This window comes from Ascaphus truei, chromosome 11 (genome assembly GCF_040206685.1).
Source record: "Ascaphus truei isolate aAscTru1 chromosome 11, aAscTru1.hap1, whole genome shotgun sequence".
In the NCBI taxonomy this organism is placed as follows: domain Eukaryota; kingdom Metazoa; phylum Chordata; class Amphibia; order Anura; family Ascaphidae; genus Ascaphus; species Ascaphus truei.
Genome location: NC_134493.1, coordinates 27,631,762 through 27,775,940, shown reverse-complemented (window position 1 = coordinate 27,775,940; position 144,179 = coordinate 27,631,762). Strand labels below are relative to the sequence as shown.

Sequence of the window (144,179 nt, the reverse complement as noted above, 5' to 3'; positions counted from 1 at the left end):
ATCACCTCTTCTATCTGCTCGATCCTTCCGAAAAACCCTCTCAATGACCTGACGAGTCATGAGTTTCATTCCCCCCCCCCCCCCATGATATCACACTGCTCCCTTACAGCTATTAATTCAAGCTCCCCCAATAGAAGATCAAATGTTTTTTGTTTTGTTTTTTTAACTATAGCACAGCTCACTTGGTCTACATACTATGGTGTCCCTGCGGTAAGTGTTAAGTGGGTAAAACCATCAGTCCTGTAAGAAAGAGAATTACCGAACACAAATCAGCTACTCGACAAGCCTAAGGGGAACACGAGTGACATAGTAACTGAATCCCCAATGGCCAGACATTTGTCACAGATGAGACATAATATAAGCCAGTTTAGGTGCCAGATAATAGAATGGGTACCACCTCCAAGAGGGGAGGGGATCGGGACAAATTATTCCTTGGAGAAAAGAAATCTCAGTGGATATTTGAACTGGACAGTGTAGGAATGAATTTCTTGATTTTAGGGTTTTTCTGTAGTTTATGACTAGTGATTAAAGGGTATTTCCTTTGCAGCTCATTATTAGGGTAGTGCATTATTCTGTTGAAGTATACCCTTTTTGTTAGGTACACTTTTCTTTTGGATTCTTATCTTTTACATTAGAATAAAAAAAATTAAAAAAAAAAGGATGTACATTATGAAATATCTAAATAAATAGAAAGATTGCTGTCATTTATGAGATGAAGGAACTGTTATTTTGTTTTATTATATATATATATAGGGATTTACTTAGATTCACATACACTGTTATTGATGACAGGTAGAGATGTTTATTTTATTAATATTTGTATATAGGTACAGTATATGGTTTGCTATTTCACGGTCTCCTGGGTGTCGGCTTATGATGCTGCACTTATTCCTATGTATTGATTAGTGCATGGGAATTTTAGAAGGAGGTATTGGGAGTAAGACATGCCTGGTTATGCTTCGGTTTCACTCCTTTCTGGTGAAACGCAGGACGTCATTGTACAGATCTCCTTCGGGTAATGGGAGGCACTGGTGTGGGACTATGTTGCTTCTACAAGCTGTTGCTAAGATACAGTGCACTCCGAGGACAGGAAGTTGGGTGAGGTCACTTCCAGTGCAGCCGAGCATGCAGTCGGCATGTGGTTAAACTGCATTTTTTTGTTATACTGTCATTACCTACCTGATGAAAGCCCGTTGGGGGCCAGAAACTTTGCTTTTTTTGATGTATTGACTTAAATAAAATGGCATTTTATTTTCACTACAAGAGGTCGTCCAAGAAATGATTCTTAGGAAATGATGCTGCTAAGACCGCGAGTCTGCTTCGCGAGTCTGTGTGAGTGACCGCGAGTCTGCTTCGCGAGTCTGTGTGAGTGACCGCGAGTCTGCTTCGCGAGTCTGTGTGAGTGACCGCGAGTCTGCTTCGCGAGTCTGTGTGAGTGACCGCGAGTCTGCTTCGCGAGTCTGTGTGAGTGACCGCGAGTCTGCTTCGCGAGTCTGTGTGAGTGACCGCGAGTCTGTGTGAGTGACCGCGAGTCTGCTTCGCGAGTCTGTGTGAGTGACCGCGAGTCTGCTTCGCGAGTCTGTGTGAGTGACCGCGAGTCTGCTTCGCGAGTCTGTGTGAGTGACCGCGAGTCTGCTTCGCGAGTCTGTGTGAGTGACCGCGAGTCTGCTTCGCGAGTCTGTGTGAGTGACCGCGAGTCTGCTTCGCGAGTCTGTGTGAGTGACCGCGAGTCTGCTTCGCGAGTCTGTGTGAGTGACCGCGAGTCTGCTTCGCGAGTCTGTGTGAGTGACCGCGAGTCTGTGTGAGTGACCGCGAGTCTGCTTCGCGAGTCTGTGTGAGTGACCGCGAGTCTGTGTGAGTGACCGCGAGTCTGCTTCGCGAGTCTGTGTGAGTGACCGCGAGTCTGTGTGAGTCTTCGCGAGTCTGTGTGAGTGACCGCGAGTCTGCTTCGTGAGTCTGTGTGAGTGACCGCGAGTCTGCTTCGTGAGTCTGTGTGAGTGACCGCGAGTCTGCTTCGCGAGTCTGTGTGAGTGACCGTGAGTCTGTGTGAGTGACCGCGAGTCTGCTTCGCGAGTCTGTGTGAGTGACCGCGAGTCTGTGTGAGTGACCGCGAGTCTGTGTGAGTGACCGCGAGTCTGCTTCGTGAGTGTGCTGTCTTTTTTTTTCCCCTTTATTTTTTCCTTCTTGAGTCTGTAAAATAGCAGGACCATCAATATTAACCCTTTGAGTGACCCAAGCGGTTGCCACTAAATCATGGGGTCTGACACGTATGGGGCTAGTGTCACGCCCGCAGTGTGCCTTGTTTTGTAGAGCAGACCACGTCCAGCGCCCCTATAGAACGCAGGGCGCGCGCCACCTGCAGTGCAGGGAAATGGAAGAGGTTTCCGGGTTCAGGGACGTCGAGATCGCCGTTTGCCAGAGAAGCCGTGGCACTTTGGTGCCGCGTCCCCTCTGGCATCCAAAGGGTTAATAGGTTTATTGCAAATGAGAATCGAATGTTGTTTTTTCCCCTATTTAGGGACCTTCCCAGGATTCAGGACAGCCACAATGGTGCCTCCCACTCAACTTAAACCAATATGAAACGGATTCAAAAGGTGCTGCTTTCCAGCAGCTATTAACGCTGCTTTAGTAGATCTCTTATTGTCCTTTCCGAGGCCGTTTTAACGGTTTTTTTCATCTGATGCTTTGTTGAGGAGATACGCGATTTAAATATTAAGTGTCCGGGAGGTTAAAATGACGCTCTCCCAGGAGCGCAGTGCAATCTAAAGGTTACCATGAATCAAGAAAATATGGAAATCATGTTTTAAAAAAAATGTAAATACTAGAATAACTTTTTCTTTGTTTTTAATGAGCAGGACAGGCTCACAGGGCAGGACAGGCTCACAGGGCAGGACCCTAACATTATAGGCGTTAAACTCATACGGTTCTGGTGGAATTGCTGTTCTAGGCACATACAGGTGAGACAGGCTTGTCCTGGGAAGGTGAGACAGGCTTGTCCTGGGAAGGTGAGACAGGCTTGTCCCGGGAAGGTGAGACAGGCTTGTCCCGGGAAGGTGAGACAGGCTTGTCCCGGGAAGGTGAGACAGGCTTGTCCCGGGAAGGTGAGACAGGCTTGTCCCGGGAAGGTGAGACAGGCTTGTCCCGGGAAGGTGAGACAGGCTTGTCCCGGGAAGGTGAGACAGGCTTGTCCCGGGAAGGTGAGACAGGCTTGTCCCGGGAAGGTGAGACAGGCTTGTCCCGGGAAGGTGAGACAGGCTTGTCCCGGGAAGGTGAGACAGGCTTGTCCCGGGAAGGTGAGACAGGCTTGTCCCGGGAAGGTGAGACAGGCTTGTCCTGGGAAGGTGAGACAGGCTTGTCCTGGGAAGGTGAGACAGGCTTGTCCCGGGAAGGTGAGACAGGCTTGTCCCGGGAAGGTGAGACAGGCTTGTCCTGGGAAGGTGAGACAGGCTTGTCCTGGGAAGGTGAGACAGGCTTGTCCCGGGAAGGTGAGACAGGCTTGTCCTGGGAAGGTGAGACAGGCTTGTCCTGGGAAGGTGAGACAGGCTCGTCCCGGGAAGGGTTCACCCTCGTTTACCTTGACATTAGAATAGTGTAGATGGACCCAGGGCTCCTCAGCCTGCTTCTTCTGCAGGAATTCATAGGACTGGACCCGCCGCTGCCGGGCTTGTTCGGACTCCGGCCGGGAAAAGCGCACCTGGTTATTGGAAAGAATCGTTACGAAAACATCATAAAGTGACATCTACTTCTTAACACTTTGCCCATTTGCTCGCTGCCAGCTGCGCCTCCATGCTAGTGACATGCACATTTATGTTAAAGAATAAATATTAAGAAGAACAGAACGTCGTGCCTGAGCTGTGATTCCCATGTCAGGGAATGGAAGTTACACTTGAGAAATTAAAGGGTCAGTTTCCCCTACACGTTTACACCCGCCCATTCTTAATATGGGTCCGAAACAGGGGGGGGGGGGTTCAGGGGTCCCCCTGGTTCCTCAGATACTTACCAGGAAAGGTGCAGCGATTCCTCCCGTCCAGGGGAAAGAGAACACGGCTTACATTTCCTGCATCACACAGGGGCCCGCACCGTCCTGGCTTCCTATTGGCCCGTGTGATGCGGGACATTTAAAAACAAACCAGGAAGTACCCGCGGCACCTTTCCAGCAACCAGAGGGCCCCCAGAGCTGAAATGAACACTGTTCAGTTCCAGACACCACCTGCCTCCCATCCATGTAAAAAACATGATATGTATTCGTCTTGGAAATGTACCTTTCAGCTCCAGTAATATAGCCCTGAATACTTCTGTAATATTAGGGTTTGCTTTTTGTTATTCACTCGTCAGCACCCTCTATATATACTACTGGTGTCAAGAATTGTTACTGCATGCGGTGAAGACATCTGTCCCGTACTGGAGAAGACTTTAGTCCCATTCTTTTGAATGGAGCTGAACTCTTTACCAGCACGGGGAAGGCGCCATCACAGCATATTGGATCAAGGGCCTTGGTTTCGAAATGAATACAATAAATAAATAAATAGTGTGCACATGCCGCCACGATCCGAATTCACACTTACAGTAACCTGCTTAACGTCCTCTTCGCCTTCATCCTGGGAAGAATCGCCGGCTGCAGAAGGAGACACAGAAAGTGGAACACTTCCACCCCCGGAGATTTCCCTCCATCATGTCCCAGTAATTAAAGCCCAGACAAAGCTACCTTCGTTGGCGGCTTCTCTCTCCCGATACTTGCTGTCTGCCTTGTCCAGGTAGGAGAAGCTAGGCCGCAGCTGCAGAATCCCATGCAGAGGTGTCAGGTGAAGTTCCCCTGCATGAACAGGACATCAGGTGAGAATATGTACAGGTGACCGGGTGGTGACAATGTATCGTGATAGACTAACCTTTTCGATAGATAGCAGCAGCGTAGCGGGAAGTGGTGTTTGCAGCTTGTATGGAAGAGAAAGTCTGCTTGTCCATAAGTTTCCTGTATATAAAGAACAAAAAAAAAAAAAAACAGTTCTACTTAAGGAGAACAAAACATCTGTATGCAAAGCCCCAGCACATCATAAAGTAAAAGTGATTAGGACAAGCCATCACCCCCCCCCCCCCTAAAACAGTGCGTTAGTGCCACAGCACGCTCTCAGCAACATTCTGCTTAGCATTTTAGTTTGATCATAGTTATTATAAGAGATCCCTTCTTGCCCTTTCAGACGCTAGAGATGAATGAAATCCTGATTTTTAGAACAGCAGAAAAACATTTTGTTTTATTAAAGAAGAGCACAGGGCACCCACAGGGACACTTACATTATACGAGAAACGCCGATAGGTTTCTGGGGGTGGGTTGCTGATTTGAATAAAATACCATAACTGTCTCATTGCAACTTAAATCAAGTCCCCCGGCACTGAAGGGCTCAACTGTATTTAAGCAACATAGTCCCATCCTTTTTATCTGCCGTTATTAAAGTTGCAACCAAGCAATATCCTACATGTGTTTTTTAATAAATCAGTTCTGTACTATGAGAAAATACTTGTAGCATTTGTTTTCCCTTTAACCCACTCTGAATGACATTTGTAATGTATTATAACGCAACGCATTTTTTATTTCTGTAGCAACCATTTACAAAGTCACATCCCCTTCCTCTTCTGAAACAGGCTCTAGCACACCTCTTTTTGGGCCCTGCCGTCTCTCTAGCAGTGCACCAATTGTATCTAGTGACTGCCTGGTCACATAATCTTCCCCATAGAACTTTGCATCTTTGGTCCTCATCTGCTGCACTGACAGCCATTTAGTGAACCCCCGAGCAGGATCTTCGCCGATCGATCGGCAACTTAGCTAATTACTTATCATTGTGTGGATTGTATTGATGCACATACTAAATGGGGAAGGGGGGGGGGGGAGCAGCTTGGACTGCAGCTTTAGGAAAAAACTAAACCAGAAGACCGTTTAATAAGCAATGTGCATACAAAGTCTGGGAAAGAGCTTGAGTGCGCCGAATACTTACGACGAGTAGGTGCTGGTTTCATCGCTGCCGGTGCCATCGACATTCAGCGCGATCTGCTCACCTTTACTGCGGCAGTAATTCGGGCTCATGGCGTTAATCGCCATTTCAAGTTCCACCTAAAAAAAGAAGAAGATTTTGAAATAAATGTAGTTACTGGAAAATTCTAAGACATCCTGGCCTGATTAGTGCTGTAGGGGCTGCACCAACAGGGACCTCTTAGGTGCTAAAAAACACATCTGCAGAAGGGCAGGACAAGTTATATGAAAAACAGAGGCGAGGAAGCCCTGGATCCCAGATGAATGCAACAATCACAATTCGTAGAAGAATATCCAGATTCACTACTGTAGCAGACATGGCCAGTGATGAAAAAGCTGCCTTTATTGAAACGACGTTTCAGGCCCGTACACGGCCTCTCCTCAGGTTAGTGTACGGGCCTGAAACATGGCTCTGCTGTGTGGTATGTTCCTTTTCAGCATTATCCACGTGTGCTAGTTGTCGTGAATCCAGATAGTCTTCTACGAATTGTGAGTGTCTATCTGGGATACAGCGCTTCCTAGCCTCTGTTTTTCATATGTAGAGGTGATCCTCGGTATCCGACGGTCCGCTTTCTGTCGAACGGGTTATCCGACGCCCCGTTATGCAGTCCGCTGGACGCATTATGCGATGTCGGAAACGCTTATCCGACGCGGATTAACATGGGACCCGCAATCAGACGGTCTGTTATCCGCCGGTGTTTTGCGGGACCCATTCCGGCGGATAAGCGAGGACCGGCTGTACTTAGAAATGTGACCAAACTTAAAAAAAGGGACAAGCACCTTCCCCGGGACAAGCACCTTCCCCCGTACAAGGACTCCACATTGGGGTATTTTAGGACTTGTTCCCTTATATTTTCCAGGACACATTATACAAATATATTTAATAACAGTTTTCATTGATTTAAAATAAGAAAATAGTCCTCACAGCAGGAGTCCATGCTGTTTTAAAAAAAAGATGTTTGTATTATTTTAACTGGGGGGGGGGGTCACTTGGAGACTATCTGTGGTTCTCTGACCTCTGGCGACCCCCCCCTGGTCGCCGAGATGCCTGCCCAGTGGATACAATATGGTCACAGCAATCAACCTTGCTCTGACGGCCGGAAGAAAGCTACAATGTAGATACCTATGTGACTTTCAATGTGTGACGCCCCAGCAATCTTTATAGCTGTTTCATGTCAAACAATGGGGGGGGGGTGGGGGGAGAAACTACAAATATGTCAGAAAATCAGGGGGTCGGGGGATCACAGATAAGCTTCAGGGACCCCCATGGAGATATCATGGACTTGAGGTACAAGTGTTATATACAAGGGACTTAAATCTTTCCACCAGAGAAAATAAATCAGTATCAAGAGCAACAAGGAGCTGCCGGATAAGATAACACTCAGGAGTAGGCGGCTTCGCTTCTATTTCCCAGGTTGGAACCAAAGTACACGTTCCAGAATACAGCGATGTTCAGGTGCATAGCACCAAGCTAGGGATAAATCATTCACGGTTCAAAGGTAAAACTAGATCATATACTAATCCTATCCTACGGTCTTAAGGGTTATTCTGTATTACTCCGGCTCCACTCAAGGTCACAAATCGATAGACCCGATAACCAGTACTGAAGCCAAATATTACAGGTAGCACACAAACCAATGTGAGAGGCATAATGTAAACACAGTGGCAATTATATAGACTGTGGGTTTCTCACCTTCTGTTGCTTTGGTTTAATCTTTGACGATAAGTGTGTGACGCCATCGTACGTCATCGAGGCCGGGCGAACGGGGTACTAAAACAGAAATGCACATTACACATTGGTGTAGAGCAGGGGTGCGCAAACTTTTTGCCCTTTGCGCCCCCCCCCCCCCTCCTCCCACTGCTCACGCCCCTTTACCTTGTATCAATCGCCAAATAACCCTGCAGCGTCATTTGCCGCCGCGTTGCCATGGCGACGCATCTCCTGAAGCCGTCTGACTGAAGGTAAGCGAGTCACAGAGGCCTCGCGGGGTCCCCCTGCATTTAATTTAAATGCGTTTGGGAAGAGCACCGGGCCTCTGTAACCGCTGCGCCCCCCCAATCAAATCTTGCGCCCCCCCCCACTGCGCACCCCTGCGGTAGAGAATATATCCCTAAAGCACAGCTGGGCAACCATGAACCAGTCTTCACATGAACATTTTAAACCATATAATCTATTCTAGAATGTGGCATGAAGTGCTCATTGTACAATTGTATTTTGTGGATACGATTATACAACAATGTGACGTGTGGGGAGGGTCACAGTTTGTGATGTCGGTGCACTCTGGGTACTGTATTTAAATGTGGTCATCCAATAAGAAGCCGCAACATCATCCATTGGAGCGTCCTATGCAGCCGCAGTTTGGTGACCATATTGAATTTCCATAAGGGAAGGAGATCTCCGGCACCTAAAACGGTGTGTATTTCAGGAACCGGCAGGTCCCCGGAGTTAAAAATAGCTAGTTCCAGGAGAACCTTGGATTCAAATACTGTAAAAAACAATATAAAGCTCAACCCCCTTATAACGCTGTGCTTGGGGTCCAAAGAATCACATCGTGTTATAAGTGGATCGCGTTAGAAATAATGTACAATTGTATGCACTGTACAATAAAGTATTTAAGATATTAATAATCGTGTTGTAAAGTATTCATAAATACGAAAATTGGGAGCCGCGCGTGTATCGCGTTATGAGCGAATTCGCGTTGTAACGGATCGCGCTATAACGGGGTTGAGCTGTATATGTAAAATCCCAGCCGCCCAAACAAACAAGCAGCCGGGATTCCTGCACTGAATGGGGCTGCCAGGGACCCCCGCTGTGTGAATCCGATGGGCCATTAGTCTGTCTGCAGAAATGTCACCGAAATGTTGCAGCATGTACCCGGCATGTACCCGGCATGTACCCGGGTCTTCTTGGTGATTGCCCCAGATTTTCTAAGGCAAGTTTTAGAATACTCGTCGGCGCACCAATAACCAAGGACTAAATGCTTGCTATAAGATAAACGTTACCTGTATGGCTTTGTGAACCATGTAGGAACCTATATCATTTATATTTATATCTTACACTTCTTCCCATCGTACCTGGAATAAGTAAAGCTTCTCTGCCAGGCTTTTGGCCAGGAACACATCAATCTAAAACAAAACTAAATGTGAGTGTGTACAGCGCCCAACGTTTCAAAAAGAAAATCATTGAAAGAACAAAACACCATACAAAGAACTGTCAGACATTCACAGCAGGCACCAAATTAAACCTGATATTTACGTTTAAAGCTGCAGACCCAGCAATATCCTACATGTGTTCTTTTTAAATAAATCAGTTCTGTACTATGAGAAAATATTGTTGCATATTCTTAAAACAACTCTGAATGACACTTAATATAACAAGCATTTGTTGTTTCTATAGCAACCATTTACAAAGTCTCATACCCTTCCTCTTCTGAAACAAGCTCTGGCACACCCCTTTTGAGCACTGCCCTCTCTCTAGCAGTGCACCAATTGTACTGTATCTAGTGACTGCCTGGTCACATGATCTTCCCCACAGAACTTTGCATCTTTGGGTCCTCTTCTGCTGCACTGACAGCCATTTAGTGAACCCCCGAGCCGAATCTTCGCCGATCGATCACAGGAGAACGGATCGACTGGCAACTTAGCTAATTACTTATTGTAAAACAAGGAAGGTCCAAGAGCATCAATACATGTGTTTAAAAATGAATATTTCAAACAACTAAGTGAATAATAAGGAAAGCACAAAAATAAAGACTATGGTTAACAAATAATGTGTAGTGTATATTAAACCTTGTGTGTAAGTGACAAAATATGCACACAACACACCCCAAATGCAATGTGTAATATTCAATTAAACTTCTCTTTGGAATGGAGGGTCTGCAGCTGTGCTGAGGGAGACTGATAAGTAATTAACTAAGTTGCCAATGTGTTGATTCTGTTGATGCACAGATTAAAGGGGGGGGGGGGAATACAATTTAAAAAAAAATGAAAAAAACACAGTAGCTTGGACTGCTGCTTTAATAGATAACTACACCGTACCTGCCCAACCTGGCATCGCACGGCCATTTGATAATGGCCTCATATAAAGTAGAAGAGGCGAATTGGAAAAAGGACTGGTCTTTAAAGTGGTTACGTCCAGATTGACACCCAGTGCCAGCAATTTTTTTCACTTTAGGCAAATCACTTTCTACCCATTTGAAATGGGCACGGAAATTAGGTGGCAAGCTATTTGGGGCAGGAATTTATTAAGCCTACAAAAGATGGTTTATGTACAGCGCCACACACCCCGACATAACAATACATTACAATAATAGTGCAAATTATATAGTAACCAAATGTTACTATGAGGGATAAATTAAATGTGTATGTGCTTTTCTCTCTTTACCTCCTGTACAATTGGATCATCATCTTCATTTTCCATCCTAATGTGGACGACACCCCGCAGCCTCTTCTCCAAATTATAGTACCTTCAGAATAGGAAAATATATGTATATTAAAAAAAACAAGCTCCACATAATGCATCTCATAGCCTGAAGAATATTGCGGTCGTCCCTTATTCTTTGGAAAAGTTAACGTGCACATTTGAACAGCAGTACAGTCCTGCAACTGTTACACACCAAACAGTGCTTACTCCTCCTTAGCAATAAAAGACTCAGACGCCCATATTGACTAAAGGCAGCTAATCTTTAGCACGTCACTTGGATGGGTGTTCCGGCGTGCTTGTGTCTTTAGTGAATATGGGCCATATGCTTCTAGATAGGGCTCTTCAACTGGCAACCAGCAAATGGCCTTGATGCAAATGGCCTTAGGCTGGGTCCCCGCTAGTGCTGTGCGTGCGGCGGTTACTTACATATATAGATATATGCAAGTCCCCGCTCACGCGGTGCGTGCTCTTGCACACACGCTCACTGGCGCTTATGTAAACAAAACAATCTCATTTTCCAGCGCGCTCAGTGCCCCCCCCCCCCCCCCCCCACGTGCACGTGTAAATGGCAGGGCACCCGGTGCTCATGCTTCGAGCCCTCGCCAAGCATGAGCGCGCTCAGCGCCTGCCGGGACTCAGCCTTTCTGGTCCCACTAATTTCATACCAGTTACTTAGGCAGCAAAGTGCAGTTTTTTACACTGAAACGCACTTGCAAGTTAAGAGAATGTAAATGTATATGGCACGGATATTACACATTCATGCACAATGTTAAAAGATGATCATTTTCAAGTCTTTAGATGCAATACTCTTGTGGCCCTTCTACTGACGGTTTCTGATCTGGTCCCTTGGGGAGAACTAGTTGAAGATCCCAATTCTGAGTCGTACTCACTTAACCATTTTGTTGCCAGAAGGGAAAGTGACAAATCGCCATATTTTATTTGCATTACATTTTGTCTTCTTGCACTTTATAACACTTTTTTTTTTTTTAAATCTGACAATTAGAATTAAAAATCCATATAATATGAGTTTATCCCCGAGTTAATGGGAAATAGATAATATATCCTGGTGGGCTCTTGAGTAGACCACCCAAACAGTACTCAATACCCGGTATATGTTCCCTAAATTGCTGTAGCATTCTCTCCCCCACCCCCCTTTCCTTCTCTATTCTGCACACCATACCAAAAACTGAAATGAACAGGTAAAAATAAAACCATCTATATAATGCTATCATGGTAATAATGATATAAGCATTTGAAATAAAGTGTTTGAAATAAAGTGACGTTTAAGGGTTAAAATGAAGATCTCCAGAGAGCCCCAATGAAGTGTAAAGGTTACCATGGTAACCCCAGAAGCTAGATATTTAAAAAGAAAATCATGATTTGTAACACTCTGGGGGGCAAGATACTAACATTATATGAATTAAACGCGTAGGCTCCTGCAGTGGATTGCTGTTTTAATGCCTTTATGGGGATGAAATGTGTTGTTCTGTAAGATGTTAACCACTATGGTACTTATAGGGTTATTATAGCAACAAAAATATCATGTCAACTTTCCTTTCACTCGGCTTTAGAAGCACTAACCCATTATCATTTATACATAATAGAGCTTAGTGTAAACATTGGGACGTCTGTATGTTGAGATATATATATATATGATCCAGACTACAGCTTCAATGCCACTCCCTGCTTATTAACTTGGTGATGTATTTGTCTGCACAAACACGACTCCCAAGCTTTCATTAGAAAAAATTCCCAATGCTTCAGCCCAAAAGATATAGCATAAAAGGATCAATGGCCCCTGATCATTACAAAAAATAGACAGTAAATAACAGGTTTATCACACACAGAAAAAACCCCATCTGTCCCAGACAAAAAGTAGATTCCACCCCAAACATTAAATAGGTAAATGTCTTTAAACATGTTTTCATGAACTACACTAAAGATAGGATTTAACACAATACAGTTTTATTAACTGCAGTGCAGACATTGTGGCATATTAACACTCCCCACCCCTATTGCTGTGGCCTGTGAGGGTCTGATGGTAACCCAACTCATTAAGTACTCTGATAATACACTTTTACAGCAGGGTTTTGTTGAAAAGGTGAAATGTGCATGTGGGCATAAACGTGTTTCTTGCTGCAGTAACCAGGCTGGCAACATATGAGCTTGGCAGAAAGTCCAGAATTCCCTCAGATCCCTGTGTCTCAGAGGCACCCAACCTCATTCTATGGGGAAGATGTGAAATAATCCCACGCCGCAGGCCTCTGCACCCACAGCAGCGCAGAGAGGCATGCAAAGCTCCCACTGCACCCCGCATAACCTCACGCTCGGGCAGGTAAGGGCTGATTGCAGTGCCGGTGCCTACCTGCCAGGCTCAGGGGCTCCGCCTGTGTCACCCGCGGTGTGTCCGGCAGCCCAGCGCTCAGGCAGCAGCCATACTGCTTCCGCCACACACACGTGGGGAGCGGCTCCTCTTACCCACAATGCTTTGAGCAGGCTGGTGACAGCAGAACAGCAGGTGACGCTGTGACTATGCGAAAGTCCCACAAAGCAAAAAATATATATGTATCTGGCAGCGGTGGGATTCGAACCCACGCCCCCGAAGAGACTGGAGCCTTAATCCAGCGCCTTAGACCGCTCGGCCACGCTACCGTGATGGATGCGTACGGGCTATACTGCGAATAGAGGGGGCAGTGTGTATTATTCCATGTGCTTCCCTGTGTAATATAGATCAGCCACGTTTATTGTTTTTATTATTATTATTAATATTAATAACAGCATGTTCTTGTATAGCGCTGCTAGTTTTACGTAGCGCTTTACAGAGACATTTTGCAGGCACAGTCCCTGCCCCGCGGAGCTTACAATCTATGTTTTTTGGTACCTGAGGCACAGGGAGATAAAGTGACCTCCCTTTTGAATCACTTGATGAACATTGATAAAATCAACAATAGAGGAATATGGCCATAAAATCTGCAGTGACAGATTACCTGGTGCCGCCCTCCTCCAGCGCCGCGCCGATCACGCATGCCGCCCTCCTCCAGCGCCGCGCTGATCACGCATGCCGCCCTCCAGCGCCGCGCCGATCATGCATGCCGCCCCAAATTTTGCCGCCCTAGGAACGGGCTTATCGGGAAATCCGCCACTGCAAATATAAGGCGTTCCTGTCCCATAGCCAGGGCTGCCACCTTCTACTGAAGGCCAAACCGGAGGGGAAATATCCCTTACGTGGTGTGGTGCGGCGGCGTCTCCCGGCATCCTGCTACAAATTCTCCCTCCAACTGCAGTGAAGATGGCTGCGCGGCGTCAAATTATGCGGTGAAGCGTCATGACGTCACGTAGAGTGCAGTTGCCGTGGCAACGCGGGGTAAATTGACGCTGCGCAACCATCTTCACTGCAGTTGGAGGGGGAAATTGCAGCAGGCTAAGGAAGGATGCCGGAGACGCCGACGCCACCCGGAGATTGAGGACGGCAACCCGTAGCTCGGAGGTAAGCTCCCAAAACCTGGAGTCTCCGGCCCAGACCCGGAGAGGTGGCAGCCCGGTCCCACAGGGCTTACGCTTAAAAGATAAAATATGTTAAACTGTGCCTGCAATGTCTTATATATAATGTACAGCCCGGTTCATTTAATATAACCACGTGTTTGTAACCATGTATCTGTCATCATAACTCTGTGCCCAGGACACACGGGAACACGAGAGGTAACTCTCACTGTATTACTTCCTTCCTGGTAAAACATTTTATAAATAAAAACATAAATCTAAATGCAACACGCGTGTGCTAAAGTGCTGATTCCGCGCTCTCTAAAAAGCATTTTTAATCTAAAAATAGCGATAGTGCAGAACACTGAAAATAATATCAGATAGATGGAAAAGACTGTAAAAAAGGAGTAATTTTCCCAGACTGTTGCAGATCTCTGCTAAGAAATGTCTAAGGGAAAGATGTATGTCATTCTCAATGAATTCCTTTGCAGATTGTCTTGATTCTTTTGTCACAATTGTGGATCGTTATAGGTCAGAGAGATGGGAGAGAAGAGAAACACAGAGCACACCCCCCCGCAGCGTATTATCCTTGGGATATAAGATTGGCTAATAGTCAGGGACAATGACAGAGATAGCTAAATAATATAAATGTAATAAATCTCTATATGAGATATAATGAATATAAAATAACTGTATCAAACAGCTAGAATTACAATAATACACATGCACATTAACTCATGCAGAATATACAGATGCAAAAATGCAAGATGATAGCACCGATGATTCCGCCCTATTCAGGACAAGTGCTGTGTGCAGCTGAAAAAGCTTCTTGGCTCCGTCGAGTGGAAAAATTGGAATCCTTCTTACAAGATGTAACTAGGACTTGAGCCTAAGTAGTAATATCACAAGCGCTCCTGCCTCAGGGTCAGTCACTGTAGTTTCGTCTCGCTGGTGGGGGTGCGGCGCTGACTCCCCGAGGAAGAGACCCGCGATATTGAGTCTCAAAACGCGTAGGATTGTGGCACAGTGCGGACACCGTACCTGAGGGAATCTGGTCGTGACGTCATCGGGAGTGGACGAGCAGGCGACGACTTGGAGGAGTTGGCGCCGCACGCCCACCAGTGAGACGAAGCTACACTGACTGACCCTGAGGCAGGAGCGCTTGTGATATTACTACTTAGGCTCAAGTCCTAGTTACATCTTGTAAGAAGGATTCCAATTTTTCCACTCAACGGAGCCAAGAAGCTTTTTCAGCTGCACACAGCACTTGTCCTGAATAGGGCGGAATCATCGGTGCTATCATCTTGCATTTTTGCATCTGTATATTCTGCATGAGTTAATGTGCATGTGTATTATTGTAATTCTAGCTGTTTGATACAGTTATTTTATATTCATTATATCCCATATGGAGATTTATTACATTTATATTATTTAGCTATCTCTGTCATTGTCCCTGACTATTAGCCAATCTTATATACCAAGGATAATACGCTACGGTGGTGTGCTCTGTGTTTCTCTTCTCTCCCATCTCTCTGACCTATAACGATCTATAATTGTGACAAAAGAATCAAGACAATCTGCAAAGGAATTTATTTATTTCTACTATCCAAGCGCCAGAAAGGTCTGTTTTCCACAGTGATCCAAACTGGGTGTTAGACAACCAGTCTGACTTTTCAAGGCAGCTTATTGGACGTCCACAAAACGGGACTTATAAGGTTTCACTGATTTGAATTTAATTTGTGGCACCAGCACTTTTTTGCACTAATTTAACCTACAATGTAATTCTCAATGTTTCCCTATTTCCCTTAACTACAGCAGTACTTTACACGAAATGTGTACCCCGATTACATATTTATATCATAATCTTCAGCCCTCGTCTCCCCACTGCCGGATGAAGGCCGAGTCCATAGACGGACAGGCCGTGCTGAGGCGTGCGGACGCTCCACGCTGAGCCCCTGCATCCTCAATGAGGATGCCTTGAGAGGGGGCTCACGCGAGCGTCCGCAGGCGTGCTGACGAGTTGGAGTTTTCAGCCGACAGCCAAGCTGTTTTTCAGCGCGCTGTCGGCTGAAAACCTCCAATCACAGCACAGCAGCGTCAACGTCACGGCGCCGTGACATTGACGTCAGTGCGTCGCGGGCGATTGGCCAAGCGACGTCACTGCCCCGCCTCCTACCACCTCCCCCCGGCTCCCTTTGCGCATGCTGGCTCGCCTGCAAGTCCGTGCAATCGCGCTGACTGAAGCAGGCGAGCCTCAGCGTTAGCGCGCCTCCGCTCTCCCCACACCTCTATGGCCCGGGCCGAAGCCTCTGCAATGACCTTCCCGGCGATTGCAAACCTCCCCTCCGCATCGCTCCGACATGTCCTGATTTCATTCTCCCCTCCGCATCGCTCCGACATGTCCTGATTTCATTCTCCCCTCCGCATCGCTCCGACATGTCCTGATTTCATTCTCCCCTCCGCATCGTTCCGACATGTCCTGATTTCATTCTCCCCTCCGCATCGCTCCGACATGTCCTGATTTCATTCTCCCGTCTCACTTTTGTTTGTCTTCTACTCTTTGTGTAATCGCAGAACGAGGCAGATCATTGGGGGGGGACTTCATTCAGCAGTGGGGAAACAAGGGCTGAAGATGATGATATATTTATAATTATTTTTCTAAATGTTTCCTTGATGCCATGCAATATCCTACACGTGTTTTTTTTTTAAATAAATCAGTTCTGTAGTCTTAGATAATACATTTTTTTTTTATTCAACTCAATGCAATTTTTAATGAGTTTTAATATAAACTCTGAATATAAACTTTGACTTTTATAGCAGGTTTTAACATACTTCCCAGGCAGTGCAAGATGTTTGTAACACTTTCCTGTTTGTGGTAAATTGTTGCCAATAATCCCAGCAGTTTGAGCTGCAAACTGTAACAATTGATCATGTTACCTTAGTAATAGAAGAATACATTGTAGCTGCTGAGTTACACTGACTAAAGGATTGATTGAAATTAAAAGGCAGCCATTTAGTGAACCCCGGGAATAAGGACCTTTGCTGATCGATTACGGGAGAACTAATCCATTGGCAGCTTAGGTCATTCGTTTTCAATAAAGGTAATCAAAGGCTGCGCATATTGAAACAACTTTTTTTATTTTTTTTATAGTGCCGCTTGAGCAGCCTCTTTAAATCAGTGCATAATCAGATATAACATGTAGGCCCAAATCTTCCGTGTAGTCAATGACCAGATGAATTCTATTATTTTAGGTACAATCTAAAATAATTTGTTTTCCAAAAAAAAGAGACTAGTTCTTCAGCTTTAAAGTAATTCTGTTGTTCTATGCCATGTTGTAGCTCCATACACCTGCTCACACTGAGTTTTGTTTCCGTAGTATTGTACAACTCCACGATGAATGACTGATCCAGCCCCGCTGTTAACTAAAGTGACACATTTTTACCTCGAGCTTCACTGTGGCTTATCAATCTGGGGTTTGCTTATGAATGGCATTTTTATCCCATGCTTACAAACCACCTACTGACTCCTTTTGATAAATGTGGCCCGGGCCTTTCCCCGGTTTGAAAGGGCAACACACCCAAAGACTGATTGTAGCTGATGAGTCCAGCAAGGAGCTGGTTAATGGTAGCTAGAGTCAATTAACCACCTGGCTCATCAAGCAGGTTTAAATGTGTGTTGCACAAATAGCACAGGGTGGTCCTGAGCTGCCAGCAAGAGCCCAAGGAACCAGAACCGCTATTCCGGGACACAGTGGTCACTGGAACCCGCCAGAGGGTGCACCCCACAGGCACCAACCGAGACCCAGAGACTGATATAAAGAGCCCCGTGCTTACAGGTACCACTTTGGACTCAGAGGTTGGAAAGAGGCCTGTGCTCCCAGCCCTGCAGATAGGGGCTGGGAAGTGCGAGTCAGGCCTTACACAGGGAGAGGCCTGTGCTCCCAGCCCTGCAGAGAGGGGCTGGGAAGTGCGAGTCAGGCCTTACAAAGGAGAGGCCTGTGCTCCCAGCCCTGCAGAGAGGGGCTGGGAAGTGCGAGTCAGGCCTTACACAGGGAGAGGCCTGTTTGATTTGTTTTTTTTTGCTGACACGAAGCTGTATTGTTTTGAAGCTACGGGCTAAATAAATGCCACTGTTTGTTTCCCCATTCTATGTCCCCTACAATAAACAAGGTTCAAGAGCACATTCCACTCAAATTCATTGCCCCTGAAGAAGTTCGTTAAGGACAAAAATGTATAAGGCATTGCTGTGCCGTGACGCCAAGGTGTGCGTCCGATAGAGAAGACCTGATACCCGGCTCCGTGTACTCTGGTAGCGACGCTTCTTCCGGGAGTGACGTCACCGTCCAAATCGGAGGGGGACGGTGTGTTTGTGGAAGTCTCCAGCACCGCTCTCAGATCTTTAGGGGTCTTGCTGCTTATTTTAGGCAATGTTAGTGAGTGCTTTCTCACCTATGTGTGTTCTACTGTCTATATTAAAAGCAGATTTGCAGTATGTCCTGTTTCTCTTGCTTTTGTGAGGTAAAACCTTGAAGATTCTGCTACCTGACAGGATCACCTGCTGACAATCTGTTACAGGAGTGTTATCCTCAATCTGTCTGGTATTAGCTGATACCACGTGTGTGGGATAACATTTGTTTTTTTATCTATATACATTTTCTTTGTTGTTGCACTATATATACTGTGACATAGTCCAAAGATGTTAGGCAGCTTTCTGCCCCATTTTAGGTCAGAAAGTGCAGGAATAGTTAAAAATGATCCGTTCCACAGCTTCCCATTAACTCAGGCAGCTGGATGGAAAATCCAGACCACAGATTACAATGGCTCTAGTTCTCCCTCACCTGCTCTTCTAATCACATGCACAGGTATTTAGAGCAGAGAGGTTTGCATTTCACTCTCTCTCCTTAGAGCCTGGAGGCTGGGGGTATCGCTGCTCCCCTGCATCCAGTGTCGGGGTTGACGGCCCCTCCAAGTATCACAGTACCAGAGGATTTGCCTGGACACCACGAACAGATAAGACAAAACAAATGGTTATTGCTGTTGCTAAAAGACTGTGCTGTATCTTGTGACCCTAAATGAAAGAGCATTGTTTTAAGCTGGGGAACCAGTTTAGTTGGCCAGCAGCTGTTAGAGAGACTAATTCTGATGTGTAGTGAGATCCCTGAAAGGGATAGGATTTTGCTTGTATGATTTTGGTTTTATTTCTTGAAATAACAGTGTGGGAAATATTGTAACACTGAAATGTGTGAACTGCTGAATGAAAGTATCTGCGTACCTCTAACCTTCACATGTTAAAGCTGCAGTACCTTACTTGGATGAAAATAAAGCAGGCAGAAGCAGCATAATACTTTGCATGATCCTGTTTGTTGTATAATTAACCCTAGAAGACTGTGTCGGGAAGAACCCAGACAGACGTCAGCACTACAAAAGAGGGGCGTTTGTCACAATACACACACACACACACACACAATGGGACTATTTGCGCTCTGTATCCTGATTTCCCGATGTGTGTATGTATATATATGTGTGTGTGTATGTGTGACGATCGTGAGGGTTTTGGCCTGGGATTAACGGGATTACCCCCCAATGGCCCCCCTCTAACCTCGCCAGGGAGACAAGGGGTTAACTGGGCTGAGGCCCAGAAATGTGATTTAACCCTTGTTATAACATGAAAATGCTTATTCCCCTGTGTAAATGTATTATTGTTGCTGGATCAGTGTCTGCATACCACCCACACTGGGACTTAAGGGGTTAATAAGCTACAGTTTAAAAAAATTCCACTGTATTGTGTCTTTTCAGGAAATCTGGACTTCAAAAGGCTTAATTGAAGTTGAATGTGAAAAGCAGAAGGGTTTTTTAGTGTACAGTATGTTAATACCTAATTGCTATGCGGGACCCAGGGCTTGTTTGGGTAGTGAGCGTTAAAACTCACACTTACGCACCAAGGTTCCTGCAGGAGTGAACATGACAAATGTCCTCCCTGCTTCAAAGGGTTTTATTGATGGGTGGCTACCCCAAGCAGGAAATCAGATTGAGTGACCTTATTAAATATAAGAATATTATGAGATGTCCTTGGCTGAACATGCTAAGAGTTACAAATGTGTATTCGTGGGATTTAGCCCATCTTTTGAGTCTAAACACTGTGTATCTAACAGCTACTTAGTGCCAGATATTAATATCTCTATTAATTTTCATATTACACTGTAATGTTTGGTCTCTCTGAGAGCGCCAGGTGTGACGGAATGTATTACTATGCTCACCTGCCTGTATGTATGACTGAACGGAAGTTAGGAAGTGATTTGCAGTAAATATGAAATTTTGGTTGAGTTCTGAGAAACTGCAACCCCCCTGTTATGATAATGAGCAGGAAGGCTAGAATTTACATCGCCTGGTCATCAAAGGCTAAATTGCTAATTGCTTATGCTTGGCCCAACTGACCAAAGGAACTAACCAGTTTAAGTGTAACATTTCACACTGAACAATGGAAGTCCCAAGTAAGCTTCAAAAGCTTCAAAGGGACTTTTGCTAGACGGCTCGGCGCCGTAACTGGGAAAGAAGGGTTAAAATGATATATAAGTCAAAGCCACCCTTTTACCCATTGTCTTCATGCAAATGGTCTTCATTGTCTCCATGTAATGTCTTGATGCCTGCATGCAAAGGCTGCATGTTTCCATGTCCTGCATGTGCTTCATAACTTTGCCTGTCTTGCTGTGATGTCAGCTGAAATATGGAAGAAATGGCCCGGTCTGTAATCCTGATGGCTTTCTGTCCTAATCTTTAAGTAAGTGCCTATATTTTGCTGTTATTTGTATAATCTTGTGTGTTCACCTTTATCAAGGAATAAATTATATTTTATCATATCTAAGTCTCGTCCCAGTTCAAACCCAGGTATATATATATTTATATATAGTTTTGGTGTAAATTACAGCCTGTCATAAGCTACCGTGACAAGCTTGTAATTAACTGGTGGCAGCTGGCGGCACTGAACTGGACGTGGATTACAGTATTCTGCGGGGTACTGTGATCCAGTGGGAACTTGATGGTAATTGCGAGTTCCTGGGACTAAAGATATTGAACACACAGTGTACAACATATAACACAAGATATGGCACCTCCTCACTGTTCCCCTACTTGTGAGAAGCATTGCCTCCAGAACCAAAGTGCCGGCCATCCGTCTGACTGGAGCCGGGCACGGAGACTGGAGGAGTGCATCAAGTCGGCGCGGGGACCAGCAGCCAGCAAGGCTGAGAGAGAGACAGCAATAGGTGAGCATGAAACCCAGCAGGCTGAGCCAAGATCCACAGCTGCAGCCGCTGTAACCATCAAACCGCCCGGAGAGCAGGGAAGGGACCCAGCTCCGGGACGGCAGAGACTTGTGGAGGGAGCGGGTGGTCTCGGAGACCATGGAAGTCTTGCACCAGGAGAGGTATTGGCCGTTGCGGCGGCCAGTCCATTTTACCCAGAATTGCTGGCCCTGATGTTTGCGCAGGGAGAGATGTCCCCGGCAGAGCGGCTCGAGCAGCTGAAGCTGGCAATGATCCGACCCGCTTATCCCGGCGCTCAAGCATCTCCGCTCTGGACTCCGTTGCCCCTTGCTGGGGTTAGTCCACCGGTGGCGGAGAAGCACCGGCAGTTGCTGCGGCACTGCCAACAAATGGGCCACAATAATGCCCAGTGCCCTGACCGTGCACGGTCAGGCGAAGAAGCCCCTCAGGGCCAACGCTCACGAGCTGCGGAAAAGATGACCCAGTTAGCGGCATCCTCTGATGGCTCCTGCCCAGCCGGGGCGACAACCCTCCTCGGGACGTCTCCTGGAGAACCTGGACGGGCTGCATCAGCAACAGCGGCGGAGAGCAGTGGCCATCCACCCGATCCCGGCGGAGAACCAGCGGCGGCGGCAGAGAAGAAGCCGCCACTCCGGCATCCTGCCGGCGGCAGTTTTATTTGGGGGGAGGGACAGGGTTTGCGGGAGGGGGTTATTTTACCAAGTTTGCATGGAGCTGTGTTCCTCCACAAAGACCTGGGACCCTTGTCCTGCACCGTTGTACCTGTACCCAACCCGGGCGCTGTTGCGGCAGCGGCCCGGTGCTGCCCAGCCCAGATGGGGCCGGCGGCGGCCGCTCCAGTCCCCCTGCAATTGGGACCAACGAAGGCGGCGGTCTCTGCGGGGACCAGCAAGGTAAGCCAGACCAAGTCGCAGACTGACTCTGACTTATGTTTCCCTATGACTGTACCCTGTTTCACTATAGGTGTGACCGGGGGGTGGCAGGAGATAGGGGTACCAGGGGAGGGGAAGGAAGGACAGCTTGTAGGGCAGCTATACTCCCCCATTACCCTGGCGGAGCAGCAAGGGGACTCTCAGTTAAGAGCCCCACTGTTGCACTTGCTATGGGCTGGAGGTATCCGGGGTTGTGGCAAAGTTGGACCACCCCCAGATTACCTGCCAGCCAGGAGCTAAGGTGGGTGCATCTGCACCAGCAACCCTGAGCTCATCCCCGGTAATGGGGAGACAGTGTCAGGGAGATGGCCTCACTCAGGTGTCCCTAGGACCCAGGTTAGGATTAGCTAGGGAAAAGCGGAGTGAGGGGAGGCTGCAGGTAGGTAGCCAGCATCAGATCTCAGTGAGAGGAGGGCTAATGGTAGCCAGGGAGGGAAAGCAGCAGGTATTGCAGCTAGAATTTCCCATTACCCTGGCAGAGCCTCAGGGGGTTTCTCAGATCAGCAACCCCCTGTTGCAGCCTAGCTATGGGCTGGGGGTATCATGGGCAGTGGCCAGTTTGTGCCACCCCAGAGATACCTGTCAGCCAAGAGCTAAGGCGGTTGCATCTGGAGAGATGCCCCTGAGCTCATCCCTGGTAAGGGGGAGACAAGGTCAAGGAGGTAGGTGCACTCAGGTAGTTCCAGGGTCTGGGTTAGGATTGCCCAGGGAGGAGAGGAGTGCAGGTTGGCTGCAGGGAGGTAAGAGCAGGAGCCATCGGCAGGGGCTGAGGTGCTGGGCCTAGGGGAGGCTAGGCAGGGAGACCCTGAGAAGCAGGGGAAGATAGGAAGTCAGTGGGGTGTCAGGCAGCTGGCAGAAGCGAGGGATGGGCTAGGTAGGCAGAAAGTCCCTTGCTCTGACGGGCCAGGAGTGACCCCCCTGACAGATTCCCCAGGGTTCCCAAAGGAGGGGCTGTGGGTAGATAGGCAGCCAGGGAGGAGAGTCGGGAGTATAGCGGAGCAGCTACAGGTTGGCATAGAGCCAGGGCAGGTAGGGTCCCTACAGAATAGTGACATAACCCTTTCCCAGACTTGGTTGACAGGAAAGCGACGGTCTGTGCTGGATAGCTGGTCTCCTGTTGGTGCAGAGATATGCCAGTCTCTGGGCAATGTGCAGCATGGTCTGCACAGGGGGCCCTTCACCATGGACTTGGTTCACAAGGCACTGGGTGGGGGGCAGAGGGAGGCAAAGGAGAATGCCCGGCTTTGCAGGATCTGGACTTTACAGTCCACTGTGTACCGGTCATTGCCGGAGGACAATTTTGCCAGGCCAATCCCTCAGGACGTATTGAGGGCTTCAAGGGCGCCAGTGGTATCCCAGGGCCCAGTGGAGGCCGCGGGGGTACCAGGCACCCCTTAAGCGGGGGAGGTGTGACGATCGTGAGGGTTTTGGCCCGGGATTAACGGGGTTACCCCCCAATGGCCCCCCTCTAACCTCGCCAGGGAGACAAGGGGTTAACTGGGCTGAGGCCCAGAAATGTGATTTAACCCTTGTTATAACATGTTATTCCCCTGTGTAAATGTATTATTGTTGCTGGATCAGTGTCTGCATACCACCCACACTGGGACTTAAGGGGTTAATAAGCTACAGTTTAAGAAAATTCCACTGTATTGTGTCTTTTCAGGAAATCTGGACTTCAAAAGGCTTAATTGAAGTTGAATGTGAAAAGCAGAAGGGTTTTTTAGTGTACAGTATGTTAATACCTAATTGCTATGCGGGACCCAGGGCTTGTTTGGGTAGTGAGCGTTAAAACTCACACTTACGCACCAAGGTTCCTGCAGGAGTGAACATGACAAATGTCCTCCCTGCTTCAAAGGGTTTTATTGATGGGGGGCTACCCCAAGCAGGAAATCAGATTGAGTGACCTTATTAAATATAAGAATATTATGAGATGTCCTTGGCTGAACATGCTAAGAGTTACATATGTGTATTCGTGGGATTTATCCCATCTTTTGAGTCTAAACACTGTGAATCTAACAGCTACTAAGTGCCAGATATTAATATCTCTATTAATTTTCAAATTACACTGTAATGTTTGGTCTCTCTGAGAGCGCCAGGTGTGACGGAATGTATTACTATGCTCACCTACCTGTATGTATGACTGAACGGAAGTTAGGAAGTGATTTGCAGTAAATATGAAATTTTGGTTGAGTTCTGAGAAACTGCAACCCCCGTTATGATAATGAGCAGGAAGGCTAGAATTTACATCGCCTGGTCATCAAAGGCTAAATTGCTAATTGCTTATGCTTGGCCCAACTGACCAAAGGAACTAACCAGTTTAAGTGTAACATTTCACACTGAACAATGGAAGTCCAAAGTCAGCTTCAAAGGGACTTTTGCTAGACGGCTCGGCGCCGTAACTGGGAAAGAAGGGTTAAAATGATATATATGTCAAAGCCACCCTTTTACCCATTGTCTTCATGCAAATGGTCTTCATTGTCTCCATGTAATGTCTTGATGCCTGCATGCAAAGGCTGCATGTTTCCATGTCCTGCATGTGCTTCATAACTTTGCCTGTCTTGCTGTGATGTCAGCTGAAATATGGAAGAAATGGCCCGGTCTGTAATCCTGATGGCTTTCTGTCCTAATCTTTAAGTAAGTGCCTATATTTTGCTATTATTTGTATAATCTTGTGTGTTCACCTTTATCAAGGAATAAATTATATTTTATCATATCTAAGTCTCGTCCCAGTTCAAACCCAGGTATATATATATTTATATATAGTTTTGGTGTAAATTACAGCCTGTCATAAGCTACCGTGACAGTATGTTCCTGAGGAAGTTGCTTGCCAGCGACGGAACGCATAGAGCTGTTCTGATTGGTGGTTCCTGTAGTGACGTCATTTGATGCGCTGCGTCTAGCCCCGACCCCCCCCCCCGATCGCAGACAACCCGGGAACCCGCTGCTCAGCTATGTGTCGGAGGCGTACACATCAGCTGCTGAACTGGAGCCCTTCCCTGCTCCCCTGGGACACTGAATAACATCACAGCTGAGCCCAGACCGGAGGCTGCAGCAGGGAGGTGATTCATCCTGGCTCCGGTGTGTTCCTGCAGCCGCAGCACTGCAGAGATTCCCACCTGTTATCAGGTTTTTCTACTGTGCGATAGTAACACCTTTGTGTGTGAGTGTGCATCTGTAAGGTTTTCATCACCCTAATACATGTATTAAACGGCAATACACTATGGGACATGCGCTTCTGCTTTTTGTTTTTTACATCCCATGGAACGTGGTTTATTCCACAGAAGCTGCTCAGACCCCAGGAATTATTTGGGCCATCTACCCTATATCCTTTTTACAACTGTCGTGGACTTTGTTGTACAGTAATGATCAATATTTCCTAATGGTTTAGGAATACTATTGTTTGTACAGCTTTTTAGCGCTGACTATCTGTCTTTTCTGATATCTCATACAAATATAATTTCAGTAATATACGTTAATGTCTTCTACATATGATAAACTCAATAACTGCTCTCTTTTGCCAGCAGAAACACCTGTATTATTGCTGGAACATAAATCACAAAGATCAATTATTATGCATATTACTTTTTTCTGGATATAGCCAACTTGGACCCAGATCCACAAAAGGGTGCTAAACTTTAGCACACCTACGCTCATTCATATGAATGCCAGCTGGGGCGTGCTAAAGCTTAACACCCTTTTTGAGGATCATTGCCTAAATCTGGTGAAACATACCAATACTGTGTAAGCTGCTGGCTTAATGTTTACTTTTTGACCACTACCGTGTCCCTTTTTGGGTATGAAAATGAATAAGGCTGAGCTTATACTGTGTGCGTTGGCGCTTGCGCACGTGCCACGCACAAAGTGCAGGATCCCTCGTTCCCAGTGTGCGACCGCGTTTTGAAAAGACAAGAAATGTGTGTTCAAGTGGCGGCGTTACGTGAGCGGTTCAGCCAATCACAGCGAACCAGCTCCGTGATGTCATTTCCACACACCCCCATCGCTTCCTACACTGACCACAGATCGCTTGTGCTACAGCAGCAAGAGCTCGCACACGCAAGCAAGCGGCGTGAGCGCGGCCTACGTGACAATTATGTGGAACATACGTTACAATAGTACATGCTATTTACATGTACCACATTTTAATAAGGTCTAAAGCAAATAAGTAACGAGAACAGAACCTGTCCCACTCACAAATATATTAACAGTATTACCTGCTTTATTTAACACGTAAAATATAACAGTGAAACTCAATTAAAATGGCATTAAAACAACCGGTAATAGTACAGCTGCACATGCATTTTGTACATGGAGTCACTTCCTTTCATTCAACTGTTCAATAATTTAAAATGTTTAAAACATATACATTGGGGCAAATAGACAAATGATTGTAATACATTTTCTCCCCTCCCCTCTCCCTTCTACAAGCATATCTAGTAGTATACCGGTATATCAAACTAAAAAAATTGCATATATTTATATAAACATTAAACATTTCATATCTAACTTTATTAATTCCATTTCAGATTAAATCAAATATCAAATGAAAACAATGATTTTAGGATGGTAGTATGGTACAAATTTTTATTTTTAAATTTATATTTTCAAAGATTTATTCTGCAACAAACTTTGATATTAAATGAAAGACAAAGTGCTGTACGTTTTCAGCATTTTTCAACCCCATTATAAGCAGAAAAGTTAGCACATTAGAACTTATAATGTTTTATTTATAGGACCCCAGAGAATTACCTTTATCAGGCAGGATTCAGTATTGTTTTTTTTTTTTTAAATCCCGTTTTGTATCTATGATAGAAATAACCCTCTTAATGAAAATCATTAAACCACATAAAGCAACCCAAAGTACCAGTAGTTTATAAAAGGTCAGGACCAGCGCAGCGGTAAACAGCAACCTGTGAATTCCAGTTGTAGGGCGACTTTAGCAACATTAGGAAAACTCGGAAACGCCTTAAAATATTTTGAGCCGCTCCAGCAATGTGTTATGGATTATTCAGCACTTCAAAAATATAAACTGAGACATATCAGAAAAGCAATTAAGTACGGTATAAAATCTAGTAAATGTTAGATTGTAACTTTATTATCTTGCTATCATTTCATGAGTTGAAACCAGAGCACTTTAGAGTCAGGGTGCACCAATATTTGGATTTCTTTGTTCCTCTTTTGGACATTTTTCTTGATTTTCTTTTAGTATAAAATCTACTAACAGCAAATAAAGATTCCTCATAGTCTTTAGAATTAATTGACGATTACTTGTACGATCAGATAAAGCGCATTCAAAATGCTAATCTGCGCGAAAAATTCAACGTGTGTGTTTAAAGCGGAGCACATTTGTACATCATGCGAAACGGTGATCTTGCAGACCAATAGTTACTGTAATAATCATTTCTACAGCTCATTTCACACTTCTTTAGCAAACATCCTTTTTTTTTCCATTAACAAACAACTATGTAAGTTGTTTTGAGGATTTTATGTAGATAATGGGTATAAATGTAATATTTCTGTCAATACTCTCTTGCAAAAGCACATCAAATACCAAGAGGTTAATTCAGAAAATAGATCTTTGCCATTTCTGACTGCACTGTGATAAGACGTTGCTCACAAAGCCCTTTGAATTGTGTCTCATAGCGAAAAAGCTCTGTATGGGAGAATGGCATTCGCCCTTAATTTACTCGCCCGGAATGCAATGATTTCAGATCCGAAGATGTTATGTTTCCATGAGGTATTTGCTGATGCATTCCATAATTCTCAGTGAGTTGCAGAAAGCTTAATAACACAGCCATATGCAATCTATCTAAAGGATGGAAATGTATCCCTGAGAGACCCTCTGTTTGTGCACGGTCAGTGTTACCAATGAATCGTTTTTAGGTTTTCACGTTTGCATTGCAGTAAAGCACAGCAGGAGTTTGGTTATCATAAGACCGCATCCATGGTGAGAGCGGCGGCGCGGGCAAAATGGCGTGCCTCTGAGGCAGGCCATGCAGCGCGCGATCGATGCACAGCGCCGGCGATTTACCAGAAGACAATTTGTTTCTGCCGTGCGACGGCCAGGTCACGTGACCGGTTCGACCAATCAGGGCGAACCAGCTCCATGATGTCACGGCTACACCCCTTCCGTCGTGTCTACCAAGAGGACACAAACTGCTGCAGCCGCACGCGTGACGCCACGCGCACACGCTCACCACGCGCACGCGCTCACCACGCGCACGCGCTCACCACGGAAGGGTTTATCTCATATTCACAAACCAAACAGTGTGCAAGGATCCAAATACAAAATAATACTCAGGCGGAAGTCACAATGTTCCACACTGCACTTTGGGTGACATGATGTGTAGAAATTATAATCTTAATACTGTATATATCATTTATATACACCCACGGTATATTCATTCAAACCTAGAAACATAATATAATGTATACCAATAATGGAGCCAATTCTATACACCCGTAGATGTATAATATATATTGAATATTGTATGTTTTCCAGCATACGGTTCCGTGCACGTCATAACGCGCTTAGGGGGTCATTCTATATTGTCTGAAAGGATGTTCGAGACATTATTATCCCCCCAAAAAACGTGACTGGCCGCTTCAGACAATATAGAATATGTCCCCTTTTCTCTGAGCATAATCTTTACCTGCATTCCCGCAGCGAGGAAGCAGGAAAAGTGGAGGGCGATTTAAGATTAAAATGCACACATTTACTTTGGAGGTACAGCATGCTGATAAAAAGGTTTATTGCTAACAAACAGCTTGGATCTCTGCAGACGTTATTACCACCCCTATAACACCTATTAAAAATATAATATTCCTATATTTTTGTCTCAATGTAAACAAGCGTTAGATCAATAAGGGACCAGAAAAACATTTTGTAACAAAAACACAAATAGTATTCGGTTTGTCCGTTAGGATTTGCTAAACTGCCGTTGTCTTGATATAAGGTACAGTATTATTCCTCCATCAGGGCCCAGGCCTCCTCTGCCTTCTGATAGTACTGATTTGCCAGCCTCCCTTTCATGGCCTCCATCGCTGCTTCCGCTGCTTCTGTGTACAGATCACCTGCACGACAATATGAAAGAGTTGGTTAGCCCAGCAATGTACGGTGCAAAAGCTTTGGAAAGGAAAACAACTGCAAGGAAGTGAGCGACACATTTTAATGGCCTGTCCAATGGTTTCTATGAAAATACTGATCGTCAAAGTTGTGTTAAAATCGATCCTGGAGCCAATTAGGTTATTTCCGCAGAAAGTCTCATCTATCAATGGAAAGACTTGGGCAGTATCCTTTAAACCTCCTCTAGGGGTTAGCTTCACAAGTCTTTCCTTACACGCTTCGTAAGGCTGGACCCCGCTGGCTACTGCAGCGCCCGACGCAGGGACGAGAGCCCTCCCCTCAATGGCGCCTGGCCTGCTGCGAGGGGGGGCTGCAGCGCTGTGGCGAGAGTTTCTCCTGCTCTCAATAGAATTGAGAGCAGGACTCGCTACGGAGCGCTAAGCCACGCCCCCCAGCGGTTTAGCCAATGAGGGCGAACCTGCCGGGTGACGTCATGGCCGCGCCCCCGTCACTCACTCGCCACGCCCTCCCCCCCCGGTCTTTTGGTCTGCAGCTCCCTGCAGACCGGGGAATCGGCTGCACGCGCCGCCAGTCTCGCGGGCGCGCGTGCAGAGGAGGTACTGGGGCCGTAGCCTAATCCTCCATGACTTCTACTACTTAGAAAAAAAAAGAAGCTGTTTTGGAAGTCCAACAGTCCTGTCCAGTCATCGAAACACGCACACACAACTATAATGGGGAAGGGTTTTACTCATATTTTGTTCTGTAAATGATGATAATGATCTTTGTCGAATGGAGCAGGCCCGATGTGTCCCTGCTCCATAGAACTTACAATCTAATTCTGGTGGCAGAGGCACAGGGAGATAAAGAACTTCAGGGACAATGTTCTCACCACTAAACTCGTCCGTCCTGCCCACCATGCTTCTGTAGTTTGCAGATATTTAATGCAGCATGATCACAACAGGTCTACTTACCTATAGATTACAGCAGGGGTGTGCAAACCTTTCAGTCTGTGCCCCCGTCTGCTCTCCCCCCTCCCCTTACCTAGTGTCCGGCGTCTTCCGATGTCACGCCGCGTTACCATGGTGACGCATCGCTGGAAGCCTCCGGAGACCAGATAAGTTAGAGGCCTCACACGTGCTCCCCGGCATTTCATTTAAATGCTTTGGGGAGAAGCGCGAGGCCTCTGCAACCACCACCCCCAGAACATCTTATGCCCCCATGGGCGGTGCACCCCCTAGTTTGCGAACCCCTGGATTACAGGATGTTTGTGTCTACGTGGAATGTTTTGTAGACAATGGGCTGGAGCAGCTTAGTGCAGGGGTGCGCAATCTTTTCCCCTTGCGCCCCCCCCTGCCCCACCCCCCATCTTACCTTGGCTCTGGCGTTCTGACGTCACGTGACCCCGTGGCGTCATTTGACGACGTGTTGCCAGAAGCCGTCTGAGCCAAGGTAAGTGAAGTCACAGAGGCCTTCGCCCGCTTCCCTGGCCTTTAATTTAAATGCTTTGGGGAAGAGCGCGGGGCCTCTGCGACCCCCATGCCCCCCACAGAGAATCTCGCGCCCCTCCGTTTGCGCAGCCCTGGCTTAGTGGATAGGACACTACATTTGAAACACCTGAGCAGGATGAAATGCTTTTCTTGTGATCTATATTTCCCTCCGGCACCAAAAAATACACTCTAAGATGTATGGGGCATCTGTATCAAGGCAAAAGCGGCGCAACACTGCGGCAACGCAAACGGCAGCACATTTATCAAGGAAGAAATCCTATCCATTTCAAATAGGTTTTTTTTTACCTTTGATACGTATGGTGCTGATCGTGTGCCCGCCATTGCACCGCTTTTGATATATATGCCCCATAGTGCTTGGCGCAACGTACATTGCGATGTAAGGGAAATAATACGTTATTAATACAGTACCAGATCGTTGTGGATCCATTTCAAGTTTAAATCCTCCAGTCAACAACATCTCGGCTTCCCGCGCCAGCAGCAGGTATTTCGGCTCGTCCTGAGTGCCATCGTATTCCCCACCTTCGTCATAATCTGTCATGTTCAGCGCAGAATTGTACCAGAGCAGAGCCTCCTCCCAGTCCTGCAGCCTGCACCGTGACAACAGCAGCCAGTTAGAGATACTGACGCAGCACATGCAAATGGAGCAGGATCTTAACGTGGCTTTACCTCTTGTTTTTGCAGCAGGGGGTCTCCTGAGCTGAATCGCGCTGCTTTCAGCCCCGGGGACCCCCTGCTTCCCGAGATCCTTACATCGGAAGGCGATGCCGGTAGCAGCTGTGGCTGGGCACAGAAAATGTCTGTTTAAAGTCCGGTGGCCATTGGGGAAGCTGCGACGTCATCCCTCGCGGCTTCCTATTGGCCCAGGCAACACGGGACCTTTAAACAGAAGTGCGATACCGGCATCAACTTAGGGTGTAAGTATCTCGGGAGCAGGGGGTCCCCAGAGCTGATATTAATGTGGCACAGATTCAGAGACCCCCTGCTTTCCACCTAGAGGGGGGGAGCTATTTATTTTTGTAAAGACAAAGCTTCTTTAAAGACTGAATTGGTCTGGAGATTTGGGTGATGGAATTAGGCATCTGCGGTTCCTGAAAGTGTGGAACGTCTCTAGCAATCCCGACACGATCTCAGAGGCCACATTGTAATCTACGAATAAGATCGTGGCAGTTGCTGTTACAGCGACTTTTCTGCGGGTCGCAAATGTCCACTTTTCCCCAAAAATTTGGACTAAGCATGAATATATTTTGCACATCTATAATCCAGTGTATGGCACATTGGCAAGTCAATGAACAATGAAGAAATTGGGGAAAGTTTAGCCACTGATGTGCTGGGTGAAAGGTTGCCGCAGTTACCTGTCTGACCCAAGGTTTACCCCCGTATCATACGCTCGGCCAATGTGAATCATGGACGGGCGATCTCCAGCCTCTGCTGCCATCAACAAATAGTTAAATCCTTTCATTCTATTTTCTTCTGTGTCCTTTTGGGGAAGAAAGAAGAGAAACATACAACACGGAATTCCCATGAAATGCTAAATCCCCGCAGGTGACACGAGTGACAGAGGAGTCCCCTCTGCCCTGATAATGAACACATTCATTTGCTGGCCCTTTTTGGGCCACTAGCCTATCACGATGGCCTCCTGAGGGATATTGGCATCCCCAGACATACTCGGTCATTAGTTTGGGGACGTTGTGTGATAGATATATACCACACTATATAATGATGCCCAAAAAGTCACTCTTCTTAGAAAACGTACTATTTAAAGTTGCACCCAAAATACACATCGCTAGGTGTGCAGTGTTCATTCTGTGTGGTATTATCCCATGCGGATGGCTGCCTGCGAGTTACATTACACTGCAGCTCGTTCCCATTCAGAAAGCTGCATCTATAACGCTCGGTGCTTTACCTGAACGGAGACGTCGGTCACAATGTGATGAGGAAGTTGGGAATACATGAGCCCCAGGCCAATGATCGCCTCCAGCTCCCCGCATTGGGCCGCGTGCTCCACGTGGAATATGGCCGAGTCCTGATCCCAGTCCTGTTCTTTGTCGCAGAACCGCCCCGCTTCGTGATAACGCACCATGGCCAAGTGAACCTGAAACACCACCAGCCAATGCCACGTTTAATGCACACCCACCCAATAAATAAATATATCTCAACGTAAGCACGTGTCAACTACGCTCTTCCGGAGGGTGACCTTGCATGGGAAAAAACCCACACTTATTTAACCCTTTATGCTGCATAAAACCCGCATCGCTATTATTAACCCTTTACTGGTTTTCCTTTCATTTTTTTTTATTGTGATTGGTAAACGCTTTGCAATGTTAGTCTCAGTGTTTGTTAGTATCATTTTTACACCTTCCAGGTCTAAGAAATAAACAGTCCACCCTAGACAGCAACCGCAATGAATAGTTACATCTTAATGCTGGGAATAATGCTGGGAATAATGCTGGGAATAATGCTGGGAATAATGCTGGGAATAATGGTCCCCCTCCCCCCCACTCACCCAAGTTTTCCCTTGGATTCTGAACATTTTATTGCCTGGTTAGGTAGATTGTGCAAGGTACATTAATGGAGAAAGAGCATCTTCACTAAAGAGACCAAGACGATGTGTACATAACAGTCACATGGGCACAAAGTCACCGACCCCCATTCCTGCCAGCTAGGCATAACAATGTCCCATCTATTAATGACTCGCGTGAGTAACAGGTGTGGTTACGTTACCTTTCCGAGGATGGATTTCCCGATTTTCTTCTCGAGCTGAAGATCGTTGAGTCTTTGTATTTCCACCGCAACGCAGGAGGGTCGGTGAATGTGGACGCGAGACGCGTGGAACTGGTTCCACTTCTCCACGCTGACCTACGGAGTAGACACATTGGCTGCGTTGTTTCATGGGAAGGCTGTGGTCAGTGACCTATTTCGGGGATAATCCGGCTATGGTAACAGGCTAGAAAACTGCTCAGTACAGGAGACCTCTTTTCAAAATCTATTAATCGTTTATAAAAAATAAATAAATAAAGGACAAACATTTTCACTTCTTACACAATATAGCACAAACGCATTACTATTTCCATTTTCTAATCACAGCGATTACAGTATGGCTTCATATTTTAAATGAGCAAACCCCCCCCCCCCCCCCAAATAAATGAAATATTCTGCATTATTTTCTTTTTTGTTGTTTTGTAGAGTTTTGACCAATTTGAAAATGGCTGCGGTTTTCCCTTTTTGGAATAAAAAGGAATGAGATATACACGTTTAACTAATTTTCTTATTATTTCTAATGATAACTGGAAAGGGGGGGGGGGGGGGGAGAAACCCAGCAGTTTGTAGAATTTCGGAAAGTCAGAATTTCCTGTTTTCCTCTAATAATGGGTTTTTGTTGTTGCAGCGATTGCACCTTTAAGAGGAAAAGTTACATATCATCTCCATGCATGGCAACAATGGGTATTTCTGCATCACAATGACCTCATCTAAGATCATCCAGGCTCAGTATGATCACTTTCAGGAATGTAGTTTTTTTAAATAGCGTTGAAAGCAAAATCACTCCACATCGCCCCCCTCTGGCTCTTACTGCATCATACATGATCTATATACAATAAGCTATGCATTAACAAAGGAGAAATAGACATTATCGCATACACCTTATTTCACACGGCAATATAAGGACACCGTCAATAAAGGGGATTTATTGTGTGAAACATGCGTTGCGCTGGACGGGTCTTAATGTAACGTAGAACACATACAGAACGCTAACAATTTCCAGCTCCATGGTTGGATGGATAACAAGTTCAAGTAACAAGTAATGTAGCACTTCTCACGTCTTTCTGCTGATGTGTTCTCACAGCTCTATAAGGTTAATGAATGGTATTATTTGATCTGTATATTTGTTATTAGAAGACTGGTCAGTCCTCCTCCTTTCTGTGTAAGGGCGGGATCCGCTAAGCTTTGCTAACTCCGGGTTTATAACGGGACAGTACCTAAAACAGGAACAGACCGTATAGTCCCTGCAGCATACCGGTGGTGCGTTATCTTCCAACAACGTGACTGGAAGTATATCTTGGCATTACTCCGATCCAGACTCTAAATTAGGTTTTTAACTTTAAAAGTTGAGAAAGAAAGGAGGGAAATAATTCCAGGAACTAACTCTATGCTAGGTAAATCATATGTTACTATGGTATAGCACCCATATAGACCGGTCAAAAGCCCTATTATAGGGTCTGGTTGTGAGTAATGGCAATTGTAGGTATGCCCTAACTAAGGCCTCATCCAGGGTGATGCAGAGCGGGTGGGCGGGCTCACGCTGGCCGCGATGAAACACATTGCGGAAATGTGTGAGCGAGCGCCCGCGCATGCTCGGCGCTTAGCTGCTTGCCGGAGCAAGCAAATTTGAATCTGCCGCTCGCTCACAAGTCACGTGAGCAGTCGGCCCAATGAGGGCGAACCAGCTCTGTGGCGTCTTGGCCGCGCCCCCCGTGCGGGCACCTAGCTGCCCCCAAATCGCCCGGCCGAGTAGGAGCGCGTGACGTCATCGTGCATGAGCGCCAGCGCGCTCTCTCCCTGCCTGGCCGCGGCCTAACATCCCTGTGTTAACCTTCACAGATTTAAGTGGATATGCAATCTTCTGATAACGCCTCATCTGCATGTCATGATTACTAGCGGCTGTTACAGTTAATGCTCTTGAATGATTGCTAAGATTTCCCCCCCACGATTATGCGGACGATGCAATCTGTGAGCCATCCAAACATGTGCAGTGAGATAGGTGGCGGGTAAACGGGCTGGCAGCGCAAGCAGAAACTCATGGGAAATTTGGACGGGACACCATGCAGAATCACCAGTTTACTCCGGGGGCTGTTTTTAAGGGTCCCATAGGCCTTATTTACAACACCTTTGCTCTAGTCGAGGGAAAAACAAAATTAGAAAAGGGAAACAAGGATGTGAAATGTTATTAAAAAAAAAACACAACAGAATGAGAAAATGACATTAAAATCAGCAGTACTAGAAAATGATATTTTTAACTCTCGTCTGCTTATTAAATGTAGGATTTATTTTTGCATCCACAGTTCGCGGTTGTTCTTGGATTACAAAATGGCCTCCGAGTATTTTGACTTCCTAATGATTAGGTCACTACCTACAATCGTGACCCTCTAAATGTCAGGTCAAACAGGTTGCTCACTTCCTGTGACCTCGTGAACATTGAATCAGACGGACTATTTCCTTTCCTGTGGCCCTCAGATCCTCAGGTTAACCTGGTTAACTTCCTGTGCAGGTCAAATAAACCATAATCATGACAGGAAGTAAAGGCAAGAGGCAAGCAGGCAGGTAAACAAATAACAATAAAAACAGTACAATTTACAGCAGGGCTCTTCAACTTGAAGTGGCCTTCGGGCTGTCTGTTGTTCAAATCACTAAGACATCATATTTTTCACACTGAATCTAACTTTAATGTATAGGTAATGTAAATATACATGGTATAGAAGTTGTAAATGTTTGCAAAATGATCCATTTTTTAAAATATATTTAAGATTACAATACAATTTTTGGGGCCTTTTTCCTCATTTTTTTCTAATCTGGCCCCTTTGGAAAACTAGTTGAACAGCACTGCTTAAAGAATAAAAAAAAATGAAGAAAATTAATACCCGTTACAAGCGTACAAGTTTTGTAGCGAAATGTTGTTTTCTCGGCTTTTGTTTTTTTTTAAAACTAGTACTGCTGTTTTATTATCCAAAATAATAATGGTAGGAAGGGGAATGATGATTGGAGGGAACAGAACTGAAGAGCAAATGACTTTCTACAGTGATTATGCTATTTTTTTTACCTTTCCAAAACTGTCTTCCGATTCCGACTCGAAACGTTTCCTGTTGTAGTTTGAATGAATCTGAGCAGGTGCAAAAAATCCATCAATACTCAAGATCATGCAACAGCGATAAAAAACTAGCAAGAGACCTACGTCTAAACTAATATTTACCCCGTCTGCTGCTTTGCACGGTGTGCCAGGCCCCTATGGCATTGAAGGGGTTACATTGAACTATACTATTTCATTTCCCAGAATCCCTTGCTACAGTGGAAGTGCTGTGTGGTGTTTTTGTCACTTTTTTTACTCACCATAACTTAACTAAGTATGGTAAAACCCATCCTGTTTGCTTCAGCTTTGCATAGCCAGTTACCAACCCCACACTGATGAGACCCATTAAGGTGGAAACAGCTGTCTGTGGGTGGGTTTAATGGCTATGCACCTTAACCCTGGCTGTGCTTAAAGCTGTGACCATTCAGCAAGCTTAAGCCTATAGGGAACCATGTTTAAAATGGTTTTGAAGCAAAAAGTAGCACTGTGTGCTCATTTGCATGTCATTTCCCAGAATCCCTTGCTACAGTGGAAGTGCTGTGTGGTGGGTGATAATTGTGAAAGGCGGGGGTGCAGACCTGCCTAAGGCTGAGTCCCCAGTCTTCACTGTGGCACGCGCGCTGGCGGGGGGGCGGCGCGTGCACAGCGCTACACCGCGATAGGCGGTCTGAGGGGAGAGGGAAGGTTTGCGATGGGAGGGGGCGTGGCTGTGCGGGGGCGTGGCCATGATGTCCCGCGGCTAGTTCGCCCCTTATTGGCTGAACCGCCGGTGGGGGTGTGGCCACGCCTCCGTCGCAGATGTTAATTTTAAATTCCCCTGCCTCCCTGAAAACCTGTCGCGCACCGCTGGGGGAAGGTGCGCGACAAGGTAGGGACTGGGACCGGCCGGACTGGGGGGGCGGGGCTTGATAGCGCAGCGCACGCCTCGGCTGGGGCTGGGGAAGTGACTGGGGCCGCCCCCTAAGACATGCAAATGAACACACAGTTATATTTGCTACATCATAGAAGTGATACTTTTAATGGCTAACTAATGGTTAAAAAGAGTACAAGCTTTCAGGACCACTTAGGTCCCTTCCTGCACTATTTGTAACTATTTGCTACCCGTTAAAGGTATCACTGCTACCTTTTTTTGTTTTTATCAATGTTACAGTTCTGTTTAGCTCTCGATCACTAGCTGGCTATTATGAACACGTGATGACCTGTTTTCTGCAACTAAAATTATTTACTGTATATGAGATATATTTAAGCTCTTTACAGCTGCTAGCTATCAAATACAGAGGAATGTACTTTACATTTAAATAACACTTACTTAAAAACAATAGAGTTCAGCTTTGGACGACCTCCTCCCCCCCCGAAACACACCCCGCCCCCCTGGTTTGAATACTGTTAAAAAAATCTATTTCCATTTTTGCCCAAATTGCTACTTTTGACTTACAGAACATGCCAATGCCATCAGTTCTCATCCCCTTAACACTTACCCGCGGTTCCATCTCATCGGATTCACTTCTTTTTTCACTTGGGCATCCACTATCCCCTCCATTTTCAGAGTCCTGTAGGGTGTAAAAAGGAGATTGTGCCTTTAATATGAAGCTCAGACATTTACCTCTGATTCCTATCAAATCCCGCATCTCACACTCCATTCTTCTCCTCACTTTTAAAGGTTTACACTCTTCTCCCCCTCCTTACATCTCAGCCCTAATTTCTCGCTATACACCATCCCGACTCATGCGTTCTGCTCAAGGATGTCTTCTTTCTACCCCCTTTGTATCTAAAGCCCTCTCCCGCCTTAAACCTTTTTCACTGACTGCCCCACACCTCTGGAATGCCCTTCCCCTCAGTACCCGACTAGCACCCTCTCTATCCACCTTTAAGTCCCACCTTAAGACACACTTGCTTAAAGAAGCATATGAATAGCACTGTGGATATTCTGAACACATGACACATAAAGCTTGGCCCCCTGCAGACGCACTTACCAGAACTCCCTCCTACTGTCTCTGTACGTTCTCCCTACCTACCAATTAGATTGTGAGCTCTTCGGAGCACGGACTCCTTTTCCTAAATGTTACTTTTATGTCTGAAGCACTTCCTTCCATTATGTGTTATTTGTATTATTTGTTATTTATGACTGTCACGTGTATTACTGCTGTGAAGCGCTATGTGCATTAATGGTGCTATACACATAACGATATTCATACACACATACATACCTATAACACAGCAGTAGTAAATCTAATGAATAACAAAAAGGAACATACCCTGTGGTTATCCATGTTATTATTGTCTTCATTAACCAAGTTATCAACTTCATTAAAGACGGACCAACCTGTGCAGAAAAATACACACAAACATATTAAAAACCAAAACAATTTCATTTCTCTTGGGCAAAAAGAGCTGCTTAAAATTGGTTGGTTACGCCCTAAAATATTTTGGGGAAAGTGTTCTTACGTGAAAATAGCAGATCCAATTAATATTTCGGCCAATGCAAATTTTTGAAGGATTTATTATTTTGACCACCTCAAAGTTTAACGATATTTTCTCCTGCTTGTTTAGCATTAGGTTTTTCTGCAACAAAGCTCAGCGCCTCTACTATTTAAAGCAGCAGACCAGGCAATATCCTACATGAGGTTTTTTTTTTAGGTTTTTTTAAATAAATCAGTTCTGTACTATGAGAAAATACTTGTAGCATTTTTTTTTTAAACAACTCAGAATAATTTTTTTAATGTATTATAATGTAACAATCATTTTTGTTTCTATAGCAATTATTTACAAAGTAACTCTTCTGAAACAGGCTCTGACACACCCCTTTTTGAGCCCCGCACTCTCTCTAGCAGTGCACCAATTGTATCTAGTGACTGCCTGGTCACATGATCGTCCCCACAGAACTTCGCATCTTTGATCATCTTTGATCATTTTCTGCTGCACTGACAGCCATTTAGTGAACCCCCGACCGATCACAGGTGAACAGATCTATTGGCAACTTAGCTAATTACTTATCATTGTGTGAACTTTATTGATGCGCATATTAAAGGGAAAAATAAATAAATATATATATATATATTATTTTAACGGCAGCTTGGACTGCTTCTTTAACCCCAGCTAAGCAATGCTTTGCTGGTCCATCTGACTGTGAAAGAGTTAAACTGCACTACAAGCAATGACAACAAGTATATCCTAAGCATTGCTTAGCATCTGGCATAGAAGGGGTTAATTGAATGAGATATCAGTCATTGAATGCCGCCAACCCCATGTAACCTGCCTTCTGCATCTAATCATTGGTGGATAAGATCTAAATAAGGCATTTCTGGACCATAAATGGCTCCCGGCCCCTTCTCTTACCGTGCACATCGAGCCTGTGGCCCTGGGGCGTCGCTGGGGAAGCAGAGCTGGGCAGAGAGTCGAAAATCATGTCGCTCATGTTCTCGTCTCCGGAGGTTTGGGAGAGGCGCGAGAGCAGGGGCGGCCGGCTCCCGGACATGGTCCTGACCCGGCTGCTGCCACATTTCTCCTCGGTGCCACGTAGGACAGTCTGGGCCGATTGCTGGGAGAGGTAAGGTAGTTGGGATGGGATAACGGGGTCAACCCAAGTGAGATGTACCCAGCTTTAGTCAACAATAGAGACCAATCAGTCTCACAAAGGGGGCACGCGGGAAACGTCCTATTCTGCCCAATAGAATCAATGTCAAATTGTTAATGGCGTTTCTTAGAGATAGAAACGTAGAGGGTTATGCATTAAACTGCGTTGACTTCAATGGGAGTTCCTTTGCCATAGTGCCCCAGTCGGCAATTAATTAATAACCCCTGCAGACATTGAGAGGAAATAAGAACCCCTTGGCTTACCAGGTCTGCCCATTCTCCGATCTGCCTTAAAAACCATAGACCCCATTTAAACCCCGGCCTCCTTCCATGTATAGGATCGCCTGGTGTCTATACCAAACGCTTCTCCTTACCTGCGCTCTAACAACTTGTAGAACCAGAAAACCCCCAGGAGGCGCTCTATGCTCAGTGATTACAATCAGTGATTAGTGAATACATTTAGACTGAGAATTCAGCCCCCACAGCAGTGTTAAAGTCAAGTGAAGATAGAGATATATATATATATATATATATATATATATATATATATATATATATATATATATATATATATATATATATATATATATATATATATATATATATATATATATATATATATATATATATATATATATATATATATATATATATATATATAGTGTTCGACAAACCTATACATTTGCACGCCCCGGGCGAGTGGATTTAACATCGTGGCGAGCTCCTATTTGCCCAAGCAGCACACGTGTGGTACTAGGTGGCGAGTAGATTTTTGGGTGATTTGTCGACGTGTGTGTCTGTCTGTCTGTCTGTCTGTCTGTCTGTCTGTCTGTCTGTCTGTCTATCTATCTATCTATATATATATATATATATATATAGATATATAGATATGAATGAATACTAGGAGGCCAAGAGTAATGCCCCCAGGAGTGCAAAACTAAATACATGGATACTATACTCCTCCACTAAACCCTTAGAAATAGAGACAAGTTCCCATTATCTCATCCAAACGAATTCTTCAAAAACAGGGGAGTTTTTGAAGAAGTCCATTAACTTGTACCACCTCTGCTGGGAAGCTACTCCATGAATCCACCACCCTAGCAATGAAGAAGTACCTGCTCACAGTTCCCGAGCCTGAAAGAACCCCTCTCCCCCCCCCCTTCCCACTTACAAGCATTTTAGCACAATTGTCCAAAACGTCCTTCTCTCTGGGTGAGAGGTCGAAAGGCGTCATCCCCATGCTTTTACAGATTTTGTTGCAGGCGTGAGAATGGAAAAACAAGGCCATGCCTCGCACACCTGGAAACACGTCACAAGAAGACAAATAAAAAACCAGCAAATAACTCTATGGAGGCAAGTACAAAAACAGTCAGAAAGTGTAGTTTACAAAACACAAAACCCCAGCAAGCTCTTTTTGGGAACCCCTGAGTCCCCACAATATATATATATACAGGCATACCCCGCATTAACGTACGCAATGGGACCGGAGCATGTATGTAAAGCGAAAATGTACTTAAAGTGAAGCACTACCTTTTCCCCACTTATCGATGCATGTACTGTACTGCAATCGTCATATACGTGCATAACTGATGTAAATAACGCATTTGTAACAGGCTCTATAGTCTCCCCGCTTGCGCACAGCTTCGGTACAGGTAGGGAGCCGGTATTGCTGTTCAGGATGTGCTGACAGGCGCATGCGCGAGCTGCTGTTTGCCTATTGAGCGAGATGTACTTACTCGCGAGTGTACTTAAAGTGAGTGTCCTTAAACCGGGGTATGCCTGTATATAGGAAAATAAAAATATGGGGTAGAGGACCCCAGTCACCCAGTGCTACAGAGCTTTGTATTAACCCACAATAATAAAAAAAGCCCAATTTGCCGGTGAAACGCGTTAGAGGCGCAGGGGTATGCGTCCCCCCTCTTTTTAACCATGCTTCATTAAAGGATTTGTTATACAGCACAGTCCAGCTTCAGCAACTTTTTTCTTCTGCATTGTGGTGCCCGCTGAATTGCCTCTCCTCACCGGAACAGGTACACTTCGTCTATATATATATATATATATATATGTGTGTGTCAAAAAGGAGTGCTATTGAGCGTGGCATATTTATACAACAGACAACAGAGAAGCCAATGCGACATCCAACATGACAGAAATACACAGTAAAATACTTATATATTCTGTTGAAAAAGGGTCATTTAGTTTAACCCTTTGGCCAAAGCGGTGTAAGCCACGACAGGGCAGACCCATTTAGTTAAAAAGAAAATAAAAAAAAACTACAAGTACGTTATGTTTCAAATGGAAATGGTTATCGTCGTGAGATATTATAATAAGCAGCATATGGGATTAAAGATTGGGCGTAGTTGCAACATATGGAAGCCCGGTGGTTGGAAATGACAGCTGTGCAAATAATGTACTGCTAAATCCAGCCGATAATGCAGAAAGTTCTACCTAAATTGCCGTCGCCGAAGTCAGTTCCACACTCTGTGTGGATCTGAGGGTCGGTGTATAAATCTCCAACTCCCTGGATATCGACAACAATTAGCTGATGTGCTGAACGTTCAAAAGTGAAGTGACTAAAAGCCTGCAAAAAATACATTAAAAAATGAGTCTCTTCAAACAGAGCCATGAAAAGGATATACAATATTTCCAGACTGTAACAATATATTTGTGCACACATTACCGGCATTTATATTGGTTTATGACACTGCACAACATGGGGGGTGTGGGGGGTAGGGGGGTATTAGCTGTCAAAATCACACCCCACAATGCCTTGCTGCTGTGGATACAAAGCATTGTGATGAGCGCCTTTGCAAGCTCTTGCTGTAATATACCACCTCAATCTAAGCTGCAGTTTGGGGCCTTACTAAGCACGCGGTCCTCACAAGGGCTCAGGAACCCACTCTACTGACAGGGACCCACCAGTACATTTTTTCTTTTGGCAAACCCCTTGGAGGTGACTCGCAACCCCCCCTGTCGGGCAGGTAAGCATTGACAGGTTTAGGCCCGAATGTTAAGATCCATTTGACTAGAAAAAAGGTAGGAGCCCTCACATCACAAGTTGGAAACTACCTCGGGGGCAGGGTTACACCCCACGGGGGTAATCAATGAAGAAAGTCATCCGGTCACGGAAGGCCAAAAAATATAAAACTTTTCTGTGGACTGATCGACGTTTCGGTCCAAACACGGACCTTTGTCAAGGTACCACATTGCTGAAGTGCAATAGTTTATATACCGGCAGGCAGGGTGGCTGTTCTGACATCACCAGGTACCGTGAATACATTAAAGATGGCGTCTCGTTAGCTGGCCCCGAGGAGAGGATACATCAAATGAACACATTATGGCCGAAAGATTCCGTGCGAGAGGATAACAGAGAAATGAGATCAAACATGGTGTACAAAAAAAATGTGAATTTAAATCGCTTTGATCTACTACGGAAGAGATTAAACCGGATAATTAGAGATTACCTGTGGTCACGAAATGTTCAAACATTTCGTCAGATATCAAAAGATCGTTTATGAAACACTGGCATATATTGGAATCCAAACCAAAATTATCTCAATTTACACGACAAACACCCGTCTTTGCCTAGAAACGAAATACAAATCTCAGGGACCTTTTAGTGAAAGGAGACCCTAAAAAAAAAAAATGAGACTTTATATCTTCAAAATCTACTACAGCCTTTGAGAAATGGATGCCATCGCTGCAGGGGGGGAGTAACATGTGGCAGTGGACTTATTGAAGGCGAACCATTTAATATCCACACAGGAAAATCTCTTGAAATGAATAACGATGTTACATACCACATCAGTTATTTATTTGATTTTCTGTCTATGTGGAAAAATCTGACAGATCATTGGAGGAAAGATTGAACGGACACAGCTCCAGTATTTGTCTGGCTCTGACACATGGGGAATCACAGCAGCCAGTAGACAAGCAGTTCCTGCCAGCGGGACATCAGTTGGCTGCCCTCAGATACCTGATCATTGATCATGTCCCGGTCGGTAACCACAAGAGGGGGTGATGTGAAGAAATTATTGTTGCAACGAGAAACAAAAATGGATATTTGAATTAGATGCAGTGTCTCCACGTGGACTCAATGAGACTTTGAATTGTAACTGTTTTTGTATTTTTATAAACTGTATTGTGTATTTATCCTTGGTCATTATGTACATCATGAGGATTTATAGACTAATATACTCACCTTGTTGATGAAACTAATACTATATAAGGTTTGATGCACACTAAGCTGCAGATTACACACGGTGTCACTTTTTGTGTATACAGTAGGGCCCCGCTTCTCTGCGATCCGCCAATACGGCGTTACCGAGAAGGGGGCCGCCATGTCTGCGCATGTGCAGAAGGGGGGGCGGCAGAGTTCGTGCATGCGCAGAAGGGGGAACAGCAGAGTTTGCGCATGCGCAGAACGGTAGGAGACGCTGAAAAGTGCGGGTTCCGATTTTCGGGCACTTTTCTCTTTGTGGCAGCACCATGGAACAGAACCCGCCGTATGAGCGGGACCCTACGTACAGTATTGGCTATTTGGGATAGAAGATTATTGTATCGCTTATTGATACATGGGTTAGACTACATATTTACTGGTACTGCCCGTGACGCTAGAGATAGTGTCACGTGACTTCAGGTACTTACCTGTATTCTTTGTACTGTCTGAGATATACATCGAGACTAAAGGTACTCTAGATCACCACAGATATTCGGTCGACTATTACACCTGGATGAAAGGTATTAATTACCATTAAGGAACTCTCTGATCCCTTGTTATGCCTTGCAGTAGGATGATCAACACAAGGAGTGTGTACAGTATACAATCTAGGATTGAAACCTGAGACTGAAGCCCTAGAGTGGGATATATTTGACTCGCTTAAATTATGGGTTATCAGTCACAGAGATGACTTCAGTGGTAAATACATTTATAGTAAATCGAAAGATCTTATACTGAGGTTTATAACTATACGGTCACACCCATGATACCTATAATCTACTTTACTCTGAATTATGTTATTATACATGAAATGATAGCTTTAAACATGCGTACACACATAAGTGACACTGGTACGGGTCTGAAAGGGTTAATCTCTCATCAAGTTAATAACAACGATATATACCTTTAACCACATTTAGCTTTTAGGGGATATGAAAATGTATCCAATATAATACAAGTAATATACAATATGTTTACCTATAGCAATCGGGTTCTCTAGATATGATACATTTGCCAATACATTCAAATAATGCTAATTTCTGCATTTTTATATTTAAAACTGAATCCTAATTACGAATTAAAGTGAAATACTTTGATATGTACCCCAATATGTTTTCTATAATTCACGAACACAGCACGTCCATATCCAAGGTTTCCATCTTGCGCGCTTATATTGTCTATATGAAATGAAACACTGCGCCTGTTCACTTTAAGAGACGCCATCTTTAATGTATTCACGGCACCTGGTGATGTCAGAACAGCCCCCCTGCCTGCCGGTATATAAACTATTGCACTTCAGCACTGTGGTATCTTGACAAAGGTCCGTGTTTGGACCGAAACGTCGATCAGTCCACAGATAAAGGTTTTATCTTGTGTGCAAATCCCTGTGGAGTGCTAGCCTTCCGTGAGAAGATCCAGTTGGATACAGCAGATCATAGGAGATAAAACTCACAGTCGCAACACAATTACTTTCAAACTTCGGATTATGGACCGAAGTAATATATATTTTTTTCGTTTGTCCCACTTGAATCTATCAAAAGGTTATACTACCTGTGGTGTGAGGCGAATATTGTCGTCCCGCACAAATCCGGAATTGGAATTGTATTTGATGTATTTCCCTTCTATGTAATGTTCTAAATGGTACAGGGGTTTTCCGGGTCTGTCTTTCATCTCAATAATACACATCTGCATGATGTCCACCTGCCAAGGACAATAACAGAAAGTAACACTCAATAGTGCAAGCCTCTATGAGCACTACAATGAGGACCTCGTCACTTCTCCCAGGAACAGGCTGCCAAGAGTTCTATGTAGAAAAGCAATTTTGGAGCAAAATTTAAGTAGAGAGAGACATCATTATCTTGTTTGAATGTATCAAGGGACTATATTCCAATGTTGTCCCTGTGCATCAGATTGCTATATGGGGGAATGTCACAGGAGGAGTGTTATAATGTGACGTATACAATTCTGCGCGTCATTTTTTTTGTCCCTTCTATCTGGGTCAAAAACTTGGGTTTTAGGCCGTGTAGATCTCCATGCCTAATAATCTGGGTTCTAACATTTGGCGTAACCCCCCTGCCCCCCAAAGGAAAAAAAAAACATTTCAGTAGCTAACCATGTGTTTAATTTTGTTTATTTACTAGTTGATGTGTGATACATTAGTAAGAAAAGAAAATGACATCATACCTGTTAAATTCATAGGCATTTAGAGAATATATATTTAGCGCACTGACCTATGGGTGATAACTCTAAGCTGTTGGTCATCTTAGTTCTATTTAACTTCATGATGTCATGTCGCCACATTAATGAAGGGTGTGCACCGCTATTTTCTAAATTGTTTGGATATGTGGTCGCCACCGTGTGTATAAGCAGTTTGTGTATGAGTGGGACGGCCTTTCTGGAACTTTGGATTCCAATATAATGTAATGTACAGTACAATAGAACAATGCTCTTTGCTACTATTGGAGATAACGTGTTTCACACGTTTCATGTAACTAGTGGTCCCCAACACTCACAATTCATCTCAGTGACATCAAAGCTTGAATGTCGCACTTGAATATTACAATGTAATCTCTTTGGAGTCCAGTCAATGTCCAGTGGATCTCCAGTCCTCAAGAGCCCCCAACAGGTCTGCATTTAAGGATATCAGTGGCTGACTGAGCCCCTTGTGGTGAAGCAGAGAGATCCTCAAAACCTGACCTGTTGGGGGCTCTTGAGGATGGGGGTTGGGAACCACTACTTTAGACCATTGGTTCTCAAAACTTTTCCCAGGGCACTGCCTCAGACCATGTTTATAGGGCTTCATGTTTACAGTGTATTCAAATGACGTGCCTGTGTGAAAGTATTGTATGTTCCTAAAACCTGCGGAGAACAGTGGCCCCTGAGGACAGGTTTGAGAACCACTGCTACAGACCACTCTCCTTTGTCATTTTTATATGTTCTTCAAAGACCACAAAACAGTCAAAACGTCTCTGGATTTCCTGCCCATTTTCTTTACTTTGTCATAATGCTGGAGGCAGACTTTGCTAATCTGCCCATAAAGAGGAAACAGTTAAATATAGTCTAACTTGGCCCCATGGAATTAAGGAGGACAGTTTAAAAAACAAACATGTTAAGATGTGTGAAAATGTCAAAGTGAGCTTTGACATAACAATCACAGTTTCCAAACATTGCTATAAGATAACATTACATTCAAAGACCTGAAAGGATATATTTTGTAATTCAGCAATTCCAGCAAAAATACTGAAATGTTACTTCTGGCCGACTTTAAAAAATACATCAGAAGAACGGTTCTTTTAGTTCTTCGAGACTGTTATTTATTCTATATTTTATGTTTCTTAGAAACACATTCAACTAGGTTAAAAATAAGAGTTAAACAATGTTTGACCCTTTCAGTGCCGGAAGGTCATGCCACCCCTGTGACCACACTTCGGAGCGATCACGTGAAGCCGTTTAAATGCATGCCTCGGGCCAGGTATAACAGGAAGGGGGGCGCTCCGTCGCGTACACCCCCTAAAAAATGAGCAACGGGACAATGACATACAGTGTATGTCATAAGGGCAATGAAAGGGTTAAAAAAGGGGCAAAAATGAACTTAGAAAACAATTTTTTAAATAAAATTATTTGTTTTTAATCACAGCTAAATTTGTTTAAAAAAAAAAGACATAACAAAGTTACACAAACACACAAAAACAAAATGTTTAAACCAAACAATTCTTTTCTCTGAAGGTTTGTTTTTAAACGGAGCCGTTTTATTGTCGGCATAATAAAGTAGATTAGATACGAGATGAACCCACAGACAAGCCAGGACATTTCAGCAGTGTGATGACGGAGGACGGTGGGAAGTAGTCACATGGCTGCAGCAGGCCCGCCCTGACTCTGCAGGGCCACATTTCCAGCAGTGTGATGACGGGGGACGGTGGGAAGTAGTCACATGGCTGCAGCAGGCAGGCCCTGACTCTGCAGGGCCACATTTCCAGCAGTGTGATGACGGGGGACTGTGGGAAGTAGTCACATGGCTGCAGGCCCGCCCTGACTCTGCAGGGTCACATTTCCAGCAGTGTGATGACGGGGGACGGTGGGAAGTAGTCACATGGCTGCAGCAGGCAGGCCCTGACTCTGCAGGGCCACATTTCCAGCAGTGTGATGACGGAGGACGGTGGGAAGTAGTCACATGGCTGCAGCAGGCCGCCCTGACTCTGCAGGGCCACATTTCCAGCAGTGTGATGACGGGGGACGGTGGGAAGTAGTCACATGGCTGCAGCAGGCCGCCCTGACTCTGCAGGGCCACATTTCCAGCAGTGTGATGACGGGGGACGGTGGGAAGTAGTCACATGGCTGCAGCAGGCCGCCCTGACTCTGCAGGGCCACATTTCCAGCAGTGTGATGACGGGGGACGGTGGGAAGTAGTCACATGGCTGCAGCAGGCCCGCCCTGACTCTGCAGGGCCACATTTCCAGCAGTGTGATGACGGAGGACGGTGGGAAGTAGTCACATGGCTGCAGCAGGCCCGCCCTGACTCTGCAGGGCCACATTTCCAGCAGTGTGATGACAGGGGACTGTGGGAAGTAGTCACATGGCTGCAGCAGGCAGGCCCTGACTCTGCAGGGCCACATTTCCAGCAGTGTGATGACAGGGGACTGTGGGAAGTAGTCACATGGCTGCAGCAGGCAGGCCCTGACTCTGCAGGGCCACATTTCCAGCAGTGTGATGACAGGGGACTGTGGGAAGTAGTCACATGGCTGCAGCAGGCCGCCCTGACTCTGGAGGGCCACATTTCCAGCAGTGTGATGACGGGGGACGGTGGGAAGTAGTCACATGGCTGCAGCAGGCCCGCCCTGACTCTGCAGGGCCACATTTCCAGCAGTGTGATGACAGGGGACTGTGGGAAGTAGTCACATGGCTGCAGCAGGCAGGCCCTGACTCTGCAGGGTCACATTTCCAGCAGAGCAGCAACACTGAATGTAAACACGTTTGTGCAAAATGCATCTGCTCACGTACACCACGTCTCGGGACAAAAACAACCGCCCAGAGCGCTTCACAAACTCGGCTGTACATGGTGTGCGTTACCCTCAGAGAACTTCAGCTGTCAGCTCCCACTAGCTTAGATTACCAGCTGGAATGGGAAGGGGCAAATTGCATGATTCAGGCATGCAATGACATACAGGCAGTCCTCGTTTTACAACGCTTCGCTTTACAACGAATGGCTTATCCAACGCTATGCAATGCATACCTATATTCATTTATACAACGCCAAAACGGCTTATCCAACGCTCTTACGACGCTTTGCAAAGTTGTTTATGTGTATATAATATATATATTATACTATATAATATATTATATTTTTATATTATATTATATATTATGTTATATTATATATATAATACAGTATATACACTATATAATTTATGTGTGTGCTGCATATCTTATTGTCTGCGTAAAATATTTTGTGTATTTTAGCATTAAAAATGCCTTCAGGAACGGAACCTTTCATTTAAACAGTGTTCCTATGGGAAAACGTGTTTCGCTTTAAGACGTTTCGCTATCCAACGCCATTTTGAGTAACGCATTGTGTCGGATAACTGAGGACTCTGCCTGTACTACACAATATCGTAGCTGTGCAGCCGGAGAGACGGGGAGAGGGTGCAAATTAGAGCAGGAACACCCCAGCTGAGTGTCATTTTGTTACACTCCCGGTTTATGACTATTCATGTCAGATGATTTAGACCAGGGGTGCGCAAACTTTTTGCCCTGCGCTCCCCTGCCTGCTCTCCCCCACCGCTCGCGCCTGAAGCGTCAAATGATGCAGCGGGGTCATGTGATGTCGCGTGACCCAGCGGCGTCATTTGACGCGTCCCCCAAGCCGACTGAGTCACGGTAATTGAAGTTGGAGAGGCCTCGCACGGGGCCTCTGAAACCGCTGTGCACCCCCCCCCCCCGTTTGCGCACCCCTGTTTTAGACTGTAAGTACCTTGGGGACATCCTTTCCTTTATTCTCAGTTTGTCTTAACTTGTATGTACTATTTTTGCTATATGATGTTATTATCCTTGTGACGGTATGGGGTAACCAGGCTCTCAAATAAAGGTTAAGCCCGTTTTTGGTTACCCCTGATCCGAGTATAAGGGTTCAAGAGTTAGCTCGAGCCCAGTAACACTGTGTGATTCAAATGCATAACATATAATAAAAATATTGTCTGTGTTTTTATCTTGCCGGGCATGCCAGCGAGCAGGGATTGCTAGGGTATGAGTTTCCGGGCGTGCCAGCGAGCAGGGATTGCTAGGGTATGAGTTTCCGGGCGTGCCAGCGAGCAGGGATTGCTAGGGTATGAGTTTCCGGGCGTGCCAGCGAGCAGGGATTGCTAGGGTATGAGTTTCCGGGCGTGCCAGCGAGCAGGGATTGCTAGGGTATGAGTTTCCGGGCGTGCCAGCGAGCAGGGATTGCTAGGGTATGAGTTTCCGGGCGTGCCAGCGAGCAGGGATTGCTAGGGTATGAGTTTCCGGGCGTGCCAGCGAGCAGGGATTGCTAGGGTATGGAGTTTCCAGCCGTGCCAGCGAGCAGGGATTGCCAGGGCATGAGTTTCAAGGGGGGTTTTGCGGAGGAATTGTCAGAATATGCCTAGGTAGTCGGGATCCGGAGTTGTCGTTACCCCATAATATGTACCCGGGAATCATGCCTGATTCTCGGATACATGTAGACACATTGTCCCGGCAATATCTCTCCTTGGAAACGCTTGTGCGACTCACGGCTAGGGTTCCCTGCCTCAGCATAGCCCAGAAAGGTAAATGGGGCACAGGGATGAAAAGTGTCCCTGGAACTGAGGGGATCCCTAGGTTGAGGGGGGTACCCCAGTTAATGCCCAGGTAGCCCAGAACCTGTATTGGGTTCGTGGGTGCTCCAACCGTAGATAAGGTTGTGAGAGGCCTCTCAGAGCCCAGGCTAAGTCCAATATATATAGTGGTTGGGGAATAAAAGCTGATAGAAATAGAAGTACAGCTTTCTATTCTATTCCCCATACTCAGGGCTAAGGGATGTATTAAAGTATATTTTATTAATACTGTAATTTACTGTAATGAGCTGGGACTTTCGGAACCAATGTTCAGACAGACTGTCAGGGCTAACCCACAGGCGCCAGCAAGTCTGCTGGACATCGGAGTTCAAAGTAACCAGAGGATGCCAGAGGTGTGAAAGCCATTTGGGAGGCAAGGAAGGGCTCAAGTACCCAGGTCCGGGGAACAATGGCAGACGTCCGGGCTGCCATTTGTTCTGCAAGACCTAGTGGAGCCTGACCCAGCGGGTGGCATTGATATAGCCAGGGACTGAGATGGCAAACTTGCGCTGTCTCTTGGAAATGTCATATTTCCCGCTGACCCGGCTTTCTATACCGGCTTGGCTCAGATTGGCTGCTGAGAAAGTTCCCACACAATTATTGGCTGCTGAGATTCATGAATGAAACTCAGAATACTATAAGAAATGTCTGAGCCAATGAGATTGGAGATTCCCAGTAGTAAGAGCGCGGGTTGGCTTTTCAAAGTTGCTTCTGCGTGAATAGCAGAGCAACCGGCTTCGATTTCAAGCCAGGAAAGCCTGCCGGCCAGATTCCAAGTCCCGATTTTAGTGGCCACGTTCTCAAAATCGAACGTAGCGGACGCGGCTGGGATTTCATGCCGATTTCGGTTCCAGAGGATCGGAGGCAGGTCGCGGTCAAGAAAAGTCCAAGTTCTCAGAAGAGAAGGGAGTGGTGGCACTTCACGACGATTTGGGAACCAGGAGATTCCGGGCTAAGTCCCAGTAAGGGGAAAACTCGTAGAGTTCCCTGCACCTAGGAAAGTCTAGTTTTCTACCCCAGACCCCCTGTAAGTGTGTCTTTTTGTCTGTATTTTGTGTATTCTTGTGTGTACGCGATTTTGTGCGAATAAACTACAATTTATTTCACTACCTTATTTTGCTCAGTGAATGATTCCGGTTAAGGTGTAAACTGCCTGGTCTCCCGTGACTGTCCTTCCTCCCACATTGTACTGCGTTGCAGTTTATGCTGGTGCCATCAAAATAAAAACAATTAATTATGGCTAAACATCCCCTACTTTTGTAAGTAGTTACGACTTAAATGTGTGCCCTTGGTTCTCACACAAGGACATCGTCTGTAGTCTTTCCCCCCCCCCCTTCCCAACAAATAAAAACATTATCTCCAAAACGGGAACATCTAGACTAATAACCTGCACAAGTAAAAACTTGGAAATATAATACAGTAGAGTCTCGGTTATCCGACCCAAACGGGACAGATACCGTGGCGGATTACCTGGAAATGACGGATAATACGGAAAGTATTATCCCTCCCCCTCTTCTCGCCTACCGGCAGAAGAAGAAGAGGAGGACTGCAGACCACAGGAGCGGCACCGAAGGAAGACAGCTGGCGGTCGGAGAAAAGGACCATATCAGTGGAGGAATGGAGTTAAGGCCGAGTTTATAGTACTTGCTACGGCGACTGCGACATTGCGCAGCGCCGTAGCAAGTACATGTTGTCCGTCGCGGGTGCCCATAATGGGCGCGACCGTGACGGCGTGATGTCAGCCATCGCGATAGAAGCCAGAAGATTTTGATATTTCCAGCCAATGAGGGCTAACCGCTCACGGCCACGCCCCTGGTCACGATCTCTGGTCTCCTGCACCAGAGTGCAGGAAATCGCTGTAGGACGGCTGTCGTTACACGGTCGCTTCGCCGTAGACCCCACTATAAACTCTAAGACAGCGGGCGGCAGCAGGCAGGAGAAGACCATCAGACCCTGTTTGCGGAGTAGGAGCAGAGCGGCATAGGAGAACGACCGGGTAGGAGTGCGCTGTAACACCGAAAGTCAGCCACCGGTCAACTTCTGGTGTTACAACGTGTTCCGCCCCGGTTGTTCTCCTATGCTGCTCTGCACACAGGGTCTCATGGTCTTCTTCTGCCTGTTGCCACCTGCTGTCTTAACTCCATTCCTCCGGTGACATGGGCCTCTTCTCCGACCGCCAGCGGTCTTCCTCCGGTTCAACTTCTGTGGTCTGCAGTTCTCCTTTTCTTCTGCCACAGGTAAGCGAGTAGTCGGAAGGGGGGGTGACGGATAAAACAGAAGGTCGGATAACTGAAGGTTGGATAACCCGGACTCTACTGTAATTATGCCAATATTAATAACTAAAGGGAGCAAATGTTTATTGCAAAGGAAAAAGTGTTGGGGCTACGGATCAAAGTGCACCAACAGGAAAATGGGGGCAAATTAATTTTGTAAGGAAAAATAAATAAATCTGTTTTCAATGAGATTCCTTTTCTTTGACAAATTATGTGCTGTTATTTTTTTTTTTTTTTGCACGAGCTCTGCAGCTACAGTATAATAAATGACCATCACGCTGAACAGCGCCCAACTTCTATTCGCCGGGTCGTGAGTTTAATTCCTGACTTTCTCCCATGTCTTCAAAATCATATGTAAACCAATTCATCTGGCAGGTTCTCTGTTTACACAGATATTACTATTTTGATATAATGTCAACCATGTATGCAACATTATAAGAATAAAGACTATGTAAGTTTAATAGAAACACAGATGTAATATAACTATAGGGACAGCCATCAAAAATAAGGGAACCGCTTCCCAGACAATAATATTTGGAGGTGCCATGATATGTTATATATTTCAGAATTCCATACCGTGTGTCGTATATTGCATTCCTAGGACCAAGTTGCATTATAATATTAGACTGTTCATGAATAATTCTTCATCATTACTGTGCTGTGCACGGTGGAACGTTTCTGTCACTCACTCACTCACTCACTCACTATGACTTGTTTGTGTACCTTGTTTCCCAATGCAACAGCAGCAACTGCCCTCACCGATGAAACCCAAATGGTTGAAACAGCTGCCTGCGAGCGGGTTTGGTGGCCATGCAGTTTGTGACCCAGATATTGCTTTACAAGCGCTGTTATACAATCAAAAGCTTGAAGAGATCCAAGTAAAAGTGGATAAGAAAGTGCACCGGACTCATTTGCATGTAACCCATAGTGATGCAGCATGAGTACTCATTGCATGTCATTACCCAGAATCCCTGGCTTCACCGTATGCGTTGTGATTATGGGGTAAGGCAGGTTTGGAAGACCTGTTTGAGCCCTGTGATTGTCCTCACAAGTGACTTTACAGGACAATAAAACAATGTTACCTGTTTTGGTGGTTTGTGCCTGTTATACTCTTCTCCCCACAGCTTTGCCTCCATTTGAAGCCGGACATCCTCAAAGTACACATCTCTGTCTACGGTCTCTATATATCTTTTAGCTACATAATTGTAAGCACTTTTCCACTGCTGCTTGTGGGAAAAATTCGAGAGCTTTTTCCTGCAAAGACAAAACATTTTCTATGAATGTTTCTAAACTATTGCCCGTTATTAACGTCACTAGCATTAATAGTACATAGCTTAAACAAATTGAATTTGGGATCTTACAGGTCATTGGATTCAGCAGTATTTGTGACAAAACGTCTTGGTGATGGGAAGCGTTCACCCCAAAAGTTTTACAGGCGCCTGCAATGCCGTCTGTCACTAGGTCCCTGTGTCTGTGGAATCTGTCACCTCAAACGAACAATGACAATTACGCTGTCTTTCAGTTATATGAAGAACTAAGGGCTGAAGGAGCGGCTCAGTGAGTAAAGCAACAGGCCGAAGAAGAAGAGTCTCGTTCAAACTCTGGTATCAGCTCCTTGGGGAAGTCACTCTATCGTCCTGTGCCTCAGCACTACCATCATTAGAGTGTAAGCTCTGTGAGACACATTGAGCCTGCATGCATTTCATGTACACGGTCAGCACTATAAGAAAAATTATATCCCAGTGTTTATTTTCGTGATTTGGTATATTACGGCGAGACGGGATGTGCAAAGGCAGTGAAAGAATTAAACCAAAAACATTATACTTAGTTTTATTATGGTGTCTTTGCTTCGAAACGTCCAATACAGTCGAGGCAGGATAGGTAAGGATAGGTACGTCATTAGGGCCCCTGCATGCTAGGTAAGGCCCTGGAGTTCCAAGTACGGCATTAGGGCCTCTGCATTATAGGTATGGCATTGGGGCCCGGCATGCTGGGTATGTCATTAGGGCCCCGTCATGCTGGTTACCATCATTAGGGCCCTGGCATGATAGGTACGGCATTAGGGCCCCAGCATGCTGGGTATCTCATTAGGGCCCAGGCATTATAGGTACGGCATTAGGGTCTCGGCAAGATGGGTACGTCATTAGGGTGTAAAAATTCTACCGTTTCCCCTGCAGGTCCTGAAAAAAATGGCCGCCCGGCGTCACTGGCAAGGGGACGCCGTGACATCACGCAACACGGCGCCGCGTGACGTCAATTAGCGTCCCGTTGCCATGGCAATGTGGCTTCATTTGACGCTGCGCAGACATTTTTTCAGGACCTGCAGGGGAAACAGTAGAATTTTCAGGGGACAAGACAGACATCGCCGCACAGTGATGCCGAGCGGGCCGCATGTTGTGCAGGACTGCCCTATAGATTGTAAGCTCTCACGAGCAGGGCACTCAGTACCTATGGTATCGGTCTGTGTTCATTTGTTCTTATTCTGCATGTCATTCCCCCATCGTACCGCGCTGCGCAATATATTGGCGCTTTAAATAAGAATAGTGATGCAGCCTGGCGTTATCGGGGAGGGGGGGGGGGGATATCCTAGACTTCCCTCTCAGACACTCGTATTGCAACGTGTTAGTGCCTCTCCGGGTTGTAACGCTGTAAGAAAACATAGTCATTCATTGACAAAAGGAAAAAAAGGAAAAGAGAACAGCGCAAAGAAAAACCTCATAGTGTAGTATATTAAGAAATTCAATTTATATTTAAAAGGGTGAGTATTGCACGTACATCTAGTAAAAAATCACACAGCATGACATGTTTGGGACATGTTACCCATCTGTAGACAGCCGTTCATCAGTGGCAGAGGTTCGCATGGATCAGCTCGCTGATGGAGATCACTCCTAGAGTCTGGCGATATCACCGTGGTCTCCGTTGAGCTCCTTCACTTCCTGACACGTGCGCAATGGCGTCTGACGTCATCAGATGGCGTCCGGTAGTGTCTTAGTGTCTTTACTTCGTCGCGCTAAATGGCGCTAACCGGCGAGAAAGTCACAGAAGGACAGCAGGTCCCAGGCAGGCAGTGTGATAAAAAGTGAAGGGTGAAAATCATCAAGAAGCGCAAATCATGTGGAAAATAAAGAAAGACAACAAACTTATGGTGCAGTATTGTGTGAACTTTGTGTGATAAATGGCTGTGGTTAGGTGCTCAGAATACTCACAAACGTGAGAAGTACGCAGGCATATAAAGGTATCTTTAACCCATGGGATGAGGCCAATTAGTAGGATAGGAACCGCACTGCTAATCAGGTATACTGTAGCGCTCTGGTACACTTGCGTCCCCTTAGAAATAAAATGAACCGGACATAGTGCAGACTGTACATAGAATATTTATAAAAACAAGTAAAATCCAATCAACTCACATGGTGATGGAAAGAAACAAGCGTGTAGATCACAAAGTGTGATAAAAAGTACCACAATGGGTATATAGAGCATAAGTAGGGAATGCGCCCACTCCTACACGTTTCGTAGGAGACCACGGTGATATCGCCAGACTCTAGGAGTGATCTCCATCAGCGAGCTGATCCAGGCGAGTCCCTGCCACTGCTTTGTGACCTCCAACGGCGAGCTGATCCATGCGAACCTCTGCCACTGACAAACGGCTGTCTACAGATGGGTAACATGTCCCAAACATGTCATGCTGTGTGATTTTTTACTAGATGTACGTGCAATACTCACCCTTTTAAATATAAATTGAATTTCTTAATATACTACACTATGAGGTTTTTCTTTGCGCTGTTCTCTTTTCCCTTTTTTTCTGTATTAGCCTGGAGTGCTGAGCTCTCCGTTTGAACAGCTGCATCAAACCTCATCTTACAAGGTTGTATTCACAGTATTTTGAATCACATCACTATTATTTTATCCATTTATGAGCGCAGTTTTCATTTTATTTCAATTGACAAAAGGAACCTGCCTGGGTAAATAACACATTATATGCAAGTCTTCAATCTTTAGTGCAAAAAGTAGAGGAATCCAGCCTAACGGGCGGGCAAAGATGTACTCATCGCCTGACAAGATGTATGTATTACTTGAATGCAACTAATTAATTCAGTTAACAAAAACTGTAATCACTTATTGCTGTCAGGCAACAAAGACACACACACAGACACAGACACAGACACACACAGAAACAGACAGACACACACAGAAACAGACAGACACACACAGACACACACAGACACACACAGACACACACAGACACACACAGACACAGACAGACACAGACAGACACAGACAGACACAGACAGACACAGACAGACACACACAGACACACACAGACACACACAGACACAACTCTATAGGTTAACTTAGAAGTGTTATATTAGGGGAAAGTGGCCTCTGCTCTTCTGATGCGCATTCCCAGAGCGCCACGAAGATAACATTACAGCAGTGGTGAAAATAGCCCGCTGACCCCACACATGTGCACCCTACTGGGAAATCCCTTCTCTCTCCTGAGCGCTCTCTGGATGCAATTACGCTTCACTTAGCACAGCAGCGACTTTTTACCAGCGTTTAGCACACCCTAAATAATGAAGAGCAACAAAGTAGATCCCATTACGGCCAGTAAATGAGGTTCAGCATGTGCTAGCCTGCATCACTAATGCACGAGTGTACTATTCATATTCACAGGAGTACAAGGACTTCAACAGATAGCAATAAAGAATGCTGATTAATAAGGAACGAACACGTTGTAGCAAAGTTAAAGAAACAATCCCCAGTGCTAGATTTATTTAGTTAGGGATATATATATATGGATATATATATAATTATTTTTTTTTTACATTGTGGGAACTGGGGAATCCTCAATGACTGAAGCGCAATATGTGTAGTTCTGGCGAGCTCCCAGTTCCCGACACACTTACTAGTGTAGTTACTAGGGTTGTCAGGTGGCTTCTCCAAAAATACTGCACATACTGGTGAAAGGTACGACGTGCTCGAGACACACGCACGCACGCACGCACGCACGCACACTTCTCACTGCTCCATGCTGCTTCCTCCTCTCCTTGGCCCCACCCCCAGGCTCCATACACCTACCCAGGATGCCCAGCCTCCTAGCAGCAGCCCTGCTCTCTCCCCACTCAATGAAATCCCACGGCCCCCCAAGTTGGTCAGGTCACACGCCCTGAGAGGTAATACCGGACACACACACGCCCAGAGAGGTAATACCGGTATACACATACACGCCCTGAGAGGTAATACCGGACACACAAACGCCCAGAGAGGTAATACCGGACACATACACGCCCAGAGAGGTAATACTGGACACATACACGCCCAGAGAGGTAATACCGGACACATACACGCCCAGAGAGGTAATACTGGACACTTACACGCCCAGAGAGGTAATACCGGACACATACACGCCCAGAGAGGTAATACTGGACACATACACGCCCAGAGAGGTAATACCGGACACATACACGCCCAGAGAGGTAATACTGGACACTTACACGCCCAGAGAGGTATTACTGGACACGTACACGCCCTGAGAGGTAATACTGGACACGTACACACCCAGAGAGATATTACTGGACACATACACGCCCAGAGAGGTAATACTGGACACATACACGCCCAAAGAGGTTATACCGGTATACACATACACACGCCCTGAGAGGTAATACCGGACACATACACGCCCAGAGAGGTAATACCGGACACATACACGCCCAGAGAGGTAATACCGGACACATACACGCCCAGAGAGGTAATACCGGACACATACACGCCCAGAGAGGTAATACCGGTATACACATACACGCCCAGAGAGGTAATACCGGTATACACACACACACACCCAGAGAGGTAATACCGGTATACACATACACGCCCGGAGAGGTAATACCGGACACATACACGCCCAGAGAGGTAATACCGGACACATACACGCCCAGAGAGGTAATACCGGTATACACATACACGCCCAGAGAGGTAATACCAGTATCCACATACACGCCCAGAGAGGTAATACCGGTATACACACACACACACCCAGAGAGGTAATACCGGTATACACATACACGCCCAGAGAGGTAATACCGGACACATACACGCCCAGAGAGGTAATACCGGACACATACACGTCCAGAATGGTAATACCGGACACATACACGCCCAGAGAGGTAATACTGGACACATACACGCCCAGAGAGGTAATACCGGACACATACACGTCCAGAGAGGTAATACCGGACACATACACGTCCAGAGAGGTAATACCGGACACATACACGCCCAGAGAGGTAATACCGGTATACACATACACGCCCAGAGAGGTAATACCGGACACATACACGCCCAGAGAGGTAATACCGGTATACACATACATGCCCAGAGAGGTAATACCGGACACATACACGTCCAGAGAGGTAATACCGGACACATACACGCCCAGAGAGGTAATACCGGACACATACACGCCCAGAGAGGTAATACCGGACACATACACGTCCAGAGAGGTAATACCGGACACATACACGTCCAGAGAGGTAATACCGGACACATACACGCCCAGAGAGGTAATACCGGACACATACACGTCCAGAGAGGTAATACCGGACACATACACGCCCAGAGAAGTAATACCGGACACATACATGTCCAGAGAGGTAATACCGGACACATACACGCCCAGAGAGGTAATACCGGACACATACACGCCCAGAGAGGTAATACCGGACACATACACGCCCAGAGAGGTAATACTGGACACATACACGCCCAGAGAGGTAATACTGGACACATACACGCCCAGAGAGGTAATACTGGACACATACACGTCCAGAGAGGTAATACCGGACACATACACGCCCAGAGAGGTAATACCGGACACATACACGTCCAGAGAGGTAAAACCGGACACATACACGCCCAGAGAGGTAATACCGGACACATACACGCCCAGAGAGGTAATACCGGACACATACACGCCCAGAGAGGTAATACCGGTATACACATACACGTCCAGAGAGGTAATACCGGTATACACATACACGCCCTGAGAGGTAATACTGGACACATACATTTTCAGTATTACCTCAAATGGTTTATTAGACACAGTGTCTAAATACAGGACAGTCCGGTTCAATACCAGACACCTGCCAACCCTATGGCCAGCTTTTGGCTCCCCTTTCAGGAATTCAATATGGCCACCAACTCTCTCACGGGTCTCCGGGCCAATGCAAAGCCGCAACATCATCATTTGCAGTTTCCTACTGGATGGCCATTTAAATACCCAGGAACTAAACCAGTAAGTATCTCAGGAAAATAAAAAACTGTTCTGATCCCCAGTGCCACTGCTGTAAAAATGTTTTATCTGTGTGGGGATTGCAGCTTTACAGATTCAGAAGTCAGTTTATTACATTGCTTACGTTCTGTAGCATTCCCTCATAGCGCCACGACCAAATGCCTAGTAGAAAAACAGATTTAAAACACTTAAGCATAACTCAAATGTGTACATGTATAGAAACACTCAAGATAGAGATATACACACACACACACACACACACACACACACACGTAGGTAATTTCATTCCATTAAAAAAAATCCCTAATGGTCGGTGCTTGACAAAATCACCCGAAAATCTACTCGCCCCCTAGCCCCACCCCTTACCTGCCCCCACTTTGAAAAAAATGGAATAAATTCCTAATAAGAATTGAGTGTGCAAGTGTGTAACATGACTGGGGTGACTGACTGACTGACTGGGGTGGGCGACTGACTGACTGACTGGGGTGGGCGACTGACTGACTGACTGGGGTGGGCGACTGACTGACTGACTGGGGTGGGCGACTGACTGACTGACTGGGGTGGGCGACTGACTGACTGACTGGGGTGGGCGACTGACTGACTGACTGGGGTGGGCGACTGACTGACTGACTGGGGTGGGCGACTGACTGACTGACTGGGGTGGGCGACTGACTGGGTGGGGTGGGCGACTGACTGGGTGGGGTGGGCGACTGACTGGGTGGGGTGGGCGACTGACTGGGTGGGGTGGGCGACTGCTTGGGTGGCTGACTGACTGACTGCCAGGGTGGGTGACTGACTGTCTGGGTGGCTGACTGACTGCCTGGGTGGCTGACTGACTGCCTGGGTGACTGACTGACTGCCTGGGTGGCTGACTGACTGCCTGGGTGGCTGACTGACTGCCTGGGTGGCTGACTGACTGACTGCCTGGGTGGCTGACTGACTGCCTGGGTGGCTGACTGACTGACTGCCTGGGTGGCTGACTGACTGACTGCCTGGGTGGCTGACTGACTGACTGCCTGGGTGGCTGACTGACTGACTGCCTGGGTGGCTGACTGACTGACTGCCTGGGTGGCTGACTGACTGACTGCCTGGGTGGCTGACTGACTGACTGCCTGGGTGGCTGACTGACTGACTGCCTGGGTGGCTGACTGACTGACTGCCTGGGTGGCTGACTGACTGCCTGGGTGGCTGACTGACTGACTGCCTGGGTGGCTGACTGACTGACTGCCTGACTGACTGGGTGGCTGACTGACTGACTGCCTGGGTGGCTGACTGACTGCCTGGGTGGCTGACTGACTGCCTGGGTGGCTGACTGACTGACTGACTGCCTGCCTGGGTGGCTGACTGACTGCCCGGGTGGCTGACTGACTGCCTGGGTGGCTGACTGACTGACTGACTGCCCGGGTGGCTGACTGACTGCCCGGGTGGCTGACTGACTGCCCGGGTGGCTGACTGCCTGCCCGGGTGGCTGACTGCCTGCCCGGGTGGCTGCCTGCCTGCCCGGGTGGCTGCCTGCCTGCCCGGGTGGCTGCCTGCCTGCCCGGGTGGCTGCCTGCCCGGGTGGCTGACTGACTGCCTGGGTGGGTGCTGCTGCCTCTGCGCGCCGGAGATCCCTGCGCATGCGTTAGTTTTTGTTTTTTTTAGACGACGCAGCTTAACTGTACAAAGTATTCCATTTCAGGGGGTCGCCCAAACATGGCCCCTTACTTTAGGGCAGCGGCTCCCAACTTCAGTCCTCAAGAACCCCTAACAGGTCAGGTTTTAAGGCTATCCCTGCTTCAGCACAGGTGGTTTAGTCAAAATGATTGACCCACCTGTGCTGAAGCAGGGACATCCTTAATACCTGGCCTGTTGGGGGTTCTCGAGAACAGGAGTTCGGAACCGCTGCTTTAAGTAGACTGAATGGACCACGCTCCAGCCCACAATGTGTAAGCTAATTATCAGAAAGCAACCGTGAAACTCTTCTGCGTAAGGAGTAAGAGGAAACACTTACTTGCAAAGCCATTTTAATCAGCACGTCATCTTGCACCCATTGGCCGGACACAGCATTGTACCTGAAGAATATTAAACACAGACCGGTCACGTGGAGATATGTACTCTTGTGATTTTTTACTTTGTGCGGTTTTCATTGCAGACGTTCAGGCGTGGAACATTTTTAGGAGTTTTATGAAACTTGAAGGCTTGTTATCAGCTGCACATCCAACCCCAGCAGCGCTGCACATCCAACCCCAGCAGCGCTGCACATCCGACCCCAGCAGCGCTGCACATCCGACCCCAGCAGCGCTGCACATCCAACCCCAGCAGCGCTGCACATCCAACCCCAGCAGCGCTGCACAGCTAACCCCAGCAGCGCTGCACATCCAACCCCAGCAGCGCTGCACATCCAACCCCAGCAGCGCTGCACATCCGACCCCAGCAGCGCTACACATCCAACCCCAGCAGCGCTGCACATCCAACCCCAGCAGCGCTACACATCCAACCCCAGCAGCGCTGCACATCCGACCCCAGCAGCGCTGCACATCCAACCCCAGCAGCGCTGCACATCCAACCCCAGCAGCGCTGCACATCCAACCCCAGCAGCGCTGCACAGCTAACCCCAGCAGCGCTGCACATCCAACCCCAGCAGCGCTGCACATCCGACCCCAGCAGCGCTGCACAGCCAACCGCAGCAGCGCTGCACAGCCAACCCCAGCAGCGCTGCACATCCAACCCCAGCAGCGCTGCACATCCAACCCCAGCAGCGCTGCACATCCAACCCCAGCAGCGCTGCACAGCCAACCCCAGCAGCGCTGCACAGCCGACCCCAGCAGCGCTGCACATCCGACCCCAGCAGCGCTGCACATCCGACCCCAGCAGCGCTGCACATCCGACCCCAGCAGCGCTGCACATCCGACCCCAGTAGCGCTGCACATCCGACCCCAGCAGCGCTGCACATCCGACCCCAGCAGCGCTGCACATCCGACCCCAGCAGCGCTGCACATCCGACCCCAGCAGCGCTGCACAGCTAACCCCAGCAGCGCTGCACAGCTAACCCCAGCAGCGCTGCACAGCTAACCCCAGCAGCGCTGCACAGCTAACCCCAGCAGCGCTGCACAGCTAACCCCAGCAGCGCTGCACAGCTAAACCCAGCAGTGCTGCACATCTAACCCCAGCAGCGCTGCACATCCGACCCCAGCAGCGCTGCACAGCTAACCCCAGCAGCGCTGCACATCCGACCCCACCAGTGCTGCACAGCTAACCCCAGCAGCGCTGCACATCCGACCCCACCAGTGCTGCACAGCTAACCCCAGCAGCGCTGCACATCCGACCCCACCAGTGCTGCACAGCTAACCCCAGCAGCGCTGCACAGCTAACCCCAGCAGCGCTGCACAGCTAACCCCAGCAGCGCTGCACAGCTAACCCCAGCAGCGCTGCACAGCTAACCCCAGCAGCGCTGCACAGCTAACCCCAGCAGCGCTGCACAGGTAACCCCAGCAGCGCTGCACAGGTAACCCCAGCAGCGCTGCACAGGTAACCCCAGCAGCGCTGCACAGGTAACCCCAGCAGCGCTGCACAGGCTTGCTCGGGTGTTGCAAACCACACCCAGCAGCTAAAGAGTTACAATTTCTCAGGTTTCAAAACAGAATACTTGTGCGCTGTGCCATTTAAAGTGGGCCGCCTGGACCGGCTGCTGAGCAGTTTGTACGTCCGAGGCCAGCGCTGGTTTAATGACAAACAACATAGTGATCTATTCTGGTCCATGTGAGGCTCAGTCACATATAAACACCCCAAGTAACTGGCCGTCTCAGCCCCAGCGCAGAGCACGGCTACAAGGTTAATCTAAAGTAAAGAAACACCTTTAACGCATCATTTCCTGCCTATTTAGGCACAGAAAAACGAAATATTTTAAGGAACTTCATTTAAAATTGTCCTGAAGTCGCGGTGTTATCTCAATTTATCATTAAAATATCAATTTGTAGTAGACAATTAAATATAGACGCCACTTTTTTTTTTTTAACGGGTCACTACATATCATCCCTAATTAATTATCAACTGTTAGGTTTATTTTTAACGGTAAGAAGATGTTTTCGCAGCGCTTAACGCAGGCGGTATCTGTTTATGCGAGTCTGCATACGTCTACGTGTCACAGAGAACCTTTCCATGTGACTGCGGGAACATTCTTGGCACTGTGTTATCCTTTAAGTCTGCGAGCCTAGCAGGCTTTTACAATGCTGGCAAGCACAGGGAGCACGTGGGATTTCATTTAAATTGCAATTAACTGCACTGCAGATTAGCATTAGCAAACAGACCAGTCCCAATAACACTACAATAGTGTCAGGCACACAGGGTCTGCAGTCACTGTGCTGCTGCTCATAATATTTCTTACCTTTAAACCTCTACAGCTGTGGTTTCCAACCTATGTGTGGTTAAGGAACCCTAAGTGAAATTCTGTGGAACCCCCAACCCTCTCTAACATCGTGTCTGAGATCAGATGCATTGTAAGGAACCCCCAACCCTCTCTAACATCGCGTCTGTGATCAGATTCATTGTAAGGAACCCCAACTCTCTCTAATAGCGCATCTGAGATCAGATGCATTGTAAGGAACCCCAACCCTCTCTAATAGCATGTCTGAGATCAGATGCAGTGTAAATTATTCTGTATTTGATAGAATTTTCAAATGACCAGAAAATTGCAGGGAACACTTTAGAGATAACCGGGGAACGAAATGGTTCCTACTGTAGGAACCCTGAAAAACACTGCTCTAGAGAAGATATGGATTTTTTCATACTGCCTATTGCAGATTGTATTTTTAACCTTAAATAATTTTAGGCACATTGTGTTGGACTAAACCTTTAAATTGAAGTTTATTACCTATCGACTTCAAATTTTCCTCGTCTTCCCCGTCATAAATGAAATAGTGAAAATCCGTGGCTGTTTTAGGTCTTGTAAAAAAAATGACATGAAATGTATTTTTTACGTGGCTCCAAGAAGTGGCCATCACCTAATTATTTCTTTAAAGAACTGGTCTAAATCTCACTAAACACAAAACGGATAGAGACCCTTGCAGAGGTCCCAGGCAATCCGGTGAAGACGGTCAGAGAGAACCCCTTTGCTCTCAGCCATATCACAGAAACCAATTGTCTTCAACACACGCAGAGTGTGGATGGATGGACGGATATTTAAATATTTATTGAAGCAGAGGTCCCTTTGACTTTGATATTAATGATTGAGTGTGTTGGAGACAATTGATTAATTTCTGTCTATAATTCAGCTGAGGTCACTGTAACATTGGCACGAGTTCCAAAATATCATGTTACTTAAGCAGTATGCAGTGTATATATAGTATATAGTGTGTATACAGTATATAATATATATATAATAATTTTTTTTTACGCTGGTCTATATATAGATATTCTAAATGGCAAAAAATCTAATTTTGCATTTTTTTTTTTTTTTAAATTATTACCTAGATTGGTTTAACTTTACAAACAAAAAGTGCATTCTCACTATTCAATAAAAGTTGGTTTGCGGGACGGCAGCTGCAGGTCTCCAGGATCCCTGAGATGTACAGTATGTGACCTCCTGTACTGCATTTTAAAAGCAGGCTGTGCAAGACGTTACAGACCTGTGTCGGGTCGCATGGTCGGTCTCAATGTCCTCCAAGTGAAATTCAGCCCAGGGATCAGGCATCTGCTTCGCTTTTCGAATGGCATGTCTCCAAGCTTCCTGTGAACGGCAGACACTGGTGCGTTAATAATACGGCTAAAATTAAAAGGAGTTTGGATAGGCCTGGGGGCGGGAAGGAAAGGTCAATGTTAATAGTGGAAGATATTTAGGGTGATATTTACCAAGAGGCGCTATTCAATAGGACGCTCGAATGAAGGGGTCTTATGGGACAGGACCCCTTTATAGACATGGGCCTTCTGTATGTGTTAGAAATGAGAACAACGTTTTTACCCCTTCGCTTTGTGCGGCTGATGAGAAACTTCCAACTGCACACAGCAATTATCATGTCATGAGAAACGTGGAAGATTTTAAAACACCTGTGACGGTCGGGGCAATGGGATGTGTTAAATAAATGCATACAGCAAAATGCCCAATGCTACATCCAATATGACAACTGAAAAATCTGCGGATCCACTACACGAAGAGGTCACGTGAGGCTGCTCCGTGGACCCGCAGGTTTTTCAGTCGGCGTCCGTGAGAGCGAGTGTGTATCCGTCGTGCAAAAAGTAAGTTAAGTTGGGTCCGGATCCATTCGCTTTGCATTTAGCGGACACCTTGATCTCTCCGTTCCCCCGCTGTATGTGTTAAAGGACTTCTGTTAAAGTTTAGTTAATGTGCAGTTGCTAACTTTACTCTTCTGTATGTTGTGTTTATTTATAGTGGTTTAGCCACGTACTGTGTTATTGAAGTGAAACTTCTTTAGTGGCACCTAGTCAATTTTTGATGGAACAAAAAGAAAAAATGATTGGTGTGATTAGCGCTAAAAGCTAAATTGTAATCATAAAATGTGATATAAAACAATTGTGAAAATACTCAAAAACCTTACAATGTGAAGGCCAGGCTGCCAGGAATTACTGACCCAAAGACAGAGTCAGTTCAATCGCAGAAAACAAAAAATACAAACCGGCGCCAAAATTGTCCAAATGGAGTGATGTGGAGATTTACGTCAATACTTGCACTTCCAGAATGGTAGATTATCCACGGACGGATAATGCATCAATATGGAATACAAACAGAAAACATATCATAGTGTATACTGCTTGTTAATGGAACATGTAACACAAGACAAACAACAGATACACAACAATAAACAAATATAAGCACGGCTGACTATAAAAATGGAGCTATTTAATACAACAATCAATATAAAATAACAAAATAAAACAACTAGCAAGCAACTGGTCCGGTTGGTCTAAAACCAAAATCCTACTCACAAAAACTTGAGAGTAAAATCGCAGTGGGCTGTAGTCTTTGAGGATGTCCGCTTGTCCTCCCGTGGCGTCTGGCAGATCCAAACACCGCGTCGACGCTGTCGCACTTCCTGGATCGATGACTCGTCACTGGAGCGCGCCTTGGAGGAACAACCTCCTCCTACTGCTACAGGACACTGCGTGTAACCACGGGGCCTCCTCCTGCACACTGAATCCAACCCGGCATGCCGTTATAAATGCCCCATACGGGACACAGGGTGAGGGATTTGAAGGGCTGTAAGGCTTTTATTTCCACTCCTATCCCCTGCTCTGATTCTGCATTACATCCCTGATATGAGCCGTGGGGGAGAGACAGAAAACAGTTTGGATGTAATGCAGAATCAGAGCAGGGGATAGGAGTGGAAATAAAAGCCTTACAGCCCTTCAAATCCCTCACCCTGTGTCCCGTATGGGGCATTTATAACGGCATGCCGGGTTGGATTCAGTGTGCAGGAGGAGGCCCCGTGGTTACGCGCAGTGTCCTGTAGCAGTAGGAGGAGGTTGTTCCTCCAAGGCGCGCTCCAGTGACGAGTCATCGATCCAGGAAGTGCGACAGCGTCGACGCGGTGTTTGGATCTGCCAGACGCCACGGGAGGACAAGCGGACATCCTCAAAGACTACAGCCCACTGCGATTTTACTCTCAAGTTTTTGTGAGTAGGATTTTGGTTTTAGACCAACCGGATCAGTTGCTTGCTAGTTGTTTTATTTTGTTATTTTATATTGATTGTTGTATTAAATAGCTCCATTTTTATAGTCAGCCGTGCTTATATTTGTTTATTGTTGTGTATCTGTTGTTTGTCTTGTGTTACATGTTCCATTAACAAGCAGTATACACTATGCTATGTTTTCTGTTTGTATTCCAATTTTTTTTTGTATCAATTTTTTTATTGGAAACATTCATATCAGGTATACATACAGAAATGTCAGGTATACATACAGAAATGTCAGGTATACATACAGAAATGTCATGAGCCCATGACATTTTATCACAACGCATTTTGATCACGACCAATAACATTTTCCCTTTTTCCATAGTAGGGAAGAAAAGGGGGAGGTGGAGAGGGGGATGGGGAGGGGAAACAAACAGGTGGGGAGGGAAGGTAGAATTGGGGGGGGGGGGGGGTGGGTTTCGTCCAGAGGCATCCGACTTCCTATCCCCGGCGGACTGGTCACATTGGGGGCCCGAATGATTCGGGCTATTGATTTTTATCTCTCAATCCAGGGGTCCCAAGTGTTCCAAAACGGTGGCATCTGTTTTTGCAGCATGGCTGTGAGGTTCTCCGTGGACATTACCTCATTGATCCTTCTAATTACTGTGTTTCTTGACGGTGCCTTGATCTGTTTCCAGGCTGCCGCGATCGAACATCTGGCCGCAGTCAGCATGGCCATAATCAGCTTTGATAGAGGTGGGGGAAGGTCGTCAATGGATTTGCTCAGCACCATGGTCAGCGGATCTAGGGGGAGGGAGAGCCCCGTGGTCAAATGAATAAGCGTCTGGACCATAGTCCAATAGCTCTGAATCTCCGGACATGACCACCAAATGTGGGCTATGTCCCCCTTTTGACCACATACCCTCCAGCACAGGTCCGGTGTGCCGGGGTAGATCTGGCTCAACCTAACCGGGGTCACGTACCATTGAAATATAATTTTGCAGATGTTCTCTTTTACTGTTGAGCAAATTGATGTTTTGACAGCCTGCTCCCAGACACCCTCCCAGTCTTCCAGGTCTATTGGAAGGCCTAGGTCCTCCGACCATTTTTGCATATAACGGTGGGCCGGTGGGTCAGTTGTCGGAACGATCCCCTTATATATCTCAGAAATTAGACCCTTCTGGAAGGTGTTTCTGATGCATAGGGACTCAAACCTAGTTAGCGAGGGGAATTTGGCAGTTTGGGATAGTGATAGTAAGAAGTGTCTGATTTGCAGGTACTTAAATAGTTGCAGGTCTTGGGTTTGGAGTTTGTCTTTTAGGGCCTGAAATTTTAGGATCTCTCCCTTCTGCAGCAGATCGGCAACCATCCTAATGTTGAGACCCTTGAATTGGTCAAATTGTCTTTGGGAATGCCCTGGCGGGAAACTTGGGTTCCCAAAGATAGAGACAGAGAGGGAGACACATACACCCACACTGACACCCACACACTGATACACACCCACACACTGATACACACCCACACACTGGTACACACACACACACACTGATACACACACACACTGGTACACTGATACACACTGGTACACACCCACACACTGGTACACACCCACACACATACTGATACACACACCCACACACATACTGATACACACACACACACAAACACTGAAACACACACACACACTGGTACACACACACACACACACACACACACACACACACACACACACACACACACACACACACACACTGGTACACACACACTGGTACACACACACACACACACACACACACACACACACACACACTGGTACACACACACACACACACACACACACACACACACACTGGTACACACACACACTGGTACACACACACAAACACACTGGTACACACACAAACACACACACACCCCCACACACACACTGATACACACACACACTGGCACACACACACTGGCACACACACACTGGCACACACACACACACTGGTACACACACGCACACTGGTACACACACGCACACTGGTACACACACGCACACTGGTACACACACGCACACTGGTACACACACGCACACACCCACACACCGATACACACACACACACACACGGATACACACACACACACACACACTGGTACACACACACACACACACTGGTACACACACTGGTACACACACACACACACTGGTACACACACACACACACACTGGTACACACACACACACACTGGTACACACACTGGTTAACCCACACACACACGCACACACGCACACACACTGGTGAGGGAGAGGGTGAGGGAGACAGGGAGGGTGAGGGAGACAGGGAGGGAGAGGGTGAGGGAGAGGGTGAGGGTAAGGGAGACAGGGAGGGTGAGGGAGACAGGGAGGGAGAGGATGAGGTAGAGGGAGACAGGGAGGGTGAGGGTAAGGGAGACAGGGAGGGAGAGGGTAAGGGAGACAGGGAGGGAGAGGGTGAGGGAGACAGGGAGGGCGAGGGTGAGGGAGACAGGGAGGGTGAGGGTGAGGGAGACAGGGAGGGTGAGGGAGACAGGGAGACAGGGAGGGTGAGGGAGAGGGTGAGGGAGACAGGGAGGGTGAGGGAGACAGGGAGGGAGAGGGTGAGGGAGACAGGGAGGGTGAGGGTAAGGGAGACAGGGAGGGAGAGGGTGAGGGAGACAGGGATGGTGAGGGTAAGGGAGACAGGGAGCGAGAGGGTGAGGGAGACAGGGAGGGAGAGGGTGAGGGTAAGGGAGACAGGGAGGGAGAGGGTAAGGGAGACGGGGAGAGAGGGAGACAGGGGGTGAGGGAGACAGATGGTGAGGGAGACACATACACCCACACACTGATACACACCCACACACTGATACACACCCACACACTGATACACTGATACACACTAATACACACCCACACACTGGTACACACCCACACACTGGTACACACCCACACACACACTGGTACACACACACACACACACACACACACAATGGTACACACACACACACACTGGTACACACACACACACTGGTACACACACACACACTGGTACACACACGCACACACACACGTACACACCCACACACCGATACACACACACACACACACGGATACACACACACACACACACACTGGTACACACACACACACACACTGGTACACACACTGGTACACACACACACACACTGGTACACACACACACACACTGGTACACACACACACACACACACACACTGGTACACACACTGGTTAACCCACACACACACGCACACACGCACACACACTGGTGAGGGAGAGGGTGAGGGAGACAGGGAGGGTGAGGGAGACAGGGAGGGAGAGGGTGAGGGAGAGGGTGAGGGTAAGGGAGACAGGGAGGGTGAGGGAGACAGGGAGGGAGAGGATGAGGTAGAGGGAGACAGGGAGGGTGAGGGTAAGGGAGACAGGGAGGGAGAGGGTAAGGGAGACAGGGAGGGAGAGGGTGAGGGAGACAGGGAGGGCGAGGGTGAGGGAGACAGGGAGGGTGAGGGTGAGGGAGACAGGGAGGGTGAGGGAGACAGGGAGGGTGAGGGAGAGGGTGAGGGAGACAGGGAGGGTGAGGGAGACAGGGAGGGAGAGGGTGAGGGAGACAGGGAGGGTGAGGGTAAGGGAGACAGGGAGGGAGAGGGTGAGGGAGACAGGGATGGTGAGGGTAAGGGAGACAGGGAGCGAGAGGGTGAGGGAGACAGGGAGGGAGAGGGTGAGGGTAAGGGAGACAGGGAGGGAGAGGGTAAGGGAGGGGGTAAGGGAGACGGGGAGAGAGGGAGACAGGGGGTGAGGGAGACAGATGGTGAGGGAGACACATACACCCACACACTGATACACACCCACACACTGATACACACCCACACACTGATACACTGATACACACTAATACACACCCACACACTGGTACACACCCACACACTGGTACACACCCACACACACACTGGTACACACACACACACACACACACACACACACACACACACACAATGGTACACACACACACACACTGGTACACACACACTGGTACACACACACACACACACTGGTACACACACACACACTGGTACACACACTGATACACACACTGATACACCCACACCCACGTACACACACACTGATACACACACACACACTGGTACACACACACTGGTACACACACACACACACACACACACACACACACACACACACACACACACACACACACACACAGGTACACACACACACACACACTGGTACACACACACACACACACACACACTGGTACCCACACACACTGATACACACACACACACACACAGATACACACACACACACACACACAGATACACACACCCACACACACAGACACTGGTACACACACACACACACACACACACACACACTGGTACACACACACACTGGTACACACACACACACTGGTACACACACACACACACACACTGATACACACACACACACACACACACACACACACACACACACACACACACAGACACTGGTACACACACAGACACACACACACACTGATACACACACACACACACACACTGACACACACACACTGACACACACACACACTGGTACACACACACTGGTACACACACACTGGTACACACACTGGTACACACACACACTGGTACACACACACTGGTACACACACACACTGATAAACACACACACACTGATACACACACACACCGATACACACACACACACACACTGATACACACACACACACACACACACACACACTGATACACACACACACACTGATACACACACACACACTGATACACACACACACACTGATTCACACACAGATACACACACACACAGACTGAAACACACACACACAGATACACACACACAGACTGATACACACACACAGACTGATACACACACACATACACAGTGGAGTACAGACAGAGGCAGCCACGAGCAGGCGGCTCCCCGCCTCCCCCTGCACCCACCCCCCGCGCCCATCTCCCGCACCAAGGGGGAGGGGTGGGAGCGCTGGGACGCAGAGGTACAAACTGCCGCCTCTCTCCTCCGGCGGCCAGCCACGGGTTCCCAGGGCAGAATGGGGGGACACCGCGCAGCCAGCACTGGGACCAGGGGGGGGGGGGGAGGGAACACCAGGACTGGAGGCAAATTCACAAAAACCCACCTCCTATCACCCCGGGCGGGCAGAGGGGGGGAGACACTGCGCAGCCGACAGAGGAGCCAGGAGCGAGCAGAGACAAACACACCACGTGTACTCTGCAGAAGGAAGCGGAAGTCCCGCCCCCGGCACCCTCTGACCTGCAGCCAATCCCCTGCGGCCCGGCTGGCATTCTAAGTCCCGCCCCCAGCAACCATTCATTCATTCTACAGGCTCAGCATTCTAAGTCCCGCCCCCCGGCAACCATTCATTCAACATGAAAAAAAACTTACTGCACCAACACACTTTATTCGAGCAAATACCCAGTATGTACCTGGCAGATACCTGGAATGCGCCGCTCCTCACCTCTGACAAGCCCCGTTGCGTTTGCCTTCCCAGCCTGGGTTCATGCCTGGCTGACGGGCGGCTGATCTGTTAAATGATAATGATTAGGATTTAATAGGCTGCAATGCTTCGCGTGTCTACCAGATGGCATAAATTCATGAATTGTAATGCAGTATATATATATATATACTGTGCAGTATTGCAGCCAGCGGGAATAAAATGCTTCAATCCCTGCTTGGAAAATACCTCAATGCACTCGGGCAGAAAACAGTCACAAACCTCAATACACCCGGGTATACCCGAATTCGTGGGACTAGCCGAGCTCGAATAAAGTGTGTCGCCAGTGTACCTGCTCTCGCACGGCATCCTCCTCACCGCCGCCGCATACCGGGACCAGGGCCAAAACCCGGGACAAATCCGGGAACCGGGACAGGATACAAAAAATCGGGACTGTCCCGGCAAAAGGGGGACAAATGGTCCCCCTACCCATACACGCCCAGAGAGGTAATACCGGTATCCACATACACGCCCAGAGAGGAAATACCGGTATCCACATACACGCCCAGAGAGGTAATACCGGTATCCACATAAACGCCCAGAGAGGTAATACCGGTATACACACACACGCCCAGAGAGGTAATACCGGTATCCACATACACGCCCAGAGAGGTAATACCGGTATACACATACATGCCCAGAGAGGTAATACCAGTATACACATACACGCCCAGAGAGGAAATACCGGTATCCACATACACGCCCAGAGAGGTAATACCGGTATACACACACATGCCCAGAGAGGTAATACCGGTATACACATACATGCCCAGAGAGGTAATACCGGTATACACACACACGCCCAGAGAGGTAATACCGCTATACACATACACGCCCAGAGAGGTAATACCGCTATACACATACACGCCCAGAGAGGTAATACCGCTATACACATACACGCCCAGAGAGGTAATACCGCTATACACATACATGCCCAGAGAGGTAATACCGGTATACACATACATGCCCAGAGAGGTAATACCGATATACACATACACGCCCAGAGAGGTAATACCGGTATACACATACACGCCCAGAGAGGTAATACCGGTATACACATACACGCCCAGAGAGGTAATACCGGTATACACATACACGCCCAGAGAGGTAATACCGCTATACACATACACGCCCAGAGAGGTAATACCGGTATACACATACATGCCCAGAGAGGTAATACCGGTATACACATACACGCCCAGAGAGGTAATACCGGTATACACATACACGCCCAGAGAGGTAATACCGGTATACACATACACGCCCAGAGAGATAATACCGGTATACACATACACGCCCAGAGAGGTAATACCGGTATACACATACACGCCCAGAGAGGTAATACCGGTATACACACATACACACCCAGAGAGGTAATACCGGTATACACACACACGTCCAGAGAGGTAATACCGGTATACACACACACGCCCAGAGAGGTAATACCGCTATACACATACACGCCCAGAGAGGTAATACCGGTATACACATACACGCCCAGAGAGGTGATACCGGTATACACATACACGCCCAGAGAGGTAATACCGGTATACACATACACGCCCAGAGAGGTAATACCGCTATACACATACACGCCCAGAGAGGTAATACCGGTATACACATACACGCCCAGAGAGGTAATACCGGTATACACACACACCCCCAGAGAGGTAATACCGGTATACACATACACGCCCAGAGAGGTAATACCGGTATACACACACACCCCCAGAGAGGTAATCCCGGTATACACATACACCCCCAGAGAGGTAATATCAGTATAGATATACACACCAAGAGAAGTAACCCGGCAGGTTCGCCCTCGTTGGCTGAACCGCGGGGGCGTGGCTTAGCGATCCGTCGCGAGTCCTGCTCTCAATTCTATAGACAGGAGCAACTCTCGCCACAGCGCTGCGGCCCCCCCTCGCAGCGGGCCAGGCGCCATTGAGGGGAGGGCTCTCATCCCTGCAGCGTCCGCTGCAGTAGCCAGTGGGGACCAGGCCTTAGGCTTTGGTCCCACTGCGGCCGGCGGCGCGCGCGGCCGCGGTCCACCAGCTGCTTGTCTCCGGTCTGGATGTCCCCGCTGGCTCCTTCCGGCGTGGCTCACTGAGTGCTGTGACACGTCAGCCAGCCGGAGCTACAAGGAGCTCGTGGTTTCGGCGAGTGCAGCGTCACATGACGCAAGGCAGCCAATCCGATTCCCCCCTCTGCTCCGATTCTCCCCTCTGCTCCGATCACCCCCCCTGGTGATTTCCCCCCTGTGCTCCGATCCCCCTTCCGATTCCCCCGTGTGTGTGTGTGTGTGCCTGTGTGTGCGAGTGCCTGTGTATGTGAAGGGCTGAGGGACTGAAGGGCTGCGTGATGGTCCCGCACCCTCATGTCATGGCCGCGCCCCCCCACCCATTTTGGCCACTCCCCCCCCCCCCAACCCCGGAAAAAATTCACTGCAGATCGCGGTGCAGTGAATTGCACGCGCCACCGGCAAGCAAGGCGGCCGTGCGGGCGCGTGCAGCGAGGCCTTAGCCTTAGGCTGCGCTTATAGTGCCGGCGACGACGACAGCAACGTCACGGCAAAACAAATGCATTGCTGCCGTCGCGTGCGCTTATAGTAAGCGCGATGTGACGGCGAGACGGAGCGACGGATTGGTCGTGATCGCTGGAAGTCGTCTCTATTTCATTTTCCAGCGACCGTCGCGTCGCCGGCACTATAAGCGTAGCTGCTTGCGAGGCTGGCGGCGCGTGCAGCCGAGTCCCCCGGTCTGCAGAGAGCTGCAGGGGAAAGACAGGGGGGCAAGACTGGGGAGTGACGGGGCGCGGCCGTGACGTCACCCGGCAGCTTCGCCCTCAGTGGCTGAACCACTGGGGGACGTGGCCTAGCGTACCATCGCAACTCCTGATCTCAATTTTCTTGAGAGCAGGAGTTTGTCTGCGCAGTGCGGCGCCCCCCCCCCCTCGCAGCGGGCCCGGTCCCATTGTGGGGCGGCTCTTGTCCCTGCAGCGTCCGCCACAGCGGGGACCTGGCCTTAGCTGATATAAGGGGACGGGAGAACTGACCCAGCCTGACCTTTCTTACACTCCTAATTAAGGAGAGGTGATCTGCACCTGGCTTCATTTGCAGAACTCCAACTTCACCACCGTTCCTCTCACATATCCTCCCCCAGCTCGTCCCTACTGGGGTGAGTGACCATGGACATCAAGCCGCGCACCCCAGAAATCCCATCAGCATTTCCCTGTCTCAGACCGGCCCTGTGTCCCACAGTGACATTAAAGGGCTGGAGACTAAGGAACCACATGGTCACCGTTGAGTTTTTCTCTTTATTCTGGGACATCCAATAGGGTGACCAGATTTTCAAAATGAAAAACCGCGACACATTAAAAAATTATTTATAAAAAAAATTTGTCACGCACCTGTTGCCATGACAATGAGACACTGACATCAGGCGATGACATGTTGCCATGACAATGTGGCATCCCTTGATGCCTCGGCGCCATAATGCGTCCCGTAGTCATGTCAACTTGATGCCGCGTGATGTCACTGAGCGGCTCGTTGTTATGGCAATGGGCATTACGTGACGTCGCGCAGCCATGTTGATGGAATTTGGAGGGGAAGATACAGCCAAAGGCAAGATAAATAAATATATAATAAAAAGATCTAAAAAATGTTATCTCCAGGTTAGCCTTCAATAGAAGGTGGTAACCCTGGCTCCAGTGTGTGTTTGTGTGTGTAGAGGTGGGCCCTGCAGTGTGAGTTTGTGTGTACATAGGTGGGGTCTGCAGTGTGTGTTTTTGTGTATAGAGGTGGGCCCTGCAGTGTGTGTTTGTGTGTATAGAGGCGGGCCCTGCAGTGTGTGTATGTATTGAGGTGGGGGCTGCAGTGTGTGTTTGTCCGTATAGAGGTGGGGGCAGAAGTGTGTGTTTGTGTGTATTGAGGTGGGGGCTGCAGTGTGTGTTTTAGTGTACAGAGGTGGGCCCGGCAATGTATGTTTGTGTGTATAGAGGTAGGGTGACAAGATTTACAAAAGTAAAAACCGGGACACATTAAAAAAAATATTTATAAAACAAATGACATCACCAACTGCGCTTTATGTCCCCTTTATGTCTCTCCGCCACTCTCTGTCCCCCATCCTCACACACCCCAAATCTCGCCCCCCCCATCCCTCCATTTTCGTTCCCACCCCTCCATTCTCGTTCCACCCTTCCCATTCTGTCTCTCTCCCCATTCTCTAGGTCTCTCGCCCTATTATCTCTGTCTCCCTCTCCCCCATTCTCTGTGTCTGTATCTCTCTCCCCCATTCTCTGTGTCTGTATCTCTCTCCCCCATTCTGTGTGTGTCTCTCTCCCATTCTCTGTCCCTCTCTCCCCCATTCTCTGTCTCGGTCTCTCTCCCAATCTCTCTCTCTCCCCCAATCTGTGTCCCTCCCTCTCCCCCATTTTGTGTATCCGTCCTTCTCCCCATTCTGTGTCCGTCCCTCTCCCCATTCTCTGTGTCTCTCCCTCTCCACATTCTGTGTGTCCGTCCCTCTCCCCATTCTGTGTTAGACTATAGTTTGACTAGAGGTGACTGGGGACTGCATCCTTCTGCAAACTCTCTTACTCAAGGCAACAAACGGTGAGTTTATATGACCACACTTTGATCCCATGCTTGTTAACCTGCATGTTTTAACCCCACACCCTTTTACAACTTATTTCACTGCAGCCTCTCCCAAAACTGACTGCACAAAAATACCTCCCACACCAACTCAGCCCACTGAAACCCAGAACTGACTCTAGCATTGCAATGCAGCAAAACATTTGACAAGGAACAGGCACACCCCTGCTGTTTAGTCTGCACACACTCACAACAGCTCCATGCAGCACTGCCTACCTCTGGCATCATGAACCTGCTATGTATCTTAACTTTTTTCTTTCTCCTGGCCTCATGGAGATGTTACTCCCTCTATCCACTACAAACTCCTCCATCCTGGCCCACACCCAACATCACCATACACCCTGGACTATGCAAAAGCCTTGCACTATCTACTGAATGTTGGTGGAGAACTCTAAAAACCAGCACACCAACCACTGCTCACTCTAATGGCAAACACCACAAATTTACAACTTGCAAACAACTACCCAAATTTCTGCTCATACTATTACTCTCTTTAGCAGGTGATATTGAACCTAACCCAGGTCCTCCCATTTCAAATCTGTCCCATGCTACTGAGAATTCCACCTTTAAATTCCAAAAAGGGCTATCTGTCGCCCATATAAATATCCAGAGCCTGCTGCCCAAACTGGACGAACTAAGGGCATGGTGCCTTATGCATAAACCCAAAGCCATCGTTCTTACAGAAACATGGCTAACCCATAAAACCCCTGATGCAAATATCGCCATTCAGGGATACTCCATTTTTAGGAGAGATAGGTCAAAGAGAGGAGGAGGGGTGTTATTTTATATTGCAGACACATTACAATTTACACTGTTAAATTGACCCCCAAGCCCACCCTCTTTTGAAATTCTAGTTGGCAAAATCTGCCTTCCCTTTTCTAAGCCCATCTTGCTCGCTGGCATCTACCGCCCCCCTAAAGCCCCTCTACAATCCCTGACTGATATCACCCAGTTTCTTGGCTCCATTTCCTCTCTGAACGAGAAGAGTGAGCTGCTAGTTCTTGGGGATTTCAACTTCAATTGGCTTGACCCTAAAAACCATAACATCCAGATACAACTCAAGTCACTTAACCTATCACAACTCATTTCCCAACCCACACGGACAAACCTGAAATTGCATAACCATTCCTTGCTAGACTGGATTCTCTCCTCAAACCCCAGCAGAATCCAATCCTCTGGCATCCTTCCTGACATTTTCAGTGACCATGCAATAGTGTACTGTGTAAGGAAAATTAAAACGCCCCATTCAAGCCCTAAAGTTCTCCTTACTAGAACATTTAAAAACTTTAACCCACAACAGTTTCTGGATGACCTTACCAACTGCCCATGGCACAGAATCGATTTAATTCCCGACCCTGATTCTGCGCTCGACTATTTCCAATCCGAGTTCTTAAAACTCTGCGATACCCATGCTCCACTACGCAAAATAAGGGTACGGGGGGCCCATCTTCCATGGGTTACAACTGACCTTATTGCACTCTACCAGCTCAGGGATACCTTGTGGAAAAGCTACAAAGTAACTGGCACTACCAAGGATCTCAATCACTACAGATGCCTGCGGAACATGTGCACAAGGCAAACAAGGCACGCAAAAGCACAATATTACTCTGACAATCTCCACCAAAATACATCAAACCCAGCTAACTTCTGGAAGGTTATCAACAATATATTCCAGCCTCCTAACCATCAACAACCAAGTAATATCACTAAGGGGGATATTACTCTGACAAACCCCACTGACATTGCAAATGCATTCAATGATTATTTTGTGGGGTGTGCCACTAACTTATTAGCGAAACGCAGCCCAAACCACAAACCTGAATCTCATCCCGGGAGTGCCCACATAACCCCACCCCCTCCCAACACTGCCCACAATTTTCAATTTGGCCCAGTATCTGAAGAGGGGATGACACAAGCGCTCCTCAAACTAAAACTAAGCAGCCAATGCGGACCTGACTTACTAAAATCTAGGTTCCTACGACTTGGTGCCCCAGCCATTGCCAAACCAATTGCTTCCATAGTCAACTCTATCCTGTCTGCAGACCATAGCCCTAAGACCTGGAAAACTGCCAGAGTTGTCCCAATCTTCAAAAGTGGGGACAAAAACACTGTCACAAACTACAGACCAATCTCACTTCTCCCAATTCTATCCAAAGTCATGGAAAAATGTGTCCACTCCCAATTAAGCGATTACTATACCAAGACAAATTTCCCTAGCCAATTCCAGTCTGGGTTTCGTCCCAAACACTCTACCGTAACTACCCTGCTAAAAGTTTGCAATGAAATCCATTGTGGAATGGAACGGGGACAACTCACTGGTGCAGTATTCCTAGATTTTGCAAAGGCTTTTGATACTGTTGATCATGCTATCCTGCTTAACAAACTCCAGAGCTCTGGAATAGGGAAGCATGCTTTAAACTGGTTTCAGTCCTACCTATCAGGAAGATCCCAGCTGTGGTGTCCCGCAAGGCTCTGTTCTGGGGCCCCTACTCTTTTCAGTGTTCATCAATGATCTTCCTACAGCTTGTAAGGTAGCCTCAATACACATGTATGCAGATGACACAATCCTATATGCACACAGCCATAGCCTCTCTGACCTTCAACACATACTTCAGTCTGACTTTTTGAAACTCCAAAACTGGATTTCCCAAAACAAAGTGTTTTTAAACACTGACAAGACTGTAACAATGGTATTTGGGACCAAGACTACATTTTTGAAGCTTCCAGCGAATGAGCTCCTGATTAGAACCAACGCTAACACCACCCTAACCCCTGTCACTAGTTTTAAATACCTGGGCTTATGGTTTGACTCCCACTTAACATTCGGGGTGCACATTGATACCCTGACAACCAAGACCTATGCCAAACTAGGGGTACTTTACAGGAACAAATCCTCCCTAAGTCTCCTGGTCAGAAAGCGTATCGCACAGCAGATGCTAATGCCAATTATTGACTATTCAGACATAGTATATGGCTCGGCACCTCAAACCCACCTTAGCAAACTTGACACCCTCTACAATTAAATTTGTCGTTTTGTTCTCCAATGCAACTACAACACACATCACTGCGAAATGCTCAAAGAACTAGATTGGTCATCACTAGAGTCTAGGCACAAAGTTCACCTTTCCTGTCTTGCCTTTAAATTCTTTATGGGCAAGCTACCCAGCTACCTGAACAAGCTCCTCACCCCTACCACATGCAGCACTTATCATCTGAGATCAGACTCCAAAAGACTGTTCATGGTCCCAAGGCTCAACAAAGTATCCGGCCGTTCCTCCTTCTCTTAGCACCCCAAAACTGGAACAACCTACCAGAGACTCTCACATCCACAACCAGTTTAAGTTCTTTCAAATCTAAGGCTGTCTCACATTTTAATCTGGTCTGTAACTGTTTCATTCGCCCATAATATATATTATCTGTAACTGTGCATGCAATGTCTTGTATATAATGTATACCGTTCATTTATGTAACTGTATTTGTAACCATGTATTATTTGTCTTAACTCTGTGCCCAGGACATACTTGAAAACCAGAGATAACTCTCAATGTATTACTTCCTGGTAAAATATTTTATAAATAAATATGGATCTCCCATTATCACAACCTGGAAACCTCTGACAGCTCAGGGGCTGAGCTCAGAATGTGACACATTCGCATTCTACTGCCATTTTCAAAAAATACATGTTTACCTGCGACCTGACTTCCATGGTTACAGCCACACCGCTCTGTGCCAGAGTTCTGTGCCACCACTTGCTGCCATATCCAGCGTGGATCTGACAGGTAAGTTTCTTCTGAGACGCAGCAGAGATTTCAGACATTTCACCGCTCATTTAGATCATATTTATAACAAGGGGGTTTATTTTTCATCTTCAGGACAAATCCACATCTTTTTGTCCAAGTATTTGAGTCTCAGATTGCGAGGATCATCCTACTGTATTTTTAAAGCAGCGAACATTTCCCGAGATGGAGAGACGCCGGGTAAGATCTGATAAAAGGACAACCTTAGAATGCATCAAAACAAAGTCTGATGTGGCATGTAACAGAATTAAATAGGGGTGAGATCTGACTACCTGGGGTCCCCGTGTGTTGAGAGGCTCCCATAGACAGCCAAAGCGTTGATCAGTTCTATTCAATAGTATTGTATATATTTATTTTTTGCAAAGCCCTGGTGTGCCTGCTTTTTCTTTTTATATCTATATATACACATAAACACACGTGTGTATGTGTACAGTATGTGTGTGTGTATATATATTTATATTATCGACACAATGTTTTGGAGATTACATATATATATTATGTATATATGTATATATATATATATATATATATATATATATATATATATATACACACATATATACACACACACACACACACATATATACACACACACGGAGATTCCTGCTCCTAAAAAAGTAAGCACAATCAGTAATATTCTCGCACTCACACTAAAATGCGCACTAACAGATTGATACACTTGTAGAAACACAGCCACAATACGGCAGCTTAGCATAGACACACACTATGTGATATAACACAAATTCACACTTCTCATTATGCTTTACAAACACACATACACACAGTAACTATCAGACAGTAACACACACACTAATGGTTACAAACACACAAAGTAACTATCAGACAATACCGCACACTCACAATAATGGTTATATACACACGCACACACAGTAACTATCAGACAGTAACACCCACTCATTCCGACACACACACACTAATGGTTACATACACACACACACAGTAACTATCAGACAGTAACACACACTTTCCGACACACACACACACACACACACACTGATGGTTATATACACGTGCGCCCTTTCATTCTCACTACACACGCACCCTCTCTGTATACACTTCTAGCACATGTAACGCTACAGTTTGTAGTGAGAATGTTCCCATTAGAACGGTTTATCTGTGTAGCCCCACGGATTTTGGGTTCAACACCCTCAGACCTCCCATACAGCGCCAGGAAATGCGTATGAGTGAGGAATACATCTCATTATATCCTCTGTATCACAGGCATGGACAGATGAAGAGCGGGAGGAGGAAGTAGTCCCCCAGCTTCCTGCAGCCAGCGATTCACAGGTAAATGGGAATGGCGGAGCAGTGAATCCGCTGCACATACGATACTATTAGCTGCTGTACAGGACACTGATAGTAGGACAGTCTGCAGCACTTTACAGTATAATTATACAGAACCTGCGGGGATCTCTTCCTGCAGGTTAGCTGGGTCATGTTTCCACAGGTCTCATGGGATGGGAGAGACCCCCCCCCTTCCCCAACCGCGCCCCCCTGAACAGAGTTCCCCAGCTCCCCCCCACCCCCGCGCAGCCCTTCCCAAGGCTCCCCCTGAAGTGCCCCCCCCTTTCCAGGCCCTCCCCTTCCCCTGATCACACCTGCAGGGCTCTCCCGTTTCGCATGTCCTGCGGAGTATGAGGGGATACTGAGTCTGGGGAGGAGGCATTAGGGGGTACTGGGCCTGGGGGGGGGAGGGGGGAAGGGGGTACTGGGCATGCAGGGAGTAGTGGATCTGGGAATGTAGGGGATCCTGGGGAGGGGCGTATAAGGGGGTATTGGGCCTGGGAAGGGGAATGTAGGGGGTACTTGGCCTGGGGAGGGGGGTAGTAGGAAGAACTGGACCTGGGGAGGGGGGTATTTGGGTGTTCTGGTCTCGGGCAGGGGGGTATTTGGGAGTATTGGGCCTGGGGAGGAAGGTATTAGGGGATATTGGGCCTGGGAGTATTAGGGGGTACAAGCCAGGGAGTATTAGGGGGCATTGAGCCGGGTGATGGGAGTATTAGGGGGTATTGGGCCTGGGAGTATTAGGGGGTTCCGAGCCTGGGAATGGGAGTATTAGGGGGTACTGGGCCTGGGAGTATTAGGGGTACTCGGGATAGGGGTATAGTGGGAGACGGTCCTCAGAGGAGAGAAGATGAGGACTCTCAGGCTGTAGATGTAAAGGAGACAGAGGAAGAGCTGCAGAGCTTTCTCCTCTTATAGCCGAGTGTAACTGTGTGACCGGGAGAGGGGATTCCCAGAGACACATCAGCTAATGTCCATCTGCAGCATCATGTAACAAAACCTTCAGCGGGAACAGGACAGGAAAACGAGTGGTCCGCTAATAACAGACAAAACAGTGACGTACAATGCACACGGGTTATCAATTATTTTTCAAATGGTATAAATGGTTCTGTGATTTAACCCCTTCAGTGCCAGAGAGGCAAGCAAAGGCTTTGCTGTGCGTGTTATGTGGCTCGGCGATGCGTTTCCTGCCCCATGTGGCACAGGAGCTCTTGCGATACAGAGTATCACTGCCGCTGGTTACAAACACGTTGTATCTCCTGCAGGTGGTGGAGTACACGGCGGTGCAGCCGTTCGTACTCTCACCGTCTGATTCGCCCTGCAGCAGCAGCCCAGGAGCCAGCATATCTACGGAGGAGGAGTGGGTGTGGGAGGAGGAGGTGGTGGAGTACACTGTGGTGGAGAAGGTGGTGGAGTACACTGTGATTGAGTACACGGTGGTGGAGCCGTTCGTACTCTCACCGCCTGGATCGCCCGGCAGCAGCAGCCCAGGAGCCAGCATATCTACGGAGGAGGAGGAATGGGTGTGTCAGGAGGGGGAGGTGTGTGAGTGGGATGATGATGATTGGGATACGGTGTGGGAGGAGGAAGAGGAGGTGTGGAATGATGATGATAAGGATGATGATGATGATGGGGGTACGGTGTGGGAGGAGGAAGAGGAGGTGTGGATTGATGATGATAAGGATGATGATGATGATGGGGGTACGGTGTGCGAGGAGGAAGAGGAGGTGTGGGATGATGATGATAAGGATGATGATGATGATGGGGGTATGGTGTGCGAGGAGGAAGAGGAGGCGAGGGATGATGATGGTGATGATGATGGGGACACGGTGTGGGAGGAGAAAGAGGAGGCGAGGGATGATGATGATGATGATGATGGGGACACGGTGTGGGAGGAGGAAGAGGAGGCGAGGGATGATGATGATGGGGGTACGGTGTGGGAGGAGGAAGAGGAGGCGAGGGATGATGATGATTCGGATGATGATGATGATTGGGATACGGTGTGGGAGGAGGAAGAGGAGGCGAGGGATGATGATGGGGGTACGGTGTGGGAGGAGGAAGAGGAGGCGAGGGATGATGACGATGATTCGGATGATGATGATGATGGGGGTACGGTGTGGGAGGAGGAAGAGGAGGAGAGGGTTGCAGGGAAGTGCTGCTTCCCCTTCCCATGGCTGAGCAGAAGACCCCAGCCACGTGCAGCACAGGGGCCAGGGAACAGGAGCATTCTGGGTTCCCTGAGAAGATGTATCCAGCGTTGGAGAGGCAGACAATAGCAGGAGGGCTGCAGGACGGGCTGGGTGACAGGAAGGGGCACATTAAAAAATTTTTAGAAAAAAAATTATATCACAAACTGTGCCCCCCCCCCTCCTTTTTTTGCTCGTCTCCCTCTCCCCCATCTCTCTCGGCCCCATCCTCTCCCCTCTCAGCCCTGTCCTCCTCCTCGCTCCTACCGGCTGTAATCCCATCGCCCCCACTGGCATCCGTGTGTGTGTGTGTGTGTGTGTGTGTGTGTATGTGTGTGTGTGTATGTGTGTGTGTGTATGTGTGTGTGTATGTGTGTGTGTGTGTGTGTATGTATGTGTGTGTGTATATATGTGTGTATATGTATATATGTATGTATATGTATATATGTGTGTTATATGTATGTGTTGGGGTTTATATGTATTTGGAGGGGTTGGGGTTTATATGTATTGGGGGGGTTGGGGTTTATATGTATTGGGGGGGTTGGGGTTTATATGTATTGGGGGGGTTGGGGGTTTATATGTATTTGGGGGGGTTGGGGTTTATATGTATTTGGGGGGGTTGGGGATTATATGTATTTGGGGGGTTGGGGGTTATATATATTGGGGGGGTTGGGGTTTATATGTATTTGGGGGGGTTGGGGTTTATATGTATTTGGGGGGGTTGGGGTTTATATGTATTTGGGGGGGTTGTGGTTTATCTGTATTTGGGGGGGCTGGGGTTTATATGTATTGGGGGGGGGTTGGGGTTTATCTGTATTTGGGGGGGTTGGTATTTATATGTATTTGGGGGGGTTGAGGTTTATATGTATTTGGGGGGGGTTGGGGTTTATCTGTATTTGAGGGGGGGGTTGGGTTTATCTGTATTTGGGGGGGTTGGGGTTTATATGTATTGGGGGGGGGGGTTGGGGTTTATCTGTATTTGGGGGGAGTTGGGTTTTATATGTATTTGGGGGGGTTAAGGTTTATATGTATTTGGGGGGGTTGGGGTTTATATGTATTTGGGGGGGGTTGGGGTTTATCTGTATTTGGGGGGGGGGGTTGTGTGTGTGTCGGGGGATTAAATGAGCGTAGGGTAATTGATGCGCAGTGATCCAGGGATGATCCGATCGCCATTTAATGGGGTCAGGAAGGAATTTTTTCCCCCTACAACACACCTGGGGTTATGTTTCGCCTTCCTCTGGATCACTGTGCTGCTGGAGGGGCCTGCAGTGCATTGCTCTGCGTGTTACTATATCGCTCTGCAATGTGCTGCAGGCCCCTACCAGCAAAGAGATGCATTATTTAAATAAAATACCCTCTTTAATCCAACCTATGTGTAGTGTCTTTTCTATCCGTTGTATCTATTACTAACAGCTCAGTGATTGTTACCCAGGTCGCTGCACTAGTGTCACACTGCCAAGCCGGGTGTGAGGGAGATTTATAGGGTCACATATATACTTCTGCCAAAGCACACGTGCAATCAGGAAGCCCCTCTGATCTGTAATGTATTTTATTCCCCACAAAGGTATCTAACAGGTAAAGAAACAGAGGAAGGCTAATGATCAATGTCACAGGAGACCAGGCCATTTACACCTCTTTATTGTATTGTATGTCTTTATTTATATCGCGCCATTAATGTACATAGCGCTTCACAGTAGTAATACGCGACAGTAATAAATAACAAATAATACAAATAACAGATAATGGGAATAAGTGCTTCAGACATAAAAGTAACATTTAGGAAGAGGAGTCCCTGCTCCGAGGAGCTTACAATCGAATTGGTAGGTAGGAAGAACGTACGGAGACAGTGGGATGGCATTCCTCTGCGTATTATTATATCTGTGTGTAATTATATCTCTCTGCGTCTTATTATATCATTCTACGTGTTATCATATCGCTCTGCGTGTTATTATATCTCTGCGCGTTTTATTATATCTCTGCGTATTATTATATTTCTGCGTGTTATTATATCTCTGTGCGTGTTGTTATATCTCTGCGTGTTATTATATCGCTCTGCGTGTTATTATATCTCTCTGTCTTATTATATCTCTGTGTCTTATTATATCTCTGTGTCTTATTATATCTCTGTGTCTTATTATATCATTCTACGTGTTATCATATCGCTATACATATTATTATATCTGTGCGTGTCATTATATCTCTTTGTGTCTTATTATATCATTCTACGTGTTATCATATCGCTATACATATTATTATATCTCTGCGTGTTATTATATCTCTGCGTGTTATTATATCTTTGTGTTATTAGATCTCTGTGCGTGTTATTATATCTCTGCGTGTTATTATATCTCTTTGTGTCTTATTATATCTGTGTGTTATTATATCTGTGTGTTATTATTTCTCTGCGTGTTATTATATCTCTGCGTGTTATTATATCATTCTACGTGTTATCATATCGCTATACATATTATTATATCTGTGCGTGTTATTATATCATTCTACGTGTTATAATAGAGCTATACATATTATTATATCTCTGCGTGTTATTATATCTCTATACATATTGTATGAGGAAAAAAAGAAATCAGGGCGGAAATAGTAAGGAGAACACAACCTTTATAGCATAAAAATAAAAGCAGCAGTAGTACAGTACCAGCACTGGGATACACAGAGGTATAAAACCAGCGCTGCAGTAACACGCACTGGGATACACAGAGGTATAAAACCAGCGCTGGGATACACGGGTATGAAACCGCTGCTGCAGTAAATGAATAGTGAAGCCGGGTAATTGCCTGGGATAGCTGAGGTAGCTGCTGCTGGGACCACGTAAGGAAGTCTCTTCCCCGTGTCCTGAGCGTCCGTGATGCTGCCTCGGACCGCTGTGGGAGGGAGAGCCGATGTAACCACTGTGAGCCCGTGCCTGAGCGCTGGCCCTCTGTGTGGCTACCCAGCAGCAGCAGCTACCTCAGCTATCCCAGGCAATTACCCGGCTTCATTATTCATTTACTGCAGCGCTGGTTTTATACCCCTGTGTATCCCAGTGCATGTTACTGCAGCGCTGGTTTTATACCTCTGTGTATCCCGGTGCATGTTACTGCAGCACTGGTTTTATACCCCTGTGTATCCCGGTGCATGTTACTGCAGCACTGGTTTTATACCTCTGTGTATCCCAGTGCATGTTACTGCAGCACTGGTTTTATACCTCTGTGTATCCCGGTGCATGTTACTGCAGCGCTGGTTTTATACCCCTGTGTATCCCGGTGCATGTTACTGCAGCACTGGTTTTATACCTCTGTGTATCCCAGTGCATGTTACTGCAGCACTGGTTTTATACCTCTGTGTATCCCGGTGCATGTTACTGCAGCACTGGTTTTATACCTCTGTGTATCCCGGTGCATGTTACTGCAGCGCTGGTTTTATACCCCTGTGTATCCCGGTGCATGTTACTGCAGCGCTGGTTTTATACCCCTGTGTATCCCGGTGCATGTTACTGCAGCGCTGGTTTTATACCCCTGTGTATCCCAGTGCGTGTTACTGCAGCGCTGGTTTTATACCTCTGTGTATCCCAGTGCGTGTTACTGCAGCACTGGTTTTATACCTGTGTATCCCAGTGCGTGTTACTGCAGCACTGGTTTTATACCTCTGTGTATCCCAGTGCATGTTACTGCAGCGCTGGTTTTATACCCGTGTGTATCCCAGTGCATGTTACTGCAGCACTGGTTTTATACCCCTGTGTATCCCAGAGCATGTTACTGCAGCACTGGTTTTATACCCCTGTGTATCCCAGAGCATGTTACTGCAGCACTGGTTTTATACCCCTGTGTATCCCGGTGCGTTACTGCAGCACTGGTTTTATACCTCTCTGTATCCCAGTGCGTGTTACTGCAGCACTGGTTTTATACCCCTGTGTATCCCAGTGCGTGTTACTGCAGCGCTGGTTTTATACCTCTGTGTATCCCAGTGCATGTTACTGCAGCACTGGTTTTATACCTCTGTGTATCCCAGTGCGTGTTACTGCAGCACTGGTTTTATACCTCTGTGTATCCCAGTGCGTGTTACTGCAGCACTGGTTTTATACCTCGGTGTATCCCAGTGCGTGTTACTGCAGCACTGGTTTTATACCTCTGTGTATCCCGGTGCATGTTACTGCAGCACTGGTTTTATACCTCTGTGTATCCCAGTGCATGTTACTGCAGCACTGGTTTTATACCTCTGTGTATCCCGGTGCATGTTACTGCAGCACTGGTTTTATACCTCTGTGTATCCCGGTGCATGTTACTGCAGCACTGGTTTTATACCTCTGTGTATCCCAGTGCATGTTACTGCAGCACTGGTTTTATACCTCTGTGTATCCCAGTGCATGTTACTGCAGCACTGGTTTTATACCTCTGTGTATCCCAGTGCATGTTACTGCAACACTGGTTTTATACCTGTGTATCCCAGTGCATGTTACTGTTGTTGCTTTTATTTTTATGCTGTAAAGGTTGTGTTCTCGTTACTTTTTGCGCCCTCCTTTCTTTTTCTTCTGCTGTTGATGTTCCCTGCAGAGGACGGGTTATCTTATACAGGGGCAGCAATTTACAACCTTGACACCCATCTATGGACTTTGTATGGACTTTTTTGGTTTTGCCATCACTTCATACTGACTCAGTCTTTCGGTAAGGTGCTGCCTAATTCACTTGTGGAATTTCTGCAGTCAATCGTTGCCTTTTGGCATCTAACAGTTGTTATTATTCATCACCTGTGCAGCCTGTTGTTGATATAGTGTTTGCTGCTATGAGGGATATACCGCAGGCACCTGTGGTATAGTCACCGATTCTTGAACCTTAGGGTTAATCACTTTACTGACCGCATCACTTACCCCCCACCTCATGTGTAGGGGCTTCAGTAGGGTGACCAGATTTTGAAAATGAAAAACCGGGAAACTTTTTTTTTTTTTACATAACAGTTTATTTATTGTATTACACTTATACTTTACTACCATTACTCCTTGTTACGTGTGTGTGTGTGTGTGTGTGTGTGTGTGTGTGTGTGTGTGTGTGTGTGTGTGTGTGTGTGTGTGTGTGGGATGACCTCACTAATCAAACAAAAAAAAAGCCAGATCTGAATGATTCTGAACCCATTAACCAGTGTCAGGATGCCCCCTCTTCACAATTTCTAAAGCAGCAGTCCCGCCTGGGATCTTACCTGATCCGCAGTCCCTCAATGTACTATACTGGAGGGGAGGTGTTCCCTACCTGTCTTCCGATGTCTCCCGTGTGAAGCTGGAGTCAGATCTGGAAGAAAGCAGGATAGGTTACTTCGGTGTAGGTATACGGCAGTTAAGATAAGACAGGGAGGGTGAGGGAGATGGAGACGGAGAGGAAGAGAGGGAGACAGGGAGGGAGAGGGAGAGAGGGAGACAGGGAGGGAGACAGGGAGGGAGAGGGAGAGAGGGAGGGAGAGAGGGAGACAGGGAGGGTGAGGGAGAGGGAGACAGGGAGGGTGAGGGAGACAGGGAGGGTGAGGGAGACAGGGAGGGAGACAGGGAGAAAGGGAGGGAGAGGGAGACACGGAGGGTGAGGGAGACAGGGAGGGTGAGGGAGACAGGGAGGGTGAGGGAGACAGGGAGGGTGAGGGAGACAGAGAGGGACACACACACACAGAGACACACACACAAACACACAGGTACACACACACAAACACACAACACTGGTACACACACACACACACACACACACACACACACACACTGGTACACACACACACACACACACAGGTATACACACACACTGGTACACACACACACACACACACAGGTATACACACACACTGGTATACACACACACACACACACACACACACACACACACACACACTGGTACACACACACACACACACACACACACACACACACACTGGTACACACACACACACAGACACACACACTGGTACACACACACACACACACACACACACACACACACACACACACACACACTGGTACACACACACACACACTGGTACACACACACACACACTGGTACACACACTGGTACACACACACACACACTGGTACACACACGCACACTGGTACACACACGCACACTGGTACACACACGCACACTGGTACACACACGCACACTGGTACACACACGCACACTGGTACACACACGCACACTGGTACACACACGCACACTTGTACACACACGCACACTGGTACACACAGAGACACACGCACACTGGTACACACACACACATACTGGTACACACACACACACTGGTACACACACACACACACACACTGGTACACACACACACACACACACACACACACTGGTACACACACACACACACACAGGTACACACACACACAGGTACACACACACACTGGTACACACACACACTGGTACACACACACACTGGTACACACACACACTGGTACACACACACTGGTACACACACTGGTACATACACACATACTGGTACACACACACACACTGGTACACACACAAACACTGGTACACACACACACACACACTGGTACACACACACACTGGTACACACACACACTGGTACACACACACACACTGGTACACACACACACTGGTACACACACACACTGGTACACACACACACACACTGGTACACACACACACACACACACACACACGTACGTACACACACACACACTTACTGCTACACACACACACACACTGGTACACACAAAGCCAGGACAGGAGGCAAAGACACAAACACCCACCTCCTATCACCCCGGGCGGGCAGAGGGGGGGAGACACTGCGCAGCCGACAGAGGAGCCAGGAGCGAGCAGAGACAAACACACCACGTGTACTCTGCAAAAGGAAGCGGAAGTCCCGCCCCCGGCACCCTCTGACCTGCAGCCAATCCCCTGCGGCCCGGATGGCATTCTAAGTCCCGCCCCCAGCAACCATTCATTCATTCTACAGGCTCAGCATTCTAAGTCCCGCCCCCCGGCAACCATTCATTCAACATGAAAAAAAACTTACCTGCTCTCGCACGGCATCCTCCTCACCGCCACATACCGGGACCAGGGCCAAAACCCGGGACAAATCCGGAAACCGGGTCAGGATACAAAAAAATCGGGACTGTCCCGGCAAAAGGGGGACAAATGGTCCCCCTACCCATACACGCCCAGAGAGGTAATACCGGTATCCACATACACGCCCAGAGAGGTAATACCGGTATACACATACACGTCCAGAGAGGTAACACCGGTATACACATACACGCCCAGAGAGGTAATACCGGTATACACATACACGCCCAGAGAGGTAATACCGGTATACACATACACGCCCAGAGAGGTAATACCGGTATACACATACACGCCCAGAGAGGTAATACCGGTATACACATACACGCCCAGAGAGGTAATACCGGTATACACACATACACACCCAGAGAGGTAATACCTGTATACACACATACACACCCAGAGATGTAATACCGGTATACACATACACGCCCAGAGAGGTAATACCGGTATACACATACACGCCCAGAGAGGTAATACCGGTATACACATACACGCCCAGAGAGGTAATACCGGTATACACACATACACACCCAGAGAGGTAATACCGGTATGCACATACACGCCCAGAAAGGTAAAACCGGTATACACATACACGCCCAGAGAGGTAATACCGGTATACACATAAACGCCCAGAGAGGTAATACCGGTATACACATACATGCCCAGAGAGGTAATACCGGTATACACATACACGCCCAGAGAGGTAATACCGGTATACACATACATGCCCAGAGAGGTAATACCGGTATACACATACACGCCCAGAGAGGTAATACCGGTATACACATATACGCCCAGAGAGGTAATACCGGTATACACATACACGCCCAGAGAGGTAATACCGGTATACACATACACGCCCAGAGAGGTAATACCGGTATACACATACACGCCCAGACAGGTAATATCAGTATAGATATACACACCAAGAGAAGTAACCCGGCAGGTTCGCCCTCGTTGGCTGAACCGCGGGGGGCGTGGCTTAGCGCTCCGTCGCGAATACTGCTCTCAATTCTATAGACAGGAGCAACTCTCGCCACAGCGCCTCCCCACCCATTTTGGCCACTCCCCTCCCCCCCCAACCCCGGAAAAAATTCACTGCAGATCGCGGTGCAGTGAATTGCACGCGCCACCGGCAAGCAAGGCGGCCGTGCGGGCGCGTGCAGCGGGGCCTTAGCCTTAGGCTGCGCTTATAGTGCCGGCGACGACGACAGCGACGTCACGGCAAAACAAATGCATTGTTGCCGTCGCGTGCGCTTATAGTAAGCGCGATGTGACGGCGAGACGGAGCGACGGATTGGTCGTGATCTTTGGAAGTCATCTCTATTTGATCGTCGCGTCGCCGGAACTATAAGCGTAGCTGCTTGCGAGGCTGGCGCCGCGTGCAGCCGAGTCCCCCGGTCTGCAGAGAGCTGCAGGGGAAAGACAGGGGGGCAAGACTGGGGAGTGACAGGGCGCGGCCGTGACGTCACCCGGCAGCTTCGCCCTCAGTGGCTGAACCACTGGGGGACGTGGCCTAGCGTACCATCGCAACTCCTGATCTCAATTTTCTTGAGAGCAGGAGTTTGTCTGCGCAGTGCGGTGCCCCCCCCCCCACCCCCCTCGCAGCGGGCCCGGTCCCATTGAGGGGCGGCTCTTGTCCCTGCAGCGTCCGCCACAGCGGGGACCTGGCCTTAGCTGATATAAGGGGACAGGGGAGAACTGACCCAGCCTGACCTTTCTTACACTCCTAATTAAGGAGAGGTGATCTGCACCTGGCTTCATTTGCAGAACTCCCCGCCCCCCCGGGACCTTTAACCCTTAGTAGGGCCAGGTATAGTTTGCAAAAGCAGGAGGTATATACCTCCCCTCTACAACTTCACCACCGTTCCTCTCACATATCCTCCCCCCAGCTCATCCCTACTGGGGTGAGTGACCATGGACATCAAGCCGCGCACCCCAGAAATCCCATCAGCATTTCCCTGTCTCAGACCGGCCCTGTGTCCCACAGTGACATTAAAGGGCTGGAGACTAAGGAACCACATGGTCACCGTTGAGTTTTTCTCTTTATTCTGGGACATCCAATAGGGTGACCAGATTTTCACAATGAAAAACCGCGACACATTAAAAAATTATTTATAAAAAAAATTCGTGACACACCCGTTGCCATGACAATGAGACACTGACACAGGCGATGACATGTTGCCATGACAATTTGGCATCACTTGATGCCTCGGCGCCATAATGCGTCCCGTAGTCATGTCAACTTGATGCCGCGTGATGTCACTGAGCGGCTCGTTGTTATGGCAATGGGCATTACGTGACGTCGCGCAGCCATGTTGATGGAATTTGGAGGGGAGGATACAACCAAAGGCAAGATAAATAAATATATAATAAAAAGATCTAAAAAATGTTATCTCCGGGTTAGCCTTCAATAGAAGGTGGTAACCCTGGCTCCAGTGTGTGTTTGTGTGTATAGAGGTGGGCCCTGCAGTATGTGTTTGTGTGTGTAGAGGTGGGCCCTGCAGTGTGAGTTTGTGTGTACATAGGTGGGGTCTGCAGTGTGTGTTTTTGTGTATAGAGGTGGGCCCTGCAGTGTGTGTTTGTGTGTATAGAGGCGAGCCCTGCAGTGTGTGTATGTATTGAGGTGGGGGCTACAGTGTGTGTTTGTCCGTATAGAGGTGGGGGCAGAAGTGTGTGTTTGTGTGTATTGAGGTGGGGGCTGCAGTGTGTTTTAGTGTACAGAGGTGGGCCCTGCAGTCTGTGTTTGTGTGTACAGAGTTTGGGGCTGCAGTGTGTGTTTGTGTGTATAGAGGTGGGTCCTGCAATGTATGTTTGTGTGTATAGAGGTAGGGTGACAAGATTTACAAAAGTAAAAACCGGGACACATTAAAAAAAATATTTATAAAACAAATGACATCACCAACTGCGCTTTATGTCCCCTTTATGTCTCTCCGCCACTCTCTGTCCCCCATCCTCACACACCCCAAATCTCGCCCCCCCCATCCCTCCATTTTCGTTCCCACCCCTCCATTCTCGTTCCACCCTTCCCATTCTGTCTCTCTCCCCATTCTCTAGGTCTCTCGCCCTATTATCTCTGTCTCCCTCTCCCCCATTCTCTGTGTCTGTATCTCTCTCCCCCATTCTGTGTGTGTCTCTCTCCCATTCTCTGTCCCTCTATCCCCTTCTCTGTCCCTCTCTCTCCCAATCTCTCTCTCTCCCCCAATCTGTGTCCCTCCCTCTCCATTTTGTGTATCCGTCCCTCTCCCCATTCTGTGTCCGTCCCTCTCCCCATTCTCTGTGTCTCTCCCTCTCCACATTCTGTGTGTCCGTCCCTCTCCCCATTCTGTGTTAGACCAGCGGTGCGCAAACTGTGGGGCGCGACCCCGAGGGGGGGCGCGACAGAGCCGACGGGGGGCGCGGGGTTTACAAAGGCCCCGCGCGCTTCCCGAAGGCACTTAAATTAAGTGCTGGGGGAGCTGCAGGGCCTCTGTAAACCTAACTTACCGTGGCTCCGGCGGCTTCCTCCCTGTGTCGCCATGGCAACGCGGCGTCAAAATGACGCTGCGAGGTCATGTGACGTCACGTTGCTATGGTGACGTCATTACGCCGGAGCGCGGGTAAGTTGGGGTTGGGAGGGGGGCGCGGGAGTGAGGGGACAACCGGCAGGGGGGCGCAGGGAAAAAAGTTTGCGCCCCCCTGTGTTAGACTATAGTTTGACTAGAGGTGACTGGGGACTGCATCCTTCTGCAAACTCTCTTACTCAAGGCAACAAACGGTGAGTTTATATGACCACACTTTGATCCCATGCTTGTTAACCTGCATGTTTTAACCCCACACCCTTTTACAACTTATTTCACTGCAGCCTCTCCCAAAACTGACTGCACAAAAATACCTCCCACACCAACTCAGCCCACTGAAACCCAGAACTGACTCTAGCATTGCAATGCAGCAAAACATTTGACAAGGAACAGGCACACCCCTGCTGTTTAGTCTGCACACACTCACAACAGCTCCATGCAGCACTGCCTACCTCTGGCATCATGAACCTGCTATGTATCTTAACTTTTTTCTTTCTCCTGGCCTCATGGAGATGTTACTCCCTCTATCCACTACAAACTCCTCCATCCTGGCCCACACCCAACATCACCATACACCCTGGACTATGCAAAAGCCTTGCACTATCTACTGAATGTTGGTGGAGAACTCTAAAAACCAGCACACCAACCACTGCTCACTCTAATGGCAAACACCACAAATTTACAACTTGCAAACAACTACCCAAATTTCTGCTCATACTATTACTCTCTTTAGCAGGTGATATTGAACCTAACCCAGGTCCTCCCATTTCAAATCTGTCCCATGCTACTGAGAATTCCACCTTTAAATTCCAAAAAGGGCTATCTGTCGCCCATATAAATATCCGGAGCCTGCTGCCCAAACTGGACGAACTAAGGGCATGGTGCCTTATGCATAAACCCAAAGCCATCGTTCTTACAGAAACATGGCTAACCCATAAAACCCCTGATGCAAATATCGCCATTCAGGGATACTCCATTTTTAGGAGAGATAGGTGAAAGAGAGGAGGGGTGTTATTTTATATTGCAGACACATTACAATTTACACTGTTAAATTGACCCCCAAGCCCATCCTCTTTTGAAATTCTAGTTGGCAAAATCTGCCTCCCCTTTTCTAAGCCCATCTTGCTCGCTGGCATCTACCGCCCCCCTAAAGCCCCTCTACAATCCCTGACTGATATCACCCAGTTTCTTGGCTCCATTTCCTCTCTGAACGAGAAGAGTGAGCTGCTAGTTCTTGGGGATTTCAACTTCAATTGGCTTGACCCTAAAAACCATAACATCCAGATACAACTCAAGTCACTTAACCTATCACAACTCATTTCCCAACCCACACGGACAAACCTGAAATTGCATAACCATTCCTTGCTAGACTGGATTCTCTCCTCAAACCCCAGCAGAATCCAATCCTTTGGCATCCTTCCTGACATTTTCAGTGATCATGCAATAGTGTACTGTGTAAGGAAAATTAAAACGCCCCATTCAAGCCCTAAAGTTCTCCTCACTAGAACATTTAAAAACTTTAACCCACAACAGTTTCTGAATGATCTTACCAACTGCCCATGGCACAGAATCGATTTAATTCCCGACCCTGATTCTGCGCTCGACTATTTCCAATCCGAGTTCTTAAAACTCTGCGATACCCATGCTCCACTATGCAAAATAAGGGTACGGGGGGCCCATCTTCCATGGGTTACAACTGACCTTATTGCACTCTACCAGTTCAGGGATTCCTTGTGGAAAAGCTACAAAGTAACTGGCACTACCAAGGATCTCAATCACAACAGATGCCTGCGGAACATGTGCACAAGGCAAACAAGGCACGCAAAAGCACAATATTACTCTGACAATCTCCACCAAAATACATCAAACCCAGCTAACTTCTGGAAGGTTATCAACAATATATTCCAGCCTCCTAACCATCAACAACCAAGTAATATCACTAAGGGGGATATTACTCTGACAAACCCCACTGACATTGCAAATGCATTCAATGATTACTTTGTGGGGTGTGCCACTAACTTATTAGCGAAACGCGGCCCAAACCACAAACCTGAATCTCAACCCGGGAGTGCCCACATAGCCCCACCCCCTCCCAACACTGCCCACAATTTTTAATTTGGCCCAGTATCTGAAGAGGGGATGACACAAGCGCTCCTCAAACTAAAACTAAGCAGCCAATGCGGACCTGACTTACTAAAATCTAGGTTCCTACGACTTGGTGCCCCAGCCATTGCCAAACCAATTGCTTCCATAGTCAACTCTATCCTGTCTGCAGTCCATAGCCCTAAGACCTGGAAAACTGCCAGAGTTGTCCCAATCTTCAAAAGTGGGGACAAAAACACTGTCACAAACTACAGACCAATCTCACTTCTCCCAATTCTATCCAAAGTCATGGAAAAATGTGTCCACTCCCAATTAAGCGATTACTATACCAAGACAAATTTCCCTAGCCAATTCCAATCTGGCTTTCGCCCCAAACACTCTACCGTAACTACCCTGCTAAAAGTTTGCAATGAAATCCATTGTGGAATGGAACGGGGACAACTCACTGGTGCAGTATTCCTAGATTTTGCAAAGGCTTTTGATACTGTTGATCATGCTATCCTGCTTAACAAACTCCAGAGCTCTGGAATAGGGAAGCATGCTTTAAACTGGTTTCAGTCCTACCTATCAGGAAGATCCCAACATGTGTCCATTTCAGGCTCTAACTCCAACCCCCTGGATATCACCTGTTGTGTCCCGCAAGGCTCTGTTCTGGGGCCCCTACTCTTTTCAGTGTTCATCAATGATCTTCCTACAGCTTGTAAGGTAGCCTCAATACACATGTATGCAGATGACACAATCCTATATGCACACAGCCATAGCCTCTCTGACCTTCAACACATACTTCAGTCTGACTTTTTGAAACTCCAAAACTGGATTTCCCAAAACAAAGTGTTTTTAAACACTGACAAGACTGTAACAATGGTATTTGGGACCAAGACTACATTTTTGAAGCTTCCAGCGAATGAGCTCCTGATTAGAACCAACGCTAACACCACCCTAACCCCTGTCACTAGTTTTAAATACCTGGGCTTATGGTTTGACTCCCACTTAACATTCGGGATGCACATTGATACCCTGACAACCAAGACCTATGCCAAACTAGGGGTACTTTACAGGAACAAATCCTCCCTAAGTCTCCTGGTCAGAAAGCGTATCGCACAGCAGATGCTAATGCCAATTATTGACTATTCAGACATAGTATATGGCACGGCACCTCAAACCCACCTTAGCAAACTTGACACCCTCTACAATTAAATTTGTCGTTTTGTTCTCCAATGCAACTACAACACACATCACTGCGAAATGCTCAAAGAACTAGATTGGTCATCACTAGAGTCTAGGCACAAAGTTCACCTTTCCTGTCTTGCCTTTAAATTCTTTATGGGCAAGCTACCCAGCTACCTGAACAAGCTCCTCACCCCTACCACATGCAGCACTTATCATCTGAGATCAGACTCCAAAAGACTGTTCATGGTCCCAAGGCTCAACAAAGTATCCGGCCGTTCCTCCTTCTCTTACCGTGCACCCCAAAACTGGAACAACCTACCAGAGACTCTCACATCCACAACCAGTTTAAGTTCTTTCAAATCTAAGGCTGTCTCACATTTTAATCTGGTCTGTAACTGTTTCATTCGCCCATAATATATATTATCTGTAACTGTGCACGCAATGTCTTGTATATAATGTATACCGTTCATTTATGTAACTGTATTTGTAACCATGTATTATTTGTCTTAACTCTGTGCCCAGGACATACTTGAAAACCAGAGATAACTCTCAATGTATTACTTCCTGGTAAAATATTTTATAAATAAATATGGATCTCCCATTATCACAACCTGGAAACCTCTGACAGCTCAGGGGCTGAGCTCAGAATGTGACACATTCGCATTCTACTGCCATTTTCAAAAAATACATGTTTACCTGCGACCTGACTTCCATGGTTACAGCCACACCGCTCTGTGCCAGAGTTCTGTGCCACCACTTGCTGCCATATCCAGCGTGGATCTGACAGGTAAGTTTCTTCTGAGACGCAGCAGAGATTTCAGACATTTCACCGCTCATTTAGATCATATTTATAACAAGGGGGTTTATTTTTCATCTTCAGGACAAATCCACATCTTTTTGTCCAAGTATTTGAGTCTCAGATTGCGAGGATCATCCTACTGTATTTTTAAAGCAGCGAACATTTCCCGAGATGGAGAGACGCCGGGTAAGATCTGATAAAAGGACAACCTTAGAATGCATCAAAACAAAGTCTGATGTGGCATGTAACAGAATTAAATAGGGGTGAGATCTGACTACCTGGGGTCCCCGTGTGTTGAGAGGCTCCCATAGACAGCCAAAGCGTTGATCAGTTCTATTCAATAGTATTGTATATATTTATTTTTTGCAAAGCCCTGGTGTGCCTGCTTTTTCTTTTTATATCTATATATACACATAAACACACGTGTGTATGTGTACAGTATGTGTGTGTGTATATATATTTATATTATCGACACAATGTTTTGGAGATTACATATATATATTATGTATATATGTATATATATATATATATATATATATATATACACACATATATACACACACACACACACACATATATACACACACACGGAGATTCCTGCTCCTAAAAAAGTAAGCACAATCAGTAATATTCTCGCACTCACACTAAAATGCGCACTAACAGATTGATACACTTGTAGAAACACAGCCACAATACGGCAGCTTAGCATAGACACACACTATGTGATATAACACAAATTCACACTTCTCATTATGCTTTACAAACACACATACACACAGTAACTATCAGACAGTAACACACACACTAATGGTTACAAACACACAAAGTAACTATCAGACAATACCGCACACTCACAATAATGGTTATATACACACGCACACACAGTAACTATCAGACAGTAACACCCACTCATTCCGACACACACACACTAATGGTTACATACACACACACACAGTAACTATCAGACAGTAACACACACTTTCCGACACACACACACACACACACACACAAACTGATGGTTATATACACGTGCGCCCTTTCATTCTCACTACACACGCACCCTCTCTGTATACACTTCTAGCACATGTAACGCTACAGTTTGTAGTGAGAATGTTCCCATTAGAACGGTTTATCTGTGTAGCCCCACGGATTTTGGGTTCAACACCCTCAGACCTCCCATACAGCGCCAGGAAATGCGTATGAGTGAGGAATACATCTCATTATATCCTCTGTATCACAGGCATGGACAGATGAAGAGCGGGAGGAGGAAGTAGTCCCCCAGCTTCCTGCAGCCAGCGATTCACAGGTAAATGGGAATGGCGGAGCAGTGAATCCGCTGCACATACGATACTATTAGCTGCTGTACAGGACACTGATAGTAGGACAGTCTGCAACACTTTACAGTGTAATTATACAGAACCTGCGGGGATCTCTTCCTGCAGGTTAGCTGGGTCATGTTTCCACAGGTCTCATGGGATGGGAGAGACCCCCCCCCTTCCCCAACCGCGCCCCCCTGAACAGAGTTCCCCAGCTCCCCCCCACCCCCGCGCAGCCCTTCCCAAGGCTCCCCCTGAAGTGCCCCCCCCTTTCCAGGCCCTCCCCTTCCCCTGATCACACCTGCAGGGCTCTCCCGTTTCGCATGTCCTGCGGAGTATGAGGGGATACTGAGTCTGGGGAGGAGGCATTAGGGGGTACTGGGCCTGGGGGGGGGGAGGGGGGAAGGGGGTACTGGGCATGCAGGGAGTAGAGGATCTGGGAATGTAGGGGATCCTGGGGAGGGGCGTATAAGGGGGTATTGGGCCTGGGAAGGGGAATGTAGGGGGTACTTGGCCTGGGGAGGGGGGTAGTAGGAAGAACTGGACCTGGGGAGGGGGGTATTTGGGTGTTCTGGTCTCGGGCAGGGGGGTATTTGGGAGTATTGGGCCTGGGGAGGAGGGTATTAGGGGATATTGGGCCTGGGAGTATTAGGGGGTACAAGCCAGGGAGTATTAGGGGGCATTGAGCCGGGTGATGGGAGTATTAGGGGGTATTGGGCCTGGGAGTATTAGGGGGTTCCGAGCCTGGGAATGGGAGTATTAGGGGGTACTGGGCCTGGGAGTATTAGGGGTACTCGGGATAGGGGTATAGTGGGAGACGGTCCTCAGAGGAGAGAAGATGAGGACTCTCAGGCTGTAGATGTAAAGGAGACAGAGGAAGAGCTGCAGAGCTTTCTCCTCTTATAGCCGAGTGTAACTGTGTGACCGGGAGAGGGGATTCCCAGAGACACATCAGCTAATGTCCATCTGCAGCATCATGTAACAAAACCTTCAGCGGGAACAGGACAGGAAAACGAGTGGTCCGCTAATAACAGACAAAACAGTGACGTACAATGCACACGGGTTATCAATTATTTTTCAAATGGTATAAATGGTTCTGTGATTTAACCGCTTCAGTGACAGAGAGGCAAGCAAAGGCTTTGCTGTGCGTGTTATGTGGCTCGGCGATGCGTTTCCTGCCCCATGTGGCACAGGAGCTCTTGCGATACAGAGTATCACTGCCGCTGGTTACAAACACGTGGTATCTCCTGCAGGTGGTGGAGTACACGGCGGTGCAGCCGTTCGTACTCTCACCGTCTGATTCGCCCTGCAGCAGCAGCCCAGGAGCCAGCATATCTACGGAGGAGGAGTGGGTGTGGGAGGAGGAGGTGGTGGAGTACACTGTGGTGGAGAAGGTGATGGAGTACACTGTGATTGAGTACACGGTGGTGGAGCCGTTCGTACTCTCACCGCCTGGATCGCCCGGCAGCAGCAGCCCAGGAGCCAGCATATCTACGGAGGAGGAGGAATGGGTGTGTCAGGAGGGGGAGGTGTGTGAGTGGGATGATGATGATTGGGATACGGTGTGGGAGGAGGAAGAGGAGGTGTGGAATGATGATGATAAGGATGATGATGATGATGGGGGTACGGTTTGGGAGGAGGAAGAGGAGGTGTGGATTGATGATGATAAGGATGATGATGATGATGGGGGTACGGTGTGCGAGAAGGAAGAGGAGGTGTGGGATGATGATGATAAGGATGATGATGATGATGGGGGTATGGTGTGCGAGGAGGAAGAGGAGGCGAGGGATGATGATGGTGATGATGATGGGGACACGGTGTGGGAGGAGAAAGAGGAGGCGAGGGATGATGATGATGATGATGATGGGGACACGGTGTGGGAGGAGGAAGAGGAGGCGAGGGATGATGATGATGGGGGTACGGTGTGGGAGGAGGAAGAGGAGGCGAGGGATGATGATGATTCGGATGATGATGATGATTGGGATACGGTGTGGGAGGAGGAAGAGGAGGCGAGGGATGATGATGGGGGTACGGTGTGGGAGGAGGAAGAGGAGGCGAGGGATGATGACGATGATTCGGATGATGATGATGATGGGGGTACGGTGTGGGAGGAGGAAGAGGAGGAGAGGGTTGCAGGGAAGTGCTGCTTCCCCTTCCCATGGCTGAGCAGAAGACCCCAGCCACGTGCAGCACAGGGGCCAGGGAACAGGAGCATTCTGGGTTCCCTGAGAAGATGGATCCAGCGTTGGAGAGGCAGACAATAGCAGGAGGGCTGCAGGACGGGCTGGGTGACAGGAAGGGGCACATTAAAATTTTTTTAGAAAAAAAATTATATCACAAACTGTGCCCCCCCCCTCCTTTTTTTGCTCGTCTCCCTCTCCCCCATCTCTCTCGGCCCCATCCTCTCCCCTCTCAGCCCTGTCCTCCTCCTCGCTCCTACCGGCTGTAATCCCATCGCCCCCACTGGCATCCGTGTGTGTGTGTGTGTGTGTATGTGTGTGTGTGTATGTGTGTGTGTGTATGTGTGTGTGTATGTGTGTGTGTGTGTGTGTATGTATGTGTGTGTGTATATATGTGTGTATATGTATATATGTATGTATATGTATATATGTGTGTTATATGTATGTGTTGGGGTTTATATGTATTTGGAGGGGTTGGGGTTTATATGTATTGGGGGGGTTGGGGTTTATATGTATTGGGGGGGTTGGGGTTTATATGTATTGGGGGGGTTGGGGGTTTATATGTATTTGGGGGGGTTGGGGTTTATATGTATTTGGGGGGGTTGGGGATTATATGTATTTGGGGGGGTTGGGGGTTATATATATTGGGGGGGTTGGGGTTTATATGTATTTGGGGGGGTTGGGGTTTATATGTATTTGGGGGAGTTGGGGTTTATATGTATTTGGGGGGGTTGGGGTTTATATGTATTTGGGGGGGTTGGGGTTTATATGTATTGGGGAGTTGTGGTTTATCTGTATTTGGGGGGGCTGGGGTTTATATGTATTGGGGGGGGGGGTTGGGGTTTATCTGTATTTGGGGGGGTTGGTATTTATATGTATTTGGGGGGGTTGAGGTTTATATGTATTTGGGGGGGGGTGGGGTTTATCTGTATTTGGGGGGGGGGTTGGGGTTTATCTGTATTTGGGGGGGTTGGGGTTTATATGTATTGGGGGGGGGTGGGGTTTATCTGTATTTGGGGGGGGGGGTTGGGTTTTATATGTATTTGGGGGGGTTAAGGTTTATATGTATTTGGGGGGGTTGGGGTTTATATGTATTTGGGGGGGGTTGGGGTTTATCTGTATTTGGGGGGGGGGGTTGTGTGTGTGTCGGGGGATTAAATGAGCGTAGGGTAATTGATGCGCAGTGATCCAGGGATGATCCGATCGCCATTTAATGGGGTCAGGAAGGAATTTTTTCCCCCCACAACACACCTGGGGTTATGTTTCGCCTTCCTCTGGATCACTGTGCTGCTGGAGGGGCCTGCAGTGCATTGCTCTGCGTGTTACTATATCGCTCTGCAATGTGCTGCAGGCCCCTACCAGCAAAGAGATGCATTATTTAAATAAAATACCCTCTTTAATCCAACCTATGTGTAGTGTCTTTTCTATCCGTTGTATCTATTGCTAACAGCTCAGTGATTGTTACCCAGGTCGCTGCTCTAGTGTCACACTGCCAAGCCCGGGTGTGAGGGAGATTTATAGGGTCACATATACACTTCTGCCAAAGCACACGTGCAATCAGGAAGCCCCTCTGATCTGTAATGTATTTTATTCCCCACAAAGGTATCTAACAGGTAAAGAAACAGAGGAAGGCTAATGATCAATGTCACAGGAGACCAGGCCATTTACACCTCTTTATTGTATTGTATGTCTTTATTTATATCGCGCCATTAATGTACATAGCGCTTCACAGTAGTAATACGCGACAGTCATAAATAACAAATAATACAAATAACAGATAATGGGAATAAGTGCTTCAGACATAAAAGTAACATTTAGGAAGAGGAGTCCCTGCTCCGAGGAGCTTACAATCGAATTGGTAGGTAGGAAGAACGTACGGAGACAGTGGGATGGCATTCCTCTGCGTATTATTATATCTGTGTGTAATTATATCTCTCTGCGTCTTATTATATCATTCTACGTGTTATCATATCGCTCTGCGTGTTATTATATCTCTGTGCGTGTTATTATATCTCTGTGCGTGTTATTATATCTCTGCGTGTTATTATTTCTCTGCGTGTTATTATATCTCTGCGTGTTATTATATTTCTGCGTGTTATTATATCTCTGCGTGTTATTATATCTCTGCGCGTTTTATTATATCTCTGCGTGTTATTATATCTCTGTGCGTGTTATTATATCTCTGCGTGTTATTATATCTCTGCGTGTTATTATATCACTGTGTGTGTTGTTATATCTCTGCGTGTTATTATATCTCTGCGTGTTATTATATCTCTGCGTGTTATTATATCTCTGCGTGTTATTATATCTCTGCGTGTTATTATATCACTGTGTGTGTTGTTATATCTCTGCGTGTTATTATATCTCTGCGTGTTATTATATCTCTGCGTGTTATTATATCACTGTGTGTGTTGTTATATCTCTGCGTGTTATTATATCTCTGCGTGTTATTATATCTCTGCGTGTTATTATATCACTGTGTGTGTTGTTATATCTCTGCGTGTTATTATATCTCTCTGTCTTATTATATCTCTGTGTCTTATTATATCTCTGTGTCTTATTATATCATTCTACGTGTTATCATATCGCTATACATATTATTATATCTCTGCGTGTTATTATATCTCTGCGTGTTATTATATCTGTTTGTGTCGTATTATATCTGTGTGTTATTAGATCTCTGTGCGTGTTATTATATCTCTGCGTGTTATTATATCTCTTTGTGTCTTATTATATCTGTGTGTTATTATATCTGTGTGTTATTATATCTGTGTGTTATTATATCTGTGTGTTATTATATCTGTGTGTCTTATTATATCTCTGCGTGTTATTATATCTCTGTGTCTTATTATATCTCTGCATGTTATTATATCATTCTACGTGTTATAATAGAGCTATACATATTATTATATCTCTGCGTGTTATTATATCTCTATACATATTGTATGAGGAAAAAAAGAAATGAGGGCGGAAATAGTAAGGAGAACACAACCTTTATAGCATAAAAATAAAAGCAGCAGTAGTACAGTACCAGCACTGGGATACACAGAGGTATAAAACCAGCGCTGCAGTAACACGCACTGGGATACACAGAGGTATAAAACCAGCGCTGCAGTAACACGCACTGGGATACACAGAGGTATAAAACCAGCGCTGCAGTAACACGCACTGGGATACACAGAGGTATAAAACCAGTGCTGCAGTAACACGCACTGGGATACACAGAGGTATAAAACCGGTGCTGCAGTAAATGAATAGTGAAGCCGGGTAATTGCCTGGGATAGCTGAGGTAGCTGCTGGGGCCACGTAAGGAAGTCTCTTCCCCGTGTCCTGACCGTCCGTGATGCTGCCTGGGACCGCTGTGGGAGGGAGAGCCGATGTAACCACTATGAGCCCGTGCCTGAGCGCTGGCCCTCTGGGTGGCTACCCAGCAGCAGCAGCAGCTACCTCAGCTATCCCAGGCAATTACCCGGCTTCATTATTCATTTACTGCAGCACTGGTTTTATATCTCTGTGTATCCCAGCGCGTGTTACTGCAGCGCTGGTTTTATACCTCTGTGTATCCCAGTGCGTGTTACTGCAGCACTGGTTTTATACCTCTGTGTATCCCAGCGAGTGTTACTGCAGCACTGGTTTTATACCTCTGTGTATCCCAGTGCATGTTACTGCAGCGCTGGTTTTATACCTCTGTGTATCCCAGTGCGTGTTACTGCAGCACTGGTTTTATACCTCTGTGTATCCCAGTGCATGTTACTGCAGCGCTGGTTTTATACCTCTGTGTATCCCAGTGCGTGTTACTGCAGCGCTGGTTTTATACCTCTGTGTATCCCAGTGCATGTTACTGCAGCGCTGGTTTTATACCCCTGTGTATCCCAGTGCGTGTTACTGCAGCGCTGGTTTTATACCTCTGTGTATCCCAGTGCATGTTACTGCAGCACTGGTTTTATACCTCTGTGTATCCCAGTGCGTGTTACTGCAACGCTGGTTTTATACCTCTGTGTATCCCAGTGCATGTTACTGCAGCACTGGTTTTATACCTCTGTGTATCCCAGTGCATGTTACTGCAACGCTGGTTTTATACCTCTGTGTAACCCAGTGCATGTTACTGCAGCACTGGTTTTATACCTCTGTGTATCCCAGTGCGTGTTACTGCAGCGCTGGTTTTATACCTCTGTGTATCCCAGCGCGTGTTACTGCAGCACTGGTTTTATACCCCTGTGTATCCCAGCGCGTGTTACTGCAGCGCTGGTTTTATACCTCTGTGTATCCCAGCGCGTGTTACTACAGCACTGGTTTTATACCTCTGTGTATCCCAGCGCGTGTTACTGCAGCGCTGGTTTTATACCTCTGTGTATCCCAGCGCGTGTTACTGCAGCGCTGGTTTTATACCTCTGTGTATCCCAGCGCGTGTTACTGCAGCGCTGGTTTTATACCTCTGTGTATCCCAGCGTGTGTTACTGCAGCACTGGTTTTATACCCGCGTATCCCAGAGCATGTTACTGCAGCACTGGTTTTATAGCCCTGTGTATCCCAGTGCATGTTACTGCAGCGCTGGTTTTATACCTCTGTGTATCCCAGCACATGTTACTGCAGCACTGGTTTTATACCCCTGTGTATCCCAGTGCATGTTACTGCAGCGCTGGTTTTATACCTCTGTGTATCCCAGTGCATGTTACTGCAGCACTGGTTTTATACCCCTGTGTATCCCAGTGCTTGTTACTGCAGCGCTGGTTTTATACCTCTGTGTATCCCAGTGCGTTACTGCAGCGCTGGTTTTATACCTCTGTGTATCCCAGTGCATGTTACTGCAGCACTGGTTTTATACCTCTGTGTATCCCAGTGCGTGTTACTGCAGCACTGGTTTTATACCTCTGTGTATCCCAGTGCGTGTTACTGCAGCGCTGGTTTTATACCCCTGTGTATCCCAGTGCGTGTTACTGCAGCACTGGTTTTATACCTCTGTGTATCCCAGTGCGTGTTACTGCAGCACTGGTTTTATACCCCTGTGTATCCCAGTGCATGTTACTGCAACACTGGTTTTATACCTCTGTGTATCCCGTGCTTGTTACTGCAGCGCTGGTTTTATACCTCTGTGTATCCCAGTGCATGTTACTGCAGCACTGGTTTTATACCCGCGTATCCCAGTACATGTTACTGCAGCGCTGGTTTTATACCTCTGTGTATCCCAGCGCATGTTACTGCAGCGCTGGTTTTATACCCCTGTGTATCCCAGTGCGTGTTACTGCAGCACTGGTTTTATACCTCTGTGTATCCCAGTGCATGTTACTGCAGCACTGGTTTTATACCTCTGTGTATCCCAGTGCATGTTACTGCAGCGCTGGTTTTATACCCCTGTGTATCCCAGCGCATGTTACTGCAGCGCTGGTTTTATACCCGTGTATCCCAGTGCGTGTTACTGCAGCACTGGTTTTATACCTCTGTGTATCCCAGTGCGTGTTACTGCAGCACTGGTTTTATACCTCTGTGTATCCCAGTGCTTGTTACTGCAGTGCTGGTTTTATACCTCTGTGTATCCCAGCGCATGTTACTGCAGCACTGGTTTTATACCTCTGTGTATCCCAGCGCGTGTTACTTCAGCACTGGTTTTATACCTCTGTGTATCCCAGTGCGTGTTACTGCAGCACTGGTTTTATACCTCTGTGTATCCCAGTGCATGTTACTGCAGCGCTGGTTTTATACCTCTGTGTATCCCAGCGCGTGTTACTTCAGCACTGGTTTTATACCTCTGTGTATCCCAGTGCGTGTTACTGCAGCACTGGTTTTATACCTCTGTGTATCCCAGTGCATGTTACTGCAGCGCTGGTTTTATACCTCTGTGTATCCCAGTGCGTGTTACTGCAGCACTGGTTTTATACCTCTGTGTATCCCAGTGTGTGTTACTGCAGCGCTGGTTTTATACCCGTGTATCCCAGTGCGTGTTACTGCAGCACTGGTTTTATACCTCTGTGTATCCCAGTGCGTGTTACTGCAGCACTGGTTTTATACCCCTGTATATCCCAGTGCGTGTTACTGCAGCACTGGTTTTATCTCTGCGTATCCCAGTGCATGTTACTGCAGCGCTGGTTTTATACCCGTGTATCCCAGCGCATGTTACTGCAGCACTGGTTTTATACCTCTGTGTATCCCAGTGCGTGTTACTGCAGCGCTGGTTTAATACCCCTGTGTATCCCAGCGCATGTTACTGCAGCACTGGTTTTATACCTCTGTGTATCCCAGTGCTTGTTACTGCAGTGCTGGTTTTATACCTCTGTGTATCCCAGTGCGTGTTACTGCAGCACTGGTTTTATACCTCTGTGTATCCCAGTGTGTGTTACTGCAGCGCTGGTTTTATACCCGTGTATCCCAGTGCGTGTTACTGCAGCACTGGTTTTATACCTCTGTGTATCCCAGTGCGTGTTACTGCAGCACTGGTTTTATACCCCTGTATATCCCAGTGCGTGTTACTGCAGCACTGGTTTTATCTCTGCGTATCCCAGTGCATGTTACTGCAGCGCTGGTTTTATACCCGTGTATCCCAGCGCATGTTACTGCAGCACTGGTTTTATACCTCTGTGTATCCCAGTGCGTGTTACTGCAGCACTGGTTTTATACCTCTGTGTATCCCAGTGCATGTTACTGCAGCGCTGGTTTTATACCTCTGTGTATCCCAGTGCATGTTACTGCAGCACTGGTTTTATAAACCTGTGTATCCCAGTGCGTGTTACTGCAGCACTGGTTTTATACCTCTGTGTATCCCAGTGCATGTTACTGCAGCACTGGTTTTATACCCGCGTATCCCAGAGCATGTTACTGCAGCACTGGTTTTATACCTCTGTGTATCCCAGTGCATGTTACTGCAGCGCTGGTTTTATACCTGTGTATCCCAGTGCGTGTTACTGCAGCGCTGGTTTTATACCCCTGTGTATCCCAGTGCGTGTTACTGCAGCACTGGTTTTATCTCTGTGTATCCCAGCGCGTGTTACTGCAGCACTGGTTTTATACCTGTGTATCCCAGTGCGTGTTACTGCAGCACTGGTTTTATACCTCTGTGTATCCCAGTGCATGTTACTGCAGCACTGGTTTTATACCCGTGTATCCCAGTGCATGTTACTGCAGCACTGGTTTTATACCCCTGTGTATCCCAGTGCATGTTACTGCAGCGCTGGTTTTATACCCGTGTATCCCAGTGCGTGTTACTGCAGCACTGGTTTTATACCTCTGTGTATCCCAGTGCGTGTTACTGCAGCACTGGTTTTATACCCCTGTGTATCCCAGTGCGTTACTGCAGCACTGGTTTTATACCCGTGAATCCCAGTGCGTGTTACTGCAGCACTGGTTTTATACCTCTGTGTATCCCAGTGCGTGTTACTGCAGCGCTGGTTTTATACCTCTGTGTATCCCAGTGCGTGTTACTTCTGCGCTGGTTTTATACCTCTGTGTATCCCAGTGCGTGTTACTGCAGCGCTGGTTTTATACCGGTGTATCCCAGTGCGTGTTACTGCAGCACTGGTTTTATACCCCTGCGTATCCCAGTGCGTTACTGCAGCACTGGTTTTATACCCCTTTGTATCCCAGTGCGTGTTACTGCAGCACTGGTTTTATACCTCTGTGTATCCCAGTGCGTGTTACTGCAGCACTGGTTTTATACCTCTGTGTATCCCAGTGCGTGTTACTGCAGCACTGGTTTTATACCTCTGTGTATCCCAGTGCGTGTTACTGCAGCACTGGTTTTATACCTCTGTGTATCCCAGTGCGTGTTACTGCAGCACTGGTTTTATACCCCTGTGTATCCCAGTGCGTGTTACTGCAGCACTGGTTTTATACCCCTGTGTATCCCAGTGCGTGTTACTGCAGCACTGGTTTTATACCCCTGTGTATCCCAGTGCGTGTTACTGCAGCACTGGTTTTATACCCCTGTGTATCCCAGTGCGTGTTACTGCAGCACTGGTTTTATACCCGTGTATCCCAGTGCGTGTTACTGCAGCACTGGTTTTATACCCCTGTGTATCCCAGTGCGTGTTACTGCAGCACTGGTTTTATACCTGTGTATCCCAGTGCGTGTTACTGCAGCACTGGTTTTATACCTCTGTGTATCCCAGTGCATTTTACTGCAGCACTGGTTTTATACCTCTGTGTATCCCAGAGCGTGTTACTGCAGCACTGGTTTTATACCCCTGTGTATCCCAGTGCATGTTACTGCAGCACTGGTTTTATACCCGTGTATCCCAGTGCGTGTTACTGCAGCGCTGGTTTTATACCCCTGTGTATCCCAGTGCGTGTTACTGCAGCACTGGTTTTATACCCGTGTATCCCAGTGCATGTTACTGCAGCACTGGTTTTATACCCGTGTATCCCAGTGCATGTTACTGCAGCGCTGGTTTTATACCCCTGTGTATCCCAGTGCGTGTTACTGCAGCGCTGGTTTTATACCCGTATATCCCTGTGCATGTTACTGCAGCACTGGTTTTATACCCCTGTGTATCCCAGTGCGTGTTACTGCAGCACTGGTTTTATACCTCTGTGTATCCCAGTGCGTGTTACTGCAGCACTGGTTTTATACCTCTGTGTATCCCAGTGCGTGTTACTGCAGCACTGGTTTTATACCTCTGTGTATCCCAGTGCATGTTACTGCAGCGCTGATTTTATACCCGTGTATCCCAGTGCGTGTTACTGCAGCACTGGTTTTATACCTCTGTGTATCCCAGTGCATGTTACTGCAGCGCTGGTTTTATACCCGTGTATCCCTGTGCGTGTTACTGCAGCACTGGTTTTATACCTCAGTGTATCCCAGTGCATGTTACTGCAGCACTGGTTTTATACCCCTGCGTATCCCAGTGCGTTACTGCAGCACTGGTTTTATACCCGTGAATCCCAGTGCGTGTTACTGCAGCACTGGTTTTATACCTCTGTGTATCCCAGTGCGTGTTACTGCAGCACTGGTTTTATACACCTGTGTATCCCAGTGCGTGTTACTGCAGCACTGGTTTTATACCTCTGTGTATCCCAGTGCGTGTTACTGCAGCACTGGTTTTATACCTCTGTGTATCCCAGTGCATGTTACTGCAGCGCTGGTTTTATACCCGTGTGTATCCCAGTGCATGTTACTGCAGCACTGGTTTTATACCCCTGTGTATCCCAGAGCATGTTACTGCAGCACTGGTTTTATACCCCTGTGTATGCCAGAGCATGTTACTGCAGCACTGGTTTTATACCCGTGTGTATCCCAGTGCATGTTACTGCAGCACTGGTTTTATACCCCTGTGTATGCCAGAGCATGTTACTGCAGCACTGGTTTTATACCCCTGTGTATCCCGGTGCGTTACTGTAATCCGGGACACACAGGGAACCGGGACAGGACACAAAAAAACGGGACTGTCCCGGCAAAAGGGGGACAAATGGTTCCCTTTATATATATGCACTGTGGCTGTTTCCGTGTCAAAACAGATCCAGCGGTAATTTAGAGCAGTTGTTTGGTCTTTGTAATTGTGGAGATCTCTGATAGATCCCGTCCTATAAGTATGATATATGTGTAATAGTTTTTTTTTTTTAAATGCCTGGTCTCTATATGCAGCACTTAATGGAAATGAATATGTGACTTTAGCCAGTAATTGTCTAATCTATATAGAGGTGTTTCATTTCAGAGAACAGAATCTAGTTAGAGAAGAGGGATGCTTCATTTCGCACATACTGTATCATCCCTTCCATAATGGTGTGTAAAAGTCAGCGCCATGGCTTAACATAAGTAGGATAGTCTTTTGTTTAATGTTATCAAGTATTACCAAGCAACACAATGCTGTCTTCAGATATCAAAATCCATGTTATAAATAACCTTTAATTCAATCGAGTTGCTGTGCTCTGTATATGTGTTTCCGTGGAAATATTTGTAATTTCCTGGTTTTCTCAGAATTAGCCTCCAATGTTGCCAGTCCATGACATCACAGTGACATCACTTCGGCTGATACAATTCTTATACATTAGCAGTTGCCGAAGGATATGGCGCTGGCTTTGCTCGGGAAGAATTCAACCTCATCCTAATTTTAAAAATAGCCCTCTAATAAGTTATGGTTTTCATCAAGTTCAAAAAACGATTCTAGAGAAATCAAATTAACCACTTTAGTGCTGGAGGGCTTTAAACATATTTTATGCAATGAACGGTGATATGTCTTTAAAGCATTTACCTTATCTGAACCCCCAGGAGAATTAAATTTAAAAAATTGTTACTGTTCAACGCTAATCCTTTTATTTGAGAAAAAAAAAAGAAGAGTAAAAAAAAAATTCCCCCCATGCATTGCACGACCTTCCATCACGGGGTCAAAATAATAAGGAACCATCATTTACTGAATTAAATTAAACAATTGTGTACATTACATTCATAAATCCAAGGTAAGGACAACCAGTTTTGATAAAAATTGACTATAATGATGAAATGATGTCTGTGAATTTGGGATATTCTGGATCATTTAGGATCCCACGCAATTGCTTTGCTTGCCTGTCCCTAGCATTGCCTTTGGTCTTATTTACTGACCTACCTTGATTTTGAACGAGTTCCTGGGAGAAGAGCTGTTTTCGTACCCCTCGGGCTTCACCAGTTTGCTGACGTAACAGGAGTTTTTCTTGTTTGTTTCGTGGTGTGACGCTGGGTCATCCGTGATGGGGCAGATGAAGAAATGGTCCTCCTCGTCGCTGTCGGCCTTGCAGTAATCTGAGCACTGGTCTTTGAGTGAGCGGGCGTTATCGAGACCTTCCATCCTGAACATAAGGTCCTCGTCTGCCATGGTCTCTGGGATCTCGGAAGAACGCGCTGGATGACTGAAATAGCCAGAGTGCAATAGCAGATTGGCATTCAGCAAAAGGGCCTGCAAACCAACAAATACAAATAATCCATAAACAAATATATACCACTGTAAACAGGTGAGTGACACCTATCAGATCAGAGTTATAAACATTATCCCACCTGTAAAAGCAATACTCTTTTGATTATAACATACATGGTAATCTCCTTGCGCTGGTACATGATATAATTGGACTCGAAATGATGCATAAGGCTACTCTCCTTACTACTTGATGTTTGGACGAGAAGCCCGACTACCCATTGACCTGTGTTGTGGGGTTGTAGCAGATGGCACATCCCCCACCACTTACATGAAATATGTACAGAAACTTAGGGAACGACTGCAAGAGGCGTACCGGCTGGCTGCCACTGCAGCCGATACCAACAAATCGAGGGAATAAGGGCTGATATGACAGGAGAGAGCACGACCAAGAGTTACAAAAAGATGATAGGGTGCTTATCCGGAACCTGGGTGCACCTGGCAAAACATAAACTAGCAGATCGCTGGAAAGCTGAGCCCCATGTATTAATAGACAAACTAAAAGGATTGCCGGTCTACAGATTGAAGCTTGAAAAGGGAAGTGGGTCAGAGGGGACAATACATAGGAACCACCTGTTACCTATAGGCAGTGTTCGACAAACCTATACATTTGCTTGCCCCGGGCGAGTGGATTTAACATCGTGGCGAGCTCCTATTGGCCCAAGCAGCACACGTGTGGTACTAGGTGGCGAGTAGATTTTTTTGTTCGGCGAGTAGATTTTTTGGTGATTTGTCGACCACTGCCTATAGGTGACCACAATGTATAATACCAATTCCAACCTTCGTGGAGGGTATAATAGATACCCCCTATATCAGTAAGCCTCTACCTGCGTACCACACACATCAAATTCATGTCGCAGACAATAAAGCATAATAAGCGGCAAAGACCTGCCACTATCCGTGATCTAAGCTAGACTGGGTGTTAGTTCAGGGGTGCCCAAACTTTGTTCCCTGTGCCCCCCTGTCGGCAGTTCCCCTCTCTCCGCCCCCCCCCCCCTCCTCTTACCTCGGCTCCAGCGTCATGACGCCGTGTTGCCATGGCAACGTGTCCAAGAAGCCGCCGTAGCCAAGGTAAGTGAGGTTTACAGAGGCCTCTGCCACTTCCCTGGCACTTTATTTAATTGCCTTCGGGAAGTGCGGTGGGCCTCTGTAAACCCCGCGCCCCCCATAGACAGACAGTCTCACGCCCCCCTGTGTTAGTGGGTGCCAGACCTTTAAAAAGCCTACTACTCTCTGGTTGAGGGACTCTCTGATCCTGGAGTTAAACACCGCTATAGAGGGGCCACGCTGTGCGGGGACTTTCCACACCCTACCCCTGCCAGGAAGAACGCAAGGGCCCCAAAGGTAAACTTGCCTCTAACTGACTTTTGTGTTATCATTGGTAACCCTCCAACTGATGGCGTAACCACTGTGACAGTCACCGCTCAAGAGAGGAGCTAGGCCAGTTTCTTTTTAATCTGAACATAAGCTGTATTTTATGTTCTTAAAACTTCAGTTAATAAAAAGCCTATATTATTTCCCCCCCCTGAAATAAGTCTCCTGTTTCAACCTCTGCTTGCATCTACTACAGGGCCCCAGCTATCAGGTTTACAGCTGCCCTAACAAGGGTAGCAAGGCCAACTAAAACCCACAACATGGCTACAAGCGGACCCTTGCCAAGAGAAGGCAGCTTCTCTCGTAAAATGTTTTAGGGAGGGGGTTTAACATCCCAAGCCCCCCACGCAAGTCAGAATCTAAAATCAGCCATCACATACGCCAACTGCTACACCGCATTGGGGGTCACACAAGAGCTGAAGGCTGATTTAGGTCCAAGGGAGGTGTATCTCAGCAATTTCAATGGGAAACAATGATGGATAGACAAGGGCCAGGCTAACGAAGAGCTCCCGCTCTTTACAGACGCCACAGGGTTTCGGCGCCTTTTTCATGGGTGGGACGCAGTCTTAACAAAGAATATTGCTTTCCTGGAGCTGTTCCTCATCATAGTAGCAGTAGAGCGGTGGGCGAGAGAGCCAAGTCGCAAGCACATAATATTTTGGTTGGACAAGCTGGAGGAAGCGGGTACAGTGACCAGCCTCTCAGCATCATCAGGCCCAGTGATTCAGCTCCTGCACCGGCTTGTGCTGCTGTGCAAAGCTAAGCACGTTCCAGGTAGATTAAACATAATAGCAGATCCCCCGTCACGCCCAGGCAAAGACAAGCATGTTCCAGGTAGATTAAACATAATAGCAGATCCCCCGTCACGCCCATGCATAGACAAGCATGTTCCCGGTAGATTAAACATAATTGAACAGTGAACATATCAACAGTGGCGCTCTAGTTAACTTTGTGCAACAAAAATCAGTGCACAACAATATGTGTGGAGACAACAATATGATATACAAACACATATGCTGATTGCTGCTGTGACCCGGTGGAGGGATTTCTCTCACAATCCCATGTGAAGTAGATGAAGTGTTGATCGTTGGGAAGCGCAAAACATGTGGAAATAGAAAAAATAGTCTAATGGTGTAGTATTGTTGTGATAACAGTGGTAATGTCTTTCTTCGGAAAACCAAGGACGGTGAAACGCGTAGAGTGTCGCTAGCAACTGCATCTCACAGCTGACCGGAAGCCTGGACCCCTGCGGACGTCACTTCCAGTATCGCCGAAACGCATCCGTGTGACGCATGCCACAGCAGGAAGCAGAGCACAGGGGAAGCAGAGAATCAATCTATCCTGCAGCCGAGATCCAGTAGTGAGATCTAAATGCCTGTATAAGGCTGCGGTCCCAGTAAATGTCTGTGACACGCGTGCCCGGCTGGGGGGGGGGGGGGGGCGGCGCGTGTCACAGCGCTAACCGCGATCGGCGGTCTGTGAGGAGAGGAGAATCTTGCGACGGGAGGGGGCGTGGTCGGGGATTTGCGGGGGCGTGGCCATTACGTCACGCGGCTGGTTCGCCCTCATTGGCCCTCATCCGTCGCTAGGAGTAAACTCAATTTTATTGAGTTGGGAAAAACCTTGCAGCACGGCGCAGCTGCACCTTCTGCGTCACGGTGCGTAGTGGGCCCAGCCCCATTGAGGGGCGGTGCTTACACGCACAGCGCACGCCGCGCGCACAGGCTGTACTGGGACCGCAGCCTAATTCTTTTATCATTTGAGTCTAATACATCTTACCTCTTCCACATAAATGTTTGCATACAGTCTGCACTATGTCCGGTTTTCCTTTAATTTTATAAGGTAACCGTGGGCAAACAGAAGTTTATATCCATATCATCACAACTAAAGACACCCTTACGTGCACGTATTCCATCTCACACTTGTGAGTATTTTATTCAGAGATTTTAAGAAGACATTACCACTGTTATCACAACACTACTACACCACTAGATTAAACATAATAGCAGATGCTCTGTCACGCTTCAACTGGGTAGCTTTTAGGCAGACAAGCGCCAAGGCTAGAGCAACAGCTTCAACATGCCTGCGTCCCCTTGGGCTGATAGAGATGTTAGACTAAAGGACCCAGCACAGAGGTCGCTCGCCCCTCACACGTGGGAAACCCGCCTCTGCGCTTGTTACTCATGGCTGGCTTTCCAAAAAAAGTGTCCAGGCCTAAAGGTAAGGTGGGCGGCAGCAAGCAGCTCATACGTCTCCTGCTGGCTCAGAAACAAGCCAGTGTGGTGCGTGCCAGGGCAGGATCTGCACTAGCTGCTTTGGCCTTTTCCCTGAAACACCACAAGCGCAAAATGGGCTGGGAAAGAGGCGCGGCCAACAAGGCGGACAAGAGAGAGAGCCAATAACGCTAGACAGGCTTGGAGCGCTGATGGAGGCTATTAAACCAGTACGCACAAACGCGGCTGCCAGGGCGTTGTGAGCATGTGGCGCCATCATAAATAAAAGTAGCTGCACACAAACGTAGACATCAACAAAAAAACAGCAGTGTGCAGAATTCACAGGTCAAAAACCGACCAGTGGGGCGAGGAGGAAACATGGGCTCAACCTCACAAACAAACTGCATCAGGTGGATTAAACGAACAGACCCAATGCAGGGGGTAATTTCCTCATCCACCAGGACATAACCCCACTGACGAAGTACCAATTTCAGAGAGAACACGGTTTAATAGCAAAAAATAACGGGGAGTTACTACCTGGCCCAAATCTGTACTCAGGAAATCTGCTCAAAGAATAACAATCATTTTATTACTAACTAGCTGAGAGACCCGGCGTTGCCCGGGATGTAATGTTCCCGTTCCTCTCTCTCTCCTCCCCCCTCTCTCTGTTTGTCCCCCATTCACATCAATCCAGTCCCCCCCCTCCCTCCCTCCCTCCTTTACAGCTTCATGTAGCGTGTGTGCGTCAGTCACTGTGTGTTTGCGCGCGCGTCAGTGAGTCTGAAGCAGAAACACAAACACACACAGACTGACTGACGCACACACAGTCAGTGTGTGCCTCAGTCAGTGTGTGCGTGCGTGTGTGCGTCAGTCAGGGTTTGTGTGCGCGTCAGTGTGTGCGTGCGTGCGGCAGTCAGTCAGTGTGTGTGCGCGTGCGGCAGTCAGTGTGTGTGTGTGGGGGTGTGTGCGTCAGTCAGTGTGCGCGCGTCAGTCGGTGTGTGTGTGTCAGTCGGTGTGTGTGTGTCAGTCGGTGTGTGTGTGTCAGTCGGTGTGTGTGTGTCAGTCGGTGTGTGTGTGTCAGTCGGTGTGTGTGTGTCAGTCGGTGTGTGTGTCAGTCAGTTTGTGTGTGTCAGTCAGTTTGTGTGTGTCAGTCAGTTTGTGTGTGTCAGTCAGTTTGTGTGTGTCAGTCAGTTTGTGTGTGTCAGTCAGTTTGTGTGTGTGTGTGTGTGTGTGTGCGCGCGTCAGTTAGTGTGTGTGTGTGAGCCAGTGTGTGTGTGCGAGTCAGTGTCAGTGTGTCAGTCAGTGTGTGTGTCAGTCAGTGTGTGTGTGTCATCAGTGTGTGTGCGCGCGTCAGTTAGTGTGCGTGTGTGTGTGCGTCAGTCAGCGTGTGTGTGTGTCAGTAAGTTGTGTGTCAGTCAGTGTGTGGGAGGTGATGTGAGTGGAGCGCCGGGGAGGGGAGCACCAGGGAGGGGAGTCAGGGGAGGGGAGGCGTCAAAGGCAGGGAGGGGAGGCGTCAAAGGCAGGGAGGGGAGGCGTCAAAGGCAGGGGGGATGTCAAAGGCAGGGGGGGGGCGTCAAAGGCAGGGGGGGGCGTCAAAGGCAGGGGGGGGCGTCAAAGGCAGGGGGGGCGTCAAAGGAAGGGGGGGGGCGTCAAAGGCAGGGGGGGGGCGTCAAAGGCGGGGGGGGCGTCAAAGGCGGGGGGGGGGCGTCAAAGGGAGGGGGGGCGTCAAAGGGAGGGGGGGGCGTCAAAGGGAGGGGGGGCGTCAAAGGGAGGGGGGGGCGTCAAAGGGAGGGGGGGGCCTCAAAGGGAGGGGGGGGGCGTCAAAGGGAGGGGGGGCGTCAAAGGGAGGGGGGGGGGCGTCAAAGGGAGGGGGGGGGCATCAAAGGGAGGGGGGGGCGTCAAAGGGAGGGGGGGGGGCGTCAAAGGGAGGGGGGGGCGTCAAAGGGAGGGGGGGGGGCGTCAAAGGGAGGGGAGGGTGGCGTCAAAGGGAGAGGGGAGGGTGGCGTCAAAGGCAGGGGGGGCGTCAAAGGCAGGGGGGGGGGCGTCAAAGGCAGGGGGGGGCGTCAAAGGCAGGGGGGGGGGCGTCAAAGGCAGGGGGGGGGCGTCAAAGGCAGGGGGGGGGGCGTCAAAAGCAGGGGGGTGGGGGCGTCAAAGGCAGGGGGGGCGTCAAAGGCAGGGGGGGGCGTCAAAGGCAAGGGGGGGGCGTCAAAGGCAGGGGGGGGCGTCAAAGGCAGGGGGGGGGGCGTCAAAGGCAGGGGGGGGGCGTCAAAGGCAGGGGGGGGGGCGTCAAAGGCAGGGGGGGGCGTCAAAGGCAGGGGGGGGCGTCAAAGGCAGTGGGGGGGGGCGTCAAAGGCAGGGGGGGCGTCAAAGGCAGGGGGGGCGTCAAAGGCGGGGGGGGCGTGGACAGGAAGGGGGGGCAGTGGACAGGAGAGGGGGGGGAGGTGGACAGGAGAGGGGGGGGGCGGTGGACAGGAGAGGGGGGGCGGTGGACAGGAGAGGGGGGGGCAGTGGACAGGACGGGGGGGCAGTGGACAGGAGAGGGGGGGGGCAGTGGACAGGAGAGGGGGGGGGCAGTGGACAGGACGGGGGGGGCAGTGGACAGGAGGGGGGGGGCAGTGGACAGGAGGGGGGGGGCAGTGGACAGGAGGGGGGGGGCAGTGGACTGGAGGGGGGGGGCAGTGGACTGGAGGGGGGGGGCAGTGGACAGGAGGGGGGGGGCAGTGGACAGGAGGGGGGGGCAGTGGACGGGAGGGGGGGGGGGCAGTGGACAGGAGGGGGGGGGCAGTGGACAGGACGGGGGGGCAGTGGACAGGAGGGGGGGGCAGTGGACAGGGGGGGGCAGTGGACAGGAGGGGGGGCAGTGGACAGGAGGGGGGGGCAGTGGACAGGAGGGGGGGCAGTGGACAGTGACACACACACACACACACACACACACACACACACGTCTCAGTTGATGCGCCCTTTCTCAGTTCCGTTTGGCGCCGGAGGTGGGGGAGCGACACCTACCTGTACTTCCGGGCGCCGCCATCGTCTGACTCGGCGCCGCGAGGGAGGAAGGGGAGCCGCCATCTTACGCGCCGCGTGGCAGCTGCCTGTTCCCCCGCCGGGGGTAGGGGAGAGGTGATTTGGAGCGGGGAGAGGTGATTTGGAGCGGGGAGGGGGGAGAGGTGATGCCGCTGGGGAGTGGGAGAGGTGATTTGGAGCGGGGAGAGGTGATTTGGAGCGGGGAGGGGGGAGAGGTGATGCCGCTGGGGAGGGGGAGAGGTGATTTGGAGCGGGGAGGGGGGAGAGGTGATGCCGCTGGGGAGGGGGAGAGGTGATTTGGAGCGGGGAGGGGGGAGAGGTGATTTGGAGCGGGGAGGGGGGAGAGGTGATGCCGCTGGGGAGGGGGAGAGGTGATGCCGCTGGGGAGGGGGAGAGGTGATGCCGCTGGGGAGGGGGAGAGTTGAGTTTGAGCGCCGCTGGGGAGGGGGAGAGGTGATGCCGCTGGGGAGGGGGAGAGGTGATTTGGAGCGGGGAGGGGGGAGAGGTGATTTGGAGCGGGGAGGGGGAGAGGTGATGCCGCTGGGGAGGGGGAGAGGTGATTTGGAGCGGGGAGGGGGAGAGGTGATGCCGCTGGGGAGGGGGAGAGGTGATTTGGAGCGGGGAGGGGGGAGAGGTGATTTGGAGCGGGGAGGGGGAGAGGTGATTTGGAGCGGGGAGAGGTGATTTGGAGCGGGGAGGGGGAGAGGTGTGTGTGTGTGTGTGTGTGTTTTTTTTTTTTGGACCTTTGGCCCGTCACTCCGCCTCAGGCCAATGAGAGGTGTGGGGGGCGGGCCAAGGGGGTGGTGTGTGTGTGAGGCCAATGAGAGGTGTGCGGGGGCGGGCGGGCCAAGGGACCAATGAGATTGCCCCTAGGGACACCGGACATCCAGGCAGGCATGCATGCATGCAGGCAGGCATACAGTGCTTTCACTAATATAGTATAAGATAGATGTCATCTAAGGCCCCGGACATGTTTGCTGCGTGCTTGCGGAAGCGTGCTCCCGCTCAGCACTGAGCCCCTACAGCCGCAATTAGAGTGGCTTTAGTAGGGGCTCACCTGCGCTTCCGCGCGCTTGCGGAAGCGCAGGTCTTGGGGGAATTTTAAATTCCCCCGCTTGCCGGCGACACAGGCCGGTCACGTGAGCGGTTCGCCCAATGAGGGCGAACCAGCTCCGTGACGTCACTGGCCCGCCCCCGGCCAGTGACGCGCCCGCCCCCGGACCGCCCCCTGACGGCCTGCTGAGAGCGCGTGCGGTAAGCAACCGCAAGGCCAGGGAATGCACCCGCTTTCCCTGAGCCTCAGCGCGCCTCAGCACACCAGCGGTAAGCGTCTCCGGGGCCTAATATGTACGGTAATAATGGTATGTTCGTTTAAAAAAAAAAAAATTCACTAGTTCCTGCTTTAGGTCAAATATACAGTAGCCAGAAGAAAAATAACGGAGGTAAGGAAAGACAAGGCAGAAGTCTTAGGAATGCCCGGGCAGCCAAGGGGGTGAGGGGCCGAGCGTGGAGCATTCCCTGCAATACAGTGTTACCAGCTGCCTGCAGCATTAGGGTTTCCCGCCATACTGCGGCGGTGTAAGGGTTTCCCGCCATACTGCGGCGGTGTAAGGCTGCGTCTATAGTATGTCAGACGGAGGGGAGGCGCGCGCACGCTGCACGTTCACATCTATGGTCCTCTTTGAGGATGTCTATAGATGGCGCCAGCGCGCACGTCAGACGGAGCTGGCAAAGGCGCGAAATTGAAGGAGACAGAGCCCAGTGATTTTTTTTTGCGCGATTGCATGATCACATGACCTGCTTCTCCAATCAAAGTGAAGTTACATTTTCAAAGTGACGCCATTTTTCTTTTTTGTATGCCGGTGGTAAACACGCACAACACAAACACACACAACACAAACAACACACACAAAATTAAAGTTCATTTCCAGACCGGGGGAAAGTACCACAGTGCTTCAGATGCTGCATCTGAAAAAATGCCTGTGGTTCAGGATGTGAGGTAGTGGAAGTGACGTCCGCGCCGGAACGTCATTGCCACGCCCCCAAATCGCGCCCGCTGCATACTCTGCAAAGCCACAAAAAAGCTCAGGCTTCAGCAAGCGCATTGCAGCGTGTGCGCCTCCCCTCCGTTCCGCTCCGTCGACATACTATAGATGCAGCCTAAGGGTCTCCCGCGATACTGCGGCGGTGTGAGACCAGCCGGAGGCGGTGTAATGATCTCCCGCCATACTGCGGCGTGTAAGGGTCCCCGCCATACTGCGGCAGTGTAATGATCTCCCGCCATACTGCGGCGGTGTGAGACCAGCCGGAGGCGGTGTAATGATCTCCCGCCATACTGCGGCGGTGTAAGGGTCCCCGCCATACTGCGGCGGTGTAAGGGTCCCCGCCATACTGCGGCGGTGTAAGGGTCTCCCGCCATACTGCGGCAGTGTAAGGGTCTCCCGCCATACTGCGGCAGTGTAAGGGTCTCCCGCCATACTGCGGCAGTGTAAGACCAGCCGGAGGTGGTGTAAGGGTCTCCCGACATACTGCGGCAGTGTAAGGGTCCCCGCCATACTGCGGCAGTGTAAGGGTCTCCCGCCATACTGCGGCGGTGTAAGGGTCTCCCGCCATACTGCGGCGGTGTAAGGGTCCCCGCCATACTGCGGCAGTGTAATGATCTCCCGCCATACTGCGGCAGTGTAAGGGTCTCCCGCCATATTGCGGCAGTGTAAGGGTCTCCCGCCATACTGCGGCGGTGTAAGACCAGCCGGAGGTGGTGTAAGGGTCTCCCGCCATACTGCGGCAGTGTAATGATCTCCCGCCATACTGCGGCGGTGTAAGGGTCCCCGCCATACTGCGGTGGTGTAAGGGTCCCCGCCATACTGCGGCAGTGTAAGGGTCTCCCGCCATACTGCGGCGGTGTAAGGGTCCCCGCCATACTGCGGTGGTGTAAGGGTCCCCGCCATACTGCGGCAATGTAAGACCAGCCGGAGGTGGTGTAAGGGTCTCCCGACATACTGCGGCAGTGTAAGGGTAGCCGGAGGTGGTGTAAGGGTCTCCCACCATACTGCGGCGGTGTAAGAACAGCCGGAGGTGGTGTAAGGGTCTCCCGCCATACTGCGGCGGTGTAAGAACAGCCGGAGGTGGTGTAAGGGTCTCCCGCCATACTGCGGCGGTGTAAGAACAGCCGGAGGTGGTGTAAGGGTCTCCTGCCATACTGCGGCGGTGTAAGAACAGCCGGAGGTGGTGTAAGGGTCTCCTGCCATACTGCGGCGGTGTAAGAACAGCCGGAGGTGGTGTAATGATCTCCCGCCATACTGCGGTGGTGTAAGGGTCTCCCGACATACTGCGGTGGTGTAAGACCAGCTGGAGGCAGCGTAAGGGTCTCCCGCCATACTGCGGTGGTGTAAGGGTCTCCCGACATACTGCGGCGGTGTAAGGGTCTCCCGCCATACTACTTGCAGTACAGTACGCACAGGGTCGTCAGCATACAGGGACAAGCGGGCTGGCTGACAGCTTTATCTAAACAGCATTTGAAAATGAAACTGTGACCTTATTTTTACTTCCACAAACCGCCTATAATATTTATTATCTCTTACTGTGCAAGCAATATCTTGTACAGTATATAATGTATAACCTTGTTCACTTAATGCAACTATATTTGTAACCATGTATTATTTGTCGTCTTAACTACGAGATGTAACTCTCAGTATTACTTCCTGGTAACACATTTTATAAATAAAATAGATAAATAGAGGTAAGGAACACATCCTGTAACAGTGAGTGCTGACTGGCCTGATTCCTGGACAATATCAAATTGCAATAGCGGATTTTACAAAAAAAATTGCTGGAATAATACCAAGGCCTGTCTGCTAAACCAGAATGGCAAGGCCTGTCTGCTAAACCAGAATGGCAAGGCCTGTCTGCTAAACCAGAATGGCAAGGCCTGTCTGCTAAACCAGAGTGGCAAGGCCTGTCTGCTAAACCAGAATGGCAAGGCCTGTCTGCTAAACCAGAATGGCAAGGCCTGTCTGCTAAACCAGAGTGGCAAGGCCTGTCTGCTAAACCAGAGTGGCAAGGCCTGTCTGCTAAACCAGAGTGGCAAGGCCTGTCTGCTAAACCAGAGTGGCAAGGTCTGTCTGTTTATGGGAAAACACCAAGGAAGGCCTGTTTCCAGACTACCTGAGGTGAAGAACTAACAACCAGTTTAAAGCAGGCAGGTTTAGGTTAAAAATTCAGTTGCTTTTACCAAGACCCTAAATATTGTTTAAAAAAAAAAAATACCAAGAATTACTGTTTCACAGTTTGAGCCTTTGTTCAATTTTTATAGTTACTATATTTTACAGCTGAAAAGCTTTTTAATGCACCAATCCCCCTCAAAATATATGTTAGCTTTAACTGAACTGGGGGGGTTCCCTTGAATCTTTTCCATCGTCCCTCAACATCCAAAGACCCAGCACCCCCGGTCCCCGAGATCAGATACATTGAAAAGAACCCCAACCCTCTAATAGCGTGTCCGACATCAGATGCATTGTCAGGAACCCCAACCCTCTCTAATAGCGCGTCTGAGATCAGATGCATTGTCAGGAACCCCAACCCTCTCTAATAGCGCGTCTGAGATCAGATGCGTTGTAAGGAACCCCAACCCTCTCTAATAGCGCGTCTGAGATCAGATGCATTGTAAGGAACCCCAACCCTCTCTAATAGCATGTCTGTGATCAGATGCATTGTCAGGAACCCCAACCCTCTCTAATAGCGCGTCTGAGATCAGATGCATTGTCAGGAACCCCAACCCTCTCTAATAGCGCGTCTGAGATCAGATGCATTGTCAGGAACCCCAACCCTCTCTAATAGCGTGTGTGAGATCAGATGCGTTGTAAGGAACCCCAACCCTCTCTAATAGCGTGTCCGACATCAGATGCATTGTCAGGAACCCCAATCCTCTCTAATAGCGCGTCCGACATCAGATGCATTGTCAGGAACCCCAACCCTCTCTAATAGCGCGTCTGATATCAGATGCATTGCAAGGAACCCCAACCCTCTCTAATAGCGCGTCTGAGATCAGATACATTGGAAATGCTTCTGTTGTATTTGGTACAATTGTCAAATGAGCTGAAAATTGCATGGAACCCTTTAGGGATGTCAGGGGAACCCAACACTTCCTAGCAACCCCTGATGAAAAACACTGTGTTGGACAGTTGTATTTTGAATGATACCAACCTAAAATCCCACTGTATACCTCGCGAATATGTTCCCTGTATGTGTATATACATACATACACACGTACACATTTTTTTTCCCACTGCTAGATTTTATTGTGCCATATGGAAGAGGCATGATCAGGCTGCAATTTCACATGGGACTAAACAAATATTTAACGCTGCGCCAGCCTCCAGAGAAATGAAATTATAATCATTGATTTATGAGTCGTTACTATAAACAGGGACAATATCACCATCATGGCAACAAGGCATTTACAACTCTGGTACCATCATGTAATATCATCTTGTACAGCTGCATGTTAACGCCCAGCACTTATTGCATTGCAAATATCGCAGAAGTTGTGAATTCAAGTAAAACACATTGGACCTATGTATGAAGTCACTAGCTGCTTTTATGGTGCATTTAAAATTGTGCTTGTGTGCACCTATGCCTGTGGTTTCCAACCTTGTTTTGGTTTCTCTAATAGCGCGTCTGAGATCAGATGCATTGTAAGGAACCCCAACCCTCTCTAATAGCGCGTCTGAGATCAGATGCATTGTAAGGAACCCCAACCCTCTCTAATAGCGCGTCTGAGATCAGATGCATTGTAAGGAACCCCAACCCTCTCTAATAGCGTGTCTGAGATTAGATGCATTGTCAGGAACCCCAAACCTCTCTAATAGCGCGTCTGAGATTAGATGCATTGTCAGGAACCCCAAACCTCTCTAATAGCGCGTCTGAAATCAGATGCATTGTAAGGAACCCCAACCCTCTCTAATAGCGCGTCTGAGATCAGATGCATTGTAAGGAACCCCAACCCTCTCTAATAGCGTGTCTGAGATTAGATGCATTGTCAGGAACCCCAACCCTCTCTAATAGCGCGTCTGAGATCAGATGCATTGTCAGAAACCCCAACCCTCTCTAATAGCGCGTCTGAGATCAGATGCACTGTAAATTCTTCTGTATTTGTTACAATTTTCAAATGTCCAGAAAATGACAGGGAACCCTTTAGGGACGCCCGGGGAAACCTAGTGTTCCTAGGAACCCTGGTTGAAAAACACTGGCCTATGCAGTAACCTGACATTTCTCCATCAGTGCCAGCAGCATGGGGGAAAAAAAATGAAAACAAAATAATTTAAGCACAGAAACGGACTGAGCTAGGTGTACAGATAGAAATGGTATGTACTGAAAAAGAATGCTCGTGTGCGCCCCTGAAAAGGAGAATCTAAAAAGTTTAACCTGGCGTAAACCCTAAAAAGGTTGTTTATATTGTTAGCGCGGAATTAAGTTGCTATGTCTCAACCAAAAATGTATTTGACGCTGCGTGTATCTTTCAATATGTAGGATAACAAAATGTATTATTTTCAGTTTGGCTATTATGCATTTATATTTATTAATACTAGTTATAAATAATTATTTTTTTAAATTGGGTTCTAATTTCTATAGTTATCAATCAAGTACTCAACATGACGCAATGCGTGTTAAAATACATGTTATGAATTACACGTCATACAGTATGTATGAAGTCTTCATGCATCAGACGCACGTTTGATGAAGTTTTGTACGTCCGTTTAGCACTAAAATGTTGACCCGCAATAACAAAAAATGATTATGATCTTAGTACATAGGCCCCCAGATTTATCATGGTAAACATCTCAGTTTGAACGTGTATTTCTTTGATAAATCTGGGTGTTAATTTGTTGCCCCAGTTTTGCATATGGGAGACTTTTTACTGCATGTAACCTCGGTACGTGTTTCCTGCAGGACTGCCCTGTAACACTGAAAGACGGGAGTGTACCGTACTGTATGTATTTCCTTAAAAACAACATGTGGTCTGATCACAATGGATCCCGCTGTGCTGCGTTGTGTTTACATACTGAGGAATCATGTACAGACTAGTAATGCAAATCATAGAACCGTCACATCAGCGCGCAGAAGAAAATACATCATGAAAGCTATTGCAGAGACCTATGTGAGAACACTCAAGTGCTACATGTTTTAAGCAGTTCATTGATGGCATCAGTGCCTGATGTTCCTGCCATGACGTTAACACACAAATTAAGAGAGAAATTTGAAATGATATATTTAGATTGTAAGTTGTACGGGGCAGGGACTCCTCAGCGTGCCTGCAAAATTCTAGGTAAAGGGCTGGGTACACTGTCACCACTATATAAGAAAAATATAATTTATGAGTTGGGTGGTGACTGTGGGTACAAGTTTATTTTTAAACCTCTAATTGGAAATGAATGCACCTAAGGGGTCCTGAAATGATCACTCGGCCATAAAAGGCACTCTCAGGCACACTTCCTGCTCTGCAATAAGGGACCTGCCAAACACTGCCTTCATACTGCACCCCTTTAGTTTCCAATAAAAAGAATATATGTGCATTGAGATAATTTAACAACCAGTTACACTGCATTAAATTTAGAACTCTGCAAGCAGATCCACTTAACCCATTCAGTGCCAAATGGGCCATATACTACTACACTATTACAACAATCCTAATTTTATGCAAATATTATACGTGGAAGGTTTCATTTCATAGCAGCAAACCAAGCAGTGGTTGCTTATTACACTTCCCATTATATAATAGCTTGACAGTTACAAGTAGTCTTATTTTGCAGCCCCCCCCCCCCCCCTAATATGATGAGTTACTGCTACTAATGTAAGGAAATGTCTAAAATATATTGATGTTGCAATGCAGAAAGAAGTGATGTCTGCCTTACCCTGCAGCGGTGGCACTCCCAGGGGTGGCCTTGCAGAGCTGGAGGAGCCTGGATCTTGGGGTTTTATGGTCTAAATGCACTGCTGGGTTGCACACAATAAATGTGCACAAAGCAGAGGCTTATTCTTCAGTGCTCTCCTACTGCAATTATCTCACCCACTGTGACCCTCACCAAACAGTGCTGCAGCCTGACATGCAATTCCTGCTTCTTGGCCCCGCCCACCAGCGTCGGCTCCGCCCACACTCGCCAGCTCAACGTTCCATGTCAGTCACCTCCCTGCACATGGCTGAGTGATTGTCAGTGAGGCGGACACCAGGGATATTTCATTTTTCAAATCAAATAAGCTTTATTGGCATTACAGAAACACATTTCAGTTTACCAAAGCATGAGTAACAGGGAGCAGGGTATATAGTAGGGAGTGTAATGTACACAGTGCATGGGTAACAGGGAGCAGGGTATATAGTAGGGAGTGTAATGTACACAGTGCATGGGTAACAGTTACACGGTGGTGGGGTCTCTCAGCCTGTGACAGGTGCTGGTATAATGTGCAGCCCGCCCTGCCTGGGCTTCATCTTTCCCCTTGGAGGATTGCTGTGTTTTGTTTTTCTTCTATACTATTAAAGTTCCGGATAAGAGCTGTGAGTCTTCCATCCCTATCCTGTCCCTTCTCCCCCCCACCCTCTCACTCTGCTCTCTCCCCCACCATACACACACCACACATACACACAATACAAATATCCTTGGACTCTCAATACACACACAAACACAATGCCCGTCAGCCCCACAATGCACACACACACACACACACACACACACACACACACACACACACACACACACACACACACACACACACACACAATACCCCCCTGCTCCACAATACACATACAATAGCACCACCTTCCCCACAATAGCCCCACACCTGCCCCTCCCCCACAATAGCCTGCCATGCACCACTCCCCCACAAGAGCCCCACACTTCACCTTGGGGGACCTCCGGCGAGCGGACCGCGCCTATTGATCTACCCTAAATACGGCCAGAGTGTATTCTTTCTGTAGGCTGCGGGTAGGTCTCCAGCTTCTTTGAGCGCTGGATATCATTTTCCCACATAGTCACATATTGCTCCTTCATTTCGCTGGCGATTGAGTTGTGTTTTTTTGGCCGGTTGTTGATCTGTGCGTGCCTGTGTTCTGGGAGCGAGAGGACAAGTTGTTTGATGGCACAGGGTTTAGTGAGGAGGTCCTGGCTTCTCATTGCTCTGTGGCAGTAAGACTGTGGATGGCTGGTGTTTGGATGAGCCTAGAATGTCAGTGCTCTCTTCTGTAGAGTGAGCAGTAGAGGAAAGCGGCCAGCTCAGCCCGGCATGCATTGTTGAACATTTATCACTCGCTTGATTTCTTCTTCTAAGGATAAGGTAAGGCCGGCTGGGATGTTTGCGGGACTTGATGCAGGAACATGTGCAGGGCCTCAGCTCTTACCTTTTCCGGCGCCATCATCTGGCAGCATCTCCTCCCGGCACTCCCCCTCCATGGTCCAATCATCATGGCGTCGCGCTGCCATGACAATGGGACGTGACATCACCATGAGGTGTCACGTACTCATGGCAACGCAGTGGCACAGGGCGACCTCATTGTCACAGTAATGTGACGCCGCATGGCGTCGCGACGTCCCGTCCCATTGTCATGGCAATGCCACTGGACATCGCAGAGCCATGTTGACGGGACCATGCAAGAGGAGATTGCCGCCGGAGAAGGTAAGACAGTTACAGAGACCTAGCGCTTGCCCTCCACAATCAATCTAATTGTCGTGGAGGAGAGCGCGGGGCCTCTTTAACCGTGGGGCTTGGTGCACAGGCACCGACATCACGCCAGCTCTGGGACAGGGGAACCTGCACTGCATTACCATGCAAGTAAAGGTGGTCAAAATAACCCCAAATAATTGGAAGTAGAGGGTTCTGAACCTGAAAGTAGTGGCAGTACTTGATTATTTTTAATAATTACAAAAAATAATTCTAAGAATGAGATTCCAAGGGAGAAGGTAAAACAGTTTAAATATATCGGTAGCCCAGTCAGGCTGCATATATTATTTGCACTACGTCCCGTTAAACTATGCAGAGATCTGTCATTGCCCGGGGCCACCGCTAGATTTCATTATCCGGCAGCGTATGTCTGCGTTATTAATACAAACAATTAATTTTCTGGTGGCAGATCTATTGATGCCTGTCCTCTGTCTTGTGGAGTTATATGATCACTGATAAGTGACTTCTCATTCTTGCCACAGCATATTTTATTTGCTTGTTTATTTTACTTTCTACGTTGCAATTTATCGATAGGTTGATTTAATTTGCCACCCTAAATCCACACTGTCCTGTATTATCTTCCAATGAAGGGGTTAACAAAAGACACACGGAACGTACCCTTATTCAATATGCCTTGGAGTCACCTTTCCGTGCTTAAAATGGTGAATGAAGCTCACATCTTCCTGAGCCACGGGGATAACTGCGGCTTCATTTCAACACATTAAGGCGAGACCATGGATATTTAGTGGAAGCACATATGTTCCACAGCTATAACTATATACCAAAATTTAAATTTAAGATTATTTTTTTGTTTTAAAAAGTAATACAAACCTTCCAAAAATGTGCTTTGTATTTATGAAGATTTCATAAAGGTTGGGACCGCATTTCTCCATATATCTCCCCATTCTTCCTGGGAAATCTCTAGTTGGAGATCCATGGCCCATTGGTCTTGATATCTGTGTTCCAGGGATTCCTCCGCTGTGATCAGGTTGATACAACATAGTCAGTGGCGGATTTCCCTGTGAGCACGAGACTAGGGTTAATATGCAGCTCGCAAGCGGTCCCACTTTTCACCTTCGCAAAGGGCCCTCAAATGAGCAATATCTCCTCTAACTCCGTCCCCATATACCACCTGTCACGAACAGCACGTGACTTAGATATGTAACCAGGGTTAATATAACAGCTACAGTACTCTAGCCATCTCACCTTTCGCCTGCGCAAGGTAACTTCAATTAGTTAATATTAACCCCTTACTCAATGGCAATCATATCTATATGCTACCACCACCCAAGAAATGCTACAATATGTAATTAATAGATCTGCCAGGGTCTCGGTCCCTGTTTATATTATAGAAAAACTATGCACAAAAACCTGTTGTAGCAAAATGTGTCCGAAAATGTAGATACTCTCCGGAGCGTGCAAGAACATACAAATACAGTAAATTCAGGACGGTTTCTTAAAATAAAAGAATAAAACAAACAGAAATCCCTAGACGGTACCATATGTCCCAGAGAGGTTACTGGCGCAGGAATGGGACGTCATGTGTTTGGTCCAAAATACACCTCCGTTAAAATCTTCAGAACCACTTGCTAAGATTGATGTACTACTTTTCCGCATTGAAACAAGATAAACCCAACCCCGTCGTAAATCAGTTGTGAGATTGACGGTTTTACGACAGAGAAAAAAAAACTTCCCTAAACAACGTTTAGACTTCGGTATATAACCGCACTCATAACTTCCTGTCTCTAATACTTATCCACACTTGCGATAGTTCCTTCAGGTCTTCTTTTTTTGTGACTTGTGTGTTGTCTTCTTCCAGATCGGACTCGGCTCTGCGGATTCTGCCGCCGTCTCCCTGCTCCGCCACAGCAAGCACGCTCTTTTAGAAGAAACGGGTTAGTTCTTGCGCTGTGTTTTTTTGTGGCTTCGGCGATGGGGGATAGTAGACTTCCCTACCTCTTTTCCGGGCTGTTTCACATTGTTTGGATGGTTATATTGAAATAGATTTGCAACGGAGTCCACGGAGCTGAACTAGTTTGCGTCCATGTACCTCAGTGTCGCGCACGCACGCTGTGGACGTTTTTTAATGTAAATTGGTGTCAGTGTATTATTTGGTATTGGATGGGAGAGCCTTTGGGACGGTTATGAAGCAATCAAATGCTCATGCTCTCGTGGAGAAGGCCCTCATTACCTTTCGTATATGTTTGCGCTTGTTTATCCTTGTCATGGGAAACCAGACAATTTACACCAGGATCGCAAGCACCAGAAGGAACAAGTAGGTTAAATAAACAAGGTTTATTTCGTCCGGAGCCAACAAGGAGCAGTACAAGTGCAAAACACGGTCACAAGACATGGGGATACGGGGGAATCCTGGCTGACTAGGTGGTGGGCGCTGCCGAAGCAAGATTACCCAGGATGCCTCCACGACCCATCGGTCTCGGGATATCCCAGTAACTCGGGATCACCGCCTCACGGGTCACAACCCATAGTTCCAGTTAGTGCCTTGACACAGAGACCAACCATGAATGACTGAGGAACTCTGATCGGCATCGGCTTACATAGAACCCCAGCCCAGCTCCCCTGTGTCTCTCCACCCTGCACCTGGCCCAATACAAGGGATAGTCCGGGGACTCATTGCATGCTAGCCTCGCCAAGTGAATCACAGGCCCATAATACCATGAATCCCACAGGTTGTTTTGTGCAAGCTTGGTTTTACAGATGGCTGAGGGAACACCTATTAACAGTGCTTGGCAGCCATTCTGACCCAGGAACTGGGTCGCCATCTTGACAGGTAGGCGCAACCAGCGGGCTTAACCTCGAATATAATGAGCCAGGCTGCCCCTACCGTCACAGTCCTTATTTGGGTTGTCATTCTGTTTATGTAATTTAAATAACTCTGTACCCTATAAACGATAATAATAATATATGTAATAAATGTATATGGAATCCTGTTCCTGTAAGAACGCATTCTGCGCAGGACGCGATATCCCATACAAAATCGAGCAAGTAGATTATGACGTAGCTACTTACATCATGTGGCCCCTGGAGTACCAGACCCCATGACGTGGTAGCTACTGTACGTGAAATTGCAACCAGAGGGTTAAACATGTCACTGGAATTAGTTCACTTTAGTCCTAAGAAGGATGTCCCCTTGAATAACAGAGGGACTCCATATAGCACACAGTTAATACCATAATGACCTTGCACCATAGATCTTGTTTATGGGCTCAAAATAGACGTGGCTATTTAAAGTGCACGTAAGCATCTGTCCACAATACATCTGCACGTCAGTGGTCCGGACTTTTGGGTCGCACTTTGACATGGCTTAAGAGGGATGCCGATGTCACATGTTCGACATGGAGGTTAAGGGCATTTCTAGGTTCAGGGAAGTGTCACTGCCGGGTTGTAGGAATGTGACAGTGGGCATTCAATGAACAAACCATGTGCAAAGTCACTGATAATGTCAGGTTGATACGGTGCATTTGGCATGAACGCTCCCAGGGCCGGCTGGATGGCGGTGCAGTCGGTGTCACTGCACTGAGCCCCACGGTTACCGAGCCACCGCGCTTTTCCCCACAACAATTAAACTGATTGCCCGGGGGGAGAGCGAGGGGCCTCTGTATCTCTCTTACCTTCTCCATAGCGATGTCTTCCGGCAGTGTCCCTCATCATGGCGCCGCAATGTCAAAAGCTCTGCGTGGCCATGACAACGTGACGCTGCGTGACGTTGCAGCGCCATGATGAGGGACACTGCAGGATATTGCTTGGTCTGCAGCATTTAAATTGTAGGTGAAGAATATGAGAGGAACTGGACTCAGCACTTTATCAGTAACGCAGTAACTGTGAGACTTTCTAAATGCTCTGAATACTATTACACATGTATAGACGAACTTTGTGAGCTCCTGTTCTACCCTCAGTGCTACACTGCCCTCCCAGGCCGGATTTATACACCTGATCTTTCACATCTTACTCCTGATCGTCTCCAATACCTGGGACCTCTCTCCTACCTTTGTCTCCCGGCATCTCATTATGCCTCCCTATTGCTTTTTCTGTTTCCTCACTCCTTCGTAAACGTTTCTGTTCGCTCCAACTTCCCCACTCTCCTTCTATCCACATTTCTTCATCTCTCCTCCCCTCCACCTATGTGTGTGCTCAGACACTGCACCACTATTTACACACCTCTTTCCCAACAACTTCTACACCTCTTAATAAAAAGCACCCCCCCACAAATCCTTTTCTCACCCCCTCTCTCGCTGTTGCTGCCTCATAATCCGGTACCTTCCCATATACACACCTGCTCTCACCCACCCCTCCCTGCCCTCACCTCACTCCCTGCTAATAGTGTTTATCTAATTTAATACTGACCAACCTTAAAACTCACCTCTTAAATTAAGCATCCCGATAGCCTGGACCCATGGCTACTCTCTCCAGAGCCGCAGAGAGGGGGGACAGCCGAGACAAGTGTCCCGGGCCCGGTGGCTGCGGGGGGGGGGCCCGGCGGCCGGACAAAGCAGTTGTCTGGGTTTTTATATGTATTTGTTTTTTGTTATATGTGTAGCACATGTACCCCCACCCTCTATGAGATATGTGTTGCGGCTACAGGTGTTTGTGGTGCGCATACCTGTGAGGGTCAGGAGAGCTGAGTCATCTGCAATGGTGAGGAGACCAGGACAGGCTTTTGGTGTAATCTTAGTTTCGTTCTCTTGTGTTCAGCGCCTCCAGCTTCATTAGGCTCTAGGGTGTCCTAGAGGCAGTCCCATCTGAAACACATATCATACACCCAGGCGCACTGACTCAATTCCAGGCAGGTGTAAAATGTAACAAGGGATTCTTTATTGAGCATTAACTGCAGATCTTCCAATACAGCGGATGCAGGGTCTCAGAGGATTCCAGGCCTCTGGATGGTGCTTGTCCTTTGAGTCTGGAACATTCAGATCTTGTATGGCCAGTCAACCATGAGGGCTGACTGGCCTCTCTCACTCCCAGCTGGGAGGAGAGGCTCTCACTCCCACTCCTTAGGAAGGAGGGGAACAGACTGACTAAATTTAGCACTGCCTCTCTGAGGAACCAGAAGGGGAGGGCTCAAGGTCTGTACCTATACCAGATAGGCTATACACAGGACATGAGTCACCACCACCCTTCTGTCACTCAGAGAGGAGCATGAGGGGGGGGGGGGTCAAAAGCCCACAGGATGGCCTGTCACAGCCTAGACTGCTTAGGGCTTATGTGACAGGGGGGGAAAGAGAGGTAGAATAAACTAACCATGTTACATATGTATTTTTTTTTATATGTATTGGGGTTTTGTGTATGTATTGGGGGTGGGGGGGTTATGTATGGGGTTTATATATATTGGGGATTTTTATATGTATTTTTTTTATAAATATGTTTATTTGTATTGGGGTTTTGTGTATGTATGGGGGTTATATATATATATACTAGCTGAGAGACCCGGCGTTGCCCGGGATGTAAATGCGTAATAGGTAGTATTATTTATAAATTGTGGAACAATAGGTGACTGTTTGTTGTAAAGGTTGGATAATAATATTGAAAAGAAAGATGGAAGAAAATGTAATACGATGTTGTATAAAAATGGTTTATTGTAACCACACCACAGTACAATGTATATTTTGGTGCTATAAGTGATGTAAAAATGTGAGGCGTGTGTCCTGCTAGGGTGTGAGGCGGCGGGTGGCGTGTGGGTTGTGAGTGCTGTCTGCGAGTGGGGGTCCTGCTAGGGTGTGAGGCGGCGGGTGGTGCGTGAGTTGTGAGTGCTGTCTGTGAGTGGGGGTCCTGCTAGGGTGTGAGGCGGCGGGTGGTGCGTGGGTTGTGAGTGCTGTCTGTGAGTGGGGGTCCTGCTAGGGTGTGAGGCGGCGGGTGGCGCGTGGGTTGTGAGTGCTGTCTGTGAGTGGGGGTCCTGATAGGGTGTGAGGCGGCGGGTGGCGCGTGGGTTGTGAGTGCTGTCTGTGAGTGGGGGTCCTGCTAGGGTGTGAGGCGGTGGGTCAGTGATGTCGGTGCGTAGGGGCGGGAGGCAGCAGGTGTGTGTGGCGGCAGGTATGTGTCGAGTGTGGCGGGTGTCTGTTGAGTGCGTGCAGCGGTTGTGAGGCGGTGGGTGAAAGGCAGAGGCGGCCGTAGTAAGGGCGGGTGAAAGGCAGAGGCGGGGGTGGGGAGGCGGTAAGGCGGGCAGAAAGGCGAAGGGCGGCGGGAAGGGGAGGAGGGGGTGGTGGAGGGGGTGGTGGAGGGGGGCAAGGGGTGGAGGAGGGGGGCAAGGGGTGGAGGAGGGGGGCAAGGGGTGGAGGAGGGGGGCAAGGGGTGGAGATGGGGGGAAGGGTTAGAGGAGGGGGGGGAAGGGTTAGAGGAGGGGGGGGAAGGGTTAGAGGAGGGGGGGGAGGGTTAGAGGAGGGGGGGAGGGGGTGGGAGGGGGGAGGGGGTGGGAGTGGAAAGGGGTGGGAGGGGGTGGGAGGGGAAAGGGGTGGAGGGGAGCGGAGGGGAGGGGAAAGGGGTGGAGGGGAGGGGAGGGGAAAGGGGTGGAAAGGGGAGCGGAGGGGGGGGAAAGGGGAGCGGAGGGGGGGGGGAAAGGGGAGCGGAGGGGGGGGGAAAGGGGAGCGGAGGGGGGGGGGGAAAGGGGAGCGGAGGGGGGGGGAAAGGGGAGCGGAGGGGGGGGGAAAGGGGAGCGGAGGGGGGGGGGAAAGGGGAGCGGAGGGGGGGGGAAAGGGGAGCGGAGGGGGGGGAAAGGGGAGCGGAGGGGGGGGAAAGGGGAGCGGAGGGGGGGGAAAGGGGAGCGGAGGGGGGGGGAAAGGGGAGCGGAGGGGGGGGGAAAGGGGAGCGGAGGGGGGGGGGAAAGGTGAGCGGAGGGGGGGGGAAAGGGGAGCGGAGGGGGGGGAAAGGGGAGCGGAGGGGGGGAAAGGGGAGCGGAGGGGGGGGGGAAAGGGGAGCGGAGGGGGGGGGGAAAGGGGAGCGGAGGGGGGGGGAAAGGGGAGCGGAGGGGGGGGAAAGGGGAGCGGAGGGGGGGGGGAAAGGGGAGCGGAGGGGGGGGGAAAGGGGAGCGGAAGGGGGGGAAAGGGGAGCGGAGGGGGGGAAAGGGGAGCGGAGGGGGGGAAGGGGAGCGGAGGGGGGGAAGGGGAGCGGAGGGGGGGAAGGGGAGCGGAGGGGGGGAAGGGGAGCGGAGGGGGGGGGAAGGGGAGCGGAGGGGGGGGGGGAAGGGGAGCGGAGGGGGGGGGAAGGGGAGCGGAGGGGGGGGGAAGGGGAGCGGAGGGGGGGGGAAGGGGAGCGGAGGGGGGGGGAAGGGGAGCGGAGGGGGGGGGAAGGGGAGCGGAGGGGGGGGAAGGGGAGCGGAGGGGGGGGGGAAGGGGAGCGGAGGGGGGGGGGAAGGGGAGCGGGGGGGGAAGGGGAGCGGGGGGGGAAGGGGAGCGGGGGGGGCAGTGGACAGGAGGGGGGGGGGCAGTGGACAGGAGGGGGGGGGCAGTGGACAGGAGGGGGGGCAGTGGACAGGAGGGGGGGGCAGTGGACAGGAGGGGGGGGCAGTGGACAGGAGGGGGGGGGGACAGTGGACAGGAGGGGGGGGGACAGTGGACAGGAGAGGGGGGGCAGTGGACAGGAGAGGGGGGGCAGTGGACAGGAGAGGGGGGCAGTGGACAGGAGAGGGGGGGCAGTGGACAGGAGGGGGGGCAGTGGACAGGAGGGGGGGCAGTGGACAGGAGGGTGGGCAGTGGACAGGAGAGGGGGGGCAGTGGACAGGAGAGGGGGGGCAGTGGACAGGAGGGGGGGCAGTGGACATGAGGGGGGGGCAGTGGACAGGAGGGGGGGCAGTGGACAGGAGGGGGGGGGCAGTGGACAGGAGGGGGGGCAGTGGACAGGAGGGGGGGGCAGTGGACAGGAGAGGGGGGGCAGTGGACAGGAGAGGGGGGGCAGTGGACAGGAGAGGGGGGGCAGTGGACAGGAGAGGGGGGGCAGTGGACAGGAGAGGGGGGGCAGTGGACAGGAGAGGGGGGGCTGTGTACAGGAGAGGGGGGGCTGTGGAAAGGAGGGGGGGCAGTGGACAGGAGGGGGGGGCAGTGGACAGGAGGGGGGGCAGTGGACAGGAGGGGGGGCAGTGGACAGGAGGGGGGGCAGTGTCGCACTCAGACACACACACACACACACACACACACGTCTCAGTCCCGTGATGCGCCCTTTCTCAGTTCCGTGCGGCGCCGCAGGTGGGGGGGAGGTGGGGGAGCGACACCTACCTGTACTTCTGGCCGCCGCCATCTTCTCACTCGGCGCCGCGAGGGAGGAAGGGGGTCCGCCATCTTACGCGCCGCGTGGCAGCCTGTTCCCCCGCCGGGGAGGGAGTGGAGCGGGATGGAAAGGAGCGGGTGGGAGTGGTGTGGAGCGGGAGGGAGGTGAGTGGAGCGGGAGGGAATGGAGCGCGAGGGAGGAAGGGGGTCCGCCATCTTAGGCGCCGCGTGGCAGCCTGCCTGTTCCCCCGCCGGGGAGGGAATGGAGCGGGAGGGAGTGGTGTGTAGCGGGAGTGGTGTGGAGCGGGAGCGAGGTGAGTGCGGGAGTGGAGCGGGAGGTGAGTGCGGGAGTGGAGCGGGAGGGAGTGGTGTGTAGCGGGAGGGAGGTGAGTGGAGCGGGAGGTGAGTGCGGGAGTGGAGCGGGAGGGAGTGGTGTGTAGCGGGAGGGAGAGGTGTGTAGAGGGAGTGGAGCGGGAGGTGAGTGCAGGAGTGGAGCGGGAGGTGAGTGCGGGAGTGGAGCGGGAGGGAGGTGAGTGCGGGAGTGGAGCGGCTTCCGGGCGCGTCTTAGGTGGGCGCGTGTCCCCCCGCCGGGGAGGGAGTGGAGCGGGAGGGAGGTGAGCACCGGGGAGGGGGGGAGGTGAGTGTTATGGGGGGGGAGAGGTCAGAGATATAATGTGTGTGTGGTTTTTTTTTTTTTTTGGGATCATGGGGCCGTCACTCCGCCTCAGGCCAATGAGAGGTGTGGGGGGCGGGCCAAGGGGGTGGTGTGAGTGTGTGAGCCCAATGAGAGGTGTGCGGGGGCGGGCGGGCCAAGGGACCAATGAGATTGCCGCTAGGGACGCAGACATACAGTGCTTTCACAAATATATAGTAGATATGTTTTTCATATATGTATTTGGGTTTTCTATATGTATTTGTTTTTTTAATATGTATTAGGGGGTTATATGTATTGGGGTTTTTACATGTATTTGTTTTTTTTATATGTAGTTGTTTTTTATATGTATTTGGGTGGGTTTTATATGTATTTGTTTTTTTTATATGTATTTGGGATTTTGTGTATGTATTTGGGGGTTTGTGTATGTATTGGGGGGTTTATGTATGGGTTTTTTTTTATATGTATTTGTTTTTTTTTAATATGTATTGAGGGGGTTATTTGTATTGTTTTTTAGTATGTATTGGGGAGGTGGATTTTTTGTATGTATTTGGAGGTGGGAAGTTTTTTGTTTTAGGGGTGTTTTTTAAATATATATTTTGTGGGGGGGATTGTATGAGGGGGAGGGAATGAGTGTGAAGAAGGGGATTGAGTGAGAGTGGGGTAAATGACGGAGGGGGAGAGAGAGAGAGGAGAGAAGAGGTGAGTGAGGAAAATAAGGAGTAAGGGTGAGATGCAGGGGAGAGAAATACATGTGAGGCGAGGGGGGGGGCAAGGATTAAGTGAGAGTTGGGGTAATTGATGGAGGGGGAGAGAGTGGTGAGATGGAGGGGAGAGAAATACATGGGAGGAGGGAGGGAAATAGAGGGGGCTCGCGAGGTATGAAATATTGGGGCTCGCAACACTGCCAACGGGGGTGGTGGGGGGCCCGGTCGTAACTCTACTCCTGGGCCCCGGGAAATCTGTCTGCGGCCCGACTGTCCCACACCCACAGTCGCTCCTACCACCCATTGTGGCCAGGCACTGCCATCTTCTGCACTTATTCCCTCACCCGCTGCCTCTAACTCTCCCATCATACCACTTAGGCCTCGGCCAGGGTATCGCTGAGCGGGCGCGCTCCCGCTGGCCGCGATGAAACACATTGATGCAATGTGTGTGGGGCCAGCGTGAGCGCATGCGCGGTGCTTACGTGCTTGGCGAGACAACCAAATTTGATTTGGCTGCTCGCTGATGCGTCACGTGAGCGGTTCGCCCAATGAGGGCAAAGCAGCTCCGTGACGTGCCGGCCGCGCCCCCTGACACGCCCCCTCAAGCGGGCAACTGGCTGGCCATGAGACGCCCAGCCCCTGACGTCATGGCGCTCGAACGCTCTCCCACCTTGGCCGCAGCTTTAGATTGTAAGCTCTCCGAGGCAGGGATTTCCTTTTGTCTGACTTTGATGCGCTTATTGTATTATAATTCCTTGTACTGTATTGTCTTTGTGAAACGCTGAGTGCACTGTCAGTGCCGTTTAAATAAAGATAAATAAATATAAATATACATTCAATTCAAAACGGTTTTCCTACCCAAAATATTTGTATCTATCAACACAAGACTACAGGGCTTTAATGTTCCCGTAATGTTCCTGCCTGACTCTCCCACGGGCCCTGTGACTGAGAGAAGGTGTTTTCCCTGTGACTGAGAGAATGTGTTTTTCTGGAGGATCTTTGCACACTAGGTGCGCTGTACAATGTGTCCCGCAAATGTGGCAATATTAACACAATCTAAAAATCCTCCTTGTATACAGAAATATGCCAAGTATTTGGGCATCACAAAGTCACAAGGACATACAAGCATAAATAGATCTATCGGTAGCAGGTTCAATGTAAGCAAGGTGTAAAAGAAATCGGCTATATATTTTGGAAAGCTGTTTGTCTGTTCGCGATGCATTTGGACACCTCTTAAGATATCGTAACCAATTTTTGCATAATAGTGCCTGAGATCAAGAAGCAGGTTTTTTTTCCCTATGTTTAGATATAATTGGACGCCATTTTGAATCAAGGTGGTGGACTGAACCTTAGAAAACTGCACTGATTTTAGCCAAATTCGCCAGGATTGTATGTAGCGGGAGTGAATTGAGAAAAAAATCCATGTTTTGTACATTGGTCAACTTTATGTTGGATGCCCCAGAGTGGGAACTGGAAAAAATGTGTTTGTTTTTGCGCCTGATGGAAAAAAATCAAAATATAGTTTATCCAACAGCATTCGAATAAAAAGACATACATTTTTTTCACTAAGAAACAAACAAAAAAAAAAAAAAAGATCAATTTTTAAATCTTAGTATTTTTTGGTTTCTTAGAATTCCAGAGCAGCACTGGGTACTTTTCAGCTAGTACTGTACTTAGAATAAACTAAGCAAAAATGCAGAGCAATGCTGGGCTGGCCATAGGCACCCAAGAGGTTAAAAAGGCTCTGACGTCACAGTGAACAGCAGGTCTTTGTTATTCTGGTTTTATTTGGACAGATGGACAGCGCCACCGTGTGGTAGAAGGTGGAACCTTTTCCACATAGACAAATGTGCAGTGCTGTTTATCTGCGAATGCTGTGCTTATTTTATCATGCAATAAAAGCAACATAATAATACATAGTGCCTCCTATTTATTTTATCTATGCTATGACATGCTGCGGGTTGCGTTGTTGGCAAAGCTACCAACAGATACGTATAAAGAGGGCCTGCGTAACATTGATGCAAAAAAATCTAAACGTTCCGCTAGTGTTGTTCATAGCAAACTGAAATGAAAAATATATACAGCTATTGATATACATTAGGGAAAGATAGGGCTGTAGGCCTGTCTGAGAAATGCAAATGCAGCACAAATGGTATGTGTGATTCGCTGTTATGAGCAGAGAGACAGCTTGGGTTTTCACACGGTAGCGTGGCCGAGTGGTCTAAGGCGCTGGATTTAGGCTCCAGTCATTTCGATGGCGTGGGTTCGAATCCCACCGCTGCCAGTTTTTTTTTTTTTTTCCTCACTTATTTCCCTATACCAGTACAATATATTGCAAAGAAAACAGTAGCAATGAAAAGACTCATTAATAGTTTCAAAGCCTCACCTTCCACAATAAACACACACTGCCTCTCTCAGTAATGAATAGAGATTGGTGAATTATGGTTCACAAACCCCACCATTCATGGCTTTAAAAAAAAAAAGTTCAGTTCACTTGAAATATGTATAATTTGCTGTTTATTTGGATTACATTGCTCTTTTAATATACATATAAAAATATATATTTCCCAGAATCCCTTGCTGCAGTGGAAGCGCTGTGTGCTGGCCGATAATGGGGAAAGACAGGGTTGCAGACCTGTCTAAGACATGCAAATGAACATACAGGAATATTTACAGTTGCTTTATGCTTTACTGTGGAGGGTTTTTGTCACTTTTTTTTACCCACCATAACCTTAATAATTGTGGTGAATACCTAGTCTAGTCTCAAACCAGTTTAACCAGTACAACCAACCTCACACTGATGATACCAATCAAGGTTGAAACATGACTGTGAGTGGGTTTACTGGCTTTGCATCTCATCCCAGCCTCTGTCTAAAAGCTGTGTTTAAAACAGTATGCATTGGCTTGAGGATTTGCTTGTGTAATACGAGCTTGAGACAAAAGGTGGCACTGTGTGCTCATTTGCATGTCATTTCCCAGAATCCCTTGCTGCAGTGGAAGCGCTGTATGCTGGGCGATAATGGGGAAAGACAGGGTTGCAGACCTGTCTAAGACATGCAAATGAACATACAGTAATATTTACAGTTGCTATATAAATATATTTAGTCTACAAAAGACTACTTATTTGTAGTCCCAGTTTGTGTTGAAAAAAACTGTAAAACAGCAGGCAGAAGGGTAAAGGGATCCATGTTAAAATGGATAAGAAGTTAAAGTGACTTACTGTGAGTGCTCATTTGCATGTCATTACCCATAACAGGTGTGAGCCAGATTTGCACGAGTCTGAATGCCTTCAGATTTGATTGAGAGTGACCCTGGGCCAGTCTGAGTCCCGTTGATAGAGAGCAGAGAGTTATCAGAGTGAGACAAAGTACAGTGTGGCAAGAG

The 144,179-nt window shown here is 48.2% G+C and overlaps 2 protein-coding genes and 2 non-coding genes across 6 annotated transcripts in view; 1 reads left to right on the top strand and 3 right to left on the bottom strand.

The window, feature by feature from the left end:
• POLR3E (RNA polymerase III subunit E) overlaps positions 1 to 12,948 on the bottom strand; it is a 42,702-nt gene extending 29,754 nt beyond the window's left edge. For both annotated transcript variants that reach the window (XM_075565409.1, XM_075565410.1), the window contains exons 1-9: positions 12,811 to 12,948; positions 10,407 to 10,488; positions 9,098 to 9,148; positions 7,716 to 7,793; positions 5,988 to 6,103; positions 4,887 to 4,969; positions 4,706 to 4,813; positions 4,566 to 4,615; positions 3,575 to 3,694 (exon numbers count right to left, since the gene is read on the bottom strand). In XM_075565409.1, the coding sequence (XP_075421524.1) occupies positions 3,575 to 3,694; positions 4,566 to 4,615; positions 4,706 to 4,813; positions 4,887 to 4,969; positions 5,988 to 6,103; positions 7,716 to 7,793; positions 9,098 to 9,148; positions 10,407 to 10,442 (642 nt within the window). In that variant the 5' untranslated portion in view covers positions 10,443 to 10,488; positions 12,811 to 12,948. The remainder of the gene's footprint in view (positions 1 to 3,574; positions 3,695 to 4,565; positions 4,616 to 4,705; positions 4,814 to 4,886; positions 4,970 to 5,987; positions 6,104 to 7,715; positions 7,794 to 9,097; positions 9,149 to 10,406; positions 10,489 to 12,810) is intronic.
• Positions 12,949 to 13,015: 67 nt separating this feature from the next.
• On the bottom strand, positions 13,016 to 13,097 carry TRNAL-AAG (transfer RNA leucine (anticodon AAG)). Its single transcript has one exon. It is a non-coding gene; the product is annotated as a tRNA-Leu (tRNA).
• A 13,237-nt stretch (positions 13,098 to 26,334) lies between these two features.
• Positions 26,335 to 129,646, bottom strand: EEF2K (eukaryotic elongation factor 2 kinase). 2 transcript variants are annotated; one of them, XM_075565407.1, is made up of 19 exons: positions 129,423 to 129,646; positions 114,560 to 114,886; positions 66,337 to 66,437; positions 62,724 to 62,784; positions 60,855 to 60,892; positions 54,522 to 54,693; positions 45,894 to 46,043; positions 42,572 to 42,704; positions 41,295 to 41,422; positions 39,887 to 40,088; positions 38,806 to 38,873; positions 38,029 to 38,100; positions 36,524 to 36,583; positions 35,541 to 35,600; positions 33,433 to 33,567; positions 32,615 to 32,803; positions 32,064 to 32,188; positions 31,120 to 31,298; positions 26,335 to 29,211 (listed from the first exon to the last, which is right to left on the bottom strand). In XM_075565407.1, exons 2-19 carry the CDS (start codon positions 114,803 to 114,805, stop codon positions 29,102 to 29,104), a joined length of 2,229 nt encoding a protein of 742 aa, XP_075421522.1. In that variant the 5' UTR covers positions 114,806 to 114,886; positions 129,423 to 129,646; the 3' UTR covers positions 26,335 to 29,101. The 2 variants fall into 2 exon arrangements, with proteins under 2 accessions (XP_075421522.1, XP_075421523.1); XM_075565408.1 differs by lacking the exon at positions 35,541 to 35,600 and having other exon boundaries at positions 129,423 to 129,645.
• A 13,351-nt stretch (positions 129,647 to 142,997) lies between these two features.
• On the top strand, positions 142,998 to 143,079 carry TRNAL-UAG (transfer RNA leucine (anticodon UAG)). The gene has a single exon. It is a non-coding gene; the product is annotated as a tRNA-Leu (tRNA).
• Positions 143,080 to 144,179: the final 1,100 nt, after the last annotated feature.

What these genes read in the sequence shown, in the direction of transcription:
- EEF2K (XM_075565407.1), bottom strand. Translation starts at nt 114,805, where the DNA reads ATGGCAGACGAGGACCTTATGTTCAGGATGGAAGGTCTCGATAACGCC. An exon ending in CTTCGGCGACGGCAATTTAG is followed by an intron (nt 41,423 to 42,571) that starts GTAGAACTTTCT and finishes ACGTGTTTCCAG; the next exon opens with GTGTGCGAGGCATGGCCTTG. An exon ending in ACAATTGTGCTAAAATGCTT is followed by an intron (nt 40,089 to 41,294) that starts GTAAGTGGGAAG and finishes TACCTCTCCCAG; the next exon opens with CAATCGGCCCAGACTGTCCT.